The following is a 143613-nucleotide window of genomic DNA, read 5'->3' as shown; positions in this document are numbered from 1 at the left end:
ATAATAAAATACATACTGTAAAACGTAAAAATCTCTCTTCTGTTTTGGAGAAATAACACTCTATTCCATTTGTTGAGAATATATGTACTAATCCCATTTGACTTATTTGATCAAATCATTATTGTTGGAAAAATACTGGAATCATAACTTTTGACCACACAGTCAGTTTTTATATAATAATATCTAAATTAGGAAAAAATATACATTTAGTCTTATACCTTTACTCACTTTTCTATTTTCGTCCTATTTCTATATATTTTTTTTAGTCCTGCACCTTATGTTACTTTTCTATTTTTGCTTTTTTCTGTTATCTTTACTCACATTTCTATTTTCGTCATATTTCTATTTTTATTTTTTATTTTTTAGTGTTGCACCTTATGTTACTTTTCTATTGTTGTCTTTCCGTTTGCTTTGCGGTTAAGTTTGACGAGGTGGACTGCTAAGGGTGGTCTCAGTAACGACACATTAGCCACCTCTCTTGATTAATGTTAAAATTTCTTGTAAAATAGTAAGGAAGATGAACAGTTCCCCGAGACAGGAACGATGAACAATAGTGCTTACTTCTTCCTCTACTTGGTAAAATCCAGCCAAAAATTAAGTAAACCATATTTTCCAAATGCTAGAAAAATTAGATTAAATACAAATTTTAGAATTATCAAACTAATCAAAACCCTGATGAAATCAAGCACAACCGAAATTTCATTTCAGCACTCTCTCTTCGCTGCTCGCTCCTCTATTGGCTTCTGCAGTTTCTTTGAAACTTTGATGTGTCTTGTAAAGCATATTCATCCCCATATACGAATTAGTTTCAATACGATTTGCTCAATGAATCCTCACTCTTGATCATCTTCGATTGTAGACCTTCAGAGCACAGGTCGACAACGTAATGGAACACTTCGGTGACGACCCAAATCAGATCAAGTGGCCGTCTCAGCCATCGCAGGCACAATCCAAGTTCCACTAGCACTTCTTTGCCCTTTCTACATCCTATCGTCTCTCTTCACAATAAATTTTGTCTCTTCAATTTTAAATAACATAGGCAATTAATTTTTTGAAACTCGCTTAATTAATCAAATTATCTTCATGTGTTTGACAAAATTAAGGATTCAAGTTGTCTAATTGCTGGAAAACCTTTTGATGATGAGTTTCAATTTCAGAAGGATTTAACGAGATTAAAATCACAACGATTGTGAGGATAATGACATTGAGGTGCAGTTTTGGGGATAGCCACCGGAGATGGAACACTGGGTCAAAAATGGGAAGCCCAGTAGTTCATGGCGAACAGTAGAATGTCGGGGTGGCCGCTGGAGATAGTAGCCATGACTCTTCCTAGGGGGTCATTTTCCAGTTTTTTTTGTTTCTTTTCTTCTTTTTTTATGTTTTTTTTCTGTAATTCTTTCTTTTCCTCATTTTTCGTTTTAATTATTCGTGAGGATGGGGCCTCCACGTATTATTTGTTTTCGGATTCCATGTCAGAAATTTTAACGGTTTAAATAACAGAACGACAAAAATAGAAAAACAACATAAGATATAGGACTAAAATAGAAAACAAATAGAAATATGACGAAAATAGAAAAGTGAGTAAATGTACATGACTAAATCTATACTTTTCCCTCCAAATTATGTAAAATGTTGGTATGAAACCTTTCTTACTTTCAAAAAATATTTTTTTTTTGTTTGAGAGCTAAAAAAAAAAAAGACAAAAGCTTCCAACAGAGTAGATAGATAAAGAGAGGAAGGAAAGGTGGTGGCTGATATCACGCAACTAATGCTGCTAAAATATATATAAAAAAAATTGAAAAATCCAATGAAATCAATTCGAATATCTATAAATTAAAAAAAGTGGTTTGGTTACGGTGCAATATTTCTTGAAAATTTTTGTTCCTATTTGATTTTTTTGGTTTATAAAGTTGAAAAAAAAATTAACAGAATCGAATATTCTATGTCCTAAAATTTTTTTCATACGGGTATGACAGCCTTTGTACATTTTACTGAAAGCTCGATGTACCTTAGAGCCCACAATCCCAATCTAGCTCATACTTTTAAGTTAATCACAGGAAAAAAAGGTTAAATAAGCCCGAAAATTACTTGGATGCTCTCCAGTCACCGTAAAAGCCCAAGCTTTTGCCCCATACCCAATGCTTCTGATGATTTATTTTGTATGTTTATTCCTATAGTCGGTGAGTTGTTATTATAGATTATTGAAGGATACATCGAATTAATTTAAAGAGTATATGGCTATTCAGCTAATCGAATTAAAGATAATTAAATTTTATGATTTAGTTTTAGTTTATAAAAAAATGGTTTGAAAATTAATATGGTTTTTATTTTTAAAAAACTGTATTTGTGGTTTGGTTACAATTTAAATAAAAAATTGCATCAAATTGAAATCTAGCACCCCTAAGCCCAAAGCTAGCAGCCTCCAACAATGTCGTTAGAGGACATCAAAGATGTTTTCACGGACGGTGGTGGTTGGAAGCAGGCCACTAGGAATGGCAACAATAAATGAAAAATTGTATTCGCAAATAATCGCATCACTTTTTGAGCTACCTGTGTTGTCGACCATCGCCCTAAGCACGTTGTCGAAGGCTTTATCCTCTCTCTTTGACAATCTTCCTTTTTTGTTTGATTTTTTAATTTTTATTTTAGAAATTAAAGAATATATTTTTAAAATAAGAAAGACTTATACGAACATTTTATGTGTAGCATAGTGTTCTTATTCAGTAAAAATAATTGTATGGTCTCAAAAAGAAAAACCCTAACAGTTATGCGTGCCCTAGTTGGTATTTTGCCAAAAATAATGATTGATCAAATAAGTCCAATTGTTTAAATGCATATTTTATCAACAAATGGTGTTGAGTGTTATTTTTTCAAATCTCAAGAGAGGTCGTTCTCATTGCATTTTACCCAAATATTATTTACCTACTTCAAATAGAAAACTCTTTTTTAAGAAAATTGATGGAATTTTCTGTTTCTTTGGATACAGAAGACTTTGGAGTATTACCGTTCGGAATTGCCATCATGTTGGAGGACTGCCTTGTCCAACTTGATTAACTTTTTTTCTTTATAATATTTTAATTATTCTTTCTATTTTGTTCCTTTTTATTTTATAAATCAATTTCTTTCGAACCATCTCCTATTTCGTCAATGCCTGTGCATTTTCATGTTTTTCCCCCCTTAGTTAAATATTTTAAGTGGTATTACCTGAAATAGTAGTGTATAGCATTACATTATGCATTGAATATTATTTTGATTAATACCGTATTTATAGGTTATATTATTCCCAATTTTGTTCAGCTCTCTATGCATATAGACATATTCAATTTCATTATTAGTTGTACTAACCATAATGTCGTGTAATATGATGTGTAGAACTGATTTAGAGTAGATTTGCAATGATGATTAGTAATGTTAGCGATTTACATGAGAATAAATTTGTCATATATTACTCTATATGTATGAGATTTCTCTTCATTTTATTATTCATAGTGAATTTTATATCAAAGATTAGAAAGATAATACTATATATTCATCACTTCGTAAATACGTATTTCATGATATTTGCCTAGGTCTTCTAAGTCTTTCTACTTCCTGTCATCAGCCGTGGAATTCAATATAACACTGGTTTCGTTTTCAGCAACCTGCACTATATAATTCGACATTAAAAGGTCTTCTTTTGCTTTGGAAAACTTATTATGTTTTTCTTTGGGTGAAATAAGGGGGCCGAGTGAAGATGTTATTCCCTCTATACTTTTCTCAAGTCTTCCAACGTACCGTCCATTGTCATTTCTTCCTTCTAGCTCATACGTCACGTTCATGGTACAAAAGGAAATGGAATGAAATAAAATGGCATAAGTATAACAGAAAGAAATGTAATAGAATTAAGAGAGAAAATATAGGTATATAGTTGATTTTGACTATGTGATAGGATATTATTAAAGCGTTTAACTTCTAATCTATTTTAATTTATATTTTACAAATATGTTTTTTGAGCTTTTCTATAGTCTTTCTCCCAATCATCCTCCTACCTAGTCACAATATCATATGTTGTAATTCCACCAATAATGAAGGATTATTTATTATGATTATTATGAGAATAATTAGGCACAAAGTTTAGGAGCATGCCCCACTTTCTTGGATAAAGGATCATTATCTTCCATCAAGTTAAAGAAAAAATATTATTCAAAATTTTTAAAGTGCTACAAAGTAAAAAATAAAAAATAAAAAGAGGAAAAAGAGAACAATGAAGTAGAAGGATGAAAAGGTTCGTAATCCATTCCAAATCATTCACTCTCTTTCTTTTCAAGGCCTCGCGGGCTCTTTTCTTTTGGGCCCTTCCTCCTCTTGATGTGATGCCTTGCTCTTCTCGCTTGTTTCTCCGTCCAACGTCGTTGAGTTCGTCCGCACCTCTAATAAAACTTAAGAAAGAAATTAATAAAGGAAAAAAATTAATACCTCGTTAGAGGCGCCAGAAGCCTTAGAACATCTCCAACACTAGTGTCAATTCGGTTTTCAAGTGCCACATGGCACCTTCGAAGTCCCCACACCGGCACTTTCTTCGTCAGTTTTTTTCCTTTTTTCCCCCTCACTGTCTTCTATCAAGAATGACGATTATACTATTTCTTATGTATCGATGGTCGGGGAACAATCAGTTAGCATTTTTGATCAGTCAGCAGGGAGATCATTGTTGGCTTATTCATTACGCTGCATATATACGTGCATTAGTAAAGGACATATACAGATGGATTGTTTAATAAAATCATGCATAATTTCCATTTCAATATTTGAAATTTTGTTGACCATCGGGAAACAAAAATTAGAAAATTTGTTATGTGATTTCAATACTGGAATCTTGTAAGAGTTTAGGAGCGTAGTATATATAGTGACTGTTTGGTATGTACAAAACTGCTGTATTTAATAACATGTACGAGATATGACAGTAGCTTTTAATCATATTTATGTTCTTAAATGATTGTCCAAATGAAAATTTTGCTTTTGCATTATTGATTTTACCACAGGATTAAGTGAACTTTCGGTGGCTTATCTTGCAGAAAAGCAAGCACCCATGGGCCATGCCAAAAACGACCCAAAAGACTGGACAATTCCATTGGCTGCGTGGCATATATATATATATATATATATATGAAAGCAATGACGAAATGAGTACAGCCAGATGATCTCAGAAAGTTTGATTGAGACATTCAACCAATTTAAGCGCTTTAGGTTGCCGAATTTCTTAACCAGGACTAAGGTATACTCTAAATTTAGCTTCGAAATTATTTTTTTTGGCCTAGTTTCATTTTTTTTTGTTTTATCGCTGTCTTTTTTATTTGTTGCTTTTGCCTTATCTGATGAGATTAGTGACGTGAGCTCAAACCTTTTTTTTTTATTCATTTTAAATTGTTCATGGCCTAACTTGGTGTCTCATTCTCGCAGGATCCTTTTTAGTCCTGAACATATATATATAATTCTATACATGATAAAATATTTTTATTAAGCGATGCAATTTCTCTTTCAAATTTTTATTTCATAATTTCTTTTCAAATTGGTGGAACTATCTCATACAACGTACAGATTCCATGACTAGTTTTATATATGATAGCTTTTCTTTCTTTTTTGATATAATAAGTTTTTCTTACATATAAGAACTAGTAATATAATCACATGATTTGCACGTGAAGATGTAATTTGTTACAATTTTTTTTTTATAGTTTTAAAATATATATCAGTCATTATCGAAATGCATGATTCATATATAATTCATACTTCAAATGTTAAAATATATATCGGGAGCAAATGATATGTTTAAATAAATATGAAATGGTAATAACGGGAACAAATTTTGTATATATATAACAGTTGGCAAATTCACATATTAGAGAACGCTCTCACTTATTTTCTCTTTTTGTCAAAATTGGAGATGGACATAGTGAAAAGATATCGAGTGAAACAATGGAACGATGTGCTTTTATATAAAATATACAAATGTTTATGAGTTCTTTTGAAAGAGAAGAAAATAGGCGAAATGCCATGATTAATGCAGAAGCAAAAGATGACTCCTCGTTATTTAAATATCTCATGTTATATTCAAGTGATTTAATTTTTTGATTTGCAACACAATCACGAGCCCAAACAGAGAACGTTTCAGTCTAAAATTAAGGACTTCGCCTCCTAAGCCAACATCGGAATATCATCAGACCAGACAACGACAAGCCCCGTCATCTTCATCGACCTTTCCTCAGTCTTGCCGGTTACAAGACATAAACAGCAGAGAAAGAGGATCAAAATTTTCCAAACTTGACCGAAAATCATATGTATATATATTGTCCGTCTTCGTATCTTGTTCGGTGCAATGCCGGTCGATATTCACTCGGGAATGGTCTCGAGCACTGGCCTCCAGCCCCTCTTCAACAGCGCCCTGTACCTCATTCCCACGAACCCCCTCCTCGGCATATCGCCGCCGGCTGCGCCTCCGATCCCTATCGCCAGCGGGAACCCCTCGTTCCTCTCCTTACACTTGCCGCCGAGCTCCTCTTCCCCTTCTTCTTCATTGGGATGCGAACCGAACAGGTCCTTGAGCTTATGTCCCCCCGCCGGGCTCCTCTCCTTCTTCTTCTCAAGGCAGGGCACCGGCCCCACCAAGAACTGCCGCTCGTCTGAGCCCCGCCGCCGACGGCCGAGCAGCATCCGGAGGGTGGTCTTCTGGGGGCGGCCCATGTGGACCAGGGGGCTCGTCCGCGGGCTCCGGGTGGGGCTCTGGGCCACCCCGCACTGCGTGGCGAACATCTTGAACTTCTGCAAAGTCGCCATTTTTTTTTTCCCAAAAATCTTCCCCTTCTTCCGCCTTGTGAGCTCCCGGGAGTGATCTGTTTCCTTGTTTGAGGTTATTTATGGGGTGAGATGTTCGTTCATTGTGTGGGTTTCAGTGCTTTTGAAATTTTGAATATACCCGACAGTGTGAGCTTGATTGCCTTCTGATAAAGAGAAAGGGATCTGCCAAGGGAAGAGAGAGGAACAGAGCTTTCTTTCCATGTGTTGTCTTCACTTCTCTTTTCCTTTTTCCCTTTTGCAGTTTTCCAAGAAAGGACTTTGAATGGAATGTGAAGAAAGTGAACTGGAGGGAGAGAGTGCGATTTCCCGGTAAAATTGCATTTCTTGGATGGTCAAAAGAAACTGAATCCAAAATCCTTGACCAGACAATCCAATGGGAGACAAAAGCAGAGGCAATAAAAATCTGATCCCGCCAATCTAATACCATATTGATTTTGAAGAACATTGACAACTTATGTAGACATGAAACACATGTATGAATGCATGGTTGTGTATCAGTTACTTTACCATGGTAAACTGTCCCGAGATCCCCGTCTCCGAGTTCTTGTGTAAATTGAAGTTATCAGTCATCAGTGCTTCTTTAAGCTCATTGCGAGGGAAGATGGGACCTCAACATATGCATTGCTTGCTTTTGAGCTTGTAGTTCATCGATTGGTCTAAATTACTGTAGTTAGACTAAACGTTCGCCGAGGAAGAGGACCTTTGTGGTGGTGGGTTTGAACATGGTAAACAGGATAAGTCCATTATCTGCTGGCAGTCGAATCTGAGAAAGTAGAGCTGAATGATATGTTCAGGTTCAGCTCTGATCCATCATTCTTTTGATCCGTGAATATATAATACGACCCTCTAACAAGACATGCTGGAATCATTGAAGATATAGAGATATACCAAAGAATGAGGCTCCGAGCGAAGCGATTACTGCATTTAGACTCGTTTCCTTGGATGCAAGTGCAACAGGTCTCATAAGAGGAATGTATTTGGACTCATGTCTTTCTTTTGATCACTACACATTTGATAAAATAGAATTTCATTGGAAATTAGAAAGTACGTCGAGGCTATACAGTCCATAACTTGCTAACACATGGAATGAAGTATCTCTGCTTACTGCGTACTGATTTCAAGCGATTAATGGTACAGACAGCTCCTTCATTATCTACCCTGATTTCACGGCAAACATAAAGTATACATCCAAAATCGAAATGTAAATTTGATCATTTTCACTGATATCTACATCTGTAATAATATCAATATTCATTAATGCTGGAAAATTGCAATGCACCTGGCTGACAGTTATATAGGGGGTCGTGCACATTAGGCACTCGCAGTCGGCGTAGAAGAGCTGCCACTGCTAACCCATTTTTGAGTAACAGATAAAGGAGAAGTTGGAAACTTCGTCCTTTTCAGCAGCCCTGCCTCATCAGACTCAGGAGAAGGCAAAAAGCTCTTACTTATGTCCACAACTTTTGTTCGACTTGCAACTGCCTTGAGTTCCTCAACTACCGCAACCATTGGGGGCCTCATTTCCTTCTCCTGTTGCAAGCACAGAAAGGCCAACTCGGCCACCCCAGTCATCATCTCCCTGATTCCAGCATCCGAGTCCAACCCCAGCCGGGGGTCGATCAGCTCATCGTATGCACGCTTCTGAATCCTGTTAATTGCTAGGTTAGCCAAGTTAATCTCGTGTCTATTTCTACTAATGTCGACAGCAGGCATCGAGGACAGCAGCTCCACTAGAACAACCCCGAAGCTGTATACGTCGCTCTTCTCTGTCAGCTGGTAGCACTGGTGGTACTCGGGGTCTACATACCCTGGAGTGCCCTGAGGAGCTGTTGAAACGTGTGTGACATCATTTGGGAACAACCTCGATAGTCCAAAATCACCAACCTTGACACAAAAGTTGTTATCAAGGAGGATGTTATTGGTCTTCACATCACGGTGAATGATGTCAGATGCATGAAGGTAGGCTAGGGCAGTAGCAGTTTCTATGGCAATATTCATCCGAATGTGCCATGGGAGTGGGCCCTGTTCAGCCCGATCTCCACGGAGGTGATCTGCAACTGTGCCATTTGGAACATACTCGTACACAAGCAGGAGCTCATGGCTCTGCCGAGAAGTGCACCCATAAAGAGAGACCAGGTTCTTGTGCTGGAGGCGAGTGAGAATCTGAATTTCGGTCATGAACTGCTTGATCCGCCGATAGTTGTGCTCATACAATCGCTTGACTGCTACTTCTCGCCCATCCCGTAGCTTGCCTAGTTAAGGGTAAGAGATTGAGAAGTATGAAACTTTAGAGGACCACTGGGATGCAGTATTTATGAAGGCAAAAATGTGGAATTGAAACAAGGGAAGAAGGCGAGCAGTTGTGGAGTTTCGCATTCAAGCTTCAATACAATATGAAGGCACAACAGTAATATATCTTACCGTAATAAACTGTTCCAAAACCACCATCACCGAGCTCTTGGGAAGTGTCGAAGTTGTTGGTGGCTTCTTCAAGTTCCTTGTTTTGGAAGATGGGTACTTCAAAGTAGACATGGCTCCCTGCCAACTCTGACATCAGGGAATTCTCAGCAGAATTGTTCTTCGAGAGGACCTTTGAGGATGCATGCATCCTTCTGTTGCGGATAATGAAGATCAACAGGAGAATTACGATAATAGCCAAGGCTCCAATCCCAGCACCTGAACACCACCGAACTGTTAGGATGCTGGAACATCATTATTGCAGAGAAAGCAGGACAACTGCGCATAAATAGATAATGAAAAATTGCGGCTGCCCTATTCTTCTGTTGAGAAAATTTATGTTGTGTATGTTTCATTTCATTGACTATCCAAGCAAAATCATCTTGTTTGATCTGTATATTGCAAGAGAGATTCAATGTTACCTAGTCCAATCTCCAAGCTTTTATCCTTTCCTGCAAAAGTCGCAAATATTTGTCATGAGCTTGCAAAGTGATCTTTCGTATCAGTGACACAGTTATTCACTATATGAGCATAGCAGCACATTCAGTGTTGGAAAGCAAGACGCATAAAGAATCACAAATGTGCAATTTAAAGAACGCATCGACCCACAAAAGTATCACACCGCACCCGTGCTTACCTCCCAGGTTTCAAATTTCACATTCTGAGTCCTTTAATGTTCATCAGAAATATCAAAGTGCCTAAGAGTGCGATCAACATAGGAAAATCCCAAGGAGCTCTTACACATTTAAAATGAAACCACGCTCCAGTAAAATGTCATAGTTCAACACTGTCAATTATTCACTAACCGACATCTATATACGGTAAAGAAATTATCATACTTGACAACTGCATTTTCATTTATTAGAGTAGATCTATACTGAGCAAAATCCACACACAAAAAGAAAAATGATCAAGCTCGTCCTCGGACGACAAGCTTGCATTTCTCTAGACCATTTGAGATCGAAAATAAGAACTTTCAGGGAAAGTTTGAAATAATTTCTAAGAGAAGCTTTGGAGGGCTAGCATGAAGAAGCTAAAGAAACTCACAACTCTTCGGTTTCATTTTGGCAATTACTTATTTGTTAGCATGGAAATCTTTGCCATAATGAATGTGAATTGGAAGCCCACCTGCAGTGCATGATTCAGGCTCATCGCCATCAGAGCAAAAACACTGAAATCGATCCTCTTCGGACACATATCGCCCGCACCAACCACCACTTTTTTGGCACTTCGTACAATTCTTGGGGATCTCTTTTGGCCACATCAGCATAATATTACCCTCTAAAAACCTCTTGTAATTAATGGTTTTTTTTTTATGATCAAAGTCCTTGCTCTTTAACCCAGTGATAGTAGTAGAGAACTGAGACTCACAGGTCCCTTCTGGGGGGTCGGATGGAGGGTCTTCTAAATCATGTGTGATATTCTTCCGTACTAGTGCAACATAAGACTGATGGGTGCTGCAAGTCAATGGAAGTGCATGATCAAGAGAGAATAACCTGCTGCAGTTATAGAAGAAGGACACTAATATCCAGACATTAGTTTCATCTTGGCTGACATGAATGGTACTGGAATTGGGATGGGAAGAACTAGAGTAGTGAAAGTCCGGTAGACAAGTGACATTGAAATCAGCATGGGTTTGTAGGTCTAAGAAGTCCCTCCAACTATCATTAGCTAGAGGTCTTTGGATGTGGTAACGGCCGAAGATGAGGTTGAAGAATGGCTGGCCACCTTTGCAGTCGATCTGGAAACCTCTACGACCACAGAAGTCATTCTGGGTCCAGAAGGGGTACTTTACAGACACATTACCGCAAGGGGAGGTTTCCTTGCAAGCTTCATAGTTTGATTTCTTTGATGCAACTGTCTCTTCAAAGAAGCAGCACAACAGCAAAATGACCAAAGCAGGAAGAAAGAGAACTCTGTGATCAAACAACAAGAAGGTTCCGATCCTCATTTGAGGGACGCCGTTGGGTTGTGAAAGGATCAAAGATTGAAATGATCCGAACGTAGTAAGAGTAAATGAATGTCTTGGTTAAGAGAAAAGCCGGGGACTGTTATATGTAATTGCTTTCCATATCGCTCTCAGGGTGATTAATAACACAGATGAGTCTTCTTCTTGTGAAGTTGTCCTTCAAACACACGTCAGTTGACTTGGAAATTTGGACATGGAAGAGGAAGGCCTCAGCAACAACTGTGAGTCAGTGACCCACTGACTCAACAATCACACATAGACCTCACAAAATCTAAACCTTATGCTACGCACAAGTTCTCAGCCTTATGCGTAGATCTTTATAAATACAAAGTTGGAAATTACCAATACTCAGTGCTGCGGTTAACATCAAAGACTATCAGGAGGAAGTTCCAGAGTCATTTCATGCCCGAAACATGTGGAGTTTACAAGTGATTGCCGAGAGATATAAGAATCCAATGTCATGTTAGACTCAGTCCATGCTTCAAAGAAACCAGAAACTTTTCAAGGTGGGAATTGAAAAAGTTTCAGACATTACTGATGATTGTCCACATCCAATCGACTGCTTGTAGAAACTAGAGTTTATGTTCACATGTCATTTTCTTCCGTTGATCACCACTAAGAAGACTTTGACAATAATAATATGGAAGAAGAACAGGTCAATTGACCAGAATGATGGTCAATAGACCTAGATGTTCCTTCCTTAATAAGCTTATGACTAAATGTCAAGCGATGCTTTGAAATTCGACACAGTACAGGTGTGGTAAGTCAGTTTTGCTGCTCAGAAAGCGTCCCTGAAAGACTAAAGAATAGTGAAAATGTAGATATATTATGCTAACATCTATACTGGCCTGTAACTTTCTAGTTCGCATATACCTCATGTTTATTGATCCATGGAGGTCTGTTTTTGAATTTCCAGACCTATCAACCCAAGCTTCTATTCTGGCATTACAAGAATGAAGACATGTACAAGCAGTGAAGACCATGTCTTCATTCTTGCTTAAGAAAACAAGAAAACGAACAGAAGGCCACTTCAGATTTTTGTACTTGAAAAATATAATTATTCAGTCAGATTCACGACTTGTCTAAATAAAAAACGCGTAGCCCTAGTAATGTTAGATGCTCAAGATTGGTTTTCAATCGAGACTATTCAGACACGACGTTATGGGAGGCTATTAGTACTACACTAGGAGTGAGAGTTGAGAGAGGGAGAAACAGAGAGACATTCTCCCATTTCGAACTCAGGAATGGATTGGAAGAGGATTGGTAAGGCCAAAGAGAAACGGGAAATCAGAAAGAAGTGGGAAAAGATAAGGCCAAGGGCATCTCTGCAGTGGCTGCGATAAGTTCGGGCACGGCAGTAGCACACGCTCAATCCATTCTTAGTACCACATCTTCCACGACTTGTTCGACACCTTGAACAATCATGCTCAGTCCACTTCAGAGTAAATCCATCCCTCAATAACTTCTCGCACACGAGCTCTTCTTTCATTAAATTTAGTTGCCACTTTTCCAATTGAACCGGGGCAGCAACGAACGACTGGCAAGACTCCGTATCCCAATTCAAGTCTTGATCACAGCGCTTACTCTGGGCTAACCCAACAAGCGATTTCTTTCTCCAATCTGACTAGCAGGCAACACGGGATGCAGCAGATCTATTAACTGAGATTGACCCATCACAGTTGTAATAGAAGCAAAGATCTCTTAGACCGTCTCTACCAAACTCTATGGATGATCGGTCGAAGGAGAAGTTCTTGTGTGGTACAGAACAAGCATCATTGAGCACCACATCATTTACCAACCTAAAGGAGCTTTCTCATAAGAAATTTCCCTAACTATGTAATGAGCCCGGGATGTCCTATAATTGGCTTGCCCCCCTCGCAGCGGATCTTGAAGCCCTTGATGCCGCAATATTGGTATTGGGCACCAAGGATGTAGAAAGGGTAAGTTATGTTGGTGCCTGTTCTGCAGTTTCTTGGCTGGCACTCATCGTATGATGACACAGAGGAACCTACTGAAAGAGCTGACCCCACTATAAGAGTGTAAAGTAAGAGAGTGCTGATCATGACATATGAAATTATGGATTCGATGTTTTCCATGCTCAGCATCAGGATCGATCCACTAGGCCTGATTGAAGACCTTGACAGAGGATTTCAAGTGACTTATGGAAAGTGGGAGCTTTCGGCTCAGACTTATGATCATCAATTATTGTATCGATTTTTTTTGGGTGAATATTGTAGTGATTGATTTCCATCATGAACGAATTATAAGAAGTTTCCTTATGGAAGACGGAAAATTAAAAAAATTGTTGTCAGAAGGAAGAACAAAAGTTAAAAGACAGAATAATGTCGATGGAGAAATTATATTACAGTTCAGCATTTTCTTATATTTCAGATAACGTGGACAATGCCTATAAAATTTATAGATTTCGCTCCACCGGGAAAAGAAAAATCATAGATTTCGTTATCATAATGATAGGGATGAGGCATTCTGGTGAATTAAACATTTGCCTTTGTACGATATTGTTCACATAGTAAAACAAAAACAACGGCAATCCAACACATTCCATGAGGACGAATCGTAAAAGCCGCTATTTATCTTTGGCTTGATTTTGATCGGATAGTCCTAATTGAAACCCTTCTTCCCCCAGTGAATGTGTCAAATTACGCTATAGTTGCTCTTTTTTCTTTCTTCATTTTTTCTTCTGAGTACCATTTTAATTTAAGAACCTGATTGAATCAGAAGGAAACTATGAAAACTAGGCATTTTTTTTTTTCTGGATAAAAAAGATGCCTACTTTTCACAATGTTATATACAATGAACGTTAGCCCGCCGGAAGATGTTAAACTTTGCATCGCTGGATGAAAGGTCTGTAATTTATGTTTCTGTCATAACTATTAAATAACATCATGAAGTCTAAGCATATTTTAATTCCTATGTCTGGTGAGCATTGATATGTTAGTGAAAGTTTCTAAGAGGTATGGTCCTTTTTTTTTTTTTTCCCCAAAATGCCGGCATAAAGACTTCCAACGACCGTCTAACGTATACGGGGCCATTGAACTTCTAGGAACCACGCAACTATGCTGTAGCCACTAGAAAATTAATTTCTTTAGGAAGAATTTGCATCTACAAAAATTTCTCATATGTAGTGAAACTATTAGTTTGTTGATTTTATGTTAATTTTTCTTGTCTCTACAACCAGTTATTATATATCTTTCTAGACCATGTTTCTATGTTACACAATAAAATTAGAAAAACATAATTGATATAATCTTAATTAGTCTTCTCTAGATCATGTTTCTATTGTTTTTTTTATTTTTATTTTTAATATAATCAACCGTCGCAATCCCTCCAGCAAAGCAGGAGTTAGGTCTAAATAGATGGATAAGGCTTAAACGACAGGACGCGTGCACTTTTATTTGAGCCCTCGTCGAGAATGTTTGACTACTCCTAAATGTTATAGTCCTCACAATACCTAAATCCAACTTTTGACTGCATTGAGTGAGTGGACACGGTGAGCCCAAGCAAAGCGAGTGGCCAACTTGGGCTCCGCAACTTGGAGTTGGAGCAATCTTTCATCTTAAGAGGAAGAAGATAAACAAACAAATCTGATGAAGACATGCACTATGCAGAGAGGGAAACGCTCTCGTTTCTAAGGTAATACGTACCAGGATCCACACAGTGCCGAGCATGGGGCCGGTCGGGGCAGAAGCACTCGAAGTGGTAGTCTGTGTAGTCGAACCCGCACCTCCCCCCGCTGTCCTCGCATATGCTGCAGTTGCTTGCTATCCACTTCATCCCAAACCCTCCGCCGATGAGCGCTTCCAGCGTACTGTTATTCACATTCTCACTTTTCACTTCCACCGGAACCTCCACCACCAACTTGCATCTCCTCGAAGCGTTGCCCATCACGGGATCATCCCCATATAGCCCCAGAAGGGTGGCGTTTCGGGACGTCGCCAAACCTGAACAGTTGACCCGGTGCCGCGAAAGACCATCCGTGTCCGCTCCCTCCGAGGAGGCATTGCAGTTGTAGAATAGAAACAGAGTTCTGACATCGGGCTTGAGCTCGAACTGGTTCCCGGGAAGGGTAAGGTTCTGATCAATCAACCAAGGGAACTCGCAGGACTCGGTCCAGTTCAACAATACTCGGAGAGACTGGGACTTATAGTCGATTCCCCGGATTATGTAGGGAGCGTTGGAGAGGTTGAGGACTGGTTGGCCTTGAAGGCAGGATATGTCGAATCCCGGGAAGCCACAGAAGGGCGGCTGCTGGCCTCGGATGTAGAACGGATAGGAGATGTTTAGGTGACCGCAGGTTGTCGGGACCCTGCAGGCTTCGAATTGAGGGTCCACCGCGCAGAGAGATAGTCTTGCTAATAAGATAGGCAGAGCAAGGAGGAGAAGAAACGACGGGGAGCTCTTGGTCATGGTTGGGTTTTGTTAATGGGGGTGGTGATGGTTAAGACTGAAGAAGGAATGAGATCACATCACCTGTTTAGGAGAAAATATTCGGTGACTAATCAGGGACAGAAGTTGAGTAATCTTGATGAACGGTTGGATTTTGCTTCTGGAGGTTTGACTTGGGACATTGAAAAGTCATAAGATCATCTATCGTAAGATCATCAAAGATGTTTATACAATAGTTTGCATACTATTGTTGAGATTGATATTTGTAAGCACAACAAGTTGATATCCAAACAATTCCAAGGAATTTGACCTAATGATTAACGACGAACTTATGTATCAACCCGATCCATGATTCGAAACTCCTTGATTCCACCGGAGTGTCAAGGAGAATCCCACTACAAACCTTAGTGCTCCATTATCCATGAAAATTTATTTCAAAAATTTATATTCCATTTTCTCGTGTTTGATGTCATTAAATTTGTGCATTAATTGAGTCACTTGTAATTCAAACATATTTAATTTCACAAACTAAATATATATGTTAATTACCAATGTACAAATTAATTAATTAAATATAAATGTTCAAAGTGATATTGGACATATTCGTTAGTGGGTAAATTGACACACTTTTGGAAATATTAACGGGCAAATTGACACAAATAAAAGTTAGTGATTAAAGTGGCTTGATAGGTATTTCAGTTCCTAGATAAGTCTTTAGTATCACAGTATGGGAGTAACTATGACTGCGAATTATGAAAACTATGGTTTGATATGGACCATTAGCAAGATATGTTGATTATTGAGATAGATATATTAGAGGGTAAAAAATCTTTTTTCCTTTTTCAGTTTTTTTTCGTTAATTTATGTGCACAATAATATCATTAATTTTAATCAAAATTTCCACTCTACTATTATATTTTTAAAAAATATTAAATAATTATAATAAAACTTAAAAAATCTCCCTTGTATTTTGGAGAAATAACACTGTATCCCATTTGTTGAGAATATATGTACTAAATCTCATTTGACTTATTTGACCAAATCATTATTGTCGGAAAAATATTGGAATCATAATTTTTGAATTTTTTCTTATTTGACCACACAGTCCATTTTTATATAATAAGATCCAAATTAGAAAAAAATATACATTTAATCTTATACCTTTACTTACTTTTCTATTTTCGTCATATACATGTTACTTTTCTATTTTTATCTTTCCGTTACCTTCACCCACTTTTCAATTTTCATCATATTTCTAATTTTTTTTTCTATTTTGGTTACTTTTGTCTTTCCGTTTGACTTACTGTTAAGTTTGATGAGGTGGACTGTTGGTGAGTTAGTATTATAGATAATTGAAGGATACATCGAATTAATTTAAAGAGTATATGGCTATTCAGCTAATGGAATCAAAGATAACTAAATTTTATGATTTAGTCTTAGTTTATAAAAAAAATGGTTTGGAAATTAATATGGTTTTAATTTTTTAAAAACCTGTATTTGTGGTTTGGTTACTATTTAAATAAAAAAATTGCATCAAATTGAAATCTAGCACCCCTAAACCCAAAGCTAGTAGCCTTAGGTAATGTCGTTAGAGGACATCAAAGATGTTGTCACAGGCGGTGGTGGCTGAAGGCAGGCCACTAGGGATGGCAGCAATACAATGAAAAATTGCATTCGCAAATAATCGCATCACTTTCTGAGCTACCTGTGTCGTCGATCATCGCCCTAAGCACGTTGTCGAAGGCTTTATCCTCTCTCTTTGTCTTTTTTTTTAAAAAAATTTTATTTTAGAAATTAAATAATACATTTTTAAAATTAGAATGACTTATACGTAGAAATTCAATTTCATCGTTAATACATTGCACGAATTTATTATAAATATTAAGTTTAGACACACAAACTTAATCGTACAAATTCAATTTTTTAAAATATTTTCCCGTCCTTCTTTCCATATTATAAACTTCTACTTTTCCATAGTTCATAAAATTCCTTTGATACTATTTTGATACTCATAAAATTAGTGCTCACCGTTATATTAAAGAGAGCCTTCAATGTAAGCTTTTTGGCAACTTCCTAGGAGGCGTCTGGCGTTCGGCCGGTGGAACGAATCCGCCATAGTCCTAAGCTGTCAGATAAGGTTATTTAATCTGAACTGTTGATCCCTTTAACCAGTTGAATCGTTGCTGGTATTATTTTTAAAATTTTTTTGTTTGAAAAGAGTTAAACCTTAATTATGTTTTCTTTTGGGTTGGAAAACTTATTATGTTTTTCTTTGGGTGAAATAAGAGGACCGAGCAAAGTCCGATATCCTTCCCTCTACTTTTCACAAGTCTTCCAACGTACCATCCACTGCCATTTCTTCCTTCTAGCCCGTACGTCAAGTTCTCGGTACAAAATGAAATGAAATGAAGTGGCATGAGTATAATCGGAAGAAATGTAATAGAATTAAGGGAGAAAATATAGGTATATAGTTGATTTTGACTATGTGATAGGATATTATTAAAGCATTAAACGTCTAATCTATTTTAATTTATATTTTACAAATATGTTTTTCAAGCTTTTCTATATTCTTTCTCCCAATTATCCTCCTACCTAGTCACAATATCATATGTTCTAATTCCGCCAATAATGAAGGATTTTATTGTGAGTATTATGAGAATAATTAGGCACACCATTTAGGAGCATGCCCCACTTTCTTGGATAAAGGATCATTATCTTCCATCAAGTTAAAGTAAAAATATTATTCAAAATTATTAAAGTGCTAAAAAGTAAAAAATAAAAAAATAAAAAGAGAACAATGAAATAGAAGGATGAAAAGGTTCGTAATCCATTCCCAATTATTTATTCCCTCTTTCTTTTTAAGGCCTCGCGAGCTCTTTGTCACGATCTAAAAATTTCAGTAGAATTTCATCTGTATTTCCTCAATATCCAATATCACATAAACTATTTATATAAAACATACTTCCCACATCTTCCAAAAACATATGACCAATCAGCAGGTTCTAATAACTATATATACATCTCAACATAATATTTTCTTTTCAACCACATCTCTAAACTAACCAAACAAAAGTTTCAAGTCGTAATATAATTATAGCATTCTACAAGAACTTACTATTTATATTATGAGTGGGCCTAACTGCAAAAATCCTCCGCGCTGATCCCCGTTGTCCAAAAAGTTATCATGTGTGGCTAGTCTAGCTCCTAGCTCATCTGGAAAAATAAGGATGGTGAGCTACATCTCAATAAGTATTTAATTCCATAATAAAATGAAGTATCAAACTTGTTTATGCATTCACAACAACAGTTACAGTCATATCATCTACTTCAAAATTTCTAATGATATATATACCTACTTTCCAACCTCAAACCTTTATCTTATCAACCAATTCAATATCACATAACTCAAGTAATCATTCTAAAACAATAATTAATAGTAGCCATAGGGTCGCAATCCTTGCGACAAAGTTTCGAAGGTACCGTGATCCCGCACTCATATCCACAAATTCCTCATATCATTTATCTTAAGCGAGGGCTGCCCATTATCTCTGGCAGTAAGAGTTTAGGCGTCCATTTTATATCCCGTCGGATAAGCGGTCTAGGTGTCCCTTTTTATATTTCGTCGAATCAGCAGTCTAGGCCTCCCTTTTTATATCCCGCCGGATCAGTAGTCTAGGCGTCCCTTTTTGTATCCCGCCGAATCAGCAGTCTAAGCGACCCTTTTTGTATCTCGTTGGATCAACGGCCTAGGCGCCTGATTTATGTACGGTCGGATCAACGGTCCCATGCCTATAAATAACAATATCACTACACCACAATTAACCGAATTCATTTATAATAAATCCTCAAAATCCTTATACTATTTTCATTCAACTTTTCTCATTCAAACAAGCATTGATATAATTAATTTAAGATTTAGTTTCATTCTATAGTGGAATAAAAATACTCACAAAGACCCCCAAAATGATAACTCAACGAGTCGAGCCTTCCGGGTGTATAGTCTCAGTATCCTCGACTCCTATAAATTATAAACACGGTTAGAAAATCAAGTATAAATATGTATATATATACTTATATATCTCAATCTTAATCTGTCCATAAATTTGTAATAATGAAATTGACCTCATTGAAATCTACTCACACCAAAATCACACACCGACCAGTTACAAGCACATCCATAAATAAGAAATTTAATCTCATTAAAACCATTTCAAGATAACATAATCATTCTTTGCAAAATTTCTACCCTGATCAACTTCAACAAAGCAACACAAGTCAAAAGGACTAACTAGCAATCTATAAAGTAATACCATTCAACCTAAACATTTTGTTTAGATAAGCTAGTGACAGGGCAATTCAATGAATCTAATAGGAAATAAAACTAATACCAACAACTCTAAGCAAATGACAAGTGTTCTTAATTACTTTATGAACAAAACTCCAAATTTTAGCTTCATAAAATAACTATAAAAAACTCAAACAAAACAGCAACGGCAAGCCAAATGCCTCAACAAAGCTCAGCTCCTAAAATGCTAAATCGAATTATCAAATCCCAACTGATTGAACTTACTACTCAAAACAGATTTCCACTTGCTAATTTTTAAAGAAACAATTAATGCTAAGTGAATTGAAGACATAACCAAACTGGAGAAAAGATTCAGCTATACATACCCAAACTTTGTCAATAACCAGCAAAAACTGTAAGATTAAACTCTTTCTTATCAGATGACTTCCTATCTCGATAGTTCTCTCTCTCTCTCGTTGTTCTCTCTCTCACTCGTCTCTCTCTCTTTCTCCCTTACTCACCCTCTCCTTTTCTCTGTTTCTTCTTCTTCTCCCCCGCAGCAAAACAGAGCAAAGGAAGAAAAATAAAAAGAAAGTAAAATAAATGGACCAGCGGTGGGAAGGATGGCTGAAGAGAAAGTCTTTGGGGCCACGTGGAGCCCATACCATGCTCCAGCAAATCTAACTTGTATTATTTATATATATATATATATATATATATATATAAAAGCATATATAAGTATACATGTATGTATGAATGTTTGTAATAAAAAAAAATACCGGGTCTCACACTCTTTTCTTTTGGGCCCTTCTTCCTCTTGATGTGATGCCTTGCTCATCTCGCTTGTTTCTTCGTCCAACGTCGTTGAGATCTATCAAGAACGACAATCGTACAATTTCTTATGTATCGATGGTCGGGGAACAAGCAGTTAGCATTTTTGATCAGTCAGCAGGGAGATCATTGTTGGCTTATTCATTTTAATTTCTATATATGATTTTCATTAAGCTGCATATATACGTAAAGGACATATACAATTGGATTGTTTAATAAAATCATGCATAATTTTCATTTCAATATTAGAAATTTTGTTGACCATCGAAAAACAAAAATTTGAAAATTTGTTATGTGAATGTTTGCTATGTACTAAACTGCTGTGGTTAATTACATGTACGAGATATGACGGTAGCTTTTAATCATATATATGTTCTTAAATGATTGTCCAAATGAAAATTTTGCTGTTGCATCATTGATTTTACCACTGTATTAAGTGAACCTCCGGTGGCGTATCTTGCAGACAAGCAAGCACCCATGGGCCATAACAAAAACGACCCAAAAGACTGGACCGTTCCATTGGCAGGGCTAATGCGCGGCGCACGCGCGCGCTCACACACACATATATATGAAAATCACATATGAATCATGGTCTCATCAGAGGAATGTATTTAGACTCATGTCTTTCTTTTGGTCACTACGTATTTGATAAAATAGAATTTCATTGCGAATTAGAAAGTATGTCGAGACTATATTGTCCATAACTTGCTAGCTCATGGACTGAAATATCTCTGCTGATTGCGTACTGATTTGAAGCGATTAAGGTACAGACAACTCCTTCATTATCTACACTGATTTCACGGCACACATAAAGTATACATCCAAAATCGAAATGTAAATTTGATCATTTTCACTGATATCTACATCTGTGATAATATCAATATTCATTAATGCTGGAAAATTGAAATGCACCTGGCTGACAGTTATATAGGGGGCCGTGCACATTAGGCACTCGTAGTCGGCGTGCAAGAGCCGTCACTGCTAACCCATTTTTGAGTCACAGATACAAGGAGAAGTTGGAAACTTCGTCTTCTTCAGCAGCCTTGCCTCATCAGTCTCAGGAGAAGGCGAAAAGCTCTTACTTATATCGGCAACTTTTGTTCGACTTGCAACTGCCTTAACTTAAGTTCCTCAACCACTGCAACCATTGTGGGCCTCATTTCCTTCTCCTGTTGCAAGCACAGAAAGGCCAACTCGGCCACCTTAGTTATCATCTCCCTGATTCCAACATCAGAGTCGAACCCCAGCCGGGGGTCGATCAGTTCGCCGTATGCATGCTTCTGAATCCTGTTAATTGCTAGGTTAGCCAAGTTAATCTCGTGTCTTTCTCTGCTAATGTCGACAGCAGGCATTGAGGACAGCAGCTCCACTAGAACAACCCCGAAGCTGTATACGTCGCTCTTCTCTGTCAGCTGGTAGCACTGGTAGTACTCGGGGTCTACATACCCTGGGGTGCCCTGAGGAGCTGTTGAAACGTGCGTGACATCATTTGGGAACAACCTCGATAGTCCAAAATCACCAACCTTGACACAAAAGTTGTTATCAAGGAGGATGTTATTGGTCTTCACATCACGGTGAATGATGTTGGATGCATGAAGGTAGGCTAGAGCAGTAGCAGTCTCTATGGCAATATTCATCCGAATGTGCCATGGGAGTGGGCCCCGTTTAGCCTGATCTCCATGGAGGTGATCTGCAACTGTCCCATTTGAAACATACTCGTACACGAGCAGGAGTTCACGGCTCTGCCGAGAAGTGCACCCATAAAGTGAGACCAGGTTCTTGTGCTGGAGGCGAGTAAGAATCCGAATTTCGGTCATGAACTGCTTGATCTGCCGATAGTTGTGCTCATACAATCGCTTGACTGCTACTTCTCGCCCATCCCGTAGCTTGCCTAGTTAAGAGTAAGAGATTGAGAAGTATGAAACTTTAGAGGACCACTGGGATGCCGTATTTATGAAGGCAAAAATGTGGAATTGAAACAGGGGAAGAAGGCGAGCAGTTGTGGAATTTCTCATTCAAGCTTCAATACCATATGAAGGCGCAACAGTAATATATCTTACCGTAATAAACTGTTCCAAAACCACCATCGCCGAGCTCTTGGGAAGAGTCGAAGTTGTTGGTGGCTTCTTCAAGTTCCTTGTTTTGGAAGATGGGTACTTCAAAGTAGACACGGGTCCCTGCCAACTCTGACATCAGGGAATTCTCAGCAGAATTGTTCTCCGAGAGGACTGTCAAGGATGCATGCATCCTTCTGCAGCTGATAACGAAAATCAACGGGAGAATTATGATAATAGCCAAGGCTCCACTCCCAGCACCTGAACACCACTGAACTGTTAGGATGCTTGCACATTATTATTGCAGAGAAAGCAGGACAATTGCGCATAAATAGATAACGAAAAATTGCAGCTGCCCTATTCTTCTGTTGAGAAAATTTATGTTGTGTATGTTTCATTTCATTGACTATCCAACCAAAATCATCTTGTTTGATCTCTATATTGCAAGAGAGATTCAATGTTACCTATTCCAATCTTCAAGCTTTTATCCTTTCCTGCAAAAGTAGCAAATATTTGTCATGAGCTTGCAAAGTGATCTTCGTATCAGTGACTAAGTGAGTTATTCGCTATATGAGCAGCACATTCGGTGTTGGAAAGAAAGACGCAGAAAGAATCACAAATGTGCAATATAAAGAACACATCGACCCATAAAAATATCGCGCCGCCCCCCTGCTTACCTCCCAGGTTTCAAATTTTACATTCTAAGTCCTTTAATGCTCATCAGAAACATCAAAGTACCGAAGAGTGTGAACAACATTGGAAAATCCCAAAGAGCTCTTACACATGTAAAATGAAACCATGCTCCAGTAAAATGTCATAGTTCAACACCATCAATTATTCACTAACCGACATCTATATTCGGTGAAGAACTTGTCATACTTGACAGCTACATTTTCATTTATTAGAGTAGGTACGAGGAAGATTGATAGATCTACACTGAGCAAATCCACACACAAAAATAAAAATGATCAAGCTCGTCCTCAGACGACAACCTTGCATTTCTCTAGACCATTAGAGATCGAAAATAAGAAATTGAGAGAAGCTTTGGAGGGCTAGCATGAAGAATCTAAAGAAACTCACAACTCTTCGGTTTCATTTTGGTAATTACTTATTTATTAGCATGGAAATCTTTGCCATAATGAATGTGAATTGGAAGCCCACCTTCACGTGATTCAGGCTCACTGCGGTCAGAGCAAAAACACTGAAAACGATCCTCTTCGGACACAGATCGCCCGCACCTACCGCCGCTTCTTTGACACTTTTTACAATTCTCGTAGATATTTGTTGGCCACTTCAGCACAATGTTATCCTCTAAAAACCCCTTGTACTTAATGGTTTTTGTTTCATGATCAAAGTCCTTGCCCTCTAACTCAATGATAGTAAAGAACTGAGATTCACAGGCCCTTTCCTGGGGGTCATATGTGGGGTCTTCTGAATCATGTGTGATATTCTTCCGTTCTAGTGCAACATAAGACTGATGGGTGTCATTACTGCAAGTCAATGGAAGTGCATGATCAAGAGAGAATATGCTGCTGCAGTTATAGAAGAAGGACACTAATATCCTGACATTAGTTTCATCTTGGCTGACACGAATGGTACTGGAATTGGGAGAGTAGTGAAAGTCCGGTAGACATCTGGCATTGAAATCAGCATGGGTTTGTAGGTCTAAGAAGACCACCCAAGTATTCAGTGTTTGGACGTGGTAACGGCCAAAGATGAGGTTGAAGAATGGCTTGCTACCTTTGCAGTCGATCTGGAAACCTCTATGACCACAGAAGTCATTGTGGGTCCAGAAGGGGTACTTTACAGATACATTACCGCAAGGAGAGGGGTCCATGCAAGCTTCATAGATTGGGTTCGTTGATGCAACTGTCTCTTCAGAGCAGCAGCACATCAGCAAAATGACCAAAGCAGGAAGAAAGAGAACTCTGAGATCAAACAACAAGAAGGTTCCGTTCCTCATTTGAGAGACGCTGTTGGGTTGTGAAAGGATCGAAGATTGAAATGATCCGAACGAAATAAGAGTGAATGAATGGCTTGGTTAAGAGAAAAGCCGGGGACTGTGAGTTAGTGACCCACTGACTCAACAATCACGCATAGACCTCACAAAATCTAAACCTTATACTACGCACAAGTTCTCTGCCTTATGTGTAGAGCTTTATAAACACAAAGTTGGAAATTACTAATACTCAGTGCTGCGGTTAACATCAAAGACTATCAGGAGGAAGTTCCCGAGTCATTTCGTGCCCGAAACATGCGAAGTTTACAAGTGATTGCCCAGAGATGCAAGAATCCAATGTCATGTTAGACTCAGCCCATGCTTTAAAGAAACCAGAAACTTTTCAAACGTTACTGATAACTGTCCATATCCAATCGACTATAATAAGATGGAAGAGGAAATGGTCAATAGACCAGACTGATGGTCAATTGACCTGGATGTTCCTTCCTCATTAAGCTTATTAGTACAGGTGTGATAAGTCAGTTTTGATGCTTAGAAGGCGTGTCCGAAAGACTAAAGAATAGTGAAAATGTAGATATATTATGCTAACATCTATACTGGGGTGTAACTTTCGAGTTTGCATCTACCTCAAGTTTATTGATGCATGGAGATTGGTTTTTGGATTTCCAGACCTATCAACCCAAGCTTCTATTCTGGCATTACAAGCAGTGAAGACCATGTCTTCATTCTTGCTTAAGAAAACAAGAAAACGAACAGAAGGCCACATCAGATTTTTCAAGTACAAAAATATGGTTGTTCAGTCAGATTCAGGACTTGTCTAAATAAAAAACGTGCCGTCTTAGTAATGTTAGAGGCTCAAGATTGGTTTTCAATCGAGACTATTCAGACACGATGTTATGGGAGGCTATTAGTACTACACTAGGAGTGAGAGTTGAGAGAGGGAGAAACAGAGAAATTCTCCCATTTCGAACTCAGGAATGGATTGGAAGAGGATTGGTAAGGCCAAAGAGAAACGGGAAATCAGAAAGAAGGGGGAAAAGATAAGGGCAAGGGCCATGTTTACTTTAGCATCTCCGCAGTAGCCGGAATAAGTTGGGTCAGGGCAGCAGCACACGCTCAATCCATTCTTAGTACCACATCTTCCACCACTTGTCCGACACCTTGAACAATCATGCTCAGTCCACTTCAGAGTAAATCCATCCCTGAGTAACTTCTCGTACCCGCGCATAAAGACTTCCACTGACCGTCTAACGTACATTGGCCATGGAACTTTTGGGGACCACGCAGCTATGCTGTAGCCACTAGTAAGTTAATTTCTAGGCCATGTTTCTATTTTACACATTGCAATTAGAAAAACATCATTGATAATCTTGATTAGTCTTCTCTAGATCATGTTTCTATTTTTTTTTTTAATATAATCAACCATCGCAATCCCTCCAGCAAAGCAGGAGTTAGGTCTAAATAGATGGATAACGCTTACATGACACATGCACCTTTATTTGAGCCCTCGCCATGAATGTTTGAGTACTCCTAAATGTTATAGTCCTCACAATGCCTAAATCCAACTTTTGATTGTATTGAATGAGTAGACACGGTGAGCCCAATAGTACCGGATATTCCGATACCACGAAGATCTTACTCTCCAACCCTTCGGACTGCATCCTCAGTATCCATTCATCCACCTGTTCAGGCATTCATTTAGTTTTTCATATCTCGAAGACATGAAATGGTTATTTTGGTATTTATGCCACAACTATACAGCAGCAAAAAAAAAAAAAAAAAGATGTCCGAACGAGTGTCATCTATTGCTCAAAGAAAATTTATATCTTGGTCTCAGAAAATAAAAATGAAAAGAAAAAATAAAGATGGACTATTCCTTGGTTTGCCTTGTCAAGCTTTTCTTTCGATATAAGTAAATGATTGTGCTTTTTCATGGTCTAATTTATTGTATATTACTACCTTACGTTAAGCAATAAAATATCAATCTGAGCTTCCATTTCAAAAAATCTGGAAGCTTATCAAAATGGATGGAGACATGAAATCTCTCAAAGAAAGAGGAAAAGAAAAAGAAAATCAAGAAGACGTAGGCATGTTGCGCGAACGAAATAGTGCCCCCGCCTCTATGAGCTTTGCTGCAATTGCTCCCACCCCCACCGTCGAAGAAACTATAACCTTCTTGCCCACCTCGGTCGCAATTCCCTCCAGCATAATAGTAACTGCTAGACTTCACCTAGACGTTGCAGGAATCGGGGTTGATGACTTCTCCACTGGCATCTAGCATAAGGACTCCCACATCTTTAGCTGTGGTGCTGTCATGTATGATGTCATAACATCTGCTCCCCATGTCCGGGATACCTTGGTATGGGTCTCTTCAGAATACTTCGCCGCCCAGGTTTACTATCTGGGCACCAGCTGATGCCTCAGTTGTAAGAATTTCGGCTAGCCGATATCCTACAACCTTTTGCAGTTCTGATGAAACCGTAGCACATCTAAGGATTATAAATTCTTCAAGGACAGAAGGTTGTACCTTAAGCAAGATGAAAACTAATGCGGGCCACACCTTAATTATATGAGACGGCTAAAGGATTCGTTTATATTACAGAGTGGAAACTATGTAGTAAGCAAATTAGAGTAAACAACTATTGTTTTTTTGTTCTTACTGGCCGAACAACGATTGTTATATATATATATATATATATATATATATATGTAAGATACAAGGGATCAACCGTAACAATGGAAAAGTCCGTGTAGACCTCCCAATTGGACTCCGATTAATCCAATTGAACTGGGTCGGCCCATTAAGCAATAAAACTCTCATAACATAAATTTTCTGCATAATGTACGAGCAATCATTATAAAATATAACTGCATAATGTGATCTCTGAAAAATTTACTCTTTGCTTGATCTGAAATAAAAATACCTACTTGAACACCTTCCCGTGATGTGCCATTCAATGGCAGAAAGTCAGTTGTTGAAGGCTTTGTCAAATTCTGAGTTGCTAGTCTCAGAATCGGAACACTACCAAGTGGGCAGCCTTCTTCCAGCCCTTTAAGCGGTTCAACGAGCCTCATTAGTTCTTTTGGGGGGCTAATCTGCAAGCTGGTATCCACTTATTAGGTCCTGGCTACTTAACGAGGATAAGTAGAGTTCTCTTTTTTAAATGCAGCAGTAGAGATAGAAGACCTGACTAAAGAAGAAAACTGTATTGACAGTAAGCCAATTTTAGCCTCGATTTTGGCCAGTCGCCCTCTTAATTATGTCTCAACCAGCGTTTGTTCGGTTTCATTCCTGTAATCTCTTTACGCTTGGCCAAATAAATCTCTCCATACGCTACTGGACCCAAAAACACTCGTCTTCAAACATACAACAGAGAACCATTGGATTTTCCTTTTCCTTAATGGTAGTTCTAAACTCCTATTCATAATTTCTTCTTGAATTCATGGCAATACTTGCATCAAAGAAAAAATATATACACACTGAAACCACACTCGTCGTGTTAAGTCGGTTTTTAGATGTCTTCTTCAAAGGAATGCGAGGTATGTATATATACATGAGTCTTTTGTTTGATACAGGCTAATCAATAGTTATGAGATTGAATTGTTATGTGTATAACAAGCAAATTCATTCTTACCAAAGCAAATTCCTCTGTAACCCAATTAATTTGTTCGGCTTCCTCACTAGTCACTAGTCTATATATATATATATATATATATATATATATATGTATATGGAAACAAAGCACGAGCCAAATTATCACGTCGCCACATCATTAAAAATAAAAAACGGACCTATTTCGCTTTGCCACGTCATCACCTATGTATTAAGGAATTTTTTTATCATTAATTGTGCAATAGAATATATATACTAGTTGTAGAATTGCTGTTTATATATTGTAGCAATCGAATTGCCGTTCATATAGATTGTAGCAAAATATAGAGTAGGAAACCAATATTAACGATGGCTTATAATATTTATAGAGTTACCCTGTACATTATGGGCAAATATATTCTTATAATACTACAATCAAATTGCCTTTTGTATAATATTGTTTGCTTATAATATTGCCATTCATATTGTGCCGTTTCTATATATATATACACTGCACGAGTTGAACAAAGAGAGGTAGGCAAAGGGAGAAGAAAATATGCCAACCAAGTAAACTCTCAATTTATGTGTTTTATGAACTAAATATACTTTAATTAGAGTTTGATGCATGCTTTTGTTTTTTTCCGATCGATATTTTGGCTATGGGTTAGATGTCCTCTCTTCTCTCTCTCTTTTTTTCTTAGTGTGCAACCTCAGCTAATTTTTAAGTATTTTATAAATTTTTATTCAGAAAACTGAATCGATGGTTTCATAAACTGATTTATCAATATATGTTCACGTATGCTATACTTGATTTTTTTTTATTTTCATTTGCTTATCTTTTTTATACATGCATACATACATATATATATATATATAGAAACAAAGTTCCGAGCCGAATTCTCACGCCATCATATTTTAAAAAATAAAACGGAGCTCATAATCGAATTCTCACGCTGTCACATCATTATTTATACTAATTAAAGGAATTGTTATATACTTATTAAAAAAATTATTAATTAATTATATAGTAAATATATAAATTTTATATATAAGGCACAACGTTATATATATAAGGGAATAAAATATGACACAAGGCACAACGAAATATAAACAAGGAAACAAAATATGCAATAGAATATATAATATAAAAGATATAGTTGTCGCTTCAATTAAATATATAGATTAAGTATATATAGATTAAATATATAGTTTCCATTTTTGACAATTTCATATATTTATATATAATATAGTCATCTATCTAGCCGAGTATCGATTAAAAGAGAGCAATATTCTATATATAATTCTAAACCTGTTTTTTCCTTTCTTCTCCAAAATTTTCTTTTTCTTGGTTGAGTTTTGATTCGTATAATGAATTTTCTAATGCAAATTTCAAAATAATTGCTTCGATATTTTGATTGTTGTAATAATCTTCTCCAATTTTTTTTTCTTGATTGAAATTTGATTTGTCAAATGAATATTATTCGAGATTGACTGTTTCGGTATTGATTGTTTTACATGATCTTTATTCCAGTTTCATTATGAACATCGCTTAAATAACAGTAAGACTTTTCTTATTTATTCTTATTCTTTGGTTGAATTTTGATTTGTAGAATGAATTTTTTAACTAATTTCTTTTTCAAACTAATTTTTTTCATATCGATTGTTTTAATAAAATCTTTATTCCAGTTTTAATATGGTTTTCGTTTTAGTAATTGAAAATCCTTCAATCATTAATACATATATTAATATCAAGATTTACATTACGAGTAATTTTTAATATTTCAGGATTTCTATCGTTAAATTCCTTCGTAATCGTCCTCGCCAATGCGCGGGTTTTCATGTGGCTGTTAGTTAAAAACGGCGAAAGATCAATAATTAAGGAAAGAGAGATTAGAAAAGACCTGCACTTTATGTCCCTTTAACGTGGGATGTTGCAACGACGGCTGCTTGTCGATATCCACACAGTCATATATATACATCCCCGTGCTGTGTCTGCGAAAAGCCATCAACCATCTCACTTCAGATATTAGAAACTAGAAAGTACTGAAACTAGAGTACATTAAGAAGTTGAATCGTCTACCTGAATAATTTTGAATATCCCCGCACTCAGGCCGAGTGCACCCACAAGGATCCCAGCGAAGGTGAAAAATAGGAGATTAATGCCAACGTTATTCTCCATGTTTCATATCAGATCTTTTCTCATATATAGTAAACTAATTATATACTGCTTAATTATATACTCCAACGTTAGTACTCCTTATATATTGCAATATTATAGTAAACTAATTGCCTATCGTGAATACAAAGAAAACATAAAGAATATTCTGTTCCAATCTATATCTATATATATAATATATAATAGCAAAACGATAAAACATGTTCAACGAGGTTGTGTCATGTGTCATCCCATAATCAATAAGATGATGCCATGTATCAAACCCTTAACTCTCTATTGCATGACTTCCCCCACAAGGAAGCTTCATTTCTAATTATTTATAGAAATAATTCCGATAAAATATTAAATAACCATTTTATAAGTTATTAAGTTCACTGAGAATTAAAGAAGTGAGAGAAAATTAGAGAAGTGGAAATCCCTGCCTACACTGAACCTTGACAATACCCTCCCTCTCTCATTCATATTCTTTTTGGTTTATATATATATAGCTTGTCGATGTTATTTGATATATTATTTTTAAGTTCAAGGAAATTAAAGAAGTGAGAAAATTAGAGAAGCGGAAATCTCTCTTTGCACTGAATCCGCGACAATGCCCTCTCTCTCTCATTCATAAATATATAGCTTATCGGTTGCTGTTCGATATATTATTTCTAGAAAAGAAAGAGAAAGGAAAATAGAGTGGCATGGGCTGTTGTAGTTCATTCAATGCCGAGCAGACATTTCTTGGATGGTCAAAAGAAGCTGAATCCAAAATCCTTGACCAGACAATCCAATGGGAGACAAAAGCAAAGGCAAGAAAAATCTGATCCAATAGAGTAAATAGGCAATTTCGTCCATGAGTTTTGCAAATTGCATCAATTTCGTCCCTAATTTTTCAGTTACATCAATTTGGGCATCGACTTTTGAACTGTTACATCAATTTAGTGCCTGCCATATCAATTTGGTCTTGCTGTTAAGTATGAATGCCGACGGTGTTAAATGGTGAAAATTGTTACATCAATTTGGTCCACGTGCTACATCACTCCATCGTCTCTTTCCTCTGCAAATCTTTTTCCAAGAAGAGGGAAAAGCTCGTGGGCACCTACGGCCATGTGGCACCACGACTGCTATCCCGGGCCCTGAAGCTGCTCTTCTTTTTCTTCCTAGAAGTCCACAGCTTGTCGAAGACAACGTCGACGAAGAAAAAGAAAACAAATAGCCCCACGATGTTCCGGTTGATGGGAGGGGAGGGGATAGGGTGAATAACTTCTAGTTGAGTCTTGAGTTTGTCGATGATGTGGTCTTCCTAAAAGTTTGTGAAACTCGAGCCCATTTGGAGGGACGATGCCTCCTGGGACAATCTCATTTCGTCAACACCACTCAACTCATAGTACAACTTATTTGCTACAAAGCTCTTGGTGCCTCTTTTGGGAGGGCCCGCAATCTGGGCAGCGTTGAAGGGTGGATTTTCGGGGGTTGGGGGGGGAGGGGGGGGGGGTAACTAAGCAAGCCCTGAAACTCCATCTCCGGAAGGAGAATGAGGGGGCATGGGTGGTTGGGATAAGGGAAGGGTTCCTCCTCTTTTTGGAGAAAAATGGGATGGAGTGGGGGCTGGAAAGCAGCCAGGGTCCACCACAGAGGTAGAGTGGAGAGAAGCTGAGCGAGAAATGGAAGCTCGCACAAGAAGAAGAAGAGGAAAAGGAAGGTGGAGGAGAAAAAATTCGTTTGAAGTGGGACTGTGGGACGAAAGAGAAGGAGAGATAGAGATAAAAAAAAATAGAGAGAGAGAGAGAGAGAGCAAAGGAAGAAGATGATAATTTGGGATTACATCAATTTGTCAAGGCATTACATCAGTCCGTTTGCCCCTTTGCCACAGGATGCAACCGGGGATCGATCTGATATCACCCCAAAACTCAAGGACTTGTGATGCACTAGTCAGGGACTAAATTGATGTAACAGTGCAAAATTCGAGAATCAAATTGATGTAACCGAAAAATTATAGACGAAATTGATGTAACGAGGAACAAAATTGACGTAACAGTGTAAAAGTTGAGGACCAAATTGATGTAAACGAAAAGTCAGGGACGAAATTGCTTATTTACTCAATCTAATACCATATTGATTTTGAAGAACATTGACAACTAATATGAACATGAAACACATGTATGAATGCATGGTTGTATATCAGTTACTTTTTACCATGGGAAACTGCCCCCGAGACCCCCTCTCCGAGTTCTTGTGTAAATTGAAGTGATCAGTCTTTAAGCTCATTGCGAGGGAAGATGGGACCTCAACGTATGCATTGCTTGCTTTGGAGCTCGTAGTTCATCGATTGGTCTAAACAACTGTAGTTGGACTAAACGTTCGCTGAGGAAGAGGACCTTTGTGGTGGTGGGTTGAACATGGTGAACAAGATAAGTCCATTATCTGCTGGCAGTTGAATCTGAGAAAGTAGAGCTGAAATGTTCAGGTTCAGCTCTGATCCATCATTCTTGTGACCCGTGAATATATAATACAACTCTCTAACAAGAAATGTTGGAATCATTGAAGAGATAGAGATATACCGAAGAATGAGGGTCCGAGCAAAGCGATTACTGCATTTAGACTCATTTCCGTGGATGCAAGAGCAACAGGTCTCATTGGAGGAATGTATTTAGACTCATGTCTTTCTTTTGGTCACTACATATTTGATAAAATAGAATTTCATTGGGAATTAGAATGTATGTCGAGACTATACAGTCCATAACTTGCTTAGCTCATGGACTGAAATATCTCTGCTGACTGCGTACTGATTTCAAGTGATTAATGGTACAGACAGCTCCCTCATTATCTACATTGATTTCACGGCAAACATAAAGTATACATCCAAAATTGAAATGTAAATTTGATCATTTTCACTGATATCTACATCTGTAATAATATCAATATTCATTAATGCTGGAAAGTTGAAATGCACCTGGCTGACAGTTATATAGGGGGTCGTGCACATTAGGCACTTGTAGTCGGCGTGCAAGGGCTGTCACTGCTAACCCATTTTTGAGTCACAGATAAAGGAGAAGTTGGAAACTTCGTCTTCTTCAGCAGCCTTGCCTCATCAGTCTCAGGAGAAGGCAAAAAGCTCTTACTTATATCCACAACTTTCGTTCGACTTGCAACTGCCTTAACTTAAGTTCCTCAACCACTGCAACCATTGCGGGCCCCATTTCCTTCTCCTGTTGCAAGCACGGAAAGGCTAATTGGGCCACCTTATTTATCATCTCCCTGATTCTAACATCCAAATCGGACCCCAGCCGCGGATCGATCCGCTCATGGTATGCACGCTTCTGAATCCTGTTAATCGCTAGGTTAGCCAAGTTAATCTCGTGTCTATATCTGCTAATGTCGACAGCAGGCATTGAGGACAGCAACTCCACTAGAACAACCCTGAAGCTGTATAAATCGCTCCTCTGTCAGCTGGTCGCACTGCTGGTACTCGGGGTCTACATACCATGGAGAGCCCTGAGGAGCTGTTGAAACGTTATTTGGGAACAACCTCGATAGTCCAAAATCACCAACCTTGACACAAAAGTTGTTATCAAGGAGGATGTTATTGGTCTTCACATCACGATGAATGATGTCGGATGCATGAAGGTAGGGTAGAGCAGTAGCAGTCTCTATGGCAATATTCATCTGAATGTGCCATGGGAGTGGGCCCGGCTTAGCCCGATTCCACGGAGGTGATCTGCAACTGTGCCATTTGGAACATACTCGTACAGGAGCAGGAGTTCACGGCTCTGCCGAGAAGTGCACCCATAAAGAGAGACCAGGTTCTTGTGCTGGAGGCAAGTAAGAATCCGAATTTCGGTCATGAACTGCTTGATCTGCCGATAGTTGTGCTCATACAATCGCTTGACTGCTACTTCTCACCCTTCCCGTAGCTTGCCTAGTTAAGAGTAAGAGATTGAGAAGTATGAAACTTTAGAGGACCACTGGGACGCAGTATTTATGAAGGCAAAAATGTGGAATTGAAACAGGGGAAGAAGGCGAGCAGTTGTGGAATTTCGCATTCAAGCTTCAATACCATATGAAGGCACCACAGTAATATATCTTACAATAATAAACTGTTCCAAAACCTCCATCGCCGAGATCTTGGGAATAGTCGAAGTTTTTGGTGGCTTCTTCAAGTTCCTTGTTTTGGAAGATGGGTACTTCAAAGTAGACATGGCTCCCTGCCAACTCTGACATCAGGGAATTCTCAGCAGATTGTTCTTCGAGAGGACTGTCGAGGATGCATGCATCCTTCTGTTGCGGATAATGTAGATCAACAGGAGAATTACGATAATAGCCAAGGCTCCAATCCCAGCACCTGAACACCACTGAACTGTTAGGATGCTTGCACAATGTTATTGCAGAGAAAGCAGGACAATTGCGCATAAATAGATAACGAAAAATTGCAGCTGCCCTATTCTTCTGTTGAGAAAATTTATGTTGTGTATGTTTCATTTGATTCACTACCCAAGCAAAATCATATTGTTTGATCTCTATATTGCAAGAGAGATTCAATATTACCTACTCCAATCTTCAAGCTTTTATCCTTTCCTGCAAAAGTCGCAAATATTTGTCAAGAGCTTGCAAAGTGATCTTTCGTATCAGTGTGAGTTATTCGCTATATGAGCATAGCAGCACAGTCAGTGTTGGAAAGCAAGACGCAGAAAGAATCACAAATGTGCAATTTAAAGAACGAATTGACCCTCAAAAATATCGCGCCGAACCCGTGCTTACCTCCCAGGTTTCAAATTTCACATTCTGAGTCCTTTAATGTTCATCAGAAACATCGAAGTACTGAAGAGTGCGAACAACATAGGAAAATCCCAAAGAGCTCTTACACATTTAAAATGAAACCATGCTCGAATAAAAATGTCATAGTTCAACACTGTCGATTATTCACTAATTGACATCTATATTCGGTAAAGAACTTATCATACTTGACAACTACATTTTCATTTATTAGAGTAGGTACGAGGAAGATTGATAGATCTATACTGAGCAAATCCACGCACAAAGAAAAATGATCAAGCCCGTCCTCGGACGACAAGCTTGCATTTCTCTAGACCATTAGAGATTGAAAATAAGAACTTGCAGGGAAAGTTTGAAAGAATTTCTAAGAGAAGCTTTGGAGGGCTAGTATGTCATGTTAGACTCAATCCAATGTCAAATTTTATACTACCCCGTTTGCTCTGTCCCATTCCTCGCTCTCGATTCTCCTATAAATAATCTCCCTAGTTCTCCCTCGAGTCATTGCCCTTCCGAGCTCGTTGTTACATCCCCCGTCCCTTTCTCACTCTTCCTTGCTCTCTTTCTTTTTTTTTTTTTTTTGGTTATGTATCAAATCTCTCTCTCTCTCTATAAGCCTCTGCCTCTCTTAGACTAAAATATAACAAATAGAATGGCAGTGGAACTGGGAAGCTTCAGGAAAGGAAATAAAGAAATGTCATGGGCTTATGGAGTCAAGGACATATAGGGCCGCTCATGGGCTGGGCTCATTGCCCATTCTAGATAAACAAATCCACACACAAACACACACACACATATGTACATTTGTATGCATATGAAAACACCGGGTTTCACTCACACACAGCTTTAATACCCAATAAACATACTTGAAAAGGAATGTTTGGGCAGTTATAATGTGCACAACTCACTTAATATTTATTACAGAGTATCTCCCTTCTACCGAGGTTCGAGTTCAGTGATCGTCACTTTGTTTGCGGACGGTGCCCGTTCATTACTATCGTCCTCAATAATGCTGGGACCGTAGATGCCAAATGCAGGAGGTTGAGGGTCCCGCAAGGTAACTGCGTAGTTTTTAAGCATATTATCTATCGTAGACATTGTAGGCCGATCAGCAGGGTTTTGCTGGACGCACAACAAGCTCATGTGGATGCATCTAATGACTTCATTTCTTGTGCAAGAGTCCCTCAAGATTGGATCCAACACTTCCATAGGTCTCCCATCAGTCCAGTGTTTCCATGCCTAATGGACCGAAATCTTTCCAAGTCAATTTACAGGAAAGAATGGACAATTGCATCATATTGGAAGAACAACTTCTAACTCTCAAATCAGTAATTAGACGAAGAGTATGACGAGGCAGATCGAAGGGCATGTCAATCGAATTTAATTACAATACTATATGAGATTTGATTAGGGCGGTTAAATGAAGGCAAGGTAACGAATTCAGTATATATTGAATAGAATTTCCACCTACGTAGCTTGGAAGACCCTCGTCATTGTCTGGATGACTAAAGGATCTGTTCTTCTTGCCTGATATAATCTCTAAAACCAACAGGCCAAAACTATATACGTCGGATTTCACTGAGAAGTGACCAGCCCTTACATACTCTGGAGGCATGTAACCCCTAAAATTATTTGAGAAAGAGTTAGTACTACTTGATTAATGGTGAGAAGAAGAGAGAAGCAAGAGAATTTCAAAACTACGTACAATGTCCCTGCAATTTTGCTTGCGGTTCCTTGGGCCTGATCAACCCCGACGATCCTCGCCATTCCAAAATCTGAAATCTTGGGGTTCATATTTGCATCCAAGTGAATGTTGCCACTCTTGAGGTCCCGGTGAATTATTCTGAGCCGGGAATATTCATGAAGATAAAGCATCCCTTGAGCTATTTCTGAAACTATAGAATATCTTCTCGGCCAGTCCAAGAGTCCACGTTTTTCTGAGTCTGCAATTGTTGAACAAAATTGTTGATCCGTAAATAGAAACTTAATTAATTACTAGGTATCATTATCCACCAAAAATAATTACAAGGTAAATTAGGCGCTGAGCAGACCGAATAAGAAGTAGTCCAGGCTCCTGTTTGGCATATATTCAAAGACGAGTATCTTCTCTTCTCCTTCCATGCAAAACCCAAGTAGCCGGACCAGGTTTCTGTGTTGGAGTTTTGCCACCACCTCGACCTCGTTCTTAAATTCTGCAGTACCTTGAGCTGACCTCCTAAACAATCTCTTCACTGCCACATCTTGTCCATCTTGAAACCGGCCCTAGATCAATTGTTTGTCAAACCAAATGATTTGAAGGCCATTAATACGAAAAATTTCACTATGGCTCCATTGTTTATTCGGAAACATCACGGCAAATTACACTTCTACTGTACCTTGTATACTACGCCAAACCCGCCATTACCTAATTTGTTGTCTGCAGAGAAATTGTTTGTGGCAGCTTGTATTGCAGCGAAATCGAATTGCGTGGCTTCAGCAGTTTTGATATCTTTATCATCAAACATCAGTAATATTATTAGCCTTCACAGGGACAAAACGACAGTTGATATGGTGGTTGATATATAAAACATGATTTCCTTATATGCTTTACCGTTCTTGTGTTGTTTGAATCCATGTCTCTTCCGTAGGAAACAGCGGAGGATGAGGAATAACACCACAGTCACACTAATGGCAGCAATGATGATGGCAACAATTACGCCTGTTGACAGCTTCCGTTTGCCTGCAAGAGAAGCCTATGTAACATGACAAGACTCGCGACCCGCAAAACTCCAAAGGAATTGGGTTTTATGAGAAAAATTTCGATGGAAACAACATGATTACCCCTACAATAATTTTGGAAACAAGGCTGTCTAATTGGTCTAAAAGCCTTTGGATCATTAATACTCTCCATTGATGGTGGGTCGAAAGAATGATTAAGGCCCAGTATGGTGGAGTTCAATGAATCCAAAAGCCATCTTATATAGTTCCCTAACATGAAGCAGGAAACACCTAGACCATTTGAGATCGAAAATGTTGGAGAAAATTGGGGAGTGTGAGAGGACAAAATGTCACACACTGGTTGAAAAGAAAAAAATGGGGAAGTTTATAAAAGATTTTAAGTTGCAGATTGGCTCAAATCTAAATTAGACCCATTTTATTTAAAAAATTTATCAAACTGGTATCAGAGCCCACTGTTATAATCCTATGCGTGTAAGGCCGCCTTCGTGTAGTGTAGAGCACGTATGGGTGGGTCTATACGACTTGTTGGCTCGAGTGTAAGCGTAGCGTGCGCCTCGAGCAGGCACCCGATGTGTCCAATTTCAGGACTTTGTAGTGAGGGTGGGTGTGTGTGTATACGAGTGGTCCCATCGAGTGGTTTAGGTCACGTGAAATATGTAAGACGACACGATACCACGTGAGGACAGGATGTTGGAGAAAATTGGGGAGTATGAGAGGATAAAATGTCCCACAACGGATGAAAAGAAAAAAAATTGGGAAGTTTATGAAAGATAAAAGCCCAATAACCCATCAACTTTTAGGGAAAGTTTGTAAGAATTTCTAAGAGAAGCTTTGGAGGGCTTGCATGAAGAAGCTAAAGAAACTCACAACTCTTATTTGTTAGCATGGAAATCTTTGCCATAATGAATGTGAATTGGAAGCCCACCTGCAGTGCATGATTCAGGCTCATCGCCATCAGAGCAAAAACACTGAAATCGATCCTCTTCGGACACATATCGCCCGCACCAACCACCACTTTTTTGGCACTTCGTACAATTCTTGGGGATCACTTTTGGCCACATCAGCATAATATTACCCTCTAAAAACCTCTTGTAATTAATGGTTTTTTTTTTTATGATCAAAGTCCTTGCTCTTTAACCCAGTGATAGTAGTAGAGAACTGAGACTCACAGAAATCACTCTGGGTCCAGAAGGGGTACTTTACAGACACATTACCGCAAGGGGAGGGTTCGTTGCAAGCTTCATAGTATGGGTTCTTTGATGCAACTGTCTCTTCAAAGAAGGCACAGCACATCAGCAAAATGACCAAAGCAGGAAGAAAGGGAACTCTGTGATCAAACAACAAGAAGGTTCCGATCCTCATTTGAGGGACGCTGTTGGGTTGTGAAAGGATCAAAGATTGAAATGATCCGAACGTAGTAAGAGTAAATGAATGTCTTGGTTAAGAGAAAAGCCGGGGACTGTTATATGTAATTGCTTTCCATATCGCTCTCAGGGTGATTAAGACATATGAGTCTTCTTCTTGTGAAGTAGTCCTTCAAACACACGTCAGTTGACTTGGAAATTTGGACATGGAAGAGGAAGGCCACGCACTGACTCAACAATCACGCATACCTCACATAATCTAAACCTTATGCTACGCAAAAGTTCTCTGCCTTATGCGTAGATCTTTATAAACACAAAGTTGGAAATTACTATTCCTCAGTGCTGCGGTTTACATCAAAGACTATCAGGAGGAATTTTCCGAGTCATTCTGTGCCCGAAACATGCGCAGTTTACAAGTGATTGCCGAGAGATATAAGAATCCATGTTCATTGCTCTCAGTCTCTTCCCGATGCTCGTCACCATCGCCTAACGAGGGCCTAATACGGCAGAAAACGTGACAAATTGGTAGCTCGAGAAAAATAGGTTTTGACCACCCTATCTCGAGGGAAACGGCCTCCGATGCACAACTCACGGCCTTTGGCTGTTGTTTAGACGTGGTTTAGGCCGAATTCCATCATTTAGGGCCTCAAACGGGCAATTTTATATTATTTGGCCGTTTTTGCAAATTTTAGGGAAAAGTTTATTTCTTTTGTTGTAATTTCGTTTAATCATATTTAAGCGATGCAAGCGCTAGGGTTAAACAGTTATTTTTGGATCATCTAATAAAGTTTGGAGGTACCGTGCTCTTTTGCCCATTCTCGGATTCGATTTGAGTTGGATGCCGATTTCCTAGGAATTCGAAAAATCAATAGAGAATTAAAGGTCGTAGTTCCGATATTATGTAGAATCAACGGATCTGTGACAGGTTGTTCGCGTGTACGCTATGTCAGGGCCATTTGAAGTTCAACCTTTCTTTGGGTGAAAGAAGTTCAAAAAGGGAAAACTCAAAAACTTGAAACCCGAAATATTTGACTACACCCGAATTGGAAAAAACTGAAATTGTTAACGGATTTGGTTAGGTTTCTTCTTTATATTTGCATCTTGGTTTCTAGAAAATACCTGAAATGGACCGAGCTGACCTGAATTTATAAATATATATACATATTAGTGATAATATTTAGATTATATTATTACAATTTTCACCTAATATATAATAGGCTCCACCCTCGTCGATCCCCAATTAAGGTCCTAAAAAGAATCCGAAATTTAATTTCTTTCTACCAAATTACACCAATCTCAAAGATATATTTTTTTTAAATATATATACTTTTAATCTATCCAAATATATTCTTAGTACTATTAATTTATAAAAACATTTTTTAGTACTTATCTCTTTTTTTTCCCCCTGAATGTATCTTTATTATATTCTGGTGGGAAAACTTGGTATGAGATGTATGTTGATAATAGAGACAATTTTTCTTTTTTAATTTTTGAAGAATGTATGATCTCGGGTTAGCCCGATAATCCGACCCTGAAACCCAACCCTATAGCGGCCGCGTTTTCTGCATATCCTATTCAATCTGGGGCGGATTTGAAACTTAGGAAAGCCCCCCAATCTGAAAAAAAATCAGAACCTGCAATATTTGACAAAACCCGACCCCGCCCATCCATTAATTCCACCCGGGTTCATTTGGTTGCCGCATTTACTCCACCTGACCCTACTTTATTATTCCTTCAATTTAACAATATAATCATTATTTATATTTTTTTTCTTTCATTTAATAATAGATTCTTAGAAATACCTTTTCGTAACTATTAATTATATTTCTCTCTTTTTCCTAATTAATTTTTTAATAATATTTTTCCCATATATTATATACATATAATATATATTTTTGTCCTCATTATATTGGAATAGAGCGGAGTAAAATTCCAATTCTGGAACTAAACGAACCAAACCTCATTGCCTTTCGAAGAAAACAAAAATGAAGAACCGGACCGGGCAAGTGCAGTAAACCGTGACTGGATGCTCTGAGAGAATCTGACTTGTGGCATGCAAAAACGACACCTGGAATATTCAATTCCCAGCAAACTGGTGGGTTGGATTCATTATCTTCTTCTCTAATTCTTTCCCTCTCTCTCTCTCCCTCTCTATCCAATCCATTCCCATCCCATGCACTCTGACATTCACTCAACTCTCATCCACTCTCCTCTTCTTCTTCCTTCTTCTTCTTCTTCTTCTTCTTGTTCCACTAAGGTTCAGTGAACTGATCTCCTGGAGAATGCCAATACTAACTGCAACCTTAGGCGGAGGATCATCTTCCCCTGTCCTCAGCTTCCTCGAGTCCTCCTCCCCTTCTTCTCGTAGTCATCTTTCAATCTTCTGTCCGACATCCCCAAGTGGTTTCCCCAAGATCACCCAGACACTCCCTGTCATCAGCAGACCCTTTTGTCTTTACAGTACAAAGGTTTCTGTTTCTGTCTCCGGAAGTCCACAGGCAGAGACTGAGAGCAATGAGCAGGGACAGGGCGCTTCCAATGGGCCGGTTCAGGACTTCTTGCCCTCTTCCTCTTCCAATGAGACTCTCAGACAGGCTCGGGTGCGTCAATGTTATATATTGTTACTATCGCCAGAAAGATTTCAATGACTCCGTCTGTCTCTGTTCTGTTCTGTTGTTATAGCACTGTGATAGGAGATTGCAGTTGTCTGGTCTGCATTTTGTCGTGGGGAGGATAACACCGTCCAACTTGCTTCTAACTTTGCTAATGATGACAACACATGGCTGGAACGTTTTTCTTTGGATCATTAATGTTCGAGGTGTCGGCAGCTATTGTCTAATGTGAAATGTTCATTTTGTTGGCCCTCTTAATTGTTAAATAAATAGTCTAATGCGTAGTTTCTGCAAAGAAGTAGAGGTCTGCTGATTGGAAGGCGGCGAAGGCATATTACGAGAGGGGCGCCATCTATGAGGGTAGAATCGAAGGGTACAACGGTGGAGGCCTCCTGGTTCGGTTTTATTCTCTTATGGGGTTTCTACCCTTCCCGCAGCTAGGCCCTTCACATTCCTGTAAAGGTACTCGATTTATTCGTCCTCCTTATTTTGCTATTACAGCTGTATGAGTATCTTTATTATTCTCCCTGCTTCTCTTGTTTGAATACCTGAAATGACTCATTTCCATTGGAGGATACGATGGGATTGGTCCTATTCTCTTTTGTCTTTGAGATGTCATCATGTTTATGAAACTTATGATGTCTAGATAATTGGTCATGTCAAATTTTTTCTTTCGGTAGTACAAGGAGGCTTAAGCCTGGAACAGAGTACAGCAGAAACGGAAAAGAACTTAAGCAGTACAAAGCTGGGGTATGGAGGCCCCTACACAATCAACAAACAAGAGCGCCAAAATGCTAGAAAGAGGTCTATCAAGAAACTAAGATCCCAATGGAAAGTTTAAAAACCATCGAGCCAGCCAACCAGTGCAGGAATTATCCTCCCAGTAGCAATGTCGAATCTCAACCATTCACTCCCTATCCAACGTGCAACGAATATCCCCAGCAAGTCTAGCCAATTGGTCAAGTCATCTTAACGGGCTAGCAAGTTGGCAGTGGACTAGGCAGGATTAGTAAGTTCACTGGGTCTTAAGAGATGTCAACTAATCCTCCCTATTCTAGGACATTGAAAGGATATGGGATTGGGATATATAGACTGACGACTCTTCGTTTGGATGGAGGGGTTGGTTGGAAGGAAATGGAGGTAGAGGAAACAAAGGGAGAATCTAGCCTTATCTAGGGCGGTTCTAATTGGCTATTGGGATTCTAACTATCTAAATAAGTTGCTTATGAAAGGATAGGGGATTTCAATTGGCCATTGGGGTCTATAATCGGTAACATGGGGTATGATCAAAATTCATCCTGTCCCCTCTATGTTCCAGGGACAGACCTAGGTAGCAGGAAGATTGTCACAAGGATAAAGTTGGTGTTACAATTTAAAGTTTACCTTGGGTTTACTTGCAATTTTATGGCGCTAAAGATTCTTCGACTATCTCCTTTTTGAAGAATATCATTTCTACAATCAAATATAAGAAGAATATGGCTTATTTTGGGATAGGATCATATTACGCAGTAGATTGATGTTCTGGTAAATCTGCAAAACGCACTTCTTTAGAAGAGTATAAGTAATGAAGGATCTCTACAAGTCAAGCTGAGTGAATTTTGATTACTACCTCAGCTGTTGGCATTGCTTAATGTAATCATTTTCACCTCATAGGTTAGTCCCCTAGGAAACCAAGTGACAAAAACTTTACTATATTTCAAGGTCCTGAAGGTCTACTGTAGGACAGAAAATGCTGGTTCGATTTAGTTGGAGCTTTACTTCCCTTGGTAATTTAATCTTATTTCTATATAGTTTCATTTACTTTTCATGCTTCTTTCCGTGGCTGTAAGAAGAAAAGAAACCATCGCAAAATGAGGTTCTTGCTGAAAAGCTTCTATATATAGCAGTGGATTCAATTTCTGACCCAAGGAAATATTTTACATCAAATTGTAGAACCAAACAAAACTATTCGAGAGGTTGCAGAAGATCTCGTTGGTGCAGTGATTCCTCTAAAGGTAACATTCTATGTAGCAAAACTTTCTTTGAGTTTCCTTTTACTTAACAATAGTTGTTAGTTCCTTTATAGTTTCAATTCAGTAGCTTTGGTAATGAAAAATGAAAGCCTCCATCAAATAGATGTAGTAACTTTACTCTGCTTTTCGCGCAGACCAGAATGAATCAGAGGTTGGCAATAGGGCTTTCTATGACCTTTGTGAACATCCATGTGTTGAATATAGACACATTGGGATACAGCTACCGTTTTCAATATTCATTTTCTTTACAGTTAACATGCTGATTTGTATCTCCTCGTACAATCATGTCTCTCTGATTCACTCGGAGAGTGCTTTCTTACATGACCAAACCACCTGAAACGATTTTTGGTTTGTTTTCTATAAGTACAACGCCCACTATGCCTTAAATAGGTTGGTTCCTTAATCAAATTATCTCCCATAGCCACTCTTCGTCGGAGCATTCTCGTTTCAGCAACTCTCTCCTGATGTTGAGAGAGGGAGCACATTGAATTACCTTTGTCCTCCATGTTCATTTGGATTCAAATGAGAGTTAAATTTATTTTGGCAATGAAAGGGAAATGATGTGTCAATTGCAAGACTAATTATTTCCCCTTTCACAGATTGGCATGCCTTCAAAGGTCATCTAATTTTAGAATTTGGTTGTAGTCTTTGCTAAAATCTTCTCTAGTCATTATTGTATATGGGCAGGCAAGTTCACTTCATGATAAAGGCATCATCTTACATGGCTAGGCGTAGCATATATTAAAGTCTCCCCAAGTTACTCCTCTTTTTATAGTCTTTGCTAGACTTGATGCTCTGTTTTATGTAGTTCCCACTTCTCGACGAATGATAAAAGCCTCTCTCTCTCTCTGTCTCTCTGACCCTCCTCGTATTCTATGAAGCAAGACACCTCATTTTACTCTTACTTGTCCATTATGAAAATATGAAAGCATGATGGTTATAGAGTTTTTTGTTGACGTATAGGTAATCCAAGCAGATGAAGAGAGCAGAAAATTGATATTTTCTGAGAAAGAAGCCATTTGGTCAAAGTTTTCTAATCATTTAAAAGTAGGTGACATCTTTGAAGCAAAGGTCGGTTACGTTGAGGATTATGGTGCATTTGTTCACTTACGCTTTCCTGATGGTATGTAGTATGATCAAATTATTAGCTTATGCCTGTTTCTGCTTTAGATTTCCTCTTGCAGGACATCCAGCTTTCTTTCATGCATAAACATATGTTGCAGGATTCTATCATCTCACTGGAATGGTTCACGTGTCTGAGGTTTCATGGGATTTGGTTCAAGATGTTAGGGATATTCTAAGTGCAGGTGACGATGTGAAGGTTAAAATTATTAACATCGACAGGTGGGTATGTTTTGCTACCGTTGTGGAATCAAGTAACTACATTTACTTGGACATAGCAGAACTTTTCCTGCCACTTCTAAGTTGCTATTTGCTTGTATCTCGAAAAGTTGCAGTTGTACTAAACAGCTTTAAGAATGAACTTGCCATCCCTACCTATTAGTCGACTTTTATTGCTTTTGAAGTTTTACCAAGAACTGTAGTATAATGTTGTGTCAAGACTTTTCTTCCCTGAAGTCAAATTTGCCTTGATAAAGGAAACTGCTTCTAATTCTGGACATATTCTGGATAGACGAGTCAATGTTTCTCATTTTGCACTTCTTCCTATGCTCGTGTATGATTTTATTCCATAATCATTTTTTTTGGTGCTTTTCGTTTTTATACTGAGAGAGATAAGCTCCTGACATGATTTTGCGGTTTTTCCCTTTATAATTAGTAACGCCGCTAGGCTAATGGTCTTATTCCATATATATTTGAATGCTTTATCATATGGTGAAATGATGATGTCTTGTTGTTTTCTTCTGCTCAGTTATTTATTTCTATCTCCTCTTTCTGTCCATATTTCTCTCCCAGCCTCATGCACACGCACAAGCACACTATTCAGCCAAAAAAACTCACAAGCAAATTACACACGACACACATTAGAAAGCAATTGATGTGCAAAGCTTCATCGATGTTGATTTTTATTTAACATAATTGCAGAGAAAAATCAAGGATTACCCTGTCGATCAAGCAGCTGGAGGATGATCCCCTTCTAGAAACTCTGGACAAAGTGATACCTCAGGTGAATACTTCAGCGTATTTTCTGCGCTCTGTGATGATGTCCTAGTGTCCTCCATCTTTCAAGAATCATTATAATGCGGTCCTCTCACATTTTCATCTTTCCTAGAATCATCTTGTAACAGATGTCTTATCTTAATAGGATGGCTCCTTGAATCCTGGTTCCTTGGGCATAAATGAAGAAAGCAATATTGAACCCCTCCCAGGGCTTGAAACAATTTTTCAGGAATTGTTACGAGAGGAAGGGTACAATATCTTCGTTTTTCTTTTGCATATCGTTCATTCTTTGTGAAAGTAGGGTTGCCAAGAGTCTCAGCCAGCACGTTTTAAAATGAAGTTGGACAGTAGTTTGACCAACAATGTGTTGTTTATTCCACTTTGCTTGGCACTCTTTGTGATTGCAATTATGTGGAAGGATCTATTGCTAATAATTTAGATATCACTGCTGTGCTCTCATGTCGAATGCTTGTATCTGGTTTGGGCCTGCAAATGGGATGAACCTCATACTTTTGCTATTACGTTCCTTGCTGAATGATCCTTTTGCCTCAGAAAGAATTATGAGAAATATATTTTGGGTGCGCCAGATTCTTTGGGGAATGATATATCTTTTCCCTTTGATGTGCTTATCTTGCATTTGATTTACATAATTTTCTTCTCTAGTCTCTGAATTTAGGTTAATCCCTTTTGCCTTCCTACAGCATAGATGATGTTCGGATCAATCGACAGGGTTTTGAGAAACGGGTAGTTTCGCAGGACCTGCAACTCTGGCTCTCAAATGTCAGTTCCTCACATTTGACCTTGTTTTTACTTAATGCTGTTGTTGTTTATTCTTCTAACTTTTATGTTTCACTAATCGAATTGTCATCTTACATGAATTACCACAGGCACCACCTGCTGACAAAACGTTCGTTCTTCTCGCTCGTGCTGGGAGACAGGTGAGTTTTTGAACCCTCTCTGTCTGTGTGTGTGTGTGTGTCTGATCCAATCCTTACCGTCTTGTTTTTCTTTATCACAGGTGCAAGAAATACAGCTAACTACATCACTCGATCAGGAAGGAATCAAGAAAGCACTACAACGAGTATTAGAGCGCGTCCCATGATTCAGTTCATACAAGGTTTCCCTTGCTACAGTTTTGAGCACACTTGATCAAGGATAAAACCATATACATATATATACGTCTTCTTTTCTTTTTTCCCATCAGATTCTGTACAGAATGACTGTAAATGTGGTACCAAGCAATTGGAATTGTTGTTGATACTTGATTAAAGCTGTACTGTCTTCTGGTGGTGTAGAAGAATTGGAATGGGACCTCAATTATATACAATCAGCAGTCCTGTCTTTTTGAAGCAACAGGCAATGGTATGGGGTTCAAAGTTGCATAAACTTCATGATCAATTGAGCGGCTCAGGTGGAGGGAGATGAAAGGATAGAGTTCCCAATCAGCTTCCTCTGCTGCCGGGAGGTCGTTGTTGGCCTCGCACCAGCAGAGGAAGCTGACAACTGAGCAGAGGCGGCGAGGGTTGAACAGAGGAGGCTGAGCACAGGAAGGCGAGGAGGCAAAGGGTCGACAGACACGAACAAAGAAAATATTTTTCTATCCTACAAATAATATGTCTATGACCACAATTCAAGGAGAATTACAAATTATCCGTACCTATAATAAAAAATGTTAAGGTGGCTGGTGTTTTTTCGCACTTTAAACAACCGATGAGACACTTTTGTATCTTTTTTTTTTTTTTTTTGGGTCGTTTTTCCTCTTTCGCCCTGCAGCCGTTCACAACACAACCGCCAACAAATTTCCCGCCAATGCACAAACGCCCACACCTTCTGCCATTTTAGCCCCGCATCAACGATACGAGTCATACGACCCTCCACTTACACTCGCCCTCTACATCCATTCTCCCTTCTGCAACTCCACATCCCTCCGCACCCTCCCGCTTTGCCGATCTAATGTGTAAGATTGCACTGAGGTGCGTTTCTACGATTTCTCCTCTTTCGTGCCTAGCCTCCCGCAGTGCATGCGAAACTTCCAGTTTTATCACGTCATGCCTCTGCCATCTCAAGACACCCCTGCCCTTCCCCCTATTCTTCCCTGTAATGCCTGATGCCTCAAACAATTTGTTTGGTTTATTCTGACAAGACTCGCACCTCTGCAGTTCTAGTCTGTTCAATCTTCATTTAATCCGGCTAGGCAACCGGTCGAATTTCTATACGGTAATCTCCACCTACTTCCCTTTTTAAACTTGTTCATTGTTCAATTGCTACCAAATCTTCTTTTTCCTGTATAGTTAATAAACAATTGGTTACTGCTATATATGGCCTCTCATGTGCCTGAACTAAACGCTTCTACCAAATCCGAAGAGCAAAGCACTGGTTTATTAAGCTTTTCCGCCACATCTGGACTGCTTCTTGTAATCTTCAATCTCTGTCAGCGTTATAAAGTCCAACTCCTCATAATGCCACAAAAGGATTCAGAGCAAATTTAGTGTCTATACTGCACCACCATGAAAATCAAGAAAATATAGGATCCATTCGAATATATGCAGGATATGCCCTTGTGAGTCACTGCATTGTTCCGATGTCGTAAATTCTTGCGCTTTGGATAATGAGGGGTTATATAAGGTTATGCTGTCAATTTATTATCTTTATTATTGTTGAAAGTCGCCCACTTTAGCAAGTACTTTCTTCTTAGCGTTGTATGCATGGTGTGTGTGGACAGACAATTGTGCCACTCACATCTGTTGTGTGTTGTCTTTGGAGCGAATTCCTGGTTCGAAGCCCGTGAGATGAATTAAATCACCTTGTTCTCTTGAATTTCGAGGTCCAATTTTATTTTTATCTTGTGAAGAGAGAGAGGGATTTAAATGGATGGAGTCCCTTGATTGACTTTAGAAACTATATATAGCCTAGTTTGGTATGAATCCTTTTACTAAAATGTGATGATGCCCTCGTTAGAAGTTTGTGCACAAGAATCATCACATCCCTCTTACATTTTTTCATTTCCCCTATGTAGTTTGATCCAATCTATCTTTTGGTTTGACAAACCAGACTCCTTAATACAAATAAGACTCAGTGTCCCTCTTATCGTCTTCCTTTGATGTTTATTGTCTGTATAGAGTGAGGGCAGTTCGTTCGCAGATTTGCCATCGCAATTGTAGTAAATCATAATTGAATGGAAAGGCAAATTGTAATTTGAATTGGTTCTACAGAGCTTCTTTCAGATCAAATTACCTACATAGTAAATGTCGCATATTTCATGATGCTGAAGTGTTCCTGAGCAATCAATAGTTGTAACTTATTTGGTCTAAGGTAAATTTTTTTCAGAATTGACTGTAGGTTAGAATGTTCATATAAAAATCCAAAAGCCATTTTCAATCTCTGCACTATATATTAACATTGTTTTACTTCGGTGGACACGTAAATGGAATAAGCTCCCTTGGTGCCTTTTCCTTGGAATGGTGATCTATTTGATCTTCCATTGTAAATGCCTGATTTCGATTTCTTTGGCTTAATACCTTTATTAGGACTTTGAAGATAAAATTAGCTACATAGCGAAGATCTGCTGCAAAGTTGAATTATATGAAATATGTTGAATAGTTCCTCCAGCTTCCTGCAGACATCCTTGCCTTCTTAACTATTAATGTCTCAGCAAAGTGCCAAATTTTCGACTTAAATAATGAGCAGATTGCAAGTTCTGTCACAGAGTACTGAGAAATTCAGGTTTCAGACAAGATTTATTCTCTCACGCAGCTTTGAAATCTTTCACTTCATTTTAAAGGGTATTAGTTCAGAATGAAAACTTTTGCAGTGGAAACAAATATTGGGTCGGACCACTCGGCAGACATGATTGGGAGTGAGTATTGGGGATCATTAAACATTCGATTCATGAAGTTGAGTATGAACATGGCATTGGAATTCACCTTTTCATGGGTTGTGTCTGCAATCCTTCGCTTTGTTTCTTTGTTATTTCATTTTGGACGTATTTCAATATTTTTTAGTTATTCGTTTTGCATCTTGGACAAGCACAAATCCAGACCACTGAATACTTGAAATATGATGAGCTGTTGGTCTGGGGAAGGCCTTCTCCACATATCACCCAGTTTCCATCAGAAGAGCCACTACCCTAGCTAATACACTCGTGTTGATAGTATTTTTTTTTTCCCTTATTACATGGCAGGTGTATTATGGAGCAGATAAAATAACAGGAATGTTGGATTTCTGTGATCAACGTTGATTGTGTAACCAGTGGTGATTTGGAGCAGATGCATCACCTTCACTTCCTCAATTATTTTCACTTTGGGAGCACAATTTTATGGCATCAGGTTCCAGAAAGCCACACCTTCAAGTTTGGCAGAGTATGCAAAATTCTCTACGCAATTTTTTTTCGAAGTGATAGGCAATTCTCCTTCTTTTTCTATCGCCTTTCCACCAGTTTATAACTTTTCCGATATTAGTTGTTTCAGTTACAATATATGGGATTTATTTTCTCATTAAGTGAACGTAAGTATCTTATTATTTCATCAGTCGAATTTTTTGTCTAAACTATTATCTAATTTGTCCTATCCATCAGCAAATATAAAAGCTTTAGCTATTGAGGTCTTTTTGCTCGCCAAGATCGAGTAAGATTTATCAACTGCCTTTGAAATAATCCATAAACCACATGTAACGTGATACAAGGCGAAAAATACTATGAAATTAACAAGTTTGCAAAACTTACATACTTGAATTTCTTTTAAAGAAATTATTTTTTTGGTTAAAAAGAAAAAAGAAATTATTCTATGAAAAGGTAATGTACCTTAACCTAGAGTATACATAATGATAATAGAAAATAGAACCAACTTCTTAATGCTTCCACGTCCAATATGGACTGGCCTTTTTGTGATTGTTAATGTCATCCATGTATATCTTTAACTAGTGATTCTTCGGGGGCGTTTGATTTCAGAGTTAAAGTAACTTTGATTTTGATTTTGATTTTGATTGTGGAAAAAGACAAATGAGATGGTATTATAAATTTGACTTGGGAAACGTGTATTTTTGTTGTTTAATTGGTACAGTTAAAATCAAAATCACGATTCTAAAATCAGTTTCAAATTTCAAACGGGTATTTGCATGAACTCTTGGCCATCCTTTCCAAAAATACCGTTTTTGGCAACAACGAGTAATATCTATTTGTAATTGTAGTGTTCGTAAGAAACGAGACACTGTACAAGGACAAATGCAAAAGCTTGGTATAATTGCCCTTCATTACCGGACACAAAAAGAGTTTTGAATAGGATTACGGTGCATCTGTCGATGATTTGATACCTTAAGAAATATTTTCTTATTGTTTTAAAAGGACAAATACGTTTCTTTGTACGTAGTTCCATGAAGCATATATTATTCAAATTATCTAATTATGGATATAAGGAGATGATGTCTATGGATGAAATGAAGATGCCTTCTTCAAGCATGATTGGTTTTGGGATATAATGAGAAGTTGATAACGGCAACAAAAGCAATTGCACATGCAACGCACGTGCTTTATTACTGTTAATTTTAAAAACGAAAGTTCATCATTTAAAAAAAAATATGTTTGCAAGTTATTTTAGATTATTTACCATAAAAATATGGAATTTAGTCATTTTTTTCATAATTTCTTTATTTTTTATTCTTTTTCATAATTAGTTCTTCAAATGTTCTTAATCCACATTGAATATACATATAAGTGTTTTGATATTCTTAGAAAAAAAAAAAAGGTGGTTGATACAAAATAAAATGAATGCAAATAATTCTTTTTCTTCTATAACATTCGTATAATGAGAAATTCCTCAAAGCAAAATCATTGTAGGTATCAGGTAATTGCAACTGCATGTAAAATTCCCGTGGCATTTGTTTCAAAATCGACCAAATCAGATATGTTTGAAGAATCTGAAGAAAGTTTCTATGAAGATATTGAAGAACTATAGCAGTTGATCAATGGGAAAATATGCTACAAGTTCTCCAAGGGTATTGTCCATTGTTTTTGGTTCCATGACAACTTGATACAGGTCCTTAGCAGAAGTTGTCTTGCTCCTGTAGAATCACAGTATATATCTGAATTTGATGGAAAAGTCATACTGCATGGTTCATTCAATCCCCTTTTATATGATGGTAACTTGAATCTGTCGAAAGTTGCTAAGAGGTATGATGTGATGCTTTTTGTATGTTAGATACATGGTCTGTCAAGAATTGATGGGTCATGTTAGTTCTCTTTTCGTATGATAGATGATCTCGACATGAATGATACTCTTTCATGTTAATAAATCTCATGGTACATTTTAGTTTTCTCTTTGGTATATGCTTATTTGTTTGCTGCCACTCTTTGCCATGGACAGTAACGGATCATACTTTCTCTTTTTTTTTATACATGCTTTTTTTTAATTATTATATAATGAGTAGGAGATTTAGATACATTAACTGAATGCATTAAAAACTTTTAATTATTATCTTAGTTTTTTAATTTTCGTTTTCCATATTTTTTTAAATTTTCTTTGAAACATTTATTATACACCCAATCTCATTTATTATGCACCCAAGTAAATTTTAGTTATATATAGATAGATAATAACATATGTGGATGGATGGATGGGTGGTGGGGTGGGAGTTCTTTTATTCTACTAGAGATAACAGATTATCTATTGTCTATTACCTATTATATATTCTTCACTGTTTCTTTTACTGCACGTAATTAAAGATGTTTTCTTCTTCATACTTGTATTTTCAGTTCCTCATTTTCTGATGATGACTATTATTGTTTCCTAATTTTTCGTTTTTATTTTATTTTGGCCCCCAGTAAAGCTAGATAACTTAATTCCCCTTGGCCAATTACTTTACATTCTCCAACTAATTAAAGCTAGCTAGCAAATTTGTACCTGGATTACAAGTTCTTCCCCATTTCTTCAAGTTTATTGTAATTTTATTTCGGTTATAAGAGAGCTCGTTGAGTCTAAGTTTATTGGAATATAATTTCATTTGTTTGTTACTTCCGATACTTTATTTAATCATCATATTACTAATAACTTATTGTTTTATTGGCTTTAACATATTCTCTCTTAAATTTAGAAAAATGTCCAAGCGATACTGGAGATCAACAATAGTATCATTTTGTGATACACAACATATTAGCATGTGGAACTTTTACTTCATTGAATGATTCCAGGCAATACTGGAGGAGACATAAAACGATCTCAAAGGATAAGGAAGGCTTAGGAAACTTTCAGGCTTACAGTTAGATGTCTAGATATAAGGGCCTTGATCTTGATATAATAAATTAGGGCAAAACTAGGATTCTATTTTTTTTTCAATTTAATGTCTTTTTTGATAAATAATACATTGATGGGAAAGCAAATTTGCTTCTTAAATTATTATTTTCCAATCTTCACTGAGCATCATAATTTATGCTTTACTAGCACAAGGGCACGCGTGTTGAAGGTGCATGACTTGTCTTTGTTGTATATTTGAGTCACCACATTTATTAAAACGAAACAAATATATCTTATTACAAAGCTATGTTTTCTTTTTTTAGTTGAGATTAGAAAGCTATGTTACAATTGGTCCTACAAGACTAACATATATGTTCTCAATACATTAAAACGACAACTGCAACATAAGAATTTGGAGTCTATAATGCTTTCTTGTTATTTTGTGGACCGTCTTCAAAGACATCATGCAATAGAATCATTCTCACATTAGGGTTTGCATCCCTTGCCCTATCTATTCTTGTGTTGAAGATAAATGACGCGCCGATTATTTTGACAATATGCTTGTGTACCTTTCACTAAATGAGATGAATTGCTATGATAACATACAGCTTTGAACCCTCTACATTAAAGATGCTTTCATTCGAAATCTTTAATCCACAATCCAAAGAATTGTTCAAATTAATCATTGTATTCCCTAAGAAAGAATCTGTTGCACCTAATAGAGCCTTTTATTGGAAATTTAGTAAATAGCGGCTTAAATATTTACGATGAAAACAAAGAGTTCTCCTTATTGCAACCCTCCTCCATTTGGTGGGTTCTGGGTTCCAAATGTTCTTAAACATTGTCCTGATCATCACCGGTTGCTTACTCAAGGGGGCTGCTCTTGGAAAGCTTACCGAGGTTACTGTCTCCTTTATAATGCTTCTTCATTTATGAACTATTATGGTAAATTAGATTATTATGGCCACTTTAGCTATTTGCTAAACGTAAATTAGATATTTGTTTGGCCTGATTGCTTCTTTCCTTATCTTGATATCATAATCTTTGCTACACAAGTTGTTAGGGCCTCCTTGATGTTAATACTGTTTTGCTTGCTACAGACTTGGTAATTTTATGCCTTAGCAATAGTTATGACATGCTTCACTTTGCTTATTACTATTATATTGTTGCAGAATGAGATGAAGAATTTCTATCGAGCTAATTTGACTAGCTTGCATATATTGAACAAATTAAAACATATGCTATGTATTGGACTAATTAGGTATTAGGAAAATTGATGGGTTAATTGATTTGAATTCTATGTTCCTTTTACCTCCAGTTTGCCACAGTCGAGTTACTGTGTGAGGGAGAAGGAAAGGAAAAGAAAAGGGATGATTTCATTTTTTTTGTTTGTTCTTTTCTTCATTATATCTTAGAATGGTTGCAAGGCTTTTTCCTCATTGCCATTTCAAAGAATTTTACTGGTGAAATCAGTTCCTTCGATGGCTTGGAGATATTTGTTGTCCCTTTTCTTGATTTGTAATTTTATGGAGCATTAATCTCAGGTTGACCAATCTTTCTTATTGATTCAAGCACTTAAGATGTCTTGATTCCAAAAAAGAATCGACATGGGTGACTAGCTGATTATTATCTACTTTGTACAGTGACTATATATTCTAGTTTCAAGTTAGAAACGAATAGTTGTTCAAAAATTATGCCTAGTCTTCCATGAAAGTTTGTAACTACTTTGGCGTGAAGAGGTTCTTATATGTTTTGCCGAAAATTTACGTGCAAATACTCAACATCATTTGTCAGGTTGTATAAAACAGACAACCCTCACAAGCCGAACCTAGTTTCTTTCTTTGTCAGCGTTCATATACGTTCGGTCATTCCATGTCAAAAGAAATATTTGAGCTGTAATATGAAAATCAACATTCCTTGTTTAGAGTAAAATATACTCCCATAGTTTCCAAACAAATAGCCTGCATATTTCAAATGAAAAATTTGCGCATTACGGTGATAGAGTTTATTTACATTATTCTCACGTACTTGTTATATGCTTTGATTGGCTTAGGTGAATGTACATTATTTCATGTGGAATACGCTCTTGTAGTAGTCCTAAAGCTATGGTGAATGTCTCACTTTTTGTTAGGGAAATAAGCTTCATTCACCAATTTTGATTATCCTACTTTGTTTAGTGTTCAGTACTCTACCTGAACTGACGATAAATGCAATGATCATGTGATAGACCTTGGTGTATGCCCAGCCAGTTTCCTGTTTCGTGTACTGCTATTTTGGAGGCCATGGACATTGATATAGTTAAGTTATTTTGTGATAGATATAATTGTAGAAAATAAGATAACTCAGATCATCACATCAGAGGTCGTATGGGTGTTATTCCACAAGTTAGCTAGCCATAGAGACTATTTGGTGTTAGTTTTGGATCTCTCTATGACATTGACATTGGGAACACCACTTGCATGGGGTGACCTTGCTAATAATTTAAAAATCAACTATGCAGTACAACTAGCTAAACATTAGAGTTTTTTGGCATGAGGTCCCACAGTAATATAAAGATTCAACTTCAGCATCACCTTCACTTATATTTCCCCTTGCAAGCAGCTTATGCAAATTTTTATGAGCCTTCCAATTTTCAACAAATGCAATGGCTAAACAGTTAACCTAATTGACTCAAGAGTCCTAACGATGTCAATGCACGCATAACAATTAACTTATAACATTTTAGTTAGTACAGATTTAAATGTTTGTAAGCCAATAACATTTTTAACTTTGTTGAAGACAAATTTGATGTCAAATATTGGATTTGATCCTATTTTAGGAATTTAATTAATAGTATGTGTAGGAACTTTTATAATAGCTCGTGGCTTGTTGGCATCTCCAAGTGCTTGCATGAATGACTAGCTTAGAGATGATTACACATTTGCCTCAATAACTTGTATCGATGCCATTGGTTTAGAAACATTTTCTAAACTTATTAGCGATCAACTCTTTTGTGTGTTAACGATATTTGCAACATGTGTTACTTTATTTAAATTCTTCTATGATAGCGATGATAAGGATTGAAGTAGCGAAGGCATCTTATTGTCAATCATTGAATGTGAGGAGGAACAATGATTAATTAAATACTGTAAACTTCTTCATCCATGCGACCTTGCCTAATTGGAGCCCTAAACAATGAAAATAAGGCAACAAATTTTACTAATATATGTGTACATTCATGTGTATTGATGAGTCTTGATAATTATGAGTTTGTTGTTCCTCATTGTGCATGAATTGTGGCTAGTTCTTCGATGAATTTCGAGTTTTGGATAGTTTTTATACCGTGAATGATGTAGTATGGTGTCTAAGTCTTTTGTTAGTGTTTTTAGTAATTCTAGCTCTCATTTCATCTCATTTTGGTAGTGCTAGGTACGGAGAGGAGAAATGGACAAATTGCTCAATGTTGCAATACCCATTTTCGAATGTTGCAACGCTGGAGATGAAGCAGAAGTTAGTAGGCTCAATATTACAAGGCTCACTTTTGAAGTTGCAACACTGGATGTCCGCCTTTTTGCTCTCAAGAACTGACTTACTTTTTGGGAAATCAATAATTGTAGGCGCTTTTGGAGATCAATTGGACAACTTGCAAACTTGATAAACCCTTATTAATGAGGGTGAAGACAAGGAGATTAAGTGTGTGTGGTCTACATAAAGAAGGCTTAGAGAAGAGATCAAGAGATACATATCAAATATATCATCAACTTTCTCTTCTTTCTTCTTGTCCATTCTTGTTCCGGAGAAGGGAAGGAGAAGAAGATGGCTGTAGTAACAAAGGAGAGCGAGGGAGGAGCAAAGCATCTTCACCCCAGCAAAGGAGAAGAGTTGAGCTGAGAGTCGAGAAACCGATAATACTCGAACTTTTCTCTTTATTTTCCTCATGTTCCTTCTCTTGTTTATCATGATGAATGTTTATGAGATGAGAGAAAGGGAGAAGCAAGGCCATCTTCACTTCAACAAAAGGAAAAGAGTTGAGCTGGGGTAGAGAAACCGATAACACTCAAATTTTTCTCTTTATTTTCCTCATGTTCCTTCTCTCGTTTATCATGATGAATGTTTATGAGATTATGTATATTTTGGCCATGAACTAAGCTTATTTCTAGTGTTTCGAGGAACTTGATGTGTAGTTAAACCTCGATACTCTCTTGATCTTTTTGGTGAATGAATCGAGGTATTTATTTTGTATTCATGCTTAATTTGTGTGGTTGATTGATCACCAACTATATTGATATGGTAATCTATACGAGTTCATCTGACTAAGTAGGGATTTAGACAAGGAATGAAATAGCCTATGTTCGACTCCGACTACTTGGGAAAGTCGAGTTGTTTCACGTGTTGGATAGAGATATACTAGCTAGCCTTAGTCACCCTAAATCGAGATTGTTGCTTAATGAGTCTCCATAAATGGCAATATCCATAGAGATATAAGAAGTTGGTTTGAGGAGATATCTTCCTAGCCTAATTGAGAGATACTTAGGGAAGAATGTTGAATGTCGGGGTAATATACTCGGTTTGTTCAAAGAAAAGAGAAGGAGAGTATAAAAAAGGATTTAACGAACATCAAGGGAATCAAGACCCTAAGCCTTCTAAACATAGATTTTTCACATAACTCTTTAGTAATCTTCATAGTTAGTGTTACTTTCTTTATTAATCTGTCATTATAACTTATTTGCTTGACTTCTATTGAGTGTGTTAATTTTAGTGCTTAGTGATAATTTTGGATCAATTCTCCATGGGAACGATACTCTACTCATATCTATATTACTTGATACGATCCGCATACTTACGGGTTTGTGATATCGAGAACATCTGCATCATGTATTCCATATATGTTTTATAGCATGGCAAATGAAAATACATCGTAGCAACCGCCAATTTCTTTTTTCCTAATTAGCAATATCCCTGCGATGGTAATACATGGTATTATAAACACTATTAATATTGTTTGATTTGTATATCGTATATATGAAACAACACATACATTTCTAATGTACTATTGTCCATTGCACTTTGTAGGAGGGATACTGGCTTTTACGCCATTTCTTAGACGCTTTCTCCCTAAAGTATCTATGGAGAAGTTTCAAAGAACCAGGAGTCCCATGTGCATCTTCACAAGTCCAATCGTGTCGATGATCATGGTGTCAGCACATCTACTTGCAGCGCCTCCATGGTTTTATCCCGCTGGCCATTGACCCCCTAATTAGGGTCGTCAACCGGCTCAGATCAAGCTGGCAACCACAGTCGAGGGATGGTGGCTTACAGTGGCCCCCCTAACCCCCAAATTTCAGGGATCCAACTGCTGGATCCCCCAAATTGCGGCATAGGTGCACCCCCTCCGGCCATCGACCTCCCAATTAAGGTTGTTGGCCTAGTCCGAGCCGGTCAACCATTCCATCAACCCAATCGAGGGATTGGTGGCCAGTGGGGGGTCGAGTTTAGGGGATCCTAGTGGCTAGATCCCCCAAATTGGAGGGTCAAGGGCGCCCCCGCTGGCCAACAACCTCCCGATCTAGGTCATTGGCTTGGTTTGAGCAGGCTGCCAACCCCAATCGGGGGGTTAGGTGGCCTGTGGCCTCCCTTCGATCCTCCTTCCAAATCAGCTAGTAACTTCCTTTTTTTAAAATAATTTTATATTTTTACATAATATTTAGTAAATTAAAACGAATTGACATATATTTAGTTACTTTATCATGATACTTTTACTATGAAAAGAGAATCGTGACCGGTCCATTCCACTTCGGTCTATGAAACTCCTCCAATTTCATGTAATATACTCGATATTACCAAAATAATGGTGCGTCTTGCCCATGGCTGCTTCCATGATGCAAACTTCTTGCAGGTGTTGAGACTGAGTACGCTCTTTCTAATGTCTTGCATAACTCCATAGAGAAACAAGGAAGACGTAGGACTTTACAAATTTTGTTTAATAGTCTGAAAGTTTTATGATTTGAAATTTCTTAAAATCATGACAAGATGCCAACTTTAACTTCTTCTTTTTTAGGACTGATTTCCTACCTTTTAAGCTCCTGTTTATTTCTAAGATAAAGTTCCTTTTATAAAGTTTCCATAGACAGTAAGAACATGGTATTTAGAGCTATGTAGGGTGATAACTGACCTTCCAAAGTTGAACCATGAAAGTTGGTTGAGTTTTGAAGGGATATAGGGGATCTGGGTCACTGTTGGTGCTGGGCCCCACTTAAAGCCATCTGGTTTCCACGTTTGTAGTAGTGGACCAACAACGTGCCACGTGAGCGTTTAACGGAGCTTCTTGATGAAATATGACAGCAATGCTAGAACTGCGTTAAATTTTGAACCACATGCATGCTTGTGTAATTATCTAAACCACGTGCTAGATGTTGAAAAATGTGAAAACCACATGCCTAATCTCGTCACTACAAGAATTTTGTATGTTGTGACAAATTCTATTGTTACGAAAAAAAATTTATCACAATAAAAGTATATTGTGATAAGAATATTAAATTACATTAAATAAAATCTCATAATACACATGCTTAATATGTATGTAGATACATATATATTTATATTTATACTCGTATCTTCAATATTGTGTTTGCGGTACAAACTAAGTATTCTCCTAGTAACTAACATATATGTATATGCATACTTAATATACACGTATATACATACTTAATTAATAGGTATCTAGATACATATATAGTTATATGTATACACATATCTTCAATATTGTGTAAAAGCCACAAACTAAGTATTCCCATAATAATTAACATATATGCATATACATATTTTCATATATTGTGACACACATTATATAACATTTTCATTGCGAAAATAAGTTTATCATCAAAAGTTATAAGATATTGTGACTAAACGTTATTTTATCATGATATATTTATTAGGACGAGCTTATTTTGACAATACCTGTAATAAGTTATCCGCTATTTTCGTGGCAAGAAAACTTATCCGTTATTGTGATCCCAAGAAAGCATAAAAATACCCTCGTGATATCGGGGTGAGAACACTTGATGACTACCCGTTTGTTGGAGCGGGTATCCCGCAATTCTTTCGCCGGTCACATTGGAACACCTGGATATGTTATCAATTGATTAATCATCTCTATAACTTTTAGTTCCATATCTTCCATAACTAAGTTGAGCGAACAAGTAGGCAGCATATTTGAGAATTATCCAAATGTTTGCCCACCCTAAAAGACAAACAAAGGCTCGACTCCATCTTTTTTATTCGATCTTTTTTTCTCTTTTGAGTCAGGTTCTTAAGACAGAAAATTGGGTTTTCTGAATATCTCTCCTCCTCTTTTCTTTTTGGCATTAGGCCAACCGAACAGATCGGATGTAGGTCAGTAGGTGCATTCTCTCTCTCTTTTTCTTCCTTTTCAAATTTGATGTCACACATCCATACATATACAATAGGTAGATTCACTGTCTGTTGTGCGAATTCCATTGCCTGCACGCACCTGCATGCGCGCTTCCCCTTTGCACTCTTGGTTATGGTCCCTTGCCATGACGTCGTTGATACTTGAAAGTCTAGCCGCACTTGCATGTAACTGAATTCGTAAAGTGGATTGCCCTTGACAATTATAAATCTTTGTTACAGGATGCCCCAAGATATAAAATTCGGGGTTGGGAATTTTTGGATAGAGATGATGAGGAGGGGCTAATTCAAGGTGTTCTCCGACAGCCCTTGATCATTGGTATTAGGGTTACTGATGAGTTTAACGAATTGAGATTTCATGACATATAAAGTGGTCGAGCTCGGAAAGGTGATTGGGAAGGACAACATATTGTTTTACTGGTTGATTTTGGTTCTCAGATGGAGTGCGTTGGGAGAAGATTGAAGCCAAAGCCATATTGGATAATACACTACAATTGGGGGATGAAATGGTGTGAACAAGGGGAATGAAAAGCAAGGATAATACACAACAGATTGCAAAACTGTATATGCTAAAACGCACAACCACCAATATAATCAAGATGACAATGAAGGGGAATGAAATGCAAGGCCCTCGCTCATATAACTAGGCATATAATAGTCCAAGTAAAGTTGCGTAAAATTGTTTAACTCTATGATAAATGCCATCAAAAATACGAGCGGAGAGCTAGCTCTATCTTGATTCCTGCCGCCCGCATTTTTGATAGCGTTTATCATAGAGTTAAATAATTTTACGCAACTTTACTTGGATTATAATATGTCTAGTTAAATGAGCGAGGGCCTTGCCTTTCATTCCCCTTCATTGTCATCTTGATTATATTGGTGGTCATGCTTTTTAGCATATACAGTTCTGCAATCTTTTGTGTGTTATCCTTGCTTTTCATTCCCATTGTTCACACAATTTCGTCCCCCAACTATAGTGTATTATCCAATATAGCTTCGGCTTCAATATTCTCCTAACCCACTCTATCTCAGAACCAAAACCAACCAGTAAAACAATATGTTGACCTTCCTAATCATATTTCCGAGCTCGACCACTATATATGTCATGAAATCTCAATTCGTTGAACTCATCAGTAACCCTAATACCAATGATCAAGGGCTGTCAAAGAAAACCTTGAATCAGCCCCTCCTCGTCATCTCCATCCAAAAATTCCCAACCCCGAATTTTATATCTCGGGGCATCCTGTAACAAAAATTTATAATTGTCAAGGGTAATCTATTTTACCAATTCAGTTACATGCAAGTGCAGCTAGACTTTCAAGTATCAACGGGGTCAAGGCAAGGGATTATAACCAAGAGTGCAAAGGGGAAGCAGGCATGCAGGTGCAGGCAATGGAATTGGCACAGCAGACAGTGAATCTACCTATTGTATATGTATAGATGTGCAACCTCAAATTTAAAAAATAAAAAAACAAGAGAGAGAGAGAAAGAGAGAATGCACCTACTGACCTACACCCGATCTATTCGGTTTGCCTAATGCCAAAAAGAAAAGAGGAAGAGAGATATTCAGAAAACCCGATTTCCTATCCTAACAACCTGACTCAAAAGAGAAAAGAAGACCAGACAAAAAAAAGATAGAGTCAAGCCTTTGTTTTGTCTTTAGGGTGGGCAAACATTTGGATAATTCTCAAATCCGCTGCCTACGTGTTCGCTCAACTTAGTTATGGAAGATATGGAACTAAAAATTATAGAGATGATTAATCGATTGATAACACACTAAGGTGTTCTAATGTGACCGGCGAATGAATTGCGGGATACCCACTCCAACAAACAAGTAGTCATCAAGTGTCATCACCCCGATATCACGAGCGTATTTTAATGTTTTCTTGGGATGGTTCTTGTCAGTAATTTGTAGGAGATATCGATGTGCATCCACCACATCTTGTTGAGAAAGAGATGGAATGTATTGTCCTTGCAAACGATATAGTGCTTTAATAGAAGCAACTACACCTAAAGCCCAACACGTAGCTAGTAGAATTATGAAAAAATTAGAAAATTAACCACCCAAAAGAAAAAGAAAAATAACTTCTCAGTCACCTTTTAGGTAAAATAAAAATCAACCCACGTTCTGTTTTTGTTTTTGGATTTATACCCGATCAACATATATTTCGCGATGAAAACATTATATAATGTGTATCACAATATATGAAAATATGTGTACATATATATATTAGTTATTATGGAAATATTTGATTCATGGCGTTTACACAATATTGAAGATATATGTATACATATAAATATATATGTATCTAGATACTTATTAAGTATGTATATTATGAGACTTTATTTAGTGTGATTTAAAATTCTTATCACAATATACATATTAAGTATGTATATACATGCATATTAAGTATGTATATATTAGTTATTATAAGAATACTTGATTTGCAGCGCTAACACAATATTGAAGATATGTGTATACATATAAATATATATGTATCTACATACATATTAAGTATGTGCATTATGAAATTTTATTTAATATAATTTAACATTCTTATCACAACATACTTTTCTTGTAATAAAATTTCTTTCATAGCAATAAAATTTGTCACAACATACAAAATTTCTTGTAGTGTTAACCCTTTATTAATTATGGAGACAACAAGTTAAATTTAGATTTGCTCAATCAAAAAGGGTGTAGCGCCGTAATGCACGTTTTGGATCAGTAACTAAGAGATTATAAGTTTAATATCCAGATTGAACTATTCATGTTCCTTTTATTAAATATTTAGGATTTTATTTCATTTAATTAGGCTCATGAACATTCCTTACGTTGGTGATTTTACCATTCCTTTACTTTCTCTGAATTTCACCCCTTGGAATAAATTTTTTATTCGTCCCTGTGTCAAAGTGAAATTGGACACATACCAACTCTTTGAATATTATCGGGTGCCCAAAGCAGCTCTATTGTAGATTCTGATCCATGAGGAATTGGTACTTAAATCAATCTTTATAAATTATATATGATGACATAAAATTGTAATAAGAGCAGGATAAAATCATTAGATTGTCTCAAAATATATAACCTAGAGACGGCTTATTACAACTAAGAAACCAAATGGCAGTTTTTACATGTCCTTTATGAAGATAAATCGGAGGCTCTGGGAGTTCAGCTCGAGATCACTGCTATATCGCTTCACCTGCGATGCGAAATTCATCACTTTCCAGTTACAGTCATATATATCACATTGCTTCATTGTTTTCGGACCAGCGCACTGATATTTTGGATCCCCGCATAAGTCAACTTAATCTATAATAATAATAATAATAATAATATTAGGCATTTGTCGCAGGTCTAAAGCATCCTATAGAGATATCTATAATTATTGTCGTCTTTTTTTTTCCTGATATTTATTAATATTAATGAAATAATCTTCGTATGAGTATGCAATTTTCAACCTGATTTAGGGTCAAATTTTTATCGATTAAACTCTTCTGATCAAAGAATATATAAATTAACGTTGCCTCATCAAAACCATGTGAACCGAAACATACCTCCAAAGGGAGAATCCTAGGACCAATCAACTCGTCGCCTTTCCCCAATCTTCATGGCTTTTCCCCTTTCATAGAAAAATTGCAGAAAACTCCTACAGGCACGCCTAACTCGTTAATGAATTACAATCACGTCACCAGGCATTGGATCGTGTGTGCGGATCGTGTGTGCGGTCCATTTCACTTTCCTCTTCTAACGACAAAGTAATTATAACGGGAGCCTCGTGTGCGGTACCTTAATGGCACAGTACGTATAAATTTCATGTCATACTCTATCTAACATCTCGGAAAGATTCAAGAACCTAGTAGTGCAACCTTATCTCAAATTACCTGCCTGGGTCCTGACTATATATAATTTAACAATTTAATCTAACAACCTAATCCGTGGGAATATTAAAAGGAGCTATCATCTCATGGAAAGTGCAATGTGATAGACATTTTGGCGTTGACTGGATTAGACAAATGGATTGTTAAATAAGATTCCAAAGTTCTTTTTGCTTTCTTTCTTTTTTTTTTTTTGATTCCTGCTATTTAAAAGTATAATTTGACCCGACTAATTCGGTTGAGTCGGGATCAGCTCACTAATGGGTAAAACTCTCACAGCGTTGATTTTTTGTATTCACAAGTACTCGAATTTGAGACGTTGCTTAAGCGGAATAAGCGTCGAACCCCTTGAACTAATTCACGTTGATTTTTTTCTTTTTATTTTTCCTTAAAATAAATTCACGTATAATCGGATGGAAACTCACAACCAGTTGTGACGTGCCACGTCATGGCTGTAGCTAAGCATAAAAAAATAAGATCGTTAATTTTTATTTGGTCAAATGAACCATAAAGCTAAGGGGGAAGGGAGAAAATGAGGTAAAAGAGGCATACGACGTTCGGTCCACATGAGATTCCTTTTTCTCAGTTTAAAGGTCCCCTTATAATCCTTTTCTTTGGGGCGGAACTAAATTAAAGGTCACGTCCTTTTCAATTCACCTCATCTAGATATGAAAGGACATCGAGTTTATCGTCTTTTGGCTAATCGCACTCCATGAAAGAGTTTAGATGTCGGAAACTATAGAATAAACTGTTGTTTGATTCTGCTCATTCCATCATTTCATGATCATATATAGATAATTTCTGAGATAATCGAACGGGCCAGTGATAGAAGTGGGAAAGAGGCAAGTCCATTGTTTTCATAAGAGAGGGGCATGCATCTGATTGAAAACACACCTCTTTGAAGATAAAGAACTGTTGGGGTTAGGGATGTACTCAACCAAACAATAACGCAGCGATTAATCTTCCTCCCCTTCTAGTGTAATCGAGATAGGAACTAATCAAATCAACCAACAAGCAGTAAAGTAAAACAACACCAAGAATTTTACGTGGAAAACCCCAATGTGGGGAAAAACCACGGGACCAACTCCGAATCAACGATCCACTATGAAGGTTATACAATGTCTTTCATCAAGGGTAAACCCTTGGATCACCAAACTCAAGAGAAACACTCTCTTGGATCACCCAAATACTAAATTCGTCACCCACACCGGGTGGTTCACAAAATCAGCTGAAACAGCACCTACAGAGCTCGAATAGAAATTCTGACCGTTCAGAAGTTAGCCCCACGTGTTGTGAAGCTGCTGTCAAAATTTCGTCCCAATCGGAGTTCGTTTGATGTCCCGATCGAGGTTTGATCTCCAGCTGCGCGCTGCCCCTGTTGAGCAGAATTCTCCTCTGCTCTTCCTCTGTTCTGCTGTGCTGTTCTGCTGCTTGCAGCTCCTCTGCCGCTGCTGTCTACCTTCTGCTGCTACTGCAGTCTGCTGCTGCTTTTATACCTCAGCTGATTTGCTGAAGAATAAACCCTAACAAAAATGGGTTCTTGGGCCTATTAAAGCCCGATAAAAGCCCAATACAATTTGAGCCCAACTTCCTCCAAATTGGAGGGATACCCAACAAACTCCCCCTCCCGACTATTTGGAGGCTTCAAGCATACCGGTTATACTTCGGCAAACATGAAGTTTCTCCCTAGCGAGAGGTTTTGTCATCATATCAGCTCCATTCTCATTAGTGTGTACTTTGTCTAGCTTCACCAGCTTAGACTCCAACACATCTCTAATCCAATGAAACTTGATATCGATATGCTTCGACCTCGAATGGAAAGTGGGATTCTTGCAAAGATGAATGGCGCTTTGACTATCACAGTGTAGAACATACCTTTCTTGCTTCAAGCTCAACTCCTGCAAAAACTTTTGCAACCACAACATCTCCTTGCAACCTTCGGTCACCGCAATGTATTCGGCTTCCGTTGTAGACAAAGCGATGCACTTTTGAAGCCTTGACTGCCATGAGATAGCTCCCCTGCAAAAGTCATCAAGTATCCCGAAGTGGATTTCCGGGAATCAATATCTCCTGCCATATCCGCATCCGTATAGCCCACTAACTCCGGCTTACCAGTGCCAAAGTGTAAACACACCTTGGATGTTCCTCTGAGATACCTCAGAATCCACTTAACTGCATTCCAATGCTCTTTCCCCGGATTGGAGAGAAAACGACTAACCACACCAACAGAATGAGCGATATCTGGTCTTGTACAGACCATGGCATACATTAAACTTCCTACAGCTGATGAGTAAGGAACTTTCTTCATCTCTTCTTTCTCCTTCTCACTTGTAGGACATTGCTTCGAGCTAAGTTTGAAATGAGAAGCAAGTGGTGATGAAACTGGTTTAGCATTACCCATGTTGAACCGATCCAAAATCTTCTCGATGTACTTCTCTTGAGAAAGCCAAAGTTTTCCACTTGATCTGTCACGAGAAATATGCATCCCAAGGATCTGCTTTGCCGGTCCCAAATCCTTCATGGCAAAGGACTTGTTGAGCTCCTTCTTCAACTCTATAATCTTGCTCATATCATGACCACAAGTAGCATATCATCCACATATAACAGTAAAATGATAAAATCACCATTCGAGAATTGTTTCACGAACACACAATGATCTGAAGTTGTCCGTGTGTAGCCATGGCTCAACATGAAAGAGTCAAACTTTTTGTACCACTGCCGAGGTGCTTGCTTAAGCCCATACAAGCTCTTTCTCAGCCTGCACACCAAATGCTCCTTACCTTTAACTCGGAATCCTTCAGGCTGCTCCATATATATTTCTTCCTCCAAGTCACCATGCAGGAAAGCTGTTTTTACATCGAGCTGCTCGATCTCCAAGTTCAGACTAGCTGCCAGTGCGAGAAACAACTCGGATCGATGACATCTTGACAACGGGCGAGAAGATCTCCTCGAAGTCAACTCCTTTCTTCTGGTTGAAACCTTTCACTACCAGTCGAGCTTTGTATCGAGGTCGCGAGTTCTCTGTCTTCAACCTGTAGACCCATTTGTTCTTCAATGCTCTCTTACCTTGCGGTAGCTTCACTAGGTCATACGTGTGATTTTCAGACAAGGAGTTCATCTCCTCATTCATCGCCTTCAACCAGTGCTCCTTGTACTCATGTGCCACAGCTTCATCATAGCACTCAGGTTCTCCCCCGTCAGTCAGTAGCACATATTCATGAGGCGGATATCTTGTAGATGATCGTCTTATTCTATCAGATTGTCTAGGTAGATCTGCAGGCCCTAACTGTAACTGCGAGCCTGTATCATCCGTAGTCACATCATCATCTACCTGAGGAAGTCGTGGTTTCTTCATACTCACCAGGTACCTCTTCCATTGGATGCTCTACATCAACCGGTACAGGAATAGAGATCTCGTGAGGATTGCCTACACTGGCCTTCTCTAACTTTTGCAAATCCTCGATTGTCTGGTCCTCAAAGAAGACAACATCCCTGCTCCTGATGATCTTCTTGCTATCAGGGTCCCAAAGCCTGTACCCGAACTCTTCATGTGCATAACCCAAGAAGATGCACTGTTTTGCCTTGGCATCAAGTTTTGATCTTTCATCTCGAGGAATGTGAACAGATGCCCTGCACCCGAATACTCTGAGATGCTTGTATGATACTTTCTTGCCGGTCCACACCTGCTGGGGTACATCTCCATCAAGTGCAACTGACGGTGTAAGATTAATAAGATCAACCGCTGACCTCATTGCCTCGCCCCAGAAAGGCTTAGACAGTTTCGCTTGAGAAAGCATACAACGAACTCTCTCAACAATTGTGCGGTTCATCCTCTCTGCAAGCCCGTTCTGTTGTGGTGTCTTCGGTACCGTCTTCTCAAGTTTGATACCGTGAGTCCTGCAATAGTTCTCGAAAGGACCCCTATACTCACCACCATTATCAGCTCTGACACATTTCAGTTCATGCCTGTTTCTCTTTCCACTGCTACATGGAAGTTCTTGAAAATCTCAGTCACCTGATCTTTAGTTCTCATAGGGTAAGCCCAAACTTTCCTGGTGTGATCATCTATAAATGTCACAAAATAGAGAGCACCACCAAGAGATCTATCCGACATAAAACAAACATCTGTATGCACAAGATCAAGTATATGATGGCATCTAGAGGGACGACTTCTAACAAAAGAAACTCTCCTCTGCTTACCAGCTAAACAGTGATCACAAGTGCTCAAGTGCATACCTTTAACGGGCAAAGACTGCTTTCTAGCAAGAATTTGAATACCTTTCTCGCTGATATGTCCAAGTCTCCTATGCCATAGCTCGATAGGATAATCCTCAACAACATTAACCTGACCGGAATTGTGTCTGGCACGCAGCCTGTAGAGAGTGTCGGTCTTCTGACCCCGTGCCACAATCAACGAACCCTTGGAGAGCTTCCATCTCCCATTGCTAAATTCGTTACTGTAGCCTTCATCATTAAGCTGACCCGTCGAGATTAGGTTAAGGCGAATTTCTGGAACATGCCTCACCTTCTTCAGAAGCAACTTGCAGCCAAGCTCGGTCTCTAGACAGACATCACCAATACCGACAATCTTGCATGATTGTCCATTCCCCATTCTCACATAACCATAGTCCCCGGTAGTGTAAGATGAAAAGAAATCCCGATGAGGAGTGACATGAAACGAGGCACCTGTATCTGCAACCCAGGTAGAGTCCTGACATGTGAAATTCACATAAGCTTCATCACAAATGATGTAGGTCTCTCCATCACATGCCACTGCTGTAGTGCCTTCTTCCTTCTTGCTCTCACCGTTGCCATTCTGATTTTTCTTCAGAGCTCTACACTCCCTTTTGTAGTGTCCCTCTTTCCACAGTGATAGCAAGTGACCACTTTCCTCGTCTTCGACTTTGATCTGCCCCTCGATTTGCCACGTGAGTTACTATGCTTGGAAGAGAAATTTCTGCTTTGACTTCTCCCCCGTTGTTCAGTAACCAAAGCTTCAGACTGAATGGAAATCCCGTGCCTTTCCTTCTAGTCTCCTCATTAAATAAACTGTCTGTCACCGTAGCCAACGATAGCTTCCCGTTTGGCGCAGAATTGCTTAATGCAACCACAAGTGTGTCCCAATTATCCGGTAGAGTCCCTAAAAGTAGACAGCCTGCAACTCATCGGGTAATATTATCTCCAGGTTCGTCAACTGGTTAATAATATCCTGGAAATTACTCATGTGCGCAGCCATATCACCTCCATCCTGGAAACGAAGATGAACCAGCTTCTTCACGAGGAATGCCTTATTTTGTGGTGTCTTCCTCGCATAGAGATTTGTCAATTTATCCCACAAAGCTTTCGCATTTGTCTCCTGAGCAACATGATGATAAATACTATTGTCTATCCACTGCCGAATCAAACCAATAGTCTTCCGATTGTGCGTTCCCAAGCCTTGTCATCCTTATCTTTGGGTTTCGCGGAATCCCCTTCAATAGGATCGTACAAATCCCTGCAAAATAGAAGATCCTCCATCCGAGACTTCCATATAGAGTAGTTGGTTGCATTCAACTTGAACATAGATCCTGTAGACTCCTCCATCTCGAAAACACCAAAAAACTCAAACTTCTCTAACCCGAAGCTCTGATACCACTTGTTGGGGTTAGGGATGTACTCAACCAAACAATAACGCAGCGATTAATCTTCCTCCCCTCTAGTGTAATCGAGATAGGAACTAATCAAATCAACCAACAAGCAGTAAAGTAAAACAACACCAAGAATTTTACGTGGAAAACCCCAATGTGGGGAAAAACCACGGGACCAACTCCGAATCAACGATCCACTATGAGGTTATACAATGTCTTTCATCAAGGGAAACCCTTGGATCACCAAACTCAAGAGAAACACTCTCTTGGATCACCCAAATACTAAATTCGTCACCCACACCGGGTGGTTCACAAAATCAGCTGAAACAGCACCTACAGAGCTCGAATAGAAATTCTGACCGTTCAGAAGTTAGCCCCACGTGTTGTGAAGCTGCTGTCAAAATTTCGTCCCAATCGGAGTTCGTTTGATGTCCCGATCGAGGTTTGATCTCCAGCTGCGCGCTGCCCCTTTGAGCAGAATTCTTCTCTGCTCTTCCTCTTTCTGCTGTGCTGTTCTGCTCTGCTTGCAGCTCCTCTGCCGCTCTGTCTACCTTCTGCTGCTACTGCAGTCTGTGCTGCTTTTATACCTCAGCTGATTTGCTGAAGAATAAACCCTAACAAAAATGGGTTCTTGGGCCTATTAAAGCCCGATAAAAGCCCAATACAATTTGAGCCCAACTTCCTCTAAATTGGAGGGATACCCAACAAGAACCTTCAATAGAAATTGCCGAAACACCCATTCATTAATAAAAATATCAAAAGAAAGGGCTCATGTCTATCAGCTGGTCGTTATAAGCCTGCCCTTAACCATTCAACCCCAACTACGTATCTTCTTCTTCTTCTTCTTCTTTATCATCGTCTGTCTTCTGCTTAATCTTCTTCTTCTCCATTGTACTTTTCTTCGGAGAGCAAAAATGGGGAGGGAATGGAGAGGAACGGGTGTTGCTGAAGATGCATGGACCGGTGTGATAGTTTCGGTCTTATGGGCAGCTCTGCTCTCCCTTGCTCTCGTGGTGGCTGTGATATTGAGCTGTGCAGACGGGGTGTCCAAAGACAAAGCCTCTGCATGTGCTCACACCGACACTTACGGGACTGCCTGTGCAGCAGGCTGTGGCGGATGAGCTCTTCCCTCTTGCTGGCTAGCTTGTCAGCCCGGCAGCAACAGATTTGCAATCCCTTCGTGAATTTCTTACTCTTTGTAAGGATATACCTTACTCAGTGTCTTACTTTGTTTTAGTCATGGTTTGAAGAAAGAATTCGTTCTATTTCACCCACCCCCCCCCCCCCCCCCCCCCCCCCCCCCCCCCCCCTCCTCTTGTGATACAATGTAATTCAAGGTAGATTAGAGATCAGATATGATGCAAATGCAAAAGAACTCTCTGTTCATTCGCACACTTCACTGACGTATGCGTACAAACCATGCGAACTACCAAACCGGAAGCCCAAAGCACAAAATCCAACATTCCCCCGAGACACCACGGTGCGGTTTTGACATAACATGAGATGGTACACTTATCTTCAATTCAACAACACAATTATTACTTAATCATTACTTTATCTTAACTATTAATTACTTTTTAACACTTTTTTATCATAATTCAACAACACAATTATTACTTAATTATTATTTTATCACAACTATTCATTACTTTTTCGTACTTTTTCTCATAATTCAACAATACAATTATTACAAACTAATTAAAACAAAAACTCAACTCAACTCTACTCTAAATCCAAACACATTCTAGATCTCTTGTTTGAGCTTTCAGGTTATGGTTACTGTACATTACATGTCCTGTCCTGCTCTGTTTCAGCTTAAGCTGCTAGATTCAATCCATCTCAACAGTACAAGTAAAAAAATTATTCGAGTCCAGCACTGATAATGTATATAAGTTATGTCAATGAAATGTTTAGACAAGCCCATTCCTTTTGATCATTTTATTCGAGTCCACGGCTCTTTCTTAACTCGGTGGAGGAAATATCCATGCGAAAAGCCTCAGCTGGTATCGGAACAAACATGTCCTTTAATGCGTCTGGAATCTCAAAATCTTCAAGACCCTGCAAATGGTAACAGACCAAAGCTTAAGCCAAAGTTTTATATACAAGATAGCCCATACATCCTTGAAGCATATATCTGTGCGTTTGTCAAAATATATAAGCTTGACATACCTTGAAGACACCATCCACATTACGGCCTCCCACGAGAAAAGTGCATCCAGTGCTCTTGCATCCAGCAAGTATCTCCACCATCTTACTGTAACTCCCTTCGTAGTACCTGGGCTGCCAAATTGACAACACCAAGAGTATTGATACTATGTCACTTTTCTTTTTTCTTTTTCTTTTTTTCATATCGACTCAAGCACAAGCTGCATGAGAGGAATAATATAATACATACGTTGATAAGCCTTGCCACAGTGTCTGCACCAATCACGAAAGCACTGCCCGGAAACAGTTCTGCTTTCTTATAAAAGTAAGGCTGATTAGATATGATTACTGTTTTCCCTGCAATTCAAGGAAAGAAAAAAAGACAGATGAGAGGAAAAGCAAAAAGGAACAACGAAAAAGAAGGGAGATGCTGATGAACTCATGCTCTTGACAACCCCTTTCAAACCCAGAACCTCATTTCCCCATATCACTGTAATACAAGAAGTTCTCGACAGGGTGAGTCTATAATTACCCAGATTACTATCTACATATGCACCCACTGTATCTGATAAATAGATTGAATTACAGCAACAAAGGATGGCTGCAGGCAGATATGATGCCAGCCATTCAGCCTCAAAGGCAGCAGCATTCAGAGCAAATGGTTACAATCTCTGAAAAGGTGCTTGAGGCATAGTTTCCACCTCTTTCACATATGAGTAACTAGCTTGAAGTGGATTATGACCCTGATTACTAGGAGAGAGAGATTTTTCTTTGAATGAACCCGGGCTTTTGAAGTGAAATTATATTAACCGATGAAAGGTAGGGGGGAGAGAACATTGACCCATGAAGCAATATATGTCGGACTTATCAATTAAGCTTTTACTTTTGATTTTACAACTCAGACAAGCTGTTTGCTGAGCCATCATAAACAAGAACTACGAGCATCCAGAATACAACAAATTAGACCAGAACTGTTTATTGAGCCATCAGAAACATGATATCACAAAAACAGAATAGGCAAGAGTGATTATGCCACAACTTAGAGCAGCAGCCCCTACGCTTCTACTAAAATATATTAGTCAATATGACAAAAGGGGGGAAAACGATCAAAATCTGTGAAACTTTACCAACTTTTTCGAATTGCTTGACGCGTTCTTTTACTTGTTCCACCGACAATGGAGGTTTGTCAGCATTGACAGCTGAAACTTCAAAGCAGGGATAGCCATTGCTGCAGATGCTGCATTCAGATTAAGTGATGAGCCAACATCATGTATAATGAAAATCCTTAATTAAATCCATAGCATTCATAACTCTCACAAAAAACTATTTCACCTTCCTCCTAGATGTCCGTTTCATTGTTTTGGAATATAAAATATGAATTGTTTCGGTCCAAGGAAATGAGAAGGTGCAAACCAGCATGCATATACCAAAGAGAACTATAATGTACAATGTACAATGAGATTCATTGCCGTAATAGAGTACCAATCATGTCAGAAATGCATCTATTCATTTCAAGATAAAAAACACAACTAAAATAATTAACCAGATCCATCAATTCTTGAAAGACCATCTGACATACAAAAAGCATCAGATCATACCTTGCAGCAACTTCCAACAACTTCAGATGACCATCGTGTAAAGGATTGAATGAACCAGGCAATATGAGTTTTCTGTCAGCTTCGGATACATGTGATTCTATAAAAGCAAGACAACCTCTGGTAAGGACCAAGATCAAGTGTCACATAAATGGAACCTAAAATAATGGACAATACCCTTGGAGAATGGATAAAGCTTGTAGCATATTTTCCCATCGATTAACTGCTCTAGTTCTTCATCTTCATTGAACCTTTCTTCAGATTCTTCAAACATATCAGATTCGGTTAATTTTGAAGCAAATGCCACAGGAACTTTGCATGCACTTGCAATTGCCTGATTGCAGAAAAGCAACAAGGCAAATTCAATAGTATGATAGAGAGGTATGGGAAAAGAGCTGATTCTATCAAAAAGTTCTTTAAGTATTCCATCAAGCAAGTCAGCAAAGTAGATACTTCTCCTTTTTTCTTTAGTGGGGGGGTAAAAGTGTAGATGCAAGTCGATATAAAATGTGTATGTATTTATACAGTCCTTTAGATACAGAGAAGGACTGACCAATCAGAATGAAGTTGCCAACTTCTGTAAATGAGAGAATTATGTTGCAAAAACTTGCAAACCTATTGTTCATCATTAATTACAGGTAAAAACATCATGACAACTTTTTATGATCGGTGAACATATATCACTTGCCTTGAGTAAGACCTGGCTTGAGACCTCATCTTCTTGCTCCCTAGTACGCACTCCCTGTATTTTATTCTATTCAGAATATCATCAAGGATTATGAGGAAATCAGCAAACTTGAAACCAAGTAATTCTAACATTACCTTTGATAAAGTAACAGTAGACACCCGAAGTCGACCAGATGTTCTTGTTGAGACATAAAACCTACAATTGGACACTGAATATATCAAAATTTCTAAGACGGCAGTTGTCAAAATGCAAGGAATGACAGATTACGACAAACAAATTCTAAAATTGAAGATTGCTATCAACCAGAAAATTGAACACCACATAGCAATTTACTATATCAGTCACCAAAAGCTGAAGAAACCAAATGATCCATTTAAAAATTTTGGAAAATAAATGGGAAGACTTAACAAGGAAAAGTTAGACCACATAGATGCAAGTAAAAAATCAACCCTCAATCATAATCCTTCTCGTGCAATTAGAATATTAGTGTACCAAAAACGGAAAAGAAAAAGAAGAAGAATCGATTTCTCAGAAATGCCAAATGTTTTAGTTAGTTCCATATTCTCTAAATATGAAGAAAAGCGATACATGCTAAAGTTTTAGATGATTTTAAGATCCACAAATGAGTTCAAAACCGTATTTGATGTCCAAAGGCGAACTTAGAAATCTGACTGGAGTTGAACATAAGTACAATACATATGACAAAGTAAATAGAAAACTCAGTATATACCTGTGGTCCCCATGCTTCGGCTGCGGACTGGCCAATGCACCTGTGAAACCTACTCCAAGGACAGGAGAATCTACGAGAAGCAGGAATAGATAAGAAGCATGTCGATTGGTTAGCTTAGTAGACAGGAAGGGCATATGACTGCACACTGAGTAAGCTTCATCATCAACTCATCAAGTACTGAAGAGGCAGCAACTAGATAAGTATCGCTTATTCGAGCAATAGTGAGAGAGGATTGCAGAAGCCGAATAACCAACTGCTACAAGTTTGCCATTATTATGAACAAATTGACAGAGCTTGTTTTCATCCACTTGAGCCATATGGGAGCAAGAAGCTCTAGCTGAAGTAGCAATAGCTTTTCAAATTCCAGTTTTATGATTGACCTTACATTTCTGTTGCTATGGCAATGCTTTGCACAAACGAGCACAAGAACTACATTGCCGCAATAATTACAGAAACCTTCTCAAAGACTGATATGAATCCAATCAATCAATTAATATACCTAATTGGGAAAGCTTGAGAGCGCGATTATAAGCAAGCAGAGCCATTTCTTCAGCAGTTTTCCTGCTACAAAATTGGCTTGGCACCTGCAACATCATAATCATATGACTCTCCAGTATAAGTCAAACGCTAGTCAAACTCATCCAATGGCACTGCAAATGGGAAATTCGAATTGATTCTCAGAGTGTTCGATGACGATGATGATTAGATAACGGTATAAATCAAACGCTAATCAATGTTGGAACTGATTGTCAGAGTGGTCGACTCCATGACGATGATTGGATAATGGTACCTTGCCGAGTAACTGAATCGCGGACATTCTGGAGTAAGGAACCACGGCTTCGAGAACAGTGTTGGAAGCTCCAGGAACTGAGAGTAACCACCCGATCGCCTGAATTTTGAATTCAATTGAACGCATGGTGCGTGAGTATTCGACACAGAATACAGCGCGGCACATCCATAATGGCGCATGGGAGGAGGAGAGATGAACCTGAGAGGCGCCGCCGGCGAGGTATAGAACGACCTGAGTAGGGCCGGAATGGATGGCCTTTACCAGAGCTCGAATCGAAGGTTCCATCATGTTCTTCTCATCGGCCTCGGCGGTGGTGGTAGCGGCGGCAGCGGCGGCAGCGGCCTCCTCCGGTCCTTGTCCCTCCATGGACGACGTCGTTTCCTTTTGGCGGCCTCCGAAGTCGCGTTGCGTGATAAATTCGTTATCATGACGTAAATATTCATTAATTGATCTAACTGTCAATGCCAAAGTCAAATTATAATTTCAGTAGCCTACTACCCGTGCGATGCACGGAGTTGTGATATGCTCAATTTATACTAAAGTATTTTAAAAGAGGAATATTATAATTGAAGAATTGCTCTTTGTTAAATTCCTATTCCGGTAATTTTAATAAAAAAATTTAAAATTGTATAAGTAATAAAATTAATGTATGGAAAACACGATTTGATAAATTAATTTAAATCTTTTACCAAGTGAATTTTTTTTATGAACATCCAATACTTTCAATTGAAAATCAGACATATTCGCATAACTAATCCGATAATTATATAGATTATCTAATCTAATTTTTTAAAAGTATCACAAATATATAAATAAATATACATAATAAACATTATGAAATTAACTTCTTTGTATCAATGTTTACATTTTAATGATACTTATAGAAATTTAATTCATAGATACCTACTTGAAATTATATTGAAAATTACAATCAATATTCAAATAATCTTTCATATATAAATTTCCTATGAAAATTATTAATTTTTAAAATTTTCTATAGGAAAAATAAAGGGAAAATTAATAAATTATAACATATATGAATTTCTCCATTTTTCTTTTTTTCTCTCGAGCTCTTGATTATATCTTATTGATGTAAAAACTATGTATATAGTTAAATTGCTGTAATATTATTAAGAGCAAAAAACTACATATAACGTCTCTCTAAAATATTTTAGAACATCATTATGTAGCAAAACTTGTATATATTTGGTGAGTCAAAATTTCAAGACTTTTCTTATTGCGAATCATTTTGTAATAATAAAATTTAAATTGATTGACTTTCTATAGAACATAAACTTAATCATTTACATTTTATTATATTTGATGCATAATTAATTTACCAGTTCTACTTTACCTTATGTATTATAGATTATATATTTTCATCCAAAGAAATATATAATTTATTAATCAGAAAATTTATCTAATTCATTTGGGTTTCTCTGTTCTCTTCTTTGTCTACCTCCCCCCCCCCTCCCCCACCAACAACAAACCCCTCCCTTTGTATACTTCTTGCGCACAATCCTTTTTCTATTTCGACTAGAGTAATGGGCTCCTGCCATGCACTGATAAAAGGACTTTAGGACAAGTTTTCATTATTTTCTTAATAAAGCTACAAATTGTAAAAAATGACACTAAACTATTATATACAATACGAATGTTGATTTCAAGATAAAAATTAATTGTAAGTCAAGAGTGTTAAAAAAATATTGGATATATATACTAATGACCAAAATATAATTAACATTCCCTATTAGTTAAATATAAAATGATTTTATATTGAAGAATTTTTCATTTTATGAATCTTATAGAAGAAAAAAGAATTATTCATTCACAAAAAAAGCGTTATTTATATTCACTTTATTTTGTATCAAAACACTCATATGTATATTTAATGTGGATCAATGAGCGTCATTTTAAGAACTAAAATGACCATGCATAATACATACATAGTTCAACGAAAATCTTAGAAATGAAATAATTTTGAACAAAAATGACTAATTTCCATATTTTTACACTAAATAATCTATAAAAACTTGCAAAAATATTTTTTATATTTTTAAATGACAAACTTTCATTTTTTTTAAATTATAATTTGTATTTTCCTTGAATTTTGGTCATGTAAGTATCGTTTGTATGGTAGAAAATATTATTTTTTTCATTGTACTTTTAAATTTTCATATATTTAGAAAAATGGATTCATATGAAAATCATAGGACCTCTTTTCATCTTTATATATACTACTAAAAATCAAATAGGTATCAAAAGACTCCATATTTATTAACAGTTTAGACACATCTCGTCAGATTACATTTATTTGGGAAAAACTAATGTTTTAAATAAGAAAATCAAAAACTAAAAGAATTCTATAAAATTGAGAGGAGCACCCCCTTGCTGCCACTTTCACAAATATATGTATAGATTATATGCGTGTTGGAATGCGAATCAAATCAAAGAAAACTATACATAAGATCGGCAAAATACAAATTGGGGCTTCTTTTTTCACTCATAACCTTATTCGCATTTGAGCCGCATAAAATTGGAATTCATTTTATCACAAACTGCGAAAAAGCTCGACTTTGCCCGAATGCAATGAGCAATCAAATACTATGGAGCACGAACACTAAAGTATAAACTTAAATACTACAAGCACAAGCTAGGTTGGTTAGTTTTAACTGGATAGATATCTTATATTGGTGGTGGAAGTTACCCATAGTTGTAGGACTAGATAATCTTAGACGTGGGAAAGTTAGGTGCAAATCTAAATTAGTTTTTATTTTTCCTTAATTTTAGTTATGGGCAAAATTAAATAATTCTTAAGTATAGTATGGCATTTCATAATACCAAACAAGCTAAACCCGAAAAAGGGGGGAAAAGAAATTGTGAATGACCTTATATTAGACCATATTGATAGGACCAATCCAAGCTGAATAATTATGTTAACCTATCTTTCTTTGTAATCTTTTTTTGCGGTAAAAGGATTCATGCCATCTACCACGTGTTTCTTTTAGTAGCGTAGAATTAATTAGCCCTAGTCGATAAATATAAGTCTATTTCAATGATGTCCATTATTGAGTCCATAAAAAGATGATAGATGACACGATGCCTGCTAAAAGATTGGGGAGCTTCATGCATGCATGGCTCTAATAATAATAAAAAAGCCAAGTTAATTAAGGAAGTGGGGGCATATCATGGGATAGCGAATAAATACCCTATTAAGAGGATTGATTCGGCTGTAAAGCAAGGGGAATCGATCTGTCGATTAGCTCCATATATGCATGAATATCATTATCGCCATCATTATTATTATTTGTGTATGGGTGGGGCCACACCTCGATGCTTGCAAAATGTAGACATATTACTCGTCAGGCTGGTCCTATGTCTTGCTCTTTCGGCCCATTATTCATTTTACAGCTTTTGCCATTTGCACGCAAAAAAGAGAGGGTATACATTTAGTTTTTTTTTTTTTTGGGTGGGAAGACATGCATGCATCACTCATACACACGAGTCAAAGGTTTATACATTTCACTTTAATAGATTTATGAGTCTCCTTGTGATTCAAAAAAAATTACAATAAAATCCTCATATATAGCTACTCTAATTATTATGATTGACTTCTACTTATATAATATGTAGTAACTGATACACATTCTTATGATTATCTTATCTGTATGAAATTCACATTAATTAGGTCACTAGTTTTTAACCTTTTTTTTTTGTTAGAAAGATAGTTATGTTGTTAGTTGGTAAGATTCTTCTTTTTTTTTTTCCCGCTTCGAAGGTAATTCTGTCAATAGACTCTTTTTTTTTTCCTTGAATCACTGTAAATAGACATCATTGACTAGCTATGTGCTTATCTTGCAGCCAAAAAAAAAAAAAAGCTACATGGTTGTCTTATGTTTGATGTTCACTTAACAGAAAGTCCATTCTTCTATCTCTTCCTCTTATTTTCCGTGAGGCAAAAGGGGCTCGTATTTTCAACTCTTATTAGATAAAATTAATTCCCGCACGCTTGGGTTTGAACTCGTCTCGGCCAGTAAGTCCCATATACTTGACGATTGAGATACTCTCATCGAAAATTACAAGATAAAGATCACCAAAGGAATCCTCTCCCAGGGCAAATTACAACATAAAAATATATGTCAACAAATTAACTAGACAATATGTGATCACAAATTTTTTTGGAATTTACCTTTTCTTGTTTTTTTCTTTTTTAATCACATTGCATGAATTGCGGAGGAAAGGCAGAGGACAAATGAGAAACTGGTCCTCTCTCTATGGAATGTTGGCACGCCGTAGACTTCGAGAGCCTATTAATTCAGGCACGTTCTTCCCTTTTTCTTCCATCCTCCCGAAGTGCCCCAAAACTTTTGAATTCTTCGAATTCTGACCCCTCAAGTATATCATATTTTCATTTCTACCCCGCTCCGCGAAGAGGTCCCACTAAACACAGACAATGTGGGGCCCGCCCCTGACGAACGCCGAACCCGAGATGTCGAGGGAGTCAGCTGGCCACGAGGGCCTTTTACCGCTGGCCCACATCCAGAGAACCACTTCTCCTTTACTTCTTTTTACCCCGCCGGCCCCCCACTATTTTCTTGTTTATTTAATTATCCTTTTCAGGAAAAATATAATGTACTTGAATTAGTTAGTTGATTAATAATAATTACAGTTAGCCTGACTGGAACTCTGTCCAATGAAATTTCTATTGGCTTATTATTATAGCTTACTTAATAAATTATTAATATTAATATTTCTACAAAATTGTTTTAGTGATTTTTTAAATTATAATATAGACATCGATGTGGTGATCAGGGGGTGAGGCTCCAAGTGACCATTATCAATGAGCGTCCCAACGGCATAGAAGTAGCCAGGGAGTAATCATGGCCGTCCAATCCCTTGACTTTGACCACCTTTTAACGGGTAGTTTCAGATCAATGGCTATAGAGGGATTGACATGAACAAGTCCCACGCTCCGACAATGACGAGAGGCAAGGGAAGTTTATTTAAAGGTTCGAGGAATGAATTTTCTTCTTTTATCATGCAATAATTCGTAATAAGCATATCGGATTAAATATAAACTAGTCTTGATTGCGTTTGTGATTACCAAAGGTAACTAATAAGTAATAATCACATGATTGTTCAAATGCAGAACATATGCATCATTGGTATGTGTCTAGTAAGTTTATATGCCTAAAATTTACGAGAAGTGAAGGTGCTAAGCATGTCTCAAGGATATTCATGAGAATCATCCATGATTTCAATGTAAAACATTCTGGTTATTCAATAAAAAAAAACACTAAGTGGGTTATCACAAAAGGATTGTATAAGTTTTAGGCTTATTTTTTTCCGTAAATAATTCAATTGTGGTGTATATACGTTCTATGATTTCTAGAGGTATCACATGTTATGAATCATATATTTATACACTCATATGAAATGATTTTTGAATTCTATCCAATTGTCATTGAATATACAAGACACGTGCCATGTTAAGCAAGGTTTATATTTTTTTTTCTTGTCTTTTAAAATCTCTAAAAATATCATTATTTTTCTTATTTTAAATATGTATGTAGCTTTTTTGGAGGAATTAAAAGTATTTCCATTAATTAAGTTTTTTAATTAATGAAACTAATCTAAAAATAAAAATTGTGAAATAAATGCAACGTGAAAGACTGAAGAAGGCTTATTGTACTAGGCATTATAACCGAAAAAAGAAAAAACTGAAGAAGGGCTGATAAGAGAGAGAGAAAGGGGAAGATAGGGAAAGGGGGAGAAAATTGTGGGAGAAGTTGAGAAGTGAGTGGTAAAAAAAAATGAATTGACTAATTTATCCTAACTTCCTTCTAATCCATTGACTCATTAAATTTCAATGATATTTTTTTTATGGGCAATATGGGAAAGAAAAAGTCACACAAACTACTATCTTCTTTCGTATAGAATAGTATAGACTACTATCTTTTTACACAAACTACTATCTTTTTATGGGGAATGACTAATTTATCCTAACTTCCTTATAATAGTATAAATGACATTATGCTATTGCTATGTTGACACATTGTTATTGTTAGTTGTAAAATGTGAATATTTTTTAATGGGAGACTAATCATACTTTTCTATTATAACTGATTTTTAACGTTCAAAGAATAGAGTACTATTTGGCCAGGTTAACATGTGACATAATATCTATAACAATGGGTAGACAATGAAGAAAACACACACATATATATATATATTATACAAAAAAAAATTAAGTAAGGGTAAAATATGTATTCCTACGAAGAATCGGAATTTAAAGCCGGGAAAGAAATGTCATTTGTTTCCTTTTTGTTGTTTCCAAGTCTTGAACTTAAATCCCAAATGTTGGTGTAATTAATTGAACTTTAGTTTACAGTGGAATGAAATAATATATACTCAATTATAAAAAGAAAAATATATTATCATTCGCTATATTTCCTTTGGTAGAATATCATTTGCTATTTTGTTTCTTGAAGTTTCACTTTCATCGTTGAAGCTGTAGAAAATAAGCTGCAGTGGAATACGTATATTCTCGATTATGATCTTTTGATTTGGAATTACTTCCATGGACTAACTATTATATTATTACATTTAATTTGTATAAACTGAAATTTATATAATAAATCTCTCCCAGCAGAAACCAACAAATTAATATAGTCCCAACATTTATGACAAACTCTCATCCTCGTTTCTTGTCGGCAATATATCACGAGAATTCGAAAAGTACGGAAAATAGAGAAATTTTTAGATGACTTTACCCCAAGTAGCGTGATGAGGAATAACCAATAATAATTCCTTATTGAAGAATAATTATGCAAATTATCCAAATGATTTGTATAAGTTTTTAATTTCATTCAATTTGATTAGTGTTTTCTCACGTTACCTTGACGAAATAGGATCACTCAATAATGTTCAATAATGTTCGGAAAAATAGAAAGAAATTTTTCGCTTTTGTAAATATTTATTTAATATTCATAATATTGAAATGGATTCTCTCACCAACTTCTGTGTTTTCTTCCCATTTTCCTCTTTCTTCTCCTTTCCCGATTTCCCCGCTGCATTATGTTAACACTCCCGTCCCCAAGGCCTCGCCTTGTGAGCTGCACTCCCTGTCTCAGTCTCCCCTTTAACTTTACCCTTTCCCCCAGAATCGCTTTCCCACTGTTCAATTCACACTCTCACTCATCTCCTCCTCCTCCTTCCTTCCTTCCTTCCTTCCTTCCTCTTCCTCAGTCCTCTCTCCAAGGCCGAGCTGGGTCTCTCTCGGAAGCTGTAAAAAGGTAAGCTTTCTGCCGAGGAAACCCCAACTCTGCCCACTTGCTCCACTCCAACGGTCAAAATTTTTGGCACCTTTCCTCGAGGGGAAGATGATTTCCCTGGTTCTTTTCCTGCTCTTGCTCTGCAACCCGTCTGCTCTAGTGAGCTCCTTGAATGGTGAAGGCAATGCTCTGTTATCGTTCAAGCAGTCGATTTACTCTGACCCAGAAGGGTCTCTCAGCAACTGGAACTCCTCCGACGAGACACCCTGTTCGTGGAATGGGATTACTTGCAAGGAGCAGAGAGTGGTGTCCTTTAGCATTCCCAAGAAGAAGCTCTACGGGCTTCTATCTCCCTCTCTCGGGTCTCTCTCCGACCTCCGCCATGTCAACTTGAGGAACAATAAGCTGTTCGGGGCGTTGCCATTGGAGCTCTTTCAAGCTCGGGGGCTGCAAAGTTTGGTCCTTTATGGGAATTCGCTCTCCGGGTCTTTGCCAAACGAGATTGGCAAGCTCAGCTACCTTCAGACTCTTGCTTTGTCGCAGAATTCGTTCAACGGCTCGTTCCCCTCCTCGATTTTCCAGTGCAAGAGGCTCAGAACCCTTGATCTCGGTGAGAACAACTTCACCGGTCCTCTCCCGAGCGGGTTCGGGCCTAACTTGTTTTCTCTTGAGAAGCTCGACCTCTCATTCAATAGGTTCAATGGATCAATTCCTGGTGATATAGGGAACCTGTCTAGCTTGCAGGGGACTGTTGATTTGTCTCATAATATGTTCAGTGGGTCAATCCCTGCTAGCCTCGGGAACCTCCCCGAGAAGGTTTACATCGACCTTACTTACAACAACTTGAGCGGTCCGATACCTCAAAATGGTGCTCTCATGAACAGAGGGCCAACTGCATTTATCGGTAATCCCGGGCTATGTGGCCCCCCATTGAAGGACCCCTGTTCGGATGCTGTGGCCTCTCCTTCCTCATACCCGTTCTTGCCGAGCAATTACCCTCCTCAGAACCCGGATGATTCATCAAGAAAGAGTGCAAAATCTCGAGGTTTAAGCAAGAGCGCTGTGATCGCCATAGTAATTGGTGATGTGATCGGGATTTGCCTTGTGGGGTTGCTCTTCTCGTACTGTTACTCACGCGTTTGCGCCTGTGGTAAGGAATAATGAGATGAGAATTATTATGGATTGACAAGGTCGGAAGGCCAGTAAGAACCGTGCTTCAGAAAGACTCAGAGACCTTGCTCTGATGTGGTGCAAGTACCTCTCGATCTGATGCAAATCTGCATTCATCGTATAAGTGGTAGTAGTAGCTCAGAAGGTGCTCCAGCAGTGCTGCTTTGATCTCGATGAACTGCTCAAAGCGTCTGCATTCGTTCTAGGGAAGAGTGGGATAGGGATCGTGTACAAAGTAGTGCTCGAAGGTGGACTCACTCTAGCTGTGAGAAGATTAGGAGAAGGTGGGTCTCAGAGGTTTAAGGAGTTTCAGACTGAAGTGGAAGCAATAGGAAAGTTGAGGCACCCGAATATTGTCACTCTTCGGGCATATTACTGGTCCGTCGACGAGAAGTTGCTAATTTACGACTACATTCCTAATGGAAGCCTCGCCACTGCACTTCATGGTAAGCTCCATTAAATTCTCATCTTTGTAATAATTATCAAAGTTTCAACTGTTGTATTTGTTGCTAGTTATGTACTTATAAGTTAGGACCGAACACCTTAAGTTAATATTTGCTTCCAAAGGAAACTTGTGCATTGTGAAATGAGAAACCTCTGAATCCAGTAGAAAAACTAGAGTCAGTAAATGTCGTTGCCTGAAAATTATGTGTTTATAACGGTGTACACAAGTACAACAATTGTGCCTATCTGGGCAATAAACCACATTTTTGAAATTCTCGTGACAGCTGAAAACTTGGCAGCACCTTCACCTAGTACTTTTCGTAGATTGACTTATCAAAGTGAATAGAAGTGTAAACATGTACAAGTACATAAAAGATCTCATTGCAATGTCTGTGTTTTCTCATTTTCTCTGGAATACATAATTTTAGGAAAAGCGGGAATGATATCATTCACCCCCTTACCATGGTCAGTCCGACTGAAAATCATGAAAGGAGTCGCCAAAGGTCTGGTCTATCTCCATGAGTTCAGCCCCAAAAAGTACGTCCATGGAGATCTGAAGCCGAACAACATCCTCCTTGGACAAAACATGGAGCCTCGTATATCTGATTTTGGTCTCGGCCGCCTTGCTAATATTGCTGGTGGGTCGCCTACCCTGCAATCCAATCGGATGGCTCCTGCCTCAGACCAGAAGCCCCAAGAGAGACAGCAGAAGAGCACATCCTCGGACGGTGCCACCGTCGTATCATCAGCTTCCCTAGGATCTTACTACCAGGCTCCCGAGGCACTGAAGGTTGTAAAGCCATCCCAGAAGTGGGACGTGTACCCGTTCGGGGTAATATTACTGGAGATGATCACAGGGAGATATCCAATTGTTCAGGTAGGCCCTTCGGAGATGAACATAGTCCAATGGATTCAGCTCTGCATTGAGGAGAAGAAACCGCTATCCGATGTGCTGGACCCGTACTTGACTGAAGACTTGGACAAGGAAGAGGAGATTATCGGAGCTCTAAAAGTTGCAATCGCCTGTGTCCATGGGAGCCCTGAGAGGAGGCCCACGATGAGGCATGTATCCGAAGCCCTCGAGAGATTAGCCATATCAACCGACTGAGACCCATTAAAAACAAACAGGTCGATTAGCGAAAGAATGATGAATAAACGGGCATCAGAGTAAGATGGGGTATCTTGTACATTTGCAGAAAGGGTGTAATTGGTGAGGGAGGCATGCAAGTTCTTCTTGTTTCATCACTGAGGAATCTTCCATGTTCTTGTTTTATTGTCTTCTTCTTTGCATGAGGCTGAGGGATAGGGTTCTTAGGGCAGAGAGAGGTCACTATTGCCATGATCAGAACAAAGAGCTCGTGAGAATTTCATTCTTCTTCTTTTTTTTTTTCCTTATACATGTGAATCCGGGATGAGGCAGGGCCTTTTGTCTCTTCTTGTTGTTTTGTGCTGCTGTTTGTAGCTGTAGCTGCTGTTCTCTAGTCTATGAAGGTGATTCCATTGTTTATTATTCACTTCTGTCCTTTTCATTTCCATCTTATCTTATATTTCTTCCATAGTCGGGTAATAATAAATAGAATTGGGAGTGTGATTTCTTAACAAACGAAATAAAGTAAGAACTAGGAGATGGTCATTGCTAGTCAACAATGTAATTTGAATTTGAGCTTGAAAAGGCCATTAACGAGATTATGGTGAGGGATCGCCAGCTGCAGGGCGAGCTGCTGCGGCCGGAGATGGCAGGTTTCGGGCGATTAGTTGTTTGGTGCTAGCCGGAGTTGGTGGGTAGGGTTTGAACGGTGGATATTACCATTTCTTTTTAGTTCCAAATTTTGAAAGTGTGAGGGACATTTTGACAATATTTAAATTTTAATATAATAGGTGATAATCTTTCTTATCGATGATTCATGTCGATAACTGCTTCCTTTCTTTCCGAACTTCAATTGCGAAATCGATAACTATGATGTTAGGAATGGAAAGCACGTTTTACCTAATAAAATAAACTCTGTACAGCCCCCACTATATCATATGAACTTATAAGTTATTGGGCAACATCAAGTCATGTCGAGGGCGGTTGACTGAGAGGAGGTCCCAACAATTGATGGCATCTTATGTCACATGTTAAACCACACGACACGACAATAATTTTAATTTGAAGTATTAGAGATTAGCCCACTAATCATTAAGGTCATATGAGAAATTACATGAGAAATTTGGCCCCCCAAGCAATGTGGCGGAATCATAGGATGTGGACTCCCACCAATCCTATCAACAACTCATTCCCTTGAAATTCATTAGCCTCCTTTTCTCTGTCTTTTCAGATCTAAATTTGATAAAAACCCATCAACATGGTGGGTTGGAATGATTACGCACTTATTTTTTTAAATAAAATTTTGAGTTCAAGTCTTGTAAATAAAAAAAATTCATATTGTGATAGTTTTACCCTCTTAATGGGTCGATTCAACTCGAACTGAATTAGTTGGAACATATTGGATTTCCGAATATCATGCACATCGGAAAAAAAAAGTATAAACTTTGCATAATCATTTGTCGGAATATGTTCTGGTCTTCAAAGGCAGCTGTTGCGATTGACCTTATGATGATTGTCACTATTCTTCACTGATTGCCAATGCTGCATTATATATATATATATATATATATATATGTATTTGTAGGTATGTATATATATCAGGAACCATGCAACCTTTAGGGCATGTTTGGTTCACCGGATTAGGTAGGGCACGGATTAACTATTCCGTACGGAATAGAATTTCGGGCGTTTGGTTCAACGGATTGCGGATTGGCTATTCCGAGTCGGGATCCATATCCGGTTTACACACGGAATACGGGAGCCGCCCATCACGGTCCGGATTAGCTTATCCGGATGCGGAAATGGAGGCGAATTGACAAAAATACCCTCATCGTCTTTCGTTAATTACAATGTATGCCATCCTATAAAAGCCTCACTTCAGCGATCGGACATTTCCCCCTGGAAGAAAATTGTAAACCCTAGCAGAGCGTGACGACATCCCGATTCGAACCTCCCCTGAGAAGCTCCAGCCGAACCTCCCCGATTCGTGCCATAGCCCAGGTCTCTCTCTCTGTGTCTCTATACCCAATCTCTGTTTGTTTGCTTTTGGGTATGTCCCGGTGGAGAACTCGCAGTGTGTGTGTGTGTGTGGGTGGTGTTCTGTTGAACGCTATTGATTTTGCCGTGAATCGATGTAACCTATTAAGCTGCTGATTTTGCCGACCAGCTCCCAAGCCATGATTGTTCTTCTGCTGCCCGTATTGTTTGATGTCTACCTGGTATCTCTTGTGCTTGCTTGTCCTGATAATCGATACTTCAGTTCAGGGACAAGATTTAATTTTTGCTGGAATTGTTCGTTGAGATGTTTCTTCAGTGTTTCAAGTTAGGAAAATTTTTTTGCCCTGCATGTCTAACCAATGAAATAAGTTTTTGCAATTAACAGACCAAAGGGGGGGGGCAGTTGAAGCTGATGAGCAAGACCTGCATTAAAAATGACAGTAAACGGCAAAAAGATTACATGTCTACAGGGTACTTGCATTAGAGATTTAGGATGAATAACTGTGTTGTATAGGTTGGCCCAAAGAAAAAAAAAATTGTGTTGTATAGGGCGAGATCATAAATTTACTAAAAGTTAGAGCGACTTGTGATCTTTGTGGCTTTTTTCATTTGAATTGTTTGGACATGTGGTCAGCCGTATGGATTGTGGAATGTTCCTAATATTCAATCTCCTCACTTGACTGACTAGATTAGAAAAATATTGTAGATAAATGAAAAATCTGTGCTAAGAACTGAATGATTTGCCTAATTGACCTGCTCCTGCTCATGAATTTGATGATCGAATCACACTTACATTCCCAATCTTTTGTGTACTGTCCTTGTATATTTTATTTTTCATTTAACAGTTCAAATATGTGTTTTGCCGTGTTCTCTCTTCACGCATGCTTCTGAATGCTTATACTTCTGCATGCATGAGAGAGATTTGTGCGATACGATGTTTCGGATAAATTGACAAAGAGTCTTCTTTGCTGGTTATTGCCTAGGATTTTGGCTAATCGGCAATCAGCTCAGAGGTCGAGGGTGAGAAAGTTGCAGTATATATCGGAGCTCGAACAAAGCGTGACGACATTTCAGGTGATAACTTTTTCATCCGATCCATTTTATGATTTTGCACGGGCTTCTATCATCCTAGATGATTGCCCCCTTCTGCTTATTAATTTCTGTATGTAGAAGCAGCTTATCTGAATAAACTATGTCTTTTTTTGGGAAAATTTTAAACTATGTATCTTAATTGACCTCGATCCAATATATATGCTGGTATCTTAATTGACCTCGATCCATTTCCTGCTGTTGAATCAGAAATGTAAAAAAAGAAACAGAGGTCATATGGACATTGATTGCAGCCAAATTATTTCTTTATCGTGGTTTGGATAGAAAAGTTTATATGTGTTTGCTGATTGAACTGGGATATGTATTTGTTGATTCAACTCGTACTGTGTTGCTGATTGTTCTTGCTGATAGAAGTTGTGATATGACTTTGCTGATTCAATAATGGATATGTGAGTTGTTTGCTAGTTATGCTATAGTGTTATCTTACATAGTTGATTTGAAAAAACATGGGTTTTGACTGAGGCTCTTCTTGTACGACTACACTTTGCAGTTATGGATCAGTTGAGTTTGCAGAGGTTGAGAAAGAAGAGGAAAGTTGTTGCTCTTACTTTCTATATTCAAATGTGTACTATAGTAAGGGCTTTGATGGGAATATTGTCAGAACTTGCTGCTCTATATGGTCCTAAACCAAGCAGTAGGTCGTACGAGTTAAAATATTATAGGAAGAGGGATCATATTAGGAGGCTTGTGTATGCGGATGACGTTACTTGTACTGAACAATTAAGAATGGATAGGAATGCATTTCTCAGGGCTTGAATACAATAGCAAACGAAATGAAAGAAGCTTGCATGATGATCTCAAAGAGTGTTCACTCCGACGTTTATTAAGAGAAGTTCCTTGAACTTTCGAGAGCTCTTCGTAATGTTGATGGTCTGACTTCAGCACAAGTTCGTATGGCTATTCAAAAGTTCGGTAACCATCCGAATTATATTCTCCTTTTCTTTGGTACCGAGCCAGAATATCGCTTGGAAATGGTGCAGGATTTCCTTACGAATCAAGCACCGCCTTCTACATCTATGTAGACGACGAGCTCATCGGGAGTGGCGAGTATCGGCCCAAGAAGGAGATTGCGATCAAGTTTCCCTGAAATTGTTGAGTCCGGTGGTCTTCTAAATTCTCCTAGATGCATGTCAGGATGTTGGATTTTGGGTTTGAATACTGCAGCTGCATTTGTGTTGGCCCGTTTATTACTCTGCTTGAATGTTTTCTAAATTTTTGCGAATCTTTACATGGTGTCGGGGCTGGTAGTTGATTTTGCGTTTTAGAACGTAGTACGCCTCTTTGAACCAAATCCGCACATTTCCGATGCTTTTCATCTATACATTCGATTTCCTTGAGCAGTCCTTCCTGCTTACTCGGTTCTGGTGGAATTGTCAGCGTGCATTGCATGCTCAAACAGGGAACTGTCCTCGCTACGATGCAGTCTGACCGAGAATTGAATCCGGCCAGAATGATATGATAATATGTTAAACTGACACGACCCAACCATTCATTTCATGTTTTTCACGATGAGTGCCACACCAACAATTGCAGTCGGTTACACGATTCAGTACTGAAGAAAGAGTGACAAAGCAACTCGAATTTAGAAGAATAATCAGCTCAAAGGTTTCATTTAACGTCGGTGCAACGGAATGCAAACTATTTGATCTATCCGGATGCAAACTTATACAAACATATATTGGGAACACTGGCCAAAAATGCACGCGAGATTTACACAGCTTCACCAAACATGAATATTAGCTAAGCAAGAAAGAAAAAAAAATGCATATGATTCATGAAAGGAACAGGTTTGTGATGGAGCAAGCCGTATTGTAGAGTAATCGAAACTGCTTTCTTGCTTGAAGATCTAAGCCCAAGTATCCTTAAAAGGTTACTTCTTTCTGTCCAAATTTGGAGTTGATCTCCTTATCGATCAGCTGCTCAACAGTCGAGTCCACCACCATTCCTGCGAGGATCGCTCGGGAGCCTGCAACAGGATATAACAGTCTTAGCTTGCGGAGCTGGGATTGGGCGAATAAATACTAAACGACACGGGAGATCCGTCTTTCTTAATGCCTAACAAGAAATACAAACAAACAACGCATGGTGGCAACCTAACCTAGGGACGGTTATGACTATGGCAGGTATTATCAATGGAACTCGACTAGCTTGTGTTTTCTATGACCCATGAATCATGAAAAAACAAGCAGGGGATATAATTTGCCAGGACTGCTAGCACCGGCAGAGAATTTCATGTCCAGGGAATGGTATAACCTTTTTCTCCGTATTGTCAACATAATCGATCTTTCGATAATCCATGAATCAAGAAGCGACCCAAAAGATGGAAATCATAACAAGCTGGAAAGAGATCAGTGAGTTCTTGATCAAGACTGTACCTTCACCTCGACATCCTCCGGCTCGGACCATTGTCATTCAAACCAATACCGAGTGCTTTGCTCTCAACCAAGATAGGAAAGCTGATGCCACAAACTAAACTGATCCATCATTTTCAAGAATTCAGAGCCCCATAAAAAACAGAAAGCAGAGTTACTTGACATTGCAAATTGAACCCAAGCAGAATGCTAGTGTGTACTATATGAACTCGGAATTCAATAGTACAAAATAACTCGGAATTCCACAAGCTTGATTCTTCAGCAAACACAACAACTCGTTTGTTCCTTAACGTTAATGCCTAGTATGCTCACATAAATTACCTGTTTGACATGAGAATGAACCATCCTGTGAGCACACGCCTCCCTCAACTTCTCGACGGAGCTGTAATTTCCTTCGCTGCATTCTTCGTGCAAGATCATTAATTTCTCCGCTACCTACAACCATTGATTATGGGATACAAATTACAGAGAGGAATTGTTATGAGTTTTGAAGAAAGCCCCCTTGGAATGAATTGTGATAATAATTTGAGAATCTCTTCATCATGTGTTGAAGATGCTAACCAGTTCAATATAGATGGTCCGTCTAACATGTAATATCGCCATTGCTGCGTTGGAAGCTGTTGGTCCATCATTACATCGATCACGACCGGTCATCTATGAGGGAATTACTCTCCAGATTCGGTGAGAAGAGGAATGTCCATTGCTTCGTGATCGACGACACTTTAAGATCTTAACACCATAGGCATGCACTCTCTGTACCGTGTTCAATTCGACAAGCGACCACCACTCCTCGAGCCTGATGAACAAAATGACATGATTACGTTTCATCAACGACTAATAAACTAGTTTCATGGATGAAGGAGAAAATTTTCATGGATCAAAAGATATAAGTTGAAGTGTATTTACGGAGTCGGTCCGACCATGTATTTATGGTAGAGGAAGCATCCCGCAAACGCAATTTGGACCCTTTGTGGCTCTTCGTCCATTGGAGCATAAAGTCATCGAAAGCCCATTATTGCTTGGATCCATTATTATTTCTAAGGAAACTTCTAAGGAGCCCATGAGCTTATCAAGCGATAGAAAAGGGGAATTAAAGAAAAATATGTTGCCCCACTATTGATATTGAAAATTAAACTTAGAATCACTTGATTTCACGTGGATTGCAAGCTCCACGATGCCGAGTCTCTTTCTCATTTCCAATGAAACTTTACCTTGATTTAACAATTAGGCCCAATCATTCATCATTACCTACAGTCAAATCGGATCACTAAAAAATAAAATACTCTTAATCGTGAATTAGTACTGGAAGACACGAAGCAATCCATCTTATATGTTGCTTTCCTTTTATACTCGGTGCCAATAACGTTATAGCTACACGGTACATTTCATACAATAAACAATGAAAACATACATGTGAACTCCTAAGAACGAATCTCCGACGATCCTTATATTTTTCCGAAGGTGGCAATGGGAGCTTGGAATTTTATGCTACAAAGGAATTAATAAAATATCCTTCAGTTAGCAATAAAAAGGGAAAAAAAAAGGTTTATATCTATTCACAGGTTGGTACAAAGTGGTGACTCGATACATAGTGTGTATATATGGTAAGAGTATTATCTACGGAAGTCAATAAATACCGAAATATATTCAAATAGTTTAATTAGGAATTAAACACTTGCTTATTGTACAATGAAAATGGCATGAGCTTTCCTTCATACTTACAATATAAGAAGATCAAAAAATGGGGTTTGGTCTTTGTCCAAATCGGAGCAGTTGTCCACCGCCGTGCCAGAAAGGCTAAGGTTCATTGGAAAAGAGCAATATGTGTCATGGAACATTCATTGAGTTGAGCCTCATTTATATGTTGGCTAGCACTCAAAGACAAGTCGATCACAAAAGCAAGGTTGTTGGTATGGAGTATGCCGATCTCTACTCTGAATGCGAATACTGCGGTCAAGAAATCAAGTCGAGAAACCATTTATTTTTCACGCGTATTACAACTTATGTTCTCCAAATAAGTGTTCCGCAGATTTAGGGTGCCGATAGTAATGAAACGGTACTCGGAAGGAGCATATGGGTTAATCTTTTCGAAGGCAGGACACAGGCTTGGCATGGACATACTGCATCTACCCAGTGTGGCGGGAACACAACCCCCAGGTTCCAGAAGAAATCCAGCTCAATCTCTCCTCTTTTGCATCAAATAGTAAGCTTCGTATATAGTCCTTAGTTATTTATGTACATAAAACAACAATATAATCGTATGTACTTTGGATGTGCATAATTTATAAAACTATTCTATTCAAAATGAAATTATAATCAAATTTTAAAAACATAAAAATTCTCCAACGGAAAAAATAATTATAATCACATTTAAAATAAAAAAAGTTTAATAAATCTTTGTAGAAAAATAATTACTGCAATGCACATGTGAAAGAAGAGTAGTATATATAAATTTGCCTACAAGACAATTAATAGAGTCACAAAAGTCAAAGTTATAATATTATAGGGATAAAAAGATAAATTTATTATATATATTAAGTTAGTATAGGGTAATAAATAGTGGTATAATTGTAAATGTATATAATTAGGATTAAATAGGACTAAAATAAATGCATAAAAATTATGTGTTTATAAATTAAAATACTTTATATTTTTAATATATATATGAAATATATATACATTTAGAGTTAGATATGACTAAATAAATAATAAATTAAGAGTTTATAAATAAAAATACTTCATAATTATATGCATATAAATGTTTGGACGTGAAATATTTTAATTTTAATATATTTTCAAAACTTAAGATAACTATAGAATTATCCTCAAAACTTAGCATACTAATTTCGAATAGGAAAAATGATAATTTTCAAAAAATTATATCACTACTTATTCTCTAATATAGTAGTAATATATGAACCGATCACAATTTCTTAAGATATTTAGATAAAAGAATTAGTTCTTTGTTAAATTTTTGAAATTTAATTTGAGTAGGTACATAAAATAAAATAATTAATAAATGCATAATAATGATTAAGAGTTTACAATGCGATCAAGAAAACAGTTTACCCCCAAAAAAAAGGAAAACAAAAAGGAAAAAAGAAAAACTCATCTCCTCCTTTCCTTTCTCCCATCACCTCTCTCTCCCTCTCTGCCTTCCCTCATTGTCCTTTCGACCAAGTACGCCTCCGTCCGTCCGTCCCTCCCTCCCTCCCTCCCCGTGATTCTCAAACTCGATTCGCTCATTCTCCTTCGATCAGGTACGCTTGTCTCAGTCTTTCTCTCTCTCTGTTAATTGGGTCCATATGAATTTATGCGTGCTCATACTCTGCCATGGGAATAGGCTTGATGCTTCTAGCTAAAATTTTATGGGTTTGGTTGGTCTATCATCTTTCAGCAGGGAAGACAGTTCTTTAATTTCTGTTCTTCTGAGTATTTGTTAGGGTTGAAATTCGGAAGGAAGATCTTCCAAAGTATGAAGGGCAACTAGAACTAAAAAATTACCAAAGCCCAACTGGTGCCCTTGAGTTGAAGCAATGGATGCTCAGAGAAAGAGGTATGCTTTTAGTATTATTGTGCATCTTTGTGGGTTTTGAATTGTCACTATGAACATGCAAAATCTTGCAGATTCTTCTTTATCATGAGATGATCGGGAGAAAGAGATTCTTGGTTACATTTGATACCTCTATTCCGAATTGTATCTATCACTCAAAATTTTTGTATTATCTCAGGTTTTAGACCGAACATAATTAGCAATTCTGACTCCATAATTGTTTCAGATATTACAACTTTGAGACAGGGAAGTTTATTGAGCCAGAAGATAAATGCCACCCTTTATATAGTTTGTCTTAGTTGCTACAGTAGTGGCGTCGTAGTTTCACTAAGATCGAATTGCTTCTCGCAGCAACACGCGAGCTTTGCCCTAGTTCTCAATAAACTCTCAGACCTTGCTAAGATGGTGAAACCCCAGGAAGAAGATGGCCCCTCTGCTGCCCCCTTCCTCGAGAAGAGCTACGAGATGGTGGACGACGAGAATACTGATTCGATCATCTCGTGGGGCGGCTCTGGCGACTCGTTTGTGATATGGGATGTGACCCAATTCTCTGTCCAATTGCTGCCCAAGTACTTCAAGCACAGCAACTTTTCTAGCTTCATGCGCCAGCTCAATATCTATGTACGTGAAAGACCCCACTTCCTCTTCAGTTGCCCACTATAGTTGTGATGTTGAAACGATGGGACCTCCTGATTGCCCGTCAATGGAGTATTTTTGGCTTTCCTTTACTTAGTTGAATTTTGTTCAATTTAGCCATGGCTTTTGGGTTTTTGTGGATGTTTGAGTTCTGAAGTTTACCTAAGGCCAATCTGTTACTGTTACTAACTTTTAGTGATTCTGTGCTGTGAAGATTATGGGATAAGACTATTTTCGTAACCCTAAACCTTAGTGCGTTTTCGATAGCATAATCAGGTAGTATCTTCTTCATTTAAGAGCTCTTTGTGTCCCTGCCGATGATGGACATTGTAGTTATGCCATTCTTTAAGGTGTGTTCCTCTGCTAGGATTTGGTATATGAATAGACATTTGACTATGTGAGAAAAATCTTATTTCAATTACGGTGATAAGATACGTGCTGAGAGTCAAATTAAGAATACTCAAGCATGGCTGGTTGTGTTACCATGTTAGATTTGTGTTGTAATTCATGTCAGCTCAGTTTATGTTCTGATTTCATATAGCTCAGAACATTAATCAGCATCTAAAATAACCATTCCTAGGACATATTACAACTCTTTGATTTTGAGATAAAACATGTGCTCGTATTCGATTGCTATTAATAACTTATTGTCATGTTGAGCTCAGTTTATATTTTTGATGTCATATAGCCTAGAACATTAATCATGATTTGTTATTAGGGATTTGAGTAGTTGCTAATGTTAAGTCTTGTCAGGGATTCAGGAAAGTCGAGACAGACCGTTGGGAATTTGCAAATGATGGATTCATCAGAGGCAAAAGACACTTGCTAAAAAACATTAGTAGGAGGAAGCATCCTCACTCCAACGAACCGAAAAAATCGTCTCACCCTCAACAATCAGACAACTCAGTGAGATCAGTCAATGGAGTTGACAGCTCACGACTTTTAAAGGACGTAGAAAATCTCAAGAATGACAGGAATGTTCTCATGCAAGAGTTTGTTAAACTGAGACAGCTCCAGGAGACGTCGGAGAATAAGTTACTTGTGCTGAGAGAGCGAGTTCAGGGGATGGAAAAGAATCAGCAGCAGATGTTGTCCTTCTTAGTGATGGCCATGCAAAATCCAGGGTTTCTAGTTCAGTTGTTCCACCCAAAAGAAAATTACTTCCCGATGCTAGAGCAAGGAGGAGTCATTAACGGGGGGAAACAGCCTCAATTATTCTCTGATGGAAGGCTACTGAGTTATGAGTCTGTGCTGAATGGGTTACCAAATCCTGAGTTTTCTTCATGTTCAGGGTCTAGGAAAGCCAGTGGGCCCAATTCGGATCAAACATTTGACGGCACAAAAGATGCTTTCTTGGGTATTGACTTAATGAAGATGCTCATGGATGAGACATCAAAGTTCACTTTAGATGGGTTTATTATCCCTGATTTTCCTGATGATGGATCATGGAGAGAGCTTCTTTTGGCAAGTCCTTTCATCACTGAAGAGACAGAGCGAGGCAAGAAAGGGCCCACTGGCCCCACAATCTGCGACACTAACATGACGGAGTCTCATAGTTTTGAGCAATTGATGGAACAAATTGGGAGATCTCAGGGACTTGATGGTAATGAAGCTGAATTTGATGGAGCTGATTCAGAGGACAATGAGACCATGGATTCACTGACTGAGCAAATGGAGCACTTGGATTCTGGAACCAACGGCCCTTCTTGAGCCTCATACTACGTAAGAGTTGGAGGACAGCTTCGGGAGTTTCGCATAGTATACAATACTAATTAATATTTGAAGCACGTAATTCTGTTCATGTGCTTATAAGGAAATATAGTAGGGAAGGTGTGAGTCCAACTCTTTGCATGTCACCAATTTTCGGTTAAGTTTTCTACATTATTACTTATTTTGCTTTGCTTGCTCTTGGGCAGGTGATGGGGGACCTTTCCATATGCAACAGCTGATGGGGGGAACATGGAAGTACTCCTATCTTGTATTGAGGATATCATATCTTCATGAAAACTCTTCATAATCATATAGCTTTTGAGAGAGATCGTTACACGATTTCTCAAATGTGTATGCCACGCCTTGTGTGTGTGGCTACGCTGTCATTATTAATGACGTAATTCATATTAGTTATTCTCGTTCAATGCAGAGGAAAGTCGGTAAAGAAAGTCACACTTGCTATGTCTGCTATTACAGTGTACATTTCTTTGCGGAAATATTGTCGCTGTTAAGCTCTTGCATATATAAGAACACTTCATATCGAACAACTCTACATGTTAAAATTATCTCCCAGAAACATATACAGAGTCTACACCTATCTTTAAATACAGCTTCAAGGAGCAAACCAAGGGGAAAAACGATCATCCAGAAATAAGAACATTGCGACTCGGCAACTCCAGTCACTCTACAAATGATAGTGTCTTTTTTTTTCCTAACTTAAAGGCTAAGTCGAATTATTAGTCCGCTGTGGTTGCTCCAACTAAGGGAACCTAACTGTCACGGAATCGCTGAGATTTTAGCCTAACTTGGTCACCGCAGTCCCATCAACACACTAGTAAATTAAGTTCTAGGCTCACTGGATCAAGTATTATGGGTCAATTACCGCTATCTCATAATACACTTACATAGTGGCGAACTCTACGTTCTCGGTGAAGTTCGAACTTGTGATTTTCAAGTGGAGCGCTTGATTCTTAACCATTTGTACCACTGTTGATGTTGGTGGTACAAATGATAGTACCTTAGGCAGAAAAAAAATTGGCCGCCGATCGTAAGAGCATTCTAACTGATATCAGAGACGGAAAAATAAAATGATCAGCACCGGAAAAGTTGCAGACGTTGTAACCTCTAAAAGATATCCGAAGGTCCCGAAATCACGAAAAGGAAGGAGCTCGAGCAATACCCAGCAACCAAAGTTGGATTTTTCCCAATAAGGCGGATATCAATACCCCCGCCAACTATCAGAAAGTTCCTCCATTCACTGTTCTGTCCTGATCAACTCCCATAAACTGGGGATATTAGAAAAAGGATGATATTAATGATGTTAACTTTTTGATGGTTGAAGAGATACTCAACCACGAATTGAGGATATTAGAAAAAGGCTGGTGTGGTACATTGTCATTACGCTTGTCAGCTTTTATATATTACTTGTGACACCCTAGGCAAATCCCACATTGACAAAATACGGGAGGAATTATGGATATGTTAGTGAAATCTCCTACTCTATTGATGAAATCATACACGTTTGTTTTTTTTTTTTCATATGTGTATGAATGTTTGGGAACATAGCAGTTTTGTTCACAAATATAGACTTGAGGTCTTAGTACGAAATTTTATAATTTATTTAGGATAAGTTCGAGGCTTCTTTCATTTCCGTGTGTCCAACTAGTTCTTAATAATGTGGAACGCATTAAGACCGCTCCGACGACCGCATCGATTGACGGCCGGCCGACTTGGTCGTGTTGACTCTGAGACCATGCACTTATAACAACCAACAAATGTAAGGAGAGACCATGACATTTGTTGCTAAACTTAGCTAAGAAAGGATGCCTATCACTGTGTTCTGTTGGGACTCTTTCTCTCTGGCTTCACGGGATCCACAGGACAAGGCATCGGTCCATCTTCATGTGCAATTCTCACTGGCTGCTTTTGTCTTCTTTTCCCCAAACACGCTTCGGTTCCTCAGATTTCATCAATTGTTGTTCACTGTCTGGTCTATAAATTAAACACCACCCCCCCCCCCCCCCCCCCCCCCCCCCCCCCCCCACACACACTTGAACATGAAATAATACGAGCTGTCAGCCAAGAAGTTTGGTATCGAGTTACATTCGGACTTGATCTGATAGTCGAACAAAGCATTAGACATGAGTACTTATTGCGACTTCCGGACCCCCGGATGTCTCTCTTCAAATATTAATAACGACGGAACACATGATATCACATTTGACTGAAACCTGGTTTATTAGGTTGTTGGGGGAGATCTTTCGGCCGCACTGCTGTCATGTGGATACAGTGGATCGGTCCCCATGATGTACTCTCTTGCATGTGATTATATCTTCCTCCTCCTGTCAATGACACTGTATAAATGTCCATCAGATCACATCTTCCACATCTACCTCCCCGTATGTTTCAGTAAGTCCTCTGCCTCAATGGACTCCAGCCGATCTGGACGCAAACTGATTCCTGAATACAGAGATCCCCTCATCCAAAGCCCATCCAGGACGGCATCGGTCAAGAACAAGAGTTGCACCAATGGTAACACTGCTTCTGATGCCGCTGCGAGATCAAACTCACGGACCAACAAGAAGTTGAATTCGATACTGGTGGCTGCAAAAGGGCTCGGGTGTGCTACCTCCATATCGCCAGTAAAAGAAGCAATAACTGTTCGGTCCGTCGGTCTTGAGGCAAAGAGAAGGCAGAGTGAGAAGGCAAAGAGGGACGGGAGGTTTGATCAGAAAACAAGAGGGAGGAGCAGACGAAGAACCCAGGGAGAAGCAGAGGCGTCTCCTGCTGTCGTTCAGGTTTGCTGCGGTCCCGGGATCCTGTTCTCCCCGGATGCAACTTGTGTGGATTGTGTTCACTCAAGAAGAAGATCTGCAGCTGTAACAACCAGGCAAAGAGAGGTAACTGTCTTTTGCTTCACGCACCCTCCCACTGGAAAACTTCTTCATTAATCATTTGCTCAAAAACGTGAAAATTGTGCGGATAACCGACGTTCATAATAAGGTGAACCGTGTACAAACTACTTAAACGAGAGAAATTTTGCAGGAGGTAGTGTTCCATTTTAGTCCAGTTTTCGAGGAAATCCAAGATGATCAGTTCCGTGACTGGAGACACGATATTGAGGGAATGTCCTACGAGGTGAGAGCAGTCAGTCTCATGTCCTTCCAACTGATCAGTATGCGTTTCCACCGATCAATTTGCACGCGAAAGATTAAATGTCGTCGGCTTGTAACAGGAGTTGCTGAACTTGAGCAATAAGATTGGATACGAGAGCACGGGATTGAAGAAGGACGAGATGTTTCGCTGCCTCACAAAGGCCAAGAGTCGAATGGACGAAACACTTCCTCTGCTTCTCCATGCCGGAGGAGAATGGGAATGCAGCATATGCCAAGTGAGTTGCCTCATCAACCCTCTCCTCTACTTCTTATGCTACCTTTCATGGACCTGAGAGGGAATAAAATCGGAATGACGACCAGTATCCACTTATCATGTTTACATATAACCATGCCCGAAGGATTGCTGTAGCCTTTATACAAACCAGCTGGACAAATCTCTTAGCAGGTTCGGTCATTTACCAGAGAAGTAAAACACCCGAGAAAGAACATCGATGACGACTAGTTAATTTCATTGCAGCTGCATGTAAATCTCAATCTTCTTCCCGGCATGGCATGGTTCCCGATACGTCATGTGAGATGGAGTGAATTTCTCTTCCTCATGTAGTTCACTCGGTTATCATGGCTCAAGGCAATCTATTTTCGTTTTTCCGGTGGACAGGACGGACTCGAGTCCAGTAATGAGGTGGGGAGATTAGATTGCGGCCATTCCTACCACATTCACTGCCTGAAGCAGTGGCTTCGGCACAAAAACGCTTGCCCCATTTGCAAAGATGCAGCAATACTCCGCAACTGAGGCTTGCCGAAGAATCAGGAATGAATTTTCACCTTCAGGACCAGAGATTCCAACTTCCAGTTTTGTTTACAAAATCAAATTAAGCTTTGGACTTAGTCTGCAAGTTGTACACCTGCTCATACAGCATCTTCCACACCGCGTTCAATGCCGTGGAACGAATACCGAGTGGAAGTGGAATTGCTATGGAAATAGGTTGGTCTCATTCAATTCTTTTTGCATGTCTTCGTTCCACACAGTACCTCTTTGAAGTCCGAAAATGTCGTTCCCAACACATCAGAATACTCTTTACCAAATCGACATGCAGTTTCTGAAGCCGTGGTATTGCCTTTTTGGTAAGAAGTGAATTGATGATTGCTTGTAATAAGTATAAACTGAAATATGAAGTAAACGGCATGCTTCAAAATAGTATAAACAATTCTCGTCGCAACGAATTACTAATGTATAAGTACCAACAGAAGGAGGGCCAATACGGCTCCTATACAACTTTTACTTTAATGTTCAGTTCCTACTTGCTCACTGCAGTCTTCATAGAAAATTCACAATTTGTGCCGGTGCACGAGCCACAATTTCAAATGTTATGCCCCTTCAGGCTCGAATTTGTGATTATGCACACTGGGCAAACAGAGTACTCTATCCAGTCAAAGAATCTATTGCTCCTTCTGCAACAGATAAGATGGGGGATGCTACTCCGTTCACTGCTTATCACAGCGATCATGGTGGCTTAGAAACTCGACTATGCATGGGTATACTTGCTGGACAGCCTGAGACGTATGTGAGGAAAAGGACAGGCATTAGTCAGAATGTGAAGGAACTTGGATTTGAATCACATTACCATACAACATCCAAAGAAAATTTGTGAGCATACCATCCGTCCTCCCACCAGATCATAATGAGCATAATGGGGTCCGCAGGGCTCTCCGAAAACCTTATAAATTACTAGATGCTCAGGGATAAGCTTAACAGTTTCTGTAGTATAATTGTTTCAGAAAGAGTTAGAATAAGGTCAATATCATCGAAAAAAAGGTGCAGTAGTCAAATCAAAGAGTACCCTCAACAGCTTCGGGAGGGCAAATCAGATCCTTGTCCCCTGCAAGAGCCAAGATGGGCACGCTGCTCCTGTGCAAATGATCCTTGTAAAAGAATTTACCACTTCTGTCGCATAAACCTCCCTCTTTGAAAGCTGTTGTAAGCTGCAATATGAGTTTAGCGGGTATTGTACCTGCATTTGTCATCAGAAAGGGCGAATCCAATGATCTCATGTTTTTTATTGATTATTCACAGTTAACAGCTCTAGACATGTAAGCAGAGAATGGAATTAGTTCAAGTCCACTTCAGTGGCCTGGACATATTATTGTGGATATTCGCCTTTCGTGTGTGACAGGCTGCTTTTGCCGTTCAATATTGGCCTGTTTAATAATTTTTTTATCCAACAGAGAGAAACTTTGACCCAGAGTTCCACCCAAAACTGATACTTTACCGATTTGTGTGTGCACAGACACAATCAGACCAAGAAACAGGGAATGCTATAATCAGAGTAAGGGATGTCTCACTTACAAAAGTTATTCAGGACAAGCTTCTCCAACAATTCAGGGTGCATCATGTCTTCTGCTGATATCAGATCATTGAGCCAAGATAATACATAGGGTGGCCGAGTAGAAAGTGGATAAGCTGCTGATAGTAATGCCCCAAGAGGGACAACTGGGACATTGAGAGCCTGCGCAGGATCTGCCTGCAGTATAAGAACAATCATGTTGTAATCCTCTAAAGGGACTCCTAGCAAATACGGCAAACTTTTGAGAAAGAAGGGCAATAAGGGGTAAAAGAATATTTCTGCAATGTACTCACAAGGGGTAGAAGCAGCTTGAGTGTTGATTTTGAAGATGTGTAGTCAAGTGAGGAAGCCAATGTAACAGCAGCTGCCAGCCCAGGCTCTTTTCTTTCGCAACCTTGTCAATTTAAAATATGCCAATTATTAAAATCCAGAGATGGCATTTTCATCTGAGGATAAGCTGTGAAACTGTTATTCAGCATGTAAGTAACATTAAAATTGACAACACAAAATAGCAGAAAAATTAAGCATGTTTTCAGCAACCACCAGGAGCTAAATGGTGCATAGCCTCAGAATTAATGTAGCAAAAACCACAGTTCCATTGGAATATCACAATATATAGTGGAAGGGCTTACTCACACAGTCACACTAAGGAAATAGCAGAAGGAAGAGAAGATGCAAATTGCTACTATAAGACGTTCATAACAGTTGCTCTTTTCCCTATCAGACTACGTTACTCATAAGAACTGACAAGATAAAACCTTACCACATCGTGACAGCATTGAATAGAGCAAGATTCCTCCCATGGAATGTCCAATAGCAAGAAGCCTACCATCCTCTGGTTTGGTTATTGCTCTTACATATTCCATCTACATCAGCATTGGATATTATTTGTTATTTAACCACGCAAGTAGTGGACATCAAAGCAATATATAATAGATCTCATAATGATAATCAGACCCCATCCAGAAACAAAATATAGAACGAAAGACAACAATAGCATACAGAAGTTCGATTTCCAATGCACGCAAAAACAAATAGCAGGACAATCAGGGCATGGATAGCCTTCCAGCATGATGAAATGTCACCTCACCGCAGCAGGAACATCCTCCTCAAGGTAATGATCGAAATCCCAATCGTACTTCACAATCAGATCAAGTTGCTTCTGAAAATCTTCCACAGTTGAAGAGAAACGTTCTTGAAGATCAGACAATGAAGGTGACACAGAACGCTGGCTTTCTTCGACAATGTTCACTAACCGTTCACTTAACTCTCTGATCTGATTAGTAACTCCAGAATTCTGTCTTGATTCTAGCAAGCTTGAAAGATTAGCTCTTATCTCATTAAACCGTTCCAATACTTGAGTGTCTTCGAAGAGCTTCGATATTTGGTCAAACAACTTGCCGTACATGATTTTTAACTGAGCTTCACTAAGAAATCCGGAGAGCCTTTCAGAGAGGCGCATGAACGTCTCTGTCAGCGTAGCAACAAGTTTTGATTCGGCCCCAGTTGTAGGCAGTGCCAATGGCTCTGAGTCAACCTTGGCAGTGACCGCCTCAGGGTTCTCGGAGGCACTAGAATCAGTGGCTGATTCCTGCCGTGCAGGAAGAGCTCCATTAGTTGCAGTTTTTGCAGCAGCTTCCATTTCATTGGAGATTGCATGTGCAGATTGCTGAACTTCACCGGAAGTCGATCCCTGCGTACTCAATCCAGCACCCCGCACTTCAAGAACCCATGTGTCAAATCCTTGACCAGACATATATCGTGCAAATGAAGACTGCGGCAATTTGATGAAATCATTATATAAATACATAAACCAACAAAGGTATTCAAGTGACAACAACAAAAGCAGTCAATTCTATTCGCAGAGATCCTCCATTAATGCAGCCTATTCGAATTACAACATTCATTTGAAATTTCTGAAACCAACTTGTCTTTCATGTAATTGATAAGCATTTCAAATAAGAACCCAAAAGAAGTGACAGTTCTCAATATTCTTGGAACAAAAGAAATGTAACAAATACAAAAGTAAAGATACTGATAAACCAGTTTACTTAAAATTTCTCATCTTTAGATCCAAAAGCCTTCCTTGTTTTCGTGTTTTCCTTTTCATTTTGCTCCCAAAGACCTGGCTTCTTCCCCATTTATTGACAAGTTCCAGCTCCACTATTGAATACAAACGGAGCCACAGACATATTTCATCTCCATGGAAAATATGGAGCTAATTAACGCAGTAGTCCCCACCAAACTCTGGCATCACAATGTCAAAAACGAAGCTCTATTTCCTGATTGGGTATCCTCGTCTCGAGAATAACATCACCGCCCATACAATGAATAACAACTCATTGCCTTTTATATCGTAAGACTAAGCAAGAAATATATCCGGTACGAAAAGAGTGACGATGAATTAAGAAGAGAGATGGACAAACGTACATCAGGTGAAAGATCGTAGCCTATCGCATTGGTTCCAACTCCAGACAATAACAGGAGAGGATGATTCCGCTTGGGAGCCTGTAATCAGACACACAGAAGTCAGAAGCGAAAGCTTCCAGACAGAGAGAATCAAAGATGAAAACAGAGAACGACTAACCTGAGGGGGCGGCTGGTAGCGCCAGAGAGCGAGCCGCCAGTCGGAGTTGGCAACGGAGACGTAGTGGAGCTCGTCAGCGGTGCAGACAGCCGGCTTCTCCGGCAACTTCAATGCAGTACCGTCGACCTCCTGAGTGGAGAATGCGCAGGGCTTGAGCAGCGACGCCTGCGAGGACAGGGCGGCCGGGGGAGAGATGCGGCCGGCGAAGGCGATGGAGCGGGAGAGGACAGGGCCGGAGGAGAGGGAGCGGACGGCGAAGGAGGCCACGTGGAGCACGGAGCGGATATCGGTCTGGCACGTCGCCATCGCTGCCTGGATCAGCTCGGTCTCGGTCGGTTTTGGATCGGTGGAGGAGGAGACATGAGCTAACGACAGCAACAGTTGCCGAGGCAGAGGAGGGGAGACTTTCATTTTGATATGTTAAAAGCTAGTCGACTGGGAAAACCGAAACCCCTCCGACAAAGTAATACTATCGAGAAATTGCTCTTTGCACCCTGATATTTCTACTCATACTACTTCAAACCTCACAATTTTACAATGTAATATCACTTTGCACCTTATAAATCAACTTTGATTCGATGGTCGATCGTTAGCTGGGTTCGCTCAGAATATTGGCATTGTGACAGCAGTAGTTGCTGAACTTTGGGGTATAAAGACAAGCCTGGAGTTGGCTTGGACATTGAGTTGATGATTATTGTGGAAGTTGATTTGATAATTGTTCGTGATTTACTTCTAAGTCAAGACATATGCAACCATTGTATTCAAGTACTAGTGATCTCAGTTTGTCAACTACTTGCGAAGGAGTGGCAAGTTTAAGTATCTCGCACTTTTAAGAAAGAAAACTCGTGTGTTATTAATTGACTGACTCATAAGTCGATAGATCTCCCATAGGGCAATCATTCCTTCTACTCTCCTCCGAAGAACATGCATCATCTCAGTCATGGCAATGTTTTAGAGGTCTCCATACTCTGTTCATACCTTCCACAGTTTGCATAAAATGCTTAGCAAATTTCATGTTGTCATGAATATTTCGAGTACAACTTAGCCGGCATAATTCTCATTTTAACATTGGGAAAGGCTTATGCACATGAAGAATATTGCAATAGCTTTTGCAATAATTCCATTAGGAAAGTCATGTGAGCCGACCAAAAGTTGGCCCGTTAAGGTGAAAGCGGTCGAAATGTGATATAATGGGGGGTAAATCGGTCATGTGAAAACATTGGGAGTTGATATGGTTCAAAACTAAAGTAAAGGGAGTGAAAATCAATTTGAGCAATAATATTGCACACCGCACGCCGCAGCAGTGACTGAAGTCGTGGCATCCCCCTCTGCGTTCCAGGTGGCGGGTTGATGTGTCGGGTCGGGTTGTATGCCCGAACCGGACAACCGAGCCCAAACACAAACAGGGCCGTTGGCCCAGGCGGCCTCCCTCCGCCCCTCTTCCTCCCTCTCCGCCGCCGATTCTGCTCGGAGAAAACCGCCGTCGACTCCCCTGAAGTTGGAGTTTTAAGCAAAAGCAGCTCAGCAGTCGCTTCTCTTCATTCATACTCAGAGCGATTCCCATCTTCTTCTTCTTCTTCTTCTTCTTCTTCAGTCAATAGCCATGTCTTCTTCAGCGGATGTTAAAGCGAGCGCGAGGAGGCTCTTCATCGGAGCAGGCTGCAACAGAGTCGTGAACAACGTCTCATGGGGCGCGTGCGACTTGGTCTCCTTCGGCGCTCAGAACGCCGTCGCCATCTTCTCCCCCAAGGTCTCCGAGCTCAGTCCAGTTCTATTACTGCATTGCTCAGTTCGAATTTAGCTCGCTCTTCACTCTGGCTTCTTGATTCCCTGCAGACGGCACAGATTCTAACGACGCTTCCCGGCCACAAGGCGGCAGTGAACTGCACGCACTGGCTTCCGAGCAACAAATTTGCTTTCAGAGGTACATTTCAGCCATTAACACTCTTGCAATTCCGAAAGATTTTACCTTTACGAGAACTTCTTTCATTTTGTTTTTCATTCTTTTTTTTTTTTTTGGTTGGGGCAGCGAAAAACATGGAGCGGCATTACCTAGTATCTGGAGATGCTGACGGTGCCATTATGTTGTGGGAGCTGTCTATCATTGACCAAAAGGTAGTTTTAGTTTTCTACACTTGGCCAAGCATTTCAAAATGTTTGATTCTTTCCGATATATCGGAGAAAATTAAAGCTTTTGCTTAGCTTGTGAACTATTAGTGTCCGTCGAACTTGAATCTCTAGAAGCTTGTCATATAAGGACATCTCACGAGAATCCTGGTGTGGATCATACTATCCCCTTCAGTTTAATCATAAAACTGGAGTTAGCTAGATTGCTGGTGTGGTGGGGAGACCTCTTTATATGGATAACTCCACTGCTTCTTTAGCTCACTTGGATTTTGCGAGAGTTTGTGTTGAATTATCGTATGAAGAAGAAGTATTGGATATTGTTCAGCTGGACATTGGTGATGATTATAGGGTGGATATCTTGGTGGGTCATCCTTGGCTTCCTGCTAAGTGCTATAAGTGCGAAGTGTATGGTCACAACTGTGGACAAAGGAGAGTAGTTCAGTGAAAACTTGAAGTTCAGGGCCCTGCAAGAAAGGGGGCCTCTGTTTCAGATGATGTAGCTGAGTGTTCTACAGTAGTCGAGAACCAAGTTTCTCTGTGCAGCAAGTGGACTCTGTTTCGGTTGGTGTAGTTGTTGTTCAGAATGCTGTAGTTTCTGATAATGCTGGAGTTTCTCAGTATACTTTGTCCGTCTTCTGGAACTGGAGAAGAGGTGGGAGCTGCTCAGATTACTAAATCTGCAGAGAATGTAGTGATTGAAATGTTGTTGCTCTACCTGCTGAAGCACCAGCTGGGCTACCAGATCAGGAAGCTGGCGTTCAGATCCCATAATTTACTCAGTTGGAGATGCTTCTTGACCAGGAAACATTGGCCACTGTAGTGGAGGAGGAAGCTAATATCGTTTCAGATTATGAGCAAGTACTGGACATGGAGGAGACTGAGATTGAGTCCCAAAATGAAGAACTGGATGTTCCACAAGCTGAAGACTTCACTTTGGCAGGTCGACCTAGGGTTGTAAGGGTGCCTCTAAAGGGGTCGCTCAGGCTGTCATGAAGGTTCAAGGTAGGAATAAGGGGAAGAACAAGAGAAAAAACAGAAGAGGGTAAATGACTCGAAAGTGATAAAGTCTTCTGGATGCGGTAATGCTTTTGGATTGGTGTGAGAAAGGTTGGTGTGGATGGATGCATTATGTTTATTACATTTGGTTGGAAAGTAACAAAAAGATCTCCAAGAACACAATCTCTCTGGTGCAAACTGAGATTTTCCAGCTCGGCTTTTGCTTTGGGCTTGTGTGCCTTTGAATGCGGGACTTTTCACAATTTTGCTAATCTCTGAGCCTGTGTGCCTTTCCTTATTTTGATCTTTACAGGTGAATGAGTGTGGGAACTTCTTGATGTAAATATTTTTTGTGATCAACGAAAGCACCATCACTTATCAAAACAAATGTAACTTGATCCCAAAGAATTGAGTTGTGAATAGAAGCAACAGATGTTGATATTAAGAATACAAATATAGCTGTATGTGGTTAAATTAAGTTACTTAGATCACCAGACTGGGGTCCTGTCAAATGGAATATTACAACATTGTTGCTTTCGTTTACAGTGGAAGCATGTCTTGCAAGTGCCACAGTCACATAAGAAGGGTGTCACCTGCATTGCTGCTATCGTGATATCTGACAGAGCCGCTATGTTTGCAACAACTTCATCAGATGGTACAGCACACGTGTATGAAGCTGTTCTTCCGTCATCTACCGGAGGTGAGTCATACTTATAGTTTTACTGGTTTCAGTTGAAGCCATGTCCATTGTCCTCTAATTAGAATTAATTAGAAATATTTCTGTTGGTAGCTGGTTCTGGTTTGAAGTTAAAATTAGATATTTGTACAACTATAAAACTTATATATATATATATATATATATATACTTTTTTTTTTTCATTTTGTGAATGCCTATAAAAAGTTTAGACTTGGACTGACAGATAAGTAGTGTGTGCTGATAGACAAGATTATCTTGGGGTGTAGTGAGTCTGTATAACAAGTTTCTATGAAATTTATCTTCATTATACTTTGTCAATAGTTTATTTCCTATAGGGACTGCGTACTTGATCTTTTGGGAAAAGTTTTCTTGCTGTCTCCAGTTGGTTCTAGTTTGAAATAAAAAATGGATACTCGTCAACTATTAGACTTAGTCTTTCATTAGGATTTGTAATTACTTTGGCGTGGCTGAGAAGTATTGAGCACTGATATGATTCTCAATGAGTCAAGGTTGCCTTGGGGAATTTTGAGTTCTTGTAACAATTTGAATTTAGGTTCTTATATGCTTTGTTGACAGTGTGCATGCCCCTATCATCTTTGAAGCTCCTATCTAGAGTTCTTTTATGCAATACTCTGCCTAATTTGTCAGGGTTATAGAACAGACAATCCTGATAGGCTGAAAGTTGATTCTTTCTTTATCAGTACTCAAATAACTAGCAGTTTGCTTATTTCACGTCAAAAGAAATATTTATGTTATTTTATCTGAAATCAACATTCTCTATTTTGATTAGTGAGGTTAAAGCGAAATCTATATATGCAGTTTCCACTTAGGTAGCCTGCCTATTTCATATACCATTTTTTCACATTAGAGTGATTGAGTTCAATTACTGGTAGATGGCATTGACTGTCTCTCATTTCACTAATTATGTACTTTGATCGGTGTAGATGAATGTACAGTATCTCATGTGGAGTCCATTCCTGTCGGTTCTAAAGCTATGGTAACAATCTCGTTGGCTCAATTGCCTGGGAGCGCTGGGCAGATTGTCCTGGCTATGGGAGGTTTAGATAATGAAATTCACTTGTACTGTGGTGATAGAACTGGGAAGGTATCTTATCCCTTTTAACTATTTTCCTTCTTGAGTTGATACATAGAGATTTCTTTGGCCTGATAGTGTTTTTACCTGTTCTTTTTCTCTGCATTCCCAGTTCATGCATGCCTGTGAGTTGAAAGGGCACATAGACTGGATCCGAAGTTTGGATTTCTCATTACCAGTATGCACTGAGGGTGAACAGGACGGCCTGTTACTTGTAAGTTCATCTCAAGACAGAGGCATACGCATTTGGAAGATTGCCCTCCGTGATTCTGCAGCTGGTAATCGGAGTGCAAGCAGCATTGACGAAATAAACCTGGCGTCTTATATCGAAGGTCCGGTGCTTGTTGCTGGGTCCTACTCATATCAGATCTCTCTTGAATCACTTCTTATTGGACATGAGGACTGGGTATACTCTGTGGAGTGGCAGCCTCCTATATGGTCTTCTACAGAAAGGATGTCTTACTATCAGCCGCTAAGTCTCCTATCAGCATCGATGGACAAGACTATGATGATCTGGAAACCCGAAAAAACGACTGGTATTTGGATGAATGTGGTCACAGTTGGGGAGTTAAGTCATTGTGCGTTGGGGTTCTATGGTGGCCATTGGAGCCCAGATGGGAATTCAATCTTAGCACACGGATATGGCGGATCTTTTCATCTTTGGAGAAATGTTGGTTCTGACTTTGATAATTGGAAGCCGCAAAGGGTACCATCTGGACATTTTGCTGCTGTGACAGATATTGCATGGGCGAGGTCTGGTGAATACATATTGTCAGTTAGCCATGACCAGGTGAGTTTTGAAATGATATGAAAAGTCTAAAGAGCTTTTCCAATTTCTTTCCAACATATTCTGATAGCATGTTGGAGTGCTAAAGGTAAGAGATTACCTCTTCTGGTTCTTGGTCACACTCTGTTATGTGTTTGACATGTGCTTGTTCTTGCTATTATTTTGCAAGTACCATGTAGTAGTGAAGCTGAAAATTCTTGGAGTCCTCTTGAGAAATAGGGAAAAAAAAAGAGAGTCAAATCTTGCTAGGTAATGTATTAAAAGGAAACAACATAGTAGTTTGTGCACTAGATTATAGAGATGGCAGACAGCTGGGATATGTTCACAGCACTTATGACTAGATATGCAGGTAGAGAATAGATTGCTTTTTCCATTTTGGCATGTCACAATAGAAGTTCCGTAAATTATGGTTTTTGAGAAAATGAGGACATGGATTTGCGTCACCGGGGAAACAATTACATGTATTTCTCTTATACTATGATTCCTTGGTCATTGAGCTTGCAGTTACTATATGCTGTGCCATTTCTACTTTATTTTCAGAGGATGCATATTAATGTCATGTTTCCAACAAATGCAGACCACTCGAGTATTTGCACCTTGGGAACTGGAAGCTTCTCATAATGGGGCCTCTTGGCATGAAATAGCACGGCCTCAAGTGCATGGTCATGATATTAATTGTGTAACCATTATAAAAGGGAAGGGGAACCATCGCTTTGTCAGTGGAGCTGAGGAGAAAGTTTCAAGAGTGTTTGAAGCCCCTTTGTCATTTCTAAAGACACTAAATCATGCCACATCAGAAATCTTTGGCTTCTCTGAAGATTGTCAAACAGATGTGCAAATTCTGGGGGCAAATATGTCTGCTCTTGGACTGTCCCAGAAACCTATATATGTTCAAGGTAAGCGTACCTAAGATAATTTGCATATTATATGCTAAAAGGTTCCAATTGATAGTCACCATTAGATAGGAAGTTCCCGCTTTTGCATTCTATCACGTGATTGATCCTGTAATTTGCCATCTTTCATGCTGTACATAGGCTATGCAAAAAACAAAGCTGGCTGTGCTGAAAGTGAAAACTCCTATAATATGTGAATGTTGTATTGTTATCACCAAGTTCCTATAACAACAATTGGGTTTGCACTTGCATGTTTGTGAACTGAAGAAGATTATTAAATATACTTTAAAATTTGCTGCAGCTCCCCATGCTCGTGAGATGCCAGAAAGAACTGGTACGGCTGGACTTGACTCCCTCGAAACCATTCCAGATGCAGTTCCTGTTGTTTTGACGGAACCTCCAATTGAAGAGCAGCTGGCGTGGCACACACTATGGCCGGAGTCCCACAAGTTGTATGGCCATGGCAATGAGCTCTACTCTCTCTGCTGTGATCACGAGGGCAAGCTTGTAGCTTCTTCATGCAAGGTATTTAGTGTTGCTCTTTGAGTTGCTATGGCACCATCACAGATTTCATCCTTGTGTTCAATAATCACCATTCTTTTTCCGTTTTAAATCCCTTAGAGCACTTGCTAAGTAACACTTCTTTTTGGCATTAATACTGGTCAAAGTACACTAGGAGTTACCGATGTTGAAATATTTCACATTCATTGAGAGAGTGCATCAATCCAAAAGTTGATGTATTTATTTAAATTCTGCTAATGCAGATGGTATGTGCTTCATCCCAAAAGTTGCTATGTTCCAAAGTTATCGACTAGTCTAGGAATCACCATGTAGCTCTTATGTTTGTTTCAGACAATAGAATAGGTTTATGTCATATCTCTAGACAATGTTTAATCTGTTAAAATAAGATGAAGAGAGATTTAGAATCTTTTGAAGTATACTTATGTTGAATCGCCTTGTTCTGTAGGCCCAATCAGCGACGGTGGCGGAAATATGGCTGTGGCAGGTAGGTTCATGGAAGGCGGTAGGTCGTCTGCACTCTCACAGCTTAACAGTGACACAAATGGAATTTTCTCACGACAGCAAAATGCTTTTAGCTGTTTCAAGGGACAGACAATTCTCTGTTTTCTCGATAATCAGGACAGGTGAGTTTATTGATACTCTTTGCTGATGTTTAAAGCGAAACAGCTTTTGTGACCAATTTTCTGTTCATTGTAGACACCGGTGACATCACTCACCGATTGTTAGCAAGGCAGGAGGCTCACAAGAGAATAATTTGGGCCTGTTCATGGAACCCGTTCAGTCATGAATTTGCAACGGGTTCACGAGACAAGACTGTTAAAATATGGGCTGTGGAGGGGGAATCTTCAGTGAAGCACATCTCGACTCTGCCACAGTTTAGCAGCAGTGTGACCGCTCTTTCCTGGGTCGGCCTAGACTGGAAGCAGAACTCTGGACTTTTAGCTGTTGGAATGGAAAATGGACTTGTTGAGCTGTGGGCTCTGAGAATCGTGAGAACTGAAGGCACTGAAGTTCCCAAGGTCAGCGCTTCTCTGGCTGCTCGACTTGACCCATTGATGTGCCACATTTCTACTGTAAACCGTCTCGCATGGAGAACCAGTGTCAAGGCAGAGGATTTGAGGACCATTCAGCTCGCTTCTTGCGGAGCTGATCAGTGTGTACGAGTATTCGAGATTGATGTCGAATGATTGCATAACTGTTTTGTGTACATTACACCAATTCTATAGTGTAGTATTTGTTGACAGGCTACTCAAATATCACTAGACTTAATTTTGATATGCGTTTCGCATGTTTCTGCGGAAGTATGTATTCGGTGTTAATTACGACCCTGAAGTTTGAACGAGCCGTAAGCGAATTCAGACTTTGGGTTCTTTCTTCCTCAAGTGGACCCTTCAAGTGGCATCAGTTCTCAATTCACAGAAAGCGGCTACAGAGACTCTTTGGACTTTCCCATGGGAGCAACTCCTTTCCTTTCTGTGTGTCGACAGTTGACATGATAAATGAGATACTTGAGGTGCATGTGTATATACATATAATACACAAATATGTTTATGATTTTTCTGAAGCTTTGCTAAGACAAAGAAGTTCGTGTAAAGCACGCAAATGATGACCGATACGAAAAATTGACTCTTCGAGAGCTGAAGGTGAATGAGCTTTCTGTTGATCTTTGGACCACTTCTCAGAGATGACAGGTGATGATGGGAACTTCTTTAGCAAGTACATTAAATTTTGACCCCGATACTTGGTTGTAAATCGACCATGAAGTGCAACTCCTCTCACACGCAAAAATCGAATGGAAATCCTTCGTTTAAACGTAAAGAAAAACAAAAAAGGACGGGAGCCTGCAGTCTACGAGGATTCTAGTTCTGGGCACAACGATAATCCCTGTATCGACGTCCTAATGCCGGTTTATCCTATAAGATGTTGCTGTCCGAGAATGTAGTTTATCCTATAAGATGTTGCTGTCCGAGGATGTAATTATATCGTTCTTTGTAGTTTAAGAATAATCTGTCGTTAATAAATTGGAGCATATTATTCTCTTAAATCTTTCTACATTTATTTACTTTGACAGAAAAGTACTGTATAGTATTGACATTGCCAGCATCAACAGCCGCATCGCTGCCTTGTCATCGGCAGAATCTTAAAGCCTCGTACTCTTCCAAATTATTATGTAATAAATTAAATCAAAAAAGGGAAACGCGGTCACAGCTAAAATCTAGTTTGCAACTGCAAGAATCACATCACATGACTCTACACCAGAGAATTGTTTCTTTATTCCTGGTCCTCTCAGATGACAAAACACAAAAAATTAAATCTGCTCTACTTGCAGAAATATTTGAACTTCAAAGATTCCCGATATCATCGTAGTTTCTTTTAGATCGGGGCTGATTCGGCAACCAATTTGCATCCGATATGCCGTAGCATCTGTCATCCTCAAATCTTACCCTCGTGTACTGAGGGAGTGAATCTATAAACACATTTGACATTCACAATCTCAGAAGTGCAGATGTGTTTAGAGATTTGATTTGACAGCAAGAACAAAGACAAAGATGGGTTGAGAGATGACCGTATCAACTATCAACAATGCTTTTTGACACTTCGGAAACTATTTATACATGTGCAGGACCAAACATATGAGCAGAAGCAGCCTTCAGCTTTTACAGTGTATAATAATCTCTCAGAGCACTCTGTTTCTCCTCAGACTATAGCAAAAGACCCTTAACATACAAGAAAAGAGGAGGAAGAAGAAGAAACACAGCAGTTCCTTATTATCTATCACCAATACATGCCCACAAAATCAATACCACAAGTACTTAATGCTGATGCATGGGGACCAACAAAAAAGGAAAAAAAATTTATAAAAGTATACCAAAACCAAGCCATTCCTCCAAAACTGTTCTCTCCTTTCGGAATCGAACTCATAGTGCCTGCGATGTTCTGATCTGCTGCTTCATGGCATCTGCAGAATGCTGCCCGGAGGCTTCCGCAGAGATTGTCTGATACTGAGAGGACAAGGTGGGTCCTAGATGCTGAGTGTAGTATATCTGCTGGGAATGGGCTGGGTTTGTGAAATCGTATGCAAAAGCAGCAGTCCCACCTGAAGTGGGAGCCATTGACTGGGACGGGTGATGAATAGGTGAGTACCCGACATATTGCTGCTGTACGAGAGGTGAGGCTGCAGAGGTTGCCATTCTGTACGCGCCACCTTGAGCCACTTCAGGTTTACCAGCTGGGGCATTTCTGACAGTGTTGAGATTATAGCTTGTGGGCTGAGCAATAATGGTGGCATTGGGTGGTGTCTGGGGGCGAGTAGGGACGTTTGCAGTTGGGTTTGGGTTCGCCTTAGCAGTATCATTTGTGTTGGGCTGCTGAGCTTGAGCTGATAAGTTATAGGCCTGGGCCTGACTTACAGGCATATAGTATACTGGGTACTGCTGATCGAGCTGGGAGTGGGGATGGAGGTGAGGTTGTTGAGGCTGGTAAACAGGATAGTAGGTGGTGACCGGGACAGGCCCTGCAGGATGCTGGTGAATGTAGTGGGAGCCTGCATGAATGAAAGGCTGCTGCTGCTGCTGTTGCTGGGGTGCAGATTGTTGATGCTGCTGAGATTGTTGTCTGGGATCAACTTGAGGTTGCAACGCATACCCTTGATCCTGAATGTGTTGTTGTAGCTGCATTCCTGTGTTCAGGTCGGATATGTTGATGATCGGTTCCATTCCTGAGGCCAGCTGTACAACTTGGTCTTGATAGAGAACATGTTTCTGACGGGAGATCATATTTGTCAAGCTACTGTCACTGTATGATCAAGACAGAAGTTAAATGAGGATGACTTATACCACAATATTACGAACATAATAGTTCATATACCTCTCAACAAAACGAAAAGGAGATTGAATTTCAGCGAAACAGACAGGCTGAAAACTAACAGTGAAAGATTCACCTTATAATATGTCAAGTTCAATGAAAGCATAGAAGATGTTGGATTGTATGATAAGTGAAATATAATCGCAAAGGAACTCATACAATTGAAACCACCTGTTACTACTAGGCAAGGTAGATCTCCTTGAGAAGCACAACATATACACTGAAGCATCATTGACAAATGGATGTGTGAGAAGAGAAAGTTCCAAGAAACAGAACATAGGGAATTACTAGGGCTTATGAATAAGAAGAGAATGGCTCATTTCATGCCAATGGCAAAGTTATAGTGTGTGAGATGAGCAACAGCTATCCTTCCTCAATCCGTCCCCCCTGCCAAAACCCAAAATGTCACAAAAACCGAATTTTCCCCAAGGATACGGATTCCGTCTCAGAAGCTTGCTGAGGCACAAAATCAAGAGTCAATTCCCTTTTAAATGTTTCCCTTTTGTTTTGCTATTTTTGTTCATATGGTATCAATCACTTTGATCCAAAGTATATATGATGAAAAAAATAGAACGAAGTAAGAAATGAATATGTATATAGTTGTTCCTTCAAGACACGAAGCATCTCTAAATTAGCTTACAACCGGAATTGAATTATACTTGCTTTTAAGGCTAAACCTGCTTTTTCACTTCACGAAAAATAGATCACTTCTTCGCTACAAGTACCACTAACCCATTCACCAATCTATTAAACACGGAAACTGCCTTACTGAACTCGCCTCTTACTCAACACTGGAGGACCTTAGCTCATTTGATTTCAACAGACTATAACTATCAATTAACTATACCGGGATAAGTTCTGTCTACCGACAGCCCTTATGGTCCTCCAATAGTTAGCTTCATTTGCTATGATCAGTACTTTTCACCTACTCTAGCACAAAAAGCTCACTTAGTTCGGCCCCAAATTCTAAGCATCATCAAAGATCCTTGAAGAAGAAGCCAACTCTCGATGTCCTCACTCCTCTCTACTTGTGCTATATCGAGAGGGATATCGACCCATATGACTAAATTGATCGTGGACTTAACTGGCACAGCCGTGACTCTCTTATTGCAGTCTATACCGATAGGATCAGCCTGCACGTAAGCTACAGAATCACACGCAAAAACTGGCATAAGAACACCAATTTAGGCCATCAAAGTTCTTGGAAACAAAATCGAGCAATCAGGAGACTTGTCCGATTGGGTTCAGTACCTTGAGACCGAATCTGGGGAGGGCAATTCAAGACCACCACTTGACTTCTGCTGCGACTGGGGAGGGGCCACCCCCAATTTCCGGTACCCGAATGGGATCCCGTGATCTGATCTCTCATCATCGGAGACAACCCTGTTTGCATAATCCCCAGCACCAGAGCTGACCGGAACTCCGGTGGTTGGAATGGCCACAGGGGGCTGCGTCATGAAGCCCTCGTCCTGCTTCAGCCCCATGCCACCCCCCACAACCATGTTTGCGAACTGATCCTCGATGCCCAATTTCATGTTGCCACCCTCCTCAGCTCGGACCCGAATCGAAGGCAGATTCGCGATCGAGGGACATGAGGATGTTGATCCGAAAGATGAGGTCGTCTCGAGCATCGGTGAATCGGGGACAGAGTGGACGTCCTGTCCCTGTTTTGTTCCCTTCTCGTCTCTCCCCAAATCGGTGCTGTTTGCCTGGATTGCCGCCGCATCGTCATCGAGGCCGAGTAGGCAGTTCACTGGGGCGGAGTCGGAGAAACCTCGATTAAGGGCGTTGAGGAACCAGTCCTCGGATTTAGCGGAGGAGGAATCGAGGATGGGGCCGATGTTGGACTGTGCGGACTCGGGCTTGAGGGGGAAGAGGAAGAGACGGAGGCGGGAGGGCTTAAGGGCGGGATTGGAGACGGTACGGTCGTGCTCGTCGATCATGTTCTCGAGGTCCTCGTCGGTGGAGACGGTGATGAGGGAGTCGAGGTCCTCGTTGGGGAGCTGGTACTTGAGGGTGAAGGGGCGGCCATGCAGGAGGGTCTTGGAGAGGTGAGCCGAGAGGACCGGGAGGGAGATGACGTTGCGGTCCACGACCACGATGCGGGTCTCGCCGCCGACGTAGCAGAGGGACTTGTCGTGGGGCCGGGGGACGATATGGCCGCCGTAGCTGCACATCAGCCGCAGTTTCGACGGTAGCCCGTGATCGGCGGCGGGGAGGTTGGGATCCCACGTGTCGGCGGGGCGGGAGCGGGGCGAGGAGGCCGCGGAATCCGACGGCGGGGGCGGGGGCGGAGGCGGCGCGGCCTGGGGGGGCGGTGGCTCCATGGGTGGGGTGGAGAGCCTTCGCTCCGCCGTGGAGGAGAGAGAAAAAACAATAGAGAGAGGAGAGAGAGAGAAAGAGAAAGGTGAAGAGTGGGGGAGAGAGTTTATATGCTCTATGGTCACTTCACCCCTGGTCTCCTCTCACAGCTGTTTCACCCCCTTCTTTTTTAATTTTAATTAATTAAAACTTTATTATATAGTACACACACACACACATATATATATGTTACGAATTTACCATAATTCATAATTTTTCATCTTTTATTTTCGGAAACTTTGGTAATTAGCGATAATTACCATAGAAGGAAAACTTGCTGCGTTGGCTTCACTATAGTACCGTCGAGCTATTGCTAGAATGGCATTAATTCATTAATTTCTTTCAAGAGGGAAAGAAAATGATCATGCAAATTAGTTGTTGCTAATCTCCAAAAGATTACTAATCTTTAAGTCATCCATAGATAGATATAATTACCGCGCTCACCATTTATTCTTCATCAATCAATATACACGGTGGATATTATTGTGCATCTCGCAAACTATTTTTTGACACCCTCATTGGTATGTTTCTTGCTTATACTTCTTATCAGTCGATATCTATTGCATGCTTATAACTGAGGAAATCGATGACCTCGCTCAACCGACCACATGGTCTAGCTAGTGAGACATTTTTACAAATACATTGACAGGGTAATGCTTCAAGTCTTTTTCTTTTTAGATTTTGACAGAAAAAATGAAATTTTATTAATCGGAAGTTTTTGCCCGTGCATTTACATGGAACTCACAAGCTTCCGTCATGAACTATTCGGCGCATATTTGTTGTAAAATGCTCAATAAAAAGTAATACGGTGAAATCTAATCTAAGAAATCTTACCTAGAGAGAATATATTATCAAAACAACATTACGCGTCAAGATTTTCTAAACACATTAGCATTAAATTGATTACATTACGAGCTTGATATAAGAATATCATTGTTTCGAAATAATTATGTCATTCGAGATAATTCTATGTCAATTGAGTGATCACATCATATTCTCTAGTAAACAGTTCACTAGGACAATAAGCCAAATGAAGGAGTCGATTTCAACCACTATTTTGAAGACAAGAAGGGGGGAAAGGAAAATGAAGGAATAATGATTCATTAGTTTTAATATCTTCTCATTATTCTCCTTTTTTTTCTCAGCCAAAAAAAAAAGAAGGAATATTTTCTTTTTTATGAAAATTATTATTTTTTTAATTGAGCTGCTGGTTCTGTGAAATGGGACTTGTGGGAAGCCGGAAAAGAGCCGCAAGTTGCGAAATTTTATTCTATTTAAGTTTAAAATTAAGAAATAAAATTAGAGAAATAAAAATGAATAAACAGAAAGGGCATTAGCGTACGGTCAAATGGCTTTTGACAGCTAAGCCTGACTGATTGGCTCCAAGTTGGGCCCTCTACCCCGCAATGATTTGCCCTTTCTATCGGCTGCATCGAACTCCAGGGAAAGCTGCGGTATGATTCGTCCACGTGGCAGGAATAACCGCGGGCACAGCGGATCGAACCGTTATTTTCCCGTAGAATTATGTCCCCGGAATAAAATTAGTTAGCTGTCTCTGACCACCTGATCAAAATCTAATTCCACCACAAGATGCTTTTTTTTTTCCCTCATTTCCCAATATAAAATTAGAAACAAACCACTTTTGACCCTCAATCTTTAACATATTTATTATTTTGATCTAAACATTTTTTTTGCTAGTCTTACTTTCAAGTTTCAACCTTTCACATTTTTACCACTTTGATCCCACATTTACATTTTCAATTCACTTTCTCTAAAGCAGCAATTAAAAAAAAATACTTTTTTGAAATTAAAATAAAAAAATAAAAAAGGCAAGAATCGAGAGAGGGGGAATGAATCGCCGATCACCACTCCCAATGGGTGTCGCCGACAAGTCGAGAATCGCCAGCGAACAATGTTGGGGGTGAGTGGCTGGTAGTGGCAGGTTTCTCTCGATTAGGAGTTTTCTCAATTTAAGAGAAGTTCTACCAAATTGGAAGAAATTAGGGGAGTAATGGCACGCTCGCTGCCCACTCACCCTCCCCCCCCCCTAATGGTGGTCGCCGGTGAGTTTCGACTTCGCCGGCAACGCCCGTCAGTAGAGGGTGATGGCAGTGGCAACCCTTACCCCTCTCCCGATTCAATTCTTCCCCTTCTTCTTATTTTTCATTTTGTTTATTAGTTATTTGTTTTATTTTAATTTAAAATTTTAAAAATTAGTTTTTAATTGTCACATCAGCAAAATTAACTGAAAATTGTAACTATAAGATCAAAGTGATAAAAACACGAAGGATTGAAAATAAGAAATAGCAAAAAAAAAAGATTTAGAATCAAAATAACAAAAATGCTAAAAGGATTAAAAGTGTCATTTTTTTTCCTATAAAGTACTCTTTCGCCCTTTTCTTAACCAAACTACCATAAACAAATCCCCCATCCTGTCCTCCTTATGAGAAGTTTTTTTCTTGACATTGATGATAAATTTTTCGATTATATTTCACCATATGATACATTGCAATAGATGAGCAAGTGAATATTAATTAATGCATTTAGTTATCATCATGAAATAAGATCGTCCTAGAATATTGGCCATAGACAATCTACATGATTACATTCGTCCCTTGCTTCATTAATGAATATACTTTTTCCCATTCGCCCATTATTCTTTGAGCAATGGGCGAGGAAAAGAAGTCGAAAAATCTAACGGAGAAAAAGAAAAAAAAAAAAAAAAAAAAAAAAGAGACTCAACGGACTCATTGGAACACGAGGACTTAGCCGCAACGCTCTGCCGGTGGGGCTCACTCACGGGGTTGCGTCACCAGAGCCGAGCCGTGACGCAATCATCGGCGTTAGTGGGCGCACGCGCTTCGATGGACCCCCCAAATATCTGTCGGCCCCCCGGTCTAGAGGCAATTGCACTCCACGCGCCTCCGCTTTTCTTAGCCCCGCGGGGCCCACCGCATGTGCAACTAAAAAATATATATATATTTTTCCCTCTCTAATTTCCGCCGTTGATTTTCTGTTTTTCTTTTTGCTCTTTTTTTTTTACGCCCTCTTTTGGTCGACGGTGAGTGAATAGTGAATACTGTCCGAGCTGGACCTGGACCTTCACTTTATGAGGTACTTAACATTAAAATATATCGGAGCATAATCATGCACGATTATCTTTGTTACTTACGCCATTGATATATTAATTTGTTGAGAACAAGGACCTCATATTATGAAAGTATAAAATGCGGTTGCATACCAAGGTTAGGGATTAATCACCAATCAACTTAAATAAAACTTTGAGATTGGATATGCCCAAATGGACTCGTAAACCCAATAGAAATTCTACAATATATCAATCCAATCAATGAAACCTAAATTTGATTTTCTAGAGGACACATAAGGTAAGATGGGTACTAATTGAAATGATAATCAGGGACATCGTATATATGACCTTCATCAACGGTTACTAATAGTCAGTCTCTTTTTCTATGGGGTTAGGTAGGGGGTGGGAATGGGGGTTTGGTTGATTGGTTGAACTTAAAACCTCCATTAATCAAATGTTTAATTGCCACGTAAATGGAATGTTTATGCTGCTCACCTGGGAAACACTTGAACCAGAATGGACCCTTTGAACAAAACATAGCTAGCGGTCCCACACCTCTACACCAATTCTCGTTCCTAGACGAACCGAGAACGCATTTTTAACCAATTATCAGCTACTATATGGCGTGTATAATTTATAATTAAAGGATGATATTGTGCGTCAACTAAAATGTAAAATTATTATACGTTGACTTTTCCTATCTCTAGTTAATTATTTCTCGAAGCAAATTTTACTATACCTTAAAATGAGGCATTTGGGTATATATTTTTCCTTCCCCTCCTTGCACTTTTCATCTGTTTCACTCCATCCATACGGACCGTTAGTGGACTAATAAGACCTGTTTATTGATTTGAACTTTATTCTGTTTTTGTAAACAAGAAAGAGCATGCCATCCGGTTCATTCATGGGGCCCTGGTGTGACCCCACATCCCTCTATCGACAGCTCTATCAACTGCATAGTATATTTTGAAGGGGAAAAATAAAAGAAGAAAAAATATTAAATAATTTTCCTCATAATGATATTATATATATAATATTATGAGAAAGAATCAGTAATAGTTTTTCATTAATTATACAAAATTATTGTCTAATAACTATGTATTAACGGTCCCGCTTATCTGTTTACTGTGATCTTAATAATTAGTATAGTTTTTCCATGCTTTGTGGTGATATATTAATAGAATTATCGAAGAAACTGCTTCCCAAAAAAATAGCTTTTCTTTTTTCCCTTATAAAAAGAATGTGAGGATATAATTGAGAGCTCATGCGGCTGCCTGCAAGCACAATGGAAGATAATTAATTATTACTTCTCTTCAATGATTTATCAAATAAAATTATTTAAAAATGTGATTATTTATACACAGACATGTATAATATGTTCCCGCCACCTCATGTGGCCCTCTTGACTCTGGCCGAACAAAAAGTGACCCTCTATGTTCATATAGGATAACAGTTTATGATCTTATAATATACTCTTTTTTTCTTTAAATTAATTTTAATGGCTATTTTATATTCACCATTTTAGTAACTTTGTAGCTGCTGTCATAAAGGGATTGATATAATCGAGGCGGCTTAATTAGTGGTTAGTTAATACATGGATATATGACAATGATCTGTCTAATAAGAAATAGATAAATTAATTAATGATGCAATCTTGGATTATCTTTAGTTAATTTAAGAGTGGTGCCAAATTGAATTCTGACCTCTGGCCTAGGCCTTGTACTTTTTCTACAATCACCTAAAAGAAATCATAAAATACACAAAGTATGAGAAAACACACAACCTGAGCTATACGTGATGATATCATGCAAAATGAATTATGCTTATTTATTGATTGAAAAACATATTATAATCTGAAAATTGAGAAATTCGCTCGCTCCCATGTATATATTGCTGAAAATTAAATAATTTTTTTCTTTTGGTTGAAAGAAAATCAGAGAATGAGGGTGTAAAATTAACTCTCAGCTAGAAATTTGTTTATTATTAATCATGGAAATTAGGTTTGGCATATATATTTCTCGAAATATAATAATGATCTATTATTACTTAAAAAAATGATTTATTATTATTTATTATTGTCTATGATCGTCTATCTTGAGGATTCTTGAAACAAAGCTCTCAGAGATGTGCCTTCTTTAATTTGTAACTTTTCGTTTTTTTCTTCGAAAATTTATACACTTAGAGCCAAATACTTATTTTGGTCCAATAAGAATTCAGGAACCAACTTCTACAGTGGTCTCCGAAGAACATTATCCATCTTGGATATTGTAAAAAATTCTTTTTTCTTTTAAAATTTTTAATATCGACAAGCAATTAATCATGGGGATCCAGCTTGTCCTTACTTAACGAAGATATCATTAGAAATCTTCAAAATAAAGTTATTAGATATAGTAAAGGACATATAAAACGAATTTTCCATATAAACAATCAATGATGAAAAAAGAAAGAAGAAAGGAACCAAAGCAATAGAAGTTGTATGTGTTCAATTCATGTCTGCGGGTCGAAAACGATACATATAGTTCGTATATATGTATGTGGTGGTTGAATAAATGTGGAGCTGACGAGGGGGAGAGTAGGTCGTTCATCGTGTCCTAATTCTCTTATTATCCTTAAAAAAAAAAGAATTTGAATGAGTTTTGGTTGAGACAAAATAAATAAATCAATCCTATGTTTTGGCCTAATATATAACTAAGTACAGGCCCGCATGATACACGGATATATAAGGAGTTCTATTAAGTTATAATTTGTTTGATATTTATCAAGAATTATTTAATTTAGAAGATAACTATTATTTTATTACAAGAGTTAAAGGCACTTTACCCCCTCTCCCCCGGAACAATGAGGTGAAATTGGGTTTACCCCCGACATTCAAGATTTTGCAAAGCACCTGCCGACCTAATTCAAAAATAATCAAGGTGACTCCTCAATTGAATTCCGGCCACAATTCCGGCCAAAAGAGTTCATATACCACTCACGTGCCATCTTAAAATGAAAAAAAATTTCATTCGAAAAAATGATGATATTTATTTGCAAATGGGAAAAAATAGGCAACCAAATTTCCCCCTCATCCAAATGATTCCACCCAAATCGGTTCTTGTTGTTATCTGGAAGTTGGAAGCAAGTCCTAAGCTTTTTCTTTGAGGGTTTATCTTTGTTTAGTCAAATTAGACCGGAAATGATGAGATCTGCTTGAACTGACCATGGTTTTGATTAAAGTGTCTTCAATCCCTATGATTAAGCTCAATTGCTCTACTTATATGTTGAAGCAGTTAAGGTGGTTTCTTGTAGGATGATTAGCTTTCTATGCCTATAAGATTGTTTCTGATTTCTTCGTGAATGGAAGATAGTAGCTTCTTTACTCTTATCTAAGGTATGGAATGAAATTACTTGGAGAAAAAAAATTACGAACTTGAAGTTCGATGACACACTTGATTGTTGTGGGCAGAAAGGGGCCAAAACTGAAAAGCTATTCTCATATTAGATTTTTATTATATAACAAGTTCTCCATCATTAACTAATTAATTGGTTGGGTCTTCATCTAATCGCCAACGAGAAAGTTGCGGTTTCGAGGCCTACAAGATGGTGGAAGTGGCGGGTTTTTCCTGGTTGAGAAAGAGGGCTACAATAGGGTGGCAGACATGATTAATGCCCTAATTTTTTCCCCAAAATTTAGTTTTTTTATTTATTTATCAAATTTACCTTTTGCAGATATTAATTATTCAACTGACATACCAATTTTGTTTTTAAAATGCCATGTGAGCTTTTATGGTCGAAAATGTGGTCGGAATTTAACATAGGAGTCACTTTGCTTATTTTTGAATTAGGTTGGGAGGTAGTTTGCAAAATCTTGAAGGTCAGGGGGTAAACCCAATTTCACCCCATAGTTTGGGGGCCAATGTGCTTTTAACTTTTATTATAATGTACAATACAACAATAAGTAACATAATTTGCTAAAATTAAAATGAATAAAATATCCAAAAAAATTAGAGGTGAGAATTGTCAAAAGGAGTTTACACATTATATCTCGGTTACCCCTATTACTTGAGACACTCTTTGAGCCATTGTGACATAAGTATGCTGCCCTTTCATGTTGTCGATTACAGACTTTTGACATTCCCGATTATCAACTTCACTCTTATCGTCATAGACACTTTAGAGGAAAACAAAAGGTAGTCGAAAAAAATATAACTTCTGTTGTGTTTAACTGGAAAAGTGGCTCTATATTATAGAATGGGAATAATTAAATTGTATGAAAAATTCTACATATTTCAAGATGTTCTTTACATCGATCTAGTAATCTTTAATTTTTTAAGAAAGATTATTGATAAGTAATTAATATGTAAAAATAATATGGACTAAATTAGAACGATTCGATAAATTTAATCCAAATGAAATTATTGATAAAATTTGTGTTTAATCTTAGAAAGATAGAACCTTAGGGACTCTCGATGTGGAGTTAAGGATCTTCTAATCAAGTTTAAATAACACACCCACTTGTCGCTTACCAGATTTTATACATATTGTAATAGACTGGTCGACATCTGCACATTGAACGGTAACTTTTATCAATTTTTATAAGACCAAAATTAGATGATTAATAATGAGTACAAGCCAAAATATAAATATAAAGAAAATATATGGTTTTTTATTGAGTATATATAATAAATGCTACAAATTGTGAAAAATATTTTCATGATAACAAATAAATGAGTAATTTAATCATAAAGAGATGCGAACGATATATGTAAAGAGAGTCCTGCAATATGATCCCAATAGAGATAGTTTTTATGGCCAGACAACCTGACCCATAGGCATGCAGTGAATTCATGTGGGTTGCTGGGGTTGGTCAAGTCCGGACACTCCCTATTATATATATATATATATATGGTAATATTCTGCAACGAAAAATGGGAGATATCATTTCTGAGTTAGGATGTAAGTAATATTAAAATAAGTAAAAAGAAGATAAAAAGAAAGGAATTTTCATTTCGCATTTATAAGACATTTGGGACATTTAATTTGAAAAATATTACATATCTCGAGGAATTCTTTCATATTATCGAGAAAATTCTATTTTTTCAAAAAAATAATTTATATGTTATTATATATAAATAATATGGACAAATAACTTAATTATATTTAATATGACCCAAATAAAATATTGTAAAATTCATGGAAAACTTGAACTGACAGGTCAATTCAATGTGGAGCTGGTTTCGCAAATTGTCTATATGATGTTTTTTTCTTTCGCTCCCCGGCATTGCACGCTTAGTCTCGGAAATCATATCAAGTCTTCTTGACATCCTACATACATTAAACGTTGAAAATATCTTCTCGATATTCTACATACATAGATTAGAGACAATGTACTAACAAATTAATATTAGCATAAAAATTGACAAATACATGAATCTCCGATTTAGAATTAAATTCTTCAAACGATCGAAAGGATGATCAATCACGAGCTGAGGGCATGACATTGTTGCTCAACTTTTATATGTTATTAAATATTATAATAGATTGCATGCTTATGTCAAAGCCGATAAGCATGGATTTTCATACCATTAAAGTCTATGACAACATTTATCGAGGAGGCTCGGTTTTATAAAAAAAAACCATATATTAGGAAATCAAATATTTGAGAATAAGACTGTATCAATCAATTAGATTACTTGGTATTTCAGAGATTTTTTAATATTTGTTTCAGTTATTATCTGATATCTTGAAATGATTTATTTCCTTGTTAGTTGTGTTCTTGAGTCTATAAGTGGGCGAACTATCTATGTAGTTCAATGAATGAGTCTGAATAATAAACTCCCGTGGTTTTAGCCTCTTACCTCCAGTTCTGGTATATTCACTCTCTCTTCTCATCATATATTTAATTTCTTCAGGTCTGAGTTCATGCAAGTATTTATTGGAGAAAGATAGAAATTGGAAGAAGAAGAAGAAAATAAGTATGATTTACCAGATAACTATCACAATGGACAGACAGTATGCTGGGTAAAATTAAACTTTTCGTGAAATTTTGATAGAAACGGGGGCAAGGGTGCAAAGTGAGACCACAAAAAAAAAAGGGAGAGAAAAAAATAAAATCAAAGGGCGCATAATATACAGTTCAGGGCGCAAAAACAAATTTATTGTCATCTATGACCGGGCTTAGGACGTGAATCGTGACGAGAAAGTGCACGAGTTCCCACCTACCCGACGACCCATAAATGATAAAACCAATCAATCATCTCTTTTTCTTTCTTCTTTTTTTTTCTTTTTTTCCGATGTGCACCGCCAGCTAAATGTTCAATGAAACTTGATTAATTCAAGTTTAAATCACTAAAATCTATTTAAATTTTATCTTTTACTAAAACTTATATATTAAAAAGGAGTTTATTTTGGTAATTTCTTGGTCATATTATTTTAATAATTCAAGTTGTATAACTCCCGCACATAGTATGGGTACGCATCTAGTAGAGGGTTAAAAGGAAGAATTTTATTAATTTTAATGTTAAGTAATAAATAAAAATTAAGAAAGCCTGTTGATGAGGGAGAAAATTAAGGGGTGAAACAGTGAGAGAAAATGAGAGAAGTAGAAGGGGAGACAGAAAATAATAGAGACATGATTTTATCAAATTATCATTTTAACTTCTAATGATTTAATATATTTAGAAAAATTGTTTTGCTATTTTTGGAAATAAGAATGTTATCTCAATTACATCTTTCTTTTTTACTTAAAAAAAAACTAACCTCTTTTTCCAAGAGATAAATATTGATTAGTGTACATATAACTATTTTGGCGGTTGGCTTTCAATGCTATATATCTTAACTTAATTATTTTCAACCCAAAATAAAAGTTATAAATTAATGTCTCCCTCACCCTTGCTTTACAGAGTGTTATGAGTGTGTGCATTAACTTCTTTGAGTGGACAGTGTCCCATGGACGACGAGACGACCCATAATATACGAAGTGCTATTTGTTTTTATTTTTATTTTCTTGGTTTTAAAACAACACAAGGGCAACAAGAGACAGCAGCAACTGGTCTCCATTTTAGGGACGGCTGTGACCTCTTTAAGGAACAGCCTCATCAAAAACCATCTTCTTCGAGCTACGGCATTTCCGTTATCAATGTCGTCAAAGTTTATAGCCATCACATACGCCTCGAAATTTGACCCATTCAATTAATTAATCGATTAACGAACCCTCTTTTTCTCTTTTTCTTAATTACAATGTCAAAGTTTAACATAGCATTTCATTTTAAACAAGAAAAATAATTATATGAAATACACACTACGTCAAACCTAATGAGTGCGGCTCGGTTTAGGAGTATTATTTCTAATGTAAACGTGATGAAATGATATAATTGTCGACAAGTATAAGTGGCGATTTTATTATAAGTAAAATGATCAGGGAACAACAACTAAATTTAATGACATTAAAACTGATATTTGAAATAGAGAACAAGTAAAAGAAGGATTGAAATATTACATCTAAGCACCGTTTCTATGATATATATATATTATATATGTTTTTTGGTTACAGATAAAGTTATGAGTCTAATACAATGAAATAAAAATTTTAGTAGGTGATAAAGATGTATGAATAATTTCACCACGATAAAAGAAACTTGCAATATCTTGATTGACAAGTGAAGACATGCACCAATATATTGCACCCTATTAAACTCACTCCCTCTGTACTCCCAAACGAACTTTGATAATAGGAAAGAAAGGGGGGTTTTTTTTAAGTTGTTTAAAAATAATTGTTTTTTTAATTCCTTTTTCTGGCCAAAGGAAAAACAAATTTTCCTTTGAAAATACTACAAAATAAGTTCATACAATCATTATCCTTCCTCACCCCCCCACCGCCCCCGACCCCAGCCCAATCGTTATCTTTCAATTTCTACCTTTTCTATAGTATATGTTGATGACTTAAGATTTTCATAAATTCTCTCCTAGTAGTAGGCCCATCCACAACTTTGCAAATATAAAATTAATATCAATTTGCAATTCTTTTCCTAGCTTCGAATTCCGGTAATAATCGAGACTAATAAATCACCTTTCAAAGATCTAAATGAATCCGTTCATGTTGACGAATTGAGGCCAGATATATTAATAAGGGGCTTGAGAATCCTTAAACAATGAGAGTTGCTTTATGAGAATCCTAATTCCATGCCTATTAGCCTTTCTAAAAGCGAGGGCTCCACACGGCAACTCGCCCCATTATTATTTTAGTTAACTTCAAATTAACTTTCCCACTTCTCATAAGAATTCTGAAGTAAAATTACCAAATGAATTTAGAAAAGACTGATACATTGCACGGAGTCTTCATGTATTTTGCGGGTAAATTTTCTCTAGCTATTTCAAATTTAGCATGCAAGAGTGGGATCGAGGTTAGTTTATTTATGTCATGTTGCCCCCAGGAGAATAGGAAAAAGAAATTCTACTTGCTTTCATATATGACGACGGACTCTAATTTTTTAGGTGCCGCTTCATTCAATTTGATTAAGAAAATTAAACATAGTAAAGTACTGCGCTATTAAATAAAATGTTACAGTAAATATATAAGGAGTATTTTTGATAAGGTAAATATATAAAGAATATTTCACAGCATACTGTCAATTCATAAAAGAGTGATGAGCTGGACTTAATTGACCAAGACTACGGACCATGTTTGTTGCTTTTTCTTGGAGCTGCAAGCAGCGCCTAGTCAAGAAATTTCAAAATTCTGTATATAATATAAACGTCAGGGACGCAAAATCCGTCCCTATATCTTGAATCAGAATCGGGCTTGGGAAGGATTTTGAATTTCTCCTATTATTTGCTGTCAAACATGGTAGGAATAGGAATATGAAGTATAAATATTCCATAAGAAATTAATTTGTTTTTCTTCCTCAAAGAAAGGATTGTCTATCGGATAAGTATGTCTGCAATTTAAGCATTTGGCTTGGCTATATCCAGATTGGATGCATGCAATGGGCCACAGTGGCCGCAACGAGGATATGGTCATGAATTTCTTTGGTTAAAAAATACATATATTCATGTTTATCATGATAGATAATAAATATATAGAGAAAGATCATTATCATCAATTAACATTATTTAAATTCACACTTTGACAATAATATCGTTCACTGGACACGGACATGGAAATGGCCAGTTAGAAATATTAAATTGCATGCCCATAACTTTCTCTTTAATGGGAGTCCCATATCAAATGGTCAATTTTTCGTTTATAAGGGAGACACATGATCCTAATATAATGAAATGAAGATCCTAATATAACTACTAAAGGGTCATAGATAGTCTCACTATAAGAATCGAAACTGTAAATTCTTGGTTAACAAACGGAGGTATACATCACTGCCCTACACTTTTTCTCGAAAAAGTGTCAACTAATTGCGATTGAAATAATGTGGTTTATTAATTTCCTTGTACAAAAACATATGTTTCAATTATGAAATTTAAAAAACGAGTGTAGTTTCATTTTTTTTCCAAAATCAAGCCAATTGATCAATTTTATAATTAAGTGAAATTAGAGGGGTTAAAATTAAAATCAATTTTATACAATTAAGATTACCAAAAACTATTATAATTTCCTTTTACTTTTCCCCATCAACCAGAGAAAGCGTCCGCTCTCTTCTCTCACACAGTTAGGCGAGTTGATCGGAGAGGTAATTAAATTAAGGGTAAATTGTACTAGTGGTCCAAAATATTTTATAAATATTTCATTATGCATTAAAAAGTTTTTTTTCGCTACATGATAGTACAAAATGTTTCAAAGTTGTTTCATGATGGTACAAACCGTCAATTGGCCCTAACGCCGTTAACATTTTACTGACGTGGTGCGTCCTATGTGTCACTTTTGTTATGTGAAAGTAATCATAGTGCGCCACGTCATTTAAGATAAAATAAAATTTTAAAAAGTCCAAAAAAATACAAAAAATAATTTTAAAAATACAAAAAAGAGTAAAAATTATGAAAAAAAAAATATTTTAAAATTTTGAAAAAAATTAATTTTAATTTTTTTTTTAAAATATAAAAAATAATAAAAAATACAGAAAAGAGTAAAAATTTAGAAAAAATAAAAAAATTATTTTAAAATTTTGAAAATTATTTTTAACAAATTTACATTTTTAAAATTTTTTAAAATAATTTTTTAATTTTAAAAAATAATTTTAAATAATTTTAAAAAAAATTTAAAATTTAATATTAAATTATTTTTAATTTAAAATAATAAAAATTATTTTATATTTTCTATTTTAATTTTAAATTAAAAGATTAAAATTATTTTTAAAAGTTTTTAAAATTTAAAATTATTTAAAAAGTTTTAAAATTTTAAAATTTTTAGAATTATTTAAAATTTTTCGGCCATATCAATAAGGAGGTGACACGTAGTGGCCACGTTAGCGTCGGCTTGACGGTGTCAAACTCGAGTTGACAGTTTGTACCATCATGAAACAACTTTGAAACATTTTGTACCATCATGTAGCGAAAAAAACTTTTTGAACCATAATGAAACATTTGTAAAACATTTTGGACCACCAATACAATTTACCCTTAAATTAAACTAGACGATCGATAGGCAGGCTAGAGTAATCGAGGTCAATCATAATATTATTTAAATATGCAAATATGAAACATAATCATTAATATCGTGAATGAATGAACAATTGAAAATGATATTTATGGTATTTATGTATGCTGACTATATGAAAAAATGCTAAGAGCGAAGGAGAAAATTTTTTATCGTCTAAACTTATTCTAATTTTATTAAGAAGCAAGATTTTCCAATTATTTCCTACTTTCATGAAGATCTTCTCAATATCTAAGCGCCATAATTTCAAAGGACTAATTTGCACCAACTTACGATCTTACAATCTTGTAGAGCAGTCAATTCAATGAACAAATATTATTCTATAATCGAAAGGCCTAATATACCCCACCTATAAAGGATGACATTCTTTCCATAATCGTGAAAATGTTATCTTACTCTCAAGTTAAAATTATATTGCAATCTCGATATAAAAAATGACTCCCATTCTCAACATGGAAATTTTAAATTTAAAAAATCTGAAATAATTTTATGAGAAGTAAGTGACTCCAACATCTGAAATAGAGTTAGAAGCAAGTGGATCCACCTTTTATAATGTCTCAAGCAAACTGTGGAGAACGATTTTGCTTTTTGGAAGACTCAATGTAATAGTTTAATAGATTATAATAAATTACTCTCTTCATTTTCCATAATGCAGACCATTTCGGTTTCAAGAAGTAAGGTGGGGTCATAATATTGCGCCACTTGTCATGTTATTATTAGCGGTCATATAAAAGGTCATGTGAGGACAAGCTTATTCTGTCTTACGTGGTTATTTTCGATGCGTCATTCCCTCTTTTCGTAGTATATATAGATTAGTCCTTTAGTCCGTGATATGCGCGGATTAGAGAGCGTAAGTTGTATATTTATTGGAAATATTTTTTGAGAAACTGAAAATTCAAGAGTGTTTTCTACAGAAAATAAAGGATGTGAAAATTGTAGAAGTCAATGCATTTTTGTTGCTTTAATACATGGAACATGAAGAGACTCTTCATCGGGAGTTGAGAGTCTCTCAATATGCTGATGTGACACATTCTCATTGATTCAACATGAGGTTTTTGTAAGAGTACTTTGAATTACTTAATATAGAGATAGATTGCACTAAGCGTATTTCTGTGCACTGAGAGAAGTGAATCCGATGGCAATTTCATTCCGAAATTATTTGCAATTGTTAATGAGAAATTCTTAATAATATCTATATCTAAGACAACACACTAGAATACGCTACGTAGAATAGAGCAAAACCTTCGTTGTGTGCTCCTTCAAGTCACAACAAGTAATGACAAGACAAATGGTGTGATATTTTACCTCGACATTTCATTTAAAAGTTCAAGACAAATACTCATGAAAGGTCATAACCATAATCGTAATTTACATTTATAACGAGTTAAAATATAATAATAATATTTTTTTTTGGATGTAATCATTCGTGATTGATATGATCCAACTAGAGGACCCTTCGCACGGGCATGTGGAAGCATTCTAGGATGACGGGATGTGGCATGAAGTCGAGCATTGGGACATACACATACTAGCTAGACCAAGTAAAAGAGCACGACCCAAGCGAATCGAACAAGCCATGCAAAGGATGTTATTGCACGTCCTTAGAAGAAAAGTCGAGCTCTTGGCCGAGATGCATATGGAATATGAAGCCACGACCGTTAATATCCTAGAAGTCTATTTAGAAATGATCCCAGTTCAAAGCACTGAATTTAGTTGTTTTTCAATAACTTGGGCCTATTTCATTTTTGGCTCATTACACTTATGATTTATTTTAGCCAAGTTCATTAGGCCATTTAGGTTATCAGCTAATATCTCTCTATAAATAGGCATGTGGCATCCCTAGAGAAAATATATCAATTTTCATTCAACTTTGTGAGATATGTTTTTTCTGAGCTGTTATGCAGCAACTTCGCCGATATTGCAAGTGTGATGACTTGTGATTCCCGACATTTATAATATTGGTTTCTAGCTCCTTATACCCAGCGGATCAATATTCCATATTATAATATTAGTTTCTGGCTCTTTATAGTCAGCGGGTCAGTATTCCCTAACTTTGAAACCTTCATTGGACGATCTCGGGTTTGATCTCATTCTGTTGTTGTTGGGTCCCGCGGTAGGTTCGTCGAGGTTCGCATCATTTGGTATCAGAGCTTTGGCTCCAATCCAGGTTTCACTGATCCTATTTTGTTTTTTGTTATCCATTGTTCTTAGGGTTCGTAAATCATTGATGGAAGTTGTGATTTTTGTTGGCTGATTCCAACTATCCTGAAGAACCCTAAAGTTTCAGCTTATCTTATTGGAGATAAAAAAAATTTAAAAAAGAAAATTCATCCAAAAAAAATAAATAGGAAAAAAAGGAAAAATGTTGAAAAAAATAAAGAAAGGAAAGAGCAATTGTTTGTGAAATATTTACTTTTGGGGTGGAAGAAGCTTCCTTAATTATCACTGCTAATCAAGTGAAGTAGGGAATTCCAAAAGTTTCATGTTATTTTCTTCTATATCTGCCATTATCCCTGAATTACCTTCTTTTATATATTCTTGTTTACTTTGATGGACCACTAGCATATAAAGTGTAGTTGAGAAATCTAATATTGTTTCCTTTCAATGAATATTTTCCTATCATATTCCTTTCTTGTCTTTTAGAATCATTCATTCCTTCCATTTCGATACTTTCTATAAATCTCTTGTTTCCTTATTCCCACAAATCTTCCTTTTACATCTCAGATGTTTCGTTAACTTCATCCACCACATTATTTCCTTTCTCATTTAGGTTTGGATCCTAAATTTGATTCAATTTCTGAAATCAATGATTATAAGTGCTTTTTGGCTAATCAACTGATTTTACTCTTGTGATTGAATTATTCTTAGGAACTTTGAGGAGAAAATCTCGAGAGAAAAAAAAAGGCGAGAGTGGTGAGTATATCAGAGGGTAAAAGCCTAAAATTGAGTGAAACACGAGTGTTGAGTGACATTAATTTGAGTGCAAACACGTGAGTAAGTGGTTGAGAGGTCCATCTCTATTCTCTAAAGTTTCACTTGCAGATTTCATCATGCCACAAGAAAGCAGTGGAAATGATCAGAATAACGGAGGAACTGATTACAACATGATGATCCGAGATATGCAGTAACAATTTGAGCGCATTAATGTGATGGTTGATTTGATTTACGATCGGTTGGAAAGGCGAGACAAGCGGATTGAACAGTTGCTAGATGGTTGTGACAAAACTTCTGGTTCATCCTCTTATAAATTGAAGTGGGGTTCTTCGACGAAGAAGGAAGAGAAAATAGCCTTAAAACCAATAAAAGAGAAACCCACAACCAAGTTTCAACCCAACGGCAAAGAGAAGGGTCATATTGCTTCTCAATTCCTGGACATCGATGGTTGGAACGCAACGTTATTGCCGCTTCCACCTAACCAAATGGAGGAAGAGCAACTTCAAATCAAGCGGCCAATTAGTGAGAAAATTGAGGAATTCAAGAATGTCTTTCTCGAGCAAATGCCCCCATAAAAGTCACAAATCAAGTCAGTAGTCATAGATTTGAGGATGAATCTTTTTGAAGAGAAGGGGAATGATATGATCCAGCTAGAGGACCATTCGCACGGGCATGTGGAAGCATGAAGTCGAGCATTGGGACATACATGTGCTAGCTGGACCAAGTAAAAGAACACGACCCAAGCGAATCGAACAAGCCATGCAAAGGATGTTATTGTACGTCCTTAGAAGAAAAGTCGAGCTCTTGGTCAAGATGCATGTGGAATATGAAGGCACGACCGTTAATATTCTAGAAGTCTATTTAGAAGATGATCCCAATTCAAAGGGCTGAATTTAGTTGCTTTTTAATAACTTGGGCCTATTTCATTTTTTGCTCATTACACTTATGATTTATTTTAGCCAAGTCCATTAGCCCATTTAGGTTATCAGCTAGTATCTCTCTATAAATAGGCATGTGGCCTCCCTAGAGAAAATAAATCAATTTTCATTCAACTTTGTGAGAGATGATTTCTCTGAGCTGTTATGCAGCAACTTCGCCGATATTGCAAGTGTGATGACTTGTGATTTCCGACATTTATAATATTGGTTTTTAGCTCTTTATAGCTAGCAGGTCAATATTCCATATTATAATATTGGTTTTTGGCTCTTTATAGTCAGCGGGTCAATATTCCCTATTTTTGAAACTTTCATTGGACGATCTCGGGTTTGATCTCATTCTATTGTTGTTGGGTCTCGCGGTAGGTTCGTTGAGGTTCGCATCAGTGATTCGCATGGAAGGTATAGGTCCAAATAATATTAAGGTGTTCTTCAAACTTTGATAAATACAATAAATTTGCAAGTTGATTTAACCGCTTTTTAATGTAAATTTTCACAATAGTATATTCAATAATTTTCTAAAATGAGATTATTGAGGCAGCTTTCAAACTTCCAAGTCCATTGCCTTTGATGAAACCAAGACTATTCGAAAAGTCATCCTAGGTTTTTGGAAACACAGTGAATTTGCACCTAAATTCTAACTTGAGAGCACAAGGCATTCTTCATTGCTATCATTAGAATTTCAAAGTCGTAGGTTGGGACCAACTATGGAGGTAAAGAAAAAGTTTATTTGTTGAATCGATTACTTCATAAGATAGTATTTTTATAACTTAGTTGTGGAAATCATAGAATTCTTTATATATAATCTTAATTAAATAATCTCATCAATGTACAAGTGTAGATAGACACCAAGAAAACTCTCTACCCGATTATAGGAATTAATACCTTTCGCGTTGAGATCAAAGGATATTATAAGTTTATTTGATGTTCCTACTATGCACTATAAATTTTATTTTTAACTTTTTAATAATATATCCGGGCCGTTCGTCTAGTTGTAATAAATTCGAGCACTTCAAATTTCACGTTTGATCTTTACCGGAACGGACTTGTAACTGTTGATGCCCTAAAAAAATTCATAAATAAATAATACTCCCGTAATTCTCTATGAAAATACAAAGCGCAATAAAATTGATATGATTAAGTTGTCATATGATAAAATAATATTTTTGTTCCAAAATTCATAAAATGGAGTTTGCGACTGCTAATTCTCAGTAAACCCTACACCGGATTTCATCGAATTGATCACCTCTTGTGGTGAACAGAAATACGGTTGAAGGGAAAAAGTGAGAGGGTATTACGACGGTTCTCGGAAACTTTAGTTAACCCCTTTAGCCTTATTTAATTATAAAATTGAAAATTGACTTGATTTGAAAAAAAATAAAAAATAAAAGCGCATGATTTTATTTTTCAAAATTAAAGCATTTTGTTTTTTATGGAAAAAAATTGACAAATCACGTGATTTTATATGCAAGTTAGTTTAAAAAAAGGATTTTGAATAATCCCACTAATACTAGTATGCTAAAAAAACCAATATTTTTTTTTTCAAATAGAAAAGTTTAGGGCACGTTGCTTATTTGTGTGATTAATATCCAATTATTCGTTCTGTAATTCTGATAATGGTATGAATTTTTAACGTAGAGAGAGGAAATAAACAGTGAAATTAGCAATTATAAGCCAACAACCCTCTAATTATTGGACTCATATTTCTCCGTGGATTCTCAAAGAATCTCATTGTTTTACTTTTGTCCTTTATCCTAGTTGGGTTGAATGTATAAGATAAAGAACCAAAGTGATTTTTCCCTACTATATATATATATATGAGATGCGGCTGATCCATATATGTGACGAGGATATAGGTTAGGTCCACCTAATTTATTACTACATTATGTGTAGAGGAAAAGTTCTTTTGGATCGGTGTGGAGGAAAAATAATATACAATATATATGGAATAGGAGTCTGAATTTTCCCAGCATTTAGGGCAATATGGAGATTAGTTTGGAGTATACTTCATGAATTCGAACGTATCTAGTGGTCAATGAATAACTTTTGATATAATCTTAGCACTGATTTAAGAAATTGCAACAAAATCTGATACAACAACGAGATACAGTCACGTATGATTTACAACTATTGTACAAATTAACTCTATGAAGCACCTTGAAAGCAAAAGGAACTCGAGGGGAATCCTTTACTCCTACAAGATAATTCGCAGGTGAGGACGTAATTTGGCCGTTCTCTCAGTCTTACGTTTGGGGTTTTGATTGATCCAAGTTATGCACTCAATAGGCGCATCGATTTTTTCTATACTCCCTTTCAAATATATCAATAAAATTATACTTATATTTTATAAAAAATAATTAATAAAAGACCTCATGAAATGATATGAATCGTCATCGATTTCGCAAGAACTTATGAATCATGAACTTTTCTTCTCTCTTTTACTTTAAGGTGATAAAGTTCTAACATATAATTGACTGGACATGACGTGTGCACAGGCTAAAAACAGAAGATATGGAAAATAAGTGACCAAACAAAGAGGACATGATGGACAAAGGTGGTCATGTTGATGGCAAATTGGCGGTTAAAACCATATCTTTTTGGAATCCTTAGAATCTAGAGAGGGGAAAAAAAACTTTCACTTTTATATTATTCCATGTATACCTATATATAATATAAAAGCAAAAAAGTAGAAGATGCTGCTCATATTATTATATGTACGAGGAAATTGTATAATTTCATTTTTGGAAACAAAATTATATTTACTTACATACATAGATGGATATGATATGCAGACAAGAGACTGTTTGTCCGACTCAGCACCACCGCACACTCTATAGATTAAAATGGTAACAAGTTGAAACCTTTTGGCTGCTTCTCTTTCTCTCTCAGCAGATTCCTTGAGATCAGATTAAAGAAGAACAAATTCCCTCCCCTAGATTTTTTTTGTTCAGATTATTGATTAGGATGTAAACAATTAATTAATTCTTTATGGAGATTGCATGCATTTTTGATAGCCCGGGAAGTGTCACATGAAACTTCTATTGTTCTCTCAATCATTATTTCCCGCTTTTTCGAGGTGCACATTTAATATCGAGGGAGGTTTTCGGGAAGTCCATCCCATAATAACATGAAAGTGTTTACTATCATCGCTTTTTCATTAGAAATATCAAGTGGCTAGTTCATATATATGAACCCTACCTTACATATATATTCTTTTTTTCTTGTAACCGAAAGAAAAATATTACTTTTATTTTTAAATATTACTAATTGAAAATTGATAATTTCATCATTTTTCTTATGGAAAAAGAGAGTTGTGTTAGATTCTCCTAAAAATCCTCATAAATACCTTCTAACTACTCACGATGACGTGAGTTGTAATTCTTTAAACATTAAAGAGCATTTCACTAAATGTCAGTGTGAGGATGACAAAAAAAAGTTCTATGAGTTTCCTATGACAGTGCTTTGGAAAAAGGAAATCCTTAATTTATGTTGACATAATCATACACTATGGTTCTACTTCTACATTCAGGTGATTATATTTTAGATAAATTTGGTTAACATTCATATGATTTAAAAATAAATTCTTCACCAGTGTGTGTTGATTCAAGCGATTCGTCGCTTATTCCTCTTAAATAAGGTATCGAGTTTGTGTCTTGTGAATAACGAAAATTCATGCCGAGAAAAATTCACCCCTTAGTAGGCCAACACGACTCAAATGAATTAGTCGGGATCTAGTTGGACTTCTGGATGTCAAGATTCACACCGAGTCGACTGAATTAGTCAGGACCCAATTTGACTTATGGATGCCATGGTTCATACTGGAAAAAAGATAAATGGCGTGTTTGGTTTTTTAATTGAGATTTTAATTCAATTCAACTCAATTTTGGAGAATAACAAAAGACAAAAAAATAATTATTATAAATGTTGGAAAATATATGGATGGGTGAGAATATATATATGTATGTATATATGAATATAAAATAAATAGAGAATTTATTATCAAAAAATTAATTATAAAAATGATTAGAAAAAAATATGAGTGAAATATTATTATTAAAAGAAAGAAAAAGATAAAATAGTAGTGATTGTAATGTTAAATTTGTAGAAGAACATAATTGAGTTGGGTAGAGTAAAATTTTAATCCTAAAACTAAACAAGGTATTGCGAAATCTGGTCTTTATAGTACAAATTCGTCTTCCTACTTCAAACGATAGAACCCACAGATAAATTTTAGGATCATTTCTGAAATTCTCAATCCCACTACCCAAATGCCCGTTCATGAAGCTCATACCCATTACCTTCATCTATTTGAACTCATCTCTGGAGATTCTTAATTACATTAACATTGTTTTTACGATCATCTGGATAGTCTTGTTCCTATAGTTTCGCCCTTTTTTTCTACATGAACAAAGTTTCATGTGACTCTAACTTCACGGCCAGTTTATAGCCCCACCCTTGCCTCCATCACTAACCGTAAGTGATGAGCTTCGGAACCTCACCGCGAGAGAGAAAGCTCAGAGAAAGAGGAGAGAGTGTAGATAGAAAGTGTAGAGACAGAATCAAGTTATGGTTCGTTTCTTTTTTCTTGGAGCTTCCCCAATTTACAGTGTTTAACTTGCCCTTTCCCTCTAATTTCCGCCTTTCGGGTATGTGTCTATATCAAGGCCCATCCACAACTTTGCAAATATAAAATTAATATCAAATTGCAAATCTTTTCCTAGCTTCGAATTTCGGTAATAATCGAGAATAATAAATCACCTTTCAAAGATCTAAATGAATCCGTGAATGTTGACGAATTGCGGCTAGTCATATATATCGAACCACCGGCAGATCGACAAGGTGGACACATTCGTCATTATTAAATTAGATTATGGATTAGCAAGAACTATTAATAAGTGGCTTGAGAACCCTTAACAATAAGAGTTGCTTCATGATAATCCTTTCATGGCTATTAGCCTTTCAAAAAGCGAGGGCTCCACACTCGCCCATTCTTATTTTAATTAAGTTCAAATTAACTTTCCCACTTCTCATAAGATTTCCGAAGTAAAATTACCAAACGAGTTTAAAAAAGACTAGCTTTATATCTCATGCATTGCACGGGTCTTTACGTACTTTGAATATTAATTTTCTCCATTTCAAATTTTGCATGCAAGAGTGGCTTTATTTTTTTAAGGTGCCACTTCAATCAATTTGGTTAAGAAAATATAGTAAAGTACTACACTATTAAGTAAAAAGTTTCAGTAAACATATAAATAATTTTCTTAATAAGGTAATAATATATAAAGAATTATTTCACCCAAAAAGAAAAAAATAAAGAACCAGAAAAATATTACAGCATACAGTCAATTCATAAAAAGTGATTAGCTTGACTTAATTGACAAAGACTTACGAACCATGGCTGTTTCTATAAAAGTGGGGGACATAAAATCCGTCCCTATATCTTGAATATAGAAACGGGATTGGGATGGATTTTGAATTTCTCCTATATTTTTCTGTCAAACATGGTGGATTACGAGTATACTTATAAATATTCCATAAGAAATTGATTTTTATTTTTCCTCAAAGAAAGGCATGATTCATTGTCTATCTGATAAGTATTTCTGCAATTTAAGCATTCGGCTTGGCTATACCCAAATTGGATGCATGCAATGGGCCACAGTGGCCGCAACTGAGCATATGGTCCGGACTTTCTTTGGTAAAAAAAATAGACATATTCCTGTTTATCATGATAGATAATAAATATAGAAGGAAATGATAATCGTTAATTGACATTATTTAAATTCAGGTCTCGACAATTATATTGTTCAATGGATATGGACACGGTACCGAGGGAAGTGGCCAGCTAGGAATATTAACAAGCATGCCCATAACTTTCTCTTTAATGGTAGTCCCAAATGTAAACCATTTTGATATAAAAAAATGATTAATTTTTTCAATTACAAAAGAGTTACATGGGCTTAATATTAGGGGTGTGCACAGGTATCGGGTATACCTGGAATTGGTCGAAACCTACCCATTAGGGTAGGGTCCGGGTAACTCGTATTGAAAATAGGATAGGGTTCGGGCATTAAAATCAAGAACCAGTGAAAAATCAATTCCAATTCACATTCCTGCCTACAAGGTACTCAGAACAGGAACCGGTACCTAGAACCGGATATCTAAAAAAAAAAAGGAGGAACGAGTAAAGTTACTGTCACTTAAAATAGGGGAAAAGCACACGCATCAGAGGCAACAGAGTTCCTTCTCATGAAATCTGTCTGGCATTGATAGTTTTGCTGCTAAAATGCAAAGGGAAAAAATCTGTTTAGTACCATTCGCAAAGGGAAAAGAAAGGGAAAAAATTTGTTTGATGAGACATTCTTTTTTGTTGTTGTGGATTAATCTAAATCGATCATGATATTCTATTTGGCGTGATTACTGATTATGTATGTGACATTTTCGGTTTTATTTAGCGAGACAAAAAAATTTACAGGTTCTAACAGGGTATCCGGAACTTGTGGTATAAGTTTCGAGTAGGTTCTGGTTCCAGAATTCAACAGGGTAGGGTCCGGTTCCAAAATCTTAGAACATGTCATTTACAGGGTAGAGTCTGGGTATCGTGAAAAATACAGGATACTCAGAACCAATCACTCCTACTTAATACATAATGAAATGAAAATCCAATCATAATATAACTAATACAGGGACATGGGTAATCCCACTACTACGAGAATCAAACCTGCAATCCATTGGTTGACAGGTGATGGCGCGCTACTGCACGACACCTTTTTTCTTAAAAAATGGTCAATTAATTGCTATTGAAATAACGTGATTTATTAATTTCCTTGTAAAAAACAAATGTTTCAATTATGAAAAAATAATGTAGTTTTATTTTTCCCCAAAATCAATCCAATTGATCAATTTCATTATTAAGTGAAATTAGAGGAAAAAATTAAAATCAATTTTATACAATTAAGATTAAAAAAATTATTATATTTGCGAGAATAATATCTTTCACAGTTTTCAAATATTCATATAAAAAACTATCATAATCTTCTTCTTCTTTTCGGTTTTCCCCATCAATAGGAAAGCGTTGTACCCCTTCTTCTCTCACAGTTAGGTAATTAA

The 143613-nt window shown here is 37.9% G+C and overlaps 11 protein-coding genes, 2 long non-coding RNA genes and 2 pseudogenes across 24 annotated transcripts; 6 read left to right on the top strand and 9 right to left on the bottom strand.

Annotated features, from left to right (window-relative positions):
• Window positions 1–6063: 6063 nt before the first annotated feature.
• Window positions 6064–6979, bottom strand: LOC116210281. The gene has a single exon (XM_031544128.1). The coding sequence runs from the start codon at window positions 6808–6810 to the stop codon at window positions 6367–6369; it is 444 nt and encodes a 147-aa protein (XP_031399988.1). The 5' UTR covers window positions 6811–6979; the 3' UTR covers window positions 6064–6366.
• An 862-nt stretch (window positions 6980–7841) lies between these two features.
• On the bottom strand, window positions 7842–15911 carry LOC116209963 (LEAF RUST 10 DISEASE-RESISTANCE LOCUS RECEPTOR-LIKE PROTEIN KINASE-like 1.2). 2 transcript variants are annotated; one of them, XM_031543735.1, is made up of 4 exons: window positions 14923–15911; window positions 9711–9740; window positions 9253–9507; window positions 7842–9083 (listed from the first exon to the last, which is right to left on the bottom strand). In XM_031543735.1, the coding sequence occupies exons 1-4, from the start codon at window positions 15683–15685 to the stop codon at window positions 8143–8145; spliced, it is 1989 nt and encodes a 662-aa protein (XP_031399595.1). In that variant the 5' UTR covers window positions 15686–15911; the 3' UTR covers window positions 7842–8142. The 2 variants fall into 2 exon arrangements, with proteins under 2 accessions (XP_031399595.1, XP_031399594.1); XM_031543734.1 differs by lacking the exon at window positions 14923–15911 and adding an exon at window positions 10417–14902.
• Window positions 15912–18580: 2669 nt separating this feature from the next.
• On the bottom strand, window positions 18581–20509 carry LOC116210482. Its single transcript, XR_004157506.1, has 4 exons — window positions 20336–20509; window positions 19615–19682; window positions 19145–19453; window positions 18581–18877 (listed from the first exon to the last, which is right to left on the bottom strand). It is a non-coding gene; the product is annotated as an uncharacterized LOC116210482 (long non-coding RNA).
• Window positions 20510–21469: 960 nt separating this feature from the next.
• On the bottom strand, window positions 21470–25016 carry LOC116210383 (annotated as a pseudogene).
• Window positions 25017–33529: 8513 nt separating this feature from the next.
• On the bottom strand, window positions 33530–34987 carry LOC116212235 (annotated as a pseudogene).
• Window positions 34988–36250: 1263 nt separating this feature from the next.
• LOC116212234 (cysteine-rich receptor-like protein kinase 10) lies at window positions 36251–39394 on the bottom strand. The gene is made up of 7 exons (XM_031546801.1): window positions 39202–39394; window positions 37894–38033; window positions 37690–37803; window positions 37366–37576; window positions 37020–37257; window positions 36786–36936; window positions 36251–36553 (listed from the first exon to the last, which is right to left on the bottom strand). The coding sequence occupies exons 1-7, from the start codon at window positions 39392–39394 to the stop codon at window positions 36251–36253; spliced, it is 1350 nt and encodes a 449-aa protein (XP_031402661.1).
• Window positions 39395–41518: 2124 nt separating this feature from the next.
• Window positions 41519–47835, top strand: LOC116212375 (30S ribosomal protein S1). 7 transcript variants are annotated; one of them, XM_031546951.1, is made up of 11 exons: window positions 41519–41996; window positions 42311–42470; window positions 43941–44002; window positions 44984–45143; window positions 45244–45364; window positions 46064–46145; window positions 46284–46387; window positions 46840–46918; window positions 47026–47076; window positions 47157–47255; window positions 47434–47835. In XM_031546951.1, the coding sequence occupies exons 1-10, from the start codon at window positions 41679–41681 to the stop codon at window positions 47238–47240; spliced, it is 1221 nt and encodes a 406-aa protein (XP_031402811.1). In that variant the 5' UTR covers window positions 41519–41678; the 3' UTR covers window positions 47241–47255; window positions 47434–47835. The 7 variants fall into 7 exon arrangements, with proteins under 7 accessions (XP_031402811.1, XP_031402810.1, XP_031402813.1 ...); XM_031546952.1 differs by adding an exon at window positions 42079–42214 and having other exon boundaries at window positions 41859–41996; window positions 47157–47835; XM_031546950.1 differs by having other exon boundaries at window positions 41521–41996; window positions 47157–47835.
• Window positions 47836–71972: 24137 nt separating this feature from the next.
• LOC116209851 lies at window positions 71973–76650 on the bottom strand. Its single transcript, XM_031543581.1, has 12 exons — window positions 76421–76650; window positions 76223–76321; window positions 75932–76016; window positions 75433–75502; window positions 74837–74897; window positions 74703–74756; window positions 74192–74348; window positions 74018–74114; window positions 73547–73656; window positions 72670–72776; window positions 72444–72554; window positions 71973–72332 (listed from the first exon to the last, which is right to left on the bottom strand). The coding sequence occupies exons 1-12, from the start codon at window positions 76586–76588 to the stop codon at window positions 72213–72215; spliced, it is 1239 nt and encodes a 412-aa protein (XP_031399441.1). The 5' UTR covers window positions 76589–76650; the 3' UTR covers window positions 71973–72212.
• Window positions 76651–83278: 6628 nt separating this feature from the next.
• On the top strand, window positions 83279–86620 carry LOC116211392 (receptor protein kinase-like protein ZAR1). Its single transcript, XM_031545754.1, is given in 3 exon segments — window positions 83279–84750; window positions 84812–85112; window positions 85539–86620. Coding segments are annotated over 3 exon segments (2127 nt in total). The 5' UTR covers window positions 83279–83604; the 3' UTR covers window positions 86219–86620.
• A 1423-nt stretch (window positions 86621–88043) lies between these two features.
• Window positions 88044–90645, top strand: LOC116211633. Its single transcript, XR_004157711.1, has 3 exons — window positions 88044–88198; window positions 89179–89269; window positions 89796–90645. It is a non-coding gene; the product is annotated as an uncharacterized LOC116211633 (long non-coding RNA).
• A 4128-nt stretch (window positions 90646–94773) lies between these two features.
• Window positions 94774–98124, top strand: LOC116211640 (heat stress transcription factor A-8). Of its 3 annotated transcripts, none has more exons than XR_004157717.1 (5): window positions 94774–94937; window positions 95121–95233; window positions 95582–95851; window positions 96628–97696; window positions 97783–98124. XR_004157717.1 is itself a non-coding variant. In XM_031546102.1 (5 exons), the coding sequence occupies exons 3-4, from the start codon at window positions 95633–95635 to the stop codon at window positions 97574–97576; spliced, it is 1176 nt and encodes a 391-aa protein (XP_031401962.1). In that variant the 5' UTR covers window positions 94777–94937; window positions 95121–95233; window positions 95582–95632; the 3' UTR covers window positions 97577–97588; window positions 97783–98124. The 3 variants fall into 3 exon arrangements, 1 of the variants encoding a protein (XP_031401962.1); XR_004157716.1 differs by having other exon boundaries at window positions 94777–94937; window positions 96620–97696; XM_031546102.1 differs by having other exon boundaries at window positions 94777–94937; window positions 96620–97588.
• A 1725-nt stretch (window positions 98125–99849) lies between these two features.
• LOC116210027 lies at window positions 99850–101797 on the top strand. Of its 2 annotated transcripts, none has more exons than XM_031543817.1 (4): window positions 99850–100476; window positions 100622–100714; window positions 100812–100967; window positions 101210–101349. In XM_031543817.1, the coding sequence occupies exons 1-4, from the start codon at window positions 99880–99882 to the stop codon at window positions 101294–101296; spliced, it is 933 nt and encodes a 310-aa protein (XP_031399677.1). In that variant the 5' UTR covers window positions 99850–99879; the 3' UTR covers window positions 101297–101349. The 2 variants fall into 2 exon arrangements, with proteins under 2 accessions (XP_031399677.1, XP_031399676.1); XM_031543816.1 differs by lacking the exon at window positions 101210–101349 and adding an exon at window positions 101351–101797 and having other exon boundaries at window positions 99863–100476.
• Window positions 101798–101888: 91 nt separating this feature from the next.
• LOC116210026 lies at window positions 101889–106048 on the bottom strand. 2 transcript variants are annotated; one of them, XM_031543813.1, is made up of 9 exons: window positions 105625–106048; window positions 105468–105545; window positions 104128–104811; window positions 103801–103903; window positions 103331–103431; window positions 103040–103214; window positions 102534–102704; window positions 102351–102451; window positions 101889–102246 (listed from the first exon to the last, which is right to left on the bottom strand). In XM_031543813.1, exons 1-9 carry the CDS (start codon window positions 106033–106035, stop codon window positions 102178–102180), a joined length of 1893 nt encoding a protein of 630 aa, XP_031399673.1. In that variant the 5' UTR covers window positions 106036–106048; the 3' UTR covers window positions 101889–102177. The 2 variants fall into 2 exon arrangements, with proteins under 2 accessions (XP_031399673.1, XP_031399675.1); XM_031543815.1 differs by lacking the exon at window positions 102351–102451.
• Window positions 106049–107072: 1024 nt separating this feature from the next.
• LOC116210025 (elongator complex protein 2) lies at window positions 107073–114295 on the top strand. The gene is made up of 10 exons (XM_031543812.1): window positions 107073–107374; window positions 107461–107548; window positions 107654–107739; window positions 109294–109447; window positions 110389–110549; window positions 110650–111327; window positions 111902–112220; window positions 112519–112742; window positions 113185–113362; window positions 113436–114295. The coding sequence occupies exons 1-10, from the start codon at window positions 107228–107230 to the stop codon at window positions 113924–113926; spliced, it is 2526 nt and encodes an 841-aa protein (XP_031399672.1). The 5' UTR covers window positions 107073–107227; the 3' UTR covers window positions 113927–114295.
• Window positions 114296–115307: 1012 nt separating this feature from the next.
• LOC116210634 lies at window positions 115308–119008 on the bottom strand. The gene is made up of 2 exons (XM_031544585.1): window positions 117855–119008; window positions 115308–116534 (listed from the first exon to the last, which is right to left on the bottom strand). The coding sequence occupies exons 1-2, from the start codon at window positions 118928–118930 to the stop codon at window positions 115658–115660; spliced, it is 1953 nt and encodes a 650-aa protein (XP_031400445.1). The 5' UTR covers window positions 118931–119008; the 3' UTR covers window positions 115308–115657.
• Window positions 119009–143613: the final 24605 nt, after the last annotated feature.

Source organism: Punica granatum, chromosome 6 (genome assembly GCF_007655135.1).
Source record: "Punica granatum isolate Tunisia-2019 chromosome 6, ASM765513v2, whole genome shotgun sequence".
Classification (NCBI taxonomy): domain Eukaryota; kingdom Viridiplantae; phylum Streptophyta; class Magnoliopsida; order Myrtales; family Lythraceae; genus Punica; species Punica granatum.
Note: the sequence above shows the minus strand (reverse complement) of the source record. Positions and strands in the feature narration are given on the sequence as shown.

Coding starts and splice junctions, on each gene's coding strand:
- LOC116210026 (XM_031543813.1), bottom strand. CDS start 106,035: ATGAAAGTCTCCCCTCCTCTGCCTCGGCAACTGTTGCTGTCGTTAGCT. Junction 103,432..103,800: donor TTCAATGCTGTCACGATGTG/GTAAGGTTTTAT, acceptor TAAATTGACAAG/GTTGCGAAAGAAAAGAGCCT. Junction 103,215..103,330: donor TCAAGCTGCTTCTACCCCTT/GTGAGTACATTG, acceptor CTTATACTGCAG/GCAGATCCTGCGCAGGCTCT.
- LOC116210634 (XM_031544585.1), bottom strand. CDS start 118,930: ATGGAGCCACCGCCCCCCCAGGCCGCGCCGCCTCCGCCCCCGCCCCCG. Junction 116,535..117,854: donor TCCCCAGATTCGGTCTCAAG/GTACTGAACCCA, acceptor TTGATCATACAG/TGACAGTAGCTTGACAAATA.
- LOC116209963 (XM_031543734.1), bottom strand. CDS start 11,239: ATGAGGATCGGAACCTTCTTGTTGTTTGATCACAGAGTTCTCTTTCTT. Junction 9,741..10,416: donor GCCTGAATCATGCACTGCAG/GTGGGCTTCCAA, acceptor CGACTTTTGCAG/GAAAGGATAAAAGCTTGGAG. Junction 9,508..9,710: donor AAGCTTGGAGATTGGACTAG/GTAACATTGAAT, acceptor GGTGGTGTTCAG/GTGCTGGGATTGGAGCCTTG.
- LOC116212234 (XM_031546801.1), bottom strand. CDS start 39,394: ATGAGGATCGGAACCTTCTTGTTGTTTGATCACAGAGTTCCCTTTCTT. Junction 38,034..39,201: donor CTGGACCCAGAGTGATTTCT/GTGAGTCTCAGT, acceptor CTTCTCTTGCAG/GCAAACGGAAGCTGTCAACA. Junction 37,258..37,365: donor CCTGGACTACTTCTTATTCG/GTCTGCTCAGCG, acceptor CAACAATTGCAG/ACTCAGAAAAACGTGGACTC.
- LOC116211640 (XM_031546102.1), top strand. CDS start 95,633: ATGGTGAAACCCCAGGAAGAAGATGGCCCCTCTGCTGCCCCCTTCCTC. Junction 95,852..96,619: donor TGCGCCAGCTCAATATCTAT/GTACGTGAAAGA, acceptor AAGTCTTGTCAG/GGATTCAGGAAAGTCGAGAC.
- LOC116210027 (XM_031543816.1), top strand. CDS start 99,880: ATGATGTACTCTCTTGCATGTGATTATATCTTCCTCCTCCTGTCAATG. Junction 100,477..100,621: donor TAACAACCAGGCAAAGAGAG/GTAACTGTCTTT, acceptor GAAATTTTGCAG/GAGGTAGTGTTCCATTTTAG. Junction 100,715..100,811: donor TTGAGGGAATGTCCTACGAG/GTGAGAGCAGTC, acceptor GGCTTGTAACAG/GAGTTGCTGAACTTGAGCAA.
- LOC116210025 (XM_031543812.1), top strand. CDS start 107,228: ATGTCTTCTTCAGCGGATGTTAAAGCGAGCGCGAGGAGGCTCTTCATC. Junction 107,375..107,460: donor TCGCCATCTTCTCCCCCAAG/GTCTCCGAGCTC, acceptor GATTCCCTGCAG/ACGGCACAGATTCTAACGAC. Junction 107,740..109,293: donor TGTCTATCATTGACCAAAAG/GTAGTTTTAGTT, acceptor TTTCGTTTACAG/TGGAAGCATGTCTTGCAAGT.
- LOC116210281 (XM_031544128.1), bottom strand. CDS start 6,810: ATGGCGACTTTGCAGAAGTTCAAGATGTTCGCCACGCAGTGCGGGGTG.
- LOC116209851 (XM_031543581.1), bottom strand. CDS start 76,588: ATGGAGGGACAAGGACCGGAGGAGGCCGCTGCCGCCGCTGCCGCCGCT. Junction 74,115..74,191: donor GCTTTATCCATTCTCCAAGG/GTATTGTCCATT, acceptor TTGCTTTTATAG/AATCACATGTATCCGAAGCT. Junction 72,333..72,443: donor ATGTGGATGGTGTCTTCAAG/GTATGTCAAGCT, acceptor TACCATTTGCAG/GGTCTTGAAGATTTTGAGAT.
- LOC116212375 (XM_031546951.1), top strand. CDS start 41,679: ATGCCAATACTAACTGCAACCTTAGGCGGAGGATCATCTTCCCCTGTC. Junction 45,144..45,243: donor TCACTTACGCTTTCCTGATG/GTATGTAGTATG, acceptor CATATGTTGCAG/GATTCTATCATCTCACTGGA. Junction 46,146..46,283: donor TGGACAAAGTGATACCTCAG/GTGAATACTTCA, acceptor TTATCTTAATAG/GATGGCTCCTTGAATCCTGG.